This window comes from Thalassophryne amazonica, chromosome 5 (genome assembly GCF_902500255.1).
Source record: "Thalassophryne amazonica chromosome 5, fThaAma1.1, whole genome shotgun sequence".
Classification (NCBI taxonomy): Eukaryota; Metazoa; Chordata; class Actinopteri; order Batrachoidiformes; family Batrachoididae; genus Thalassophryne; species Thalassophryne amazonica.
The window spans coordinates 24,766,466-24,869,813 of NC_047107.1; the positions used below are offsets into that span (position 1 = coordinate 24,766,466).

The 103,348-nt window shown below is 41.0% G+C and overlaps 4 protein-coding genes across 4 annotated transcripts; 3 read left to right on the forward strand and 1 right to left on the reverse strand.

The window, feature by feature from the left end:
• The first annotated feature begins 3,286 nt into the window (after positions 1-3,286).
• Positions 3,287-59,089, forward strand: snrnp200 (small nuclear ribonucleoprotein 200 (U5)). Its single transcript, XM_034169804.1, has 44 exons — positions 3,287-3,560; positions 6,799-6,962; positions 8,090-8,261; positions 8,362-8,554; positions 8,709-8,764; positions 11,240-11,338; positions 11,444-11,596; positions 11,690-11,789; positions 11,884-12,020; positions 12,110-12,190; positions 12,353-12,526; positions 12,643-12,780; positions 12,873-13,028; positions 16,927-17,097; positions 17,182-17,375; positions 18,638-18,761; positions 23,062-23,211; positions 23,323-23,565; positions 25,085-25,273; positions 25,382-25,579; positions 25,696-25,848; positions 25,929-26,009; positions 26,146-26,229; positions 28,525-28,631; positions 28,789-28,907; positions 28,989-29,143; positions 35,375-35,564; positions 35,643-35,816; positions 36,962-37,122; positions 37,208-37,435; positions 37,511-37,702; positions 38,876-39,054; positions 39,623-39,774; positions 39,880-39,988; positions 40,072-40,180; positions 43,716-43,905; positions 45,616-45,780; positions 45,860-45,981; positions 46,056-46,199; positions 46,296-46,472; positions 48,204-48,364; positions 57,076-57,157; positions 57,242-57,334; positions 58,651-59,089. Exons 1-44 carry the CDS (start codon positions 3,516-3,518, stop codon positions 58,795-58,797), a joined length of 6,411 nt encoding a protein of 2,136 aa, XP_034025695.1. The 5' UTR covers positions 3,287-3,515; the 3' UTR covers positions 58,798-59,089.
• Positions 59,043-66,928, reverse strand: ciao1 (cytosolic iron-sulfur assembly component 1). The gene is made up of 7 exons (XM_034169813.1): positions 66,622-66,928; positions 65,379-65,527; positions 65,185-65,296; positions 65,026-65,114; positions 64,749-64,950; positions 59,931-60,000; positions 59,043-59,633 (listed from the first exon to the last, which is right to left on the reverse strand). Exons 1-7 carry the CDS (start codon positions 66,758-66,760, stop codon positions 59,399-59,401), a joined length of 996 nt encoding a protein of 331 aa, XP_034025704.1. The 5' UTR covers positions 66,761-66,928; the 3' UTR covers positions 59,043-59,398.
• A 7,590-nt stretch (positions 66,929-74,518) lies between these two features.
• tmem127 (transmembrane protein 127) lies at positions 74,519-81,448 on the forward strand. The gene is made up of 3 exons (XM_034169815.1): positions 74,519-75,153; positions 76,577-76,741; positions 79,485-81,448. Exons 1-3 carry the CDS (start codon positions 74,910-74,912, stop codon positions 79,793-79,795), a joined length of 720 nt encoding a protein of 239 aa, XP_034025706.1. The 5' UTR covers positions 74,519-74,909; the 3' UTR covers positions 79,796-81,448.
• Positions 81,449-81,594: 146 nt separating this feature from the next.
• es1 (ES1 protein, mitochondrial) lies at positions 81,595-97,311 on the forward strand. Its single transcript, XM_034169814.1, has 7 exons — positions 81,595-82,222; positions 82,298-82,350; positions 82,429-82,542; positions 82,619-82,750; positions 82,836-82,928; positions 95,348-95,513; positions 96,682-97,311. Exons 1-7 carry the CDS (start codon positions 82,106-82,108, stop codon positions 96,814-96,816), a joined length of 810 nt encoding a protein of 269 aa, XP_034025705.1. The 5' UTR covers positions 81,595-82,105; the 3' UTR covers positions 96,817-97,311.
• Positions 97,312-103,348: the final 6,037 nt, after the last annotated feature.

The following is a 103,348-nucleotide window of genomic DNA, read 5'->3' on the forward strand; positions in this document are numbered from 1 at the left end:
TCACAGTAACGACCAGGAGGACGATAGATAACAACAAATAAAACTGGTTTTTGGGACTTCCAATTTGGATGGACAAGACTAAGAGTCAAGCTTTCAAATGAATTAAAGCTCTGTCTGGGTTTTTGATTAATTAATAAGCTGGAATGGAAGATTGCTGCTAATCCTCCGCCTCGGCCCGTGCTACGAGCGTTCTGACAGTTAGTGTGACTCGGGGGTGTTGACTCATTTAAACTAACATATTCATCCTGCTGTAAGGCAGAATAAATCAATATGTTGATCAATTATTATATCATTTACTAACAGGGACTTAGAAGAGAGAGACCTAATGTTTAATAGACCACATTTAACTGTTTTAGTCTGTGGTGCAGTTGAAGGTGCTATATTTTTTCTTTTTGAATTTTTATGCTTAAATAGATTTTTACTGGTTGTTGGTGGTCTGGGAGCAGGCACCGTCTCTACGGGGATGGGGTAATGAGGGGATTGCAGGGGGAGAGAAGCTGCAGAGAGGTGTGTAAGACTACAACTCTGCTTCCTGGTCCCAACCCTGGATAGTCACGGTTTGGAGGATTTAAGAAAATTGGCCAGATTTCTAGAAATGAGAGCTGCTCCATCCAAAGTGGGATGGATGCTGTCTCTCCTAACAAGACCAGGTTTTCCCCAGAAGCTTTGCATTTTGAAGATTTCAAAATGCTTGAAATCTCCAACTTGGAAGATTTCCATTGTTTCCCAATTTTATTTTCATAGAGACCGCTGCATGATCACTTATCACAATACTATTATAACAGCAATCTTTAACTTGAGGTTCCAATTCAGTAGATATAGGAAGTAATCAATGCGTGAATGATTTTTATAGGAGCTTGAATAACATGAATATTGTCTAATGTTGGGATTCCTAACCCTCCAGATATCAACTATTCTCAGATCATGCATATATTCTTGAAGTATTTTTCTAGTTTTTATATGTGTATTGTCAACTTGGGTAGATCTGTCCAAATATGGGTCCAAAGTACAATTAATATCCCCTCCTATAATATATAGGCCTTCTGGGGCAGAGACAGTTAAAAACAATCTCTCAAAGAAGGACGGGCAGTCCTCATTTGGTCTATATATATTTATAAGATTTATTTTTTGTTTAAAAATGTTACCCTGAATGATAATGTATCTCCCTCCTGGATCTTTTATAAGTTTTAGAGTTTGAAAAGATATTGATTTATGAATTAAAATTACAACACCCCTAGCATGACTGGTATAGGAGGCATGAAATACTTGTCCTGGCCATCGTCTAGTCAATGTTTGTATATCGGATGCAATCAAATGTGATTCTTGAATGAAGACGATCTTAGATTTTAGACACTTAGTCCTATTTAGTATCTTTCTTTACTTTAAGAAATTTTCTCATCCCCCTGACATTCCAACTTAAGATATTTGCATTCAAACTACTTCCCTCTTTTATCCTTTCCATACGATTCCATTATACCATCTAAATAGGACTGGTATAAATAAAACAAAAATAATAAAATATGTGATTTAAAATTACCAAGGAGATGCAAGTATACACATTCTTTCACACACACTAAAACTTAATGTAAAACAGAACCTTAACCTGAACAATTTGCCATTGAACCCCTGCATTCCCTCCTGTGGAGTGCAAACCCTCCCCCCTTAGAACTAAATAGTTATCGGGATGTTGATCCTCAACTTGAGGAGCAACTGGTCAGTAAGACCTCACTAACACCAAAACCAAACCTTCAACCACCGTGTAGTTTAGAAATTATGTTTGATTAACCCTTACAAATATAACAAATATATATACTTTTTTTTGACAAAAACTGCAAACATCAGCACAAACAAAATTAAACCATCATTTTTGATGCTATACAACTTAGTAGTACCACAAAATATAGTTATTCACCTGTTGTTGAGTAGAAGTGTAGCTGTTCCACATCCTTTTTTTTTTTTTCTCCCCTCAGTCTGTGCTCGGCTGTACAGTCTGTGGACGTGTTTATTCGTCTCTGTCCCCTTCCGTCGCTTGTGGAAGAGTCTTGTAAAACAGTTCAGCCTCTTGTGGTGTAGAGAAAAGGTGCATCTTGCCGCCGTGCAGGATCCTGAGTTTACAGGTATTATATTGAAATCCGTGGAAGGCGTTGATATCAATAAAGCGCTTTATTACCGGGTGGAAGCTTCGCGTCTCGTGGAAAAATCTTGTGCAACACTTATCTTGAGTCCTTTATGTGTAATGTCCTTTTTCCTTATTTCCCGATAGACAAACTCCTTGTCCTGAAGACTTAGGAACCGGACCAACACTGCTCTGTTTTGATTTGGTTTTCCCGAGGATAGTGTACGGTGAACCCGCTCCAGGGTAAATGACTTTTGAGGGGATAACCCCAACCACTTGGGAAACATGTCGGTCATGAACTCGATAAGACTGTGTCCCTTCTGCCCCCTCTCGTATGCCAAATACACGTATGTTTTTTCTCCTGCCCCTGTTCTCCAGGTCGTCTGCTTTTATCTCTAGCAGGGCGATTCGTTTAGCAGCTGCTTCCAAAGCTTTTTCGGCAGCTTCCAGCCTTAAAAATAATAAGGTTGGATACTTTTCTAATAGACCTCGTATAAATAAACTGAATTGAATAGGGCAGCGCAGTCTCATTTGAAACCCTGCATGATATCGCGGGATTTGACCACTTATGGGGACAGCCGCTCCCAATTGCGCAATATATACACAGTATAACTTCACACGGGAAAATTGTGTACTGATTTGTTTTCGGCTGCAATCACAGAAGCAGTTGCGAAAAGTTTTTTTTTTTTTGGTTCCCAGTGGAGAAGGGAAGACCAGGCAAATGTGAAAGGTCCTGTCGGCAAGTGTTAGCCTACACAGCTAACCAGAGTAGCTACATTCTCTCACCTGCCCAACCGCCTCCAGCTCATAAACAAACCACAACACATATTCACTTTCCACCGCACTATCACTTTTTCTTTACATTTTCACTTTGTTTGCATGTAATTTGCCCAAAATCTCAGAGATAGGGCTGTGTTTCTGTCCCTGGAAGTACAGAATTTACATCATATTTTAACCCTTTAGCGCCTGCCCTCAAACGAGCTGCGCTGCTCTTGTGTTGAACCTGAGCAAAAATGGGGAAGCCAGAGCGTTTTTATTGTTCAATTATTGAAACTTGATTAAATTTATATTTTATTAGCATAATGTCTGCGTGAAAGAGAAAGTATGATCAATGTCACCATTAGGGGGCGCAAGACGATTCTGTTGTGACCTCTGACACGGAAAGGAAACAGCGCGGCGGTCGCTTGATGTGCGTTCGCCACATGCTAACAGCTGGTGGAACGTTTTGGAAACGTATTTTCTCCTGCCACGTTTTTATGATTCTATGCAGCACTGGAATCACCTTGTTGATGGTCTCCGCATCCACGTAAACGGATAAAGTGAAGCTCGGCGGCTTTTTTCAGTCCACGCTTGAGTTAAAGTTCGCTGTTAGCTTCCAGCTAAGTAGAAAAGCGTCACCATGGCGGATGTTACTGCTCGCAGCCTGCAGTATGAATACAAAGCGGTGAGTTTCAGCTCAAAATCACCACTCTAAACACATACGCATCTTATTGTAATCCTGCTTTCAGCAAGTACGCAGGCTGATAATTTGCAAGCTTATGAATGTGTGACGCATTGAGAATCCTAGCCAGGATTTAGCTTTAATTCAACGTACCTTTCCCAACTCTTTTTCTTCCATTTTCAAGTCATGTCATTTTAGGCATAATTGTTAGATATATATGTATTTAATATGAGTTATTTTTATTTGGGCAGTTGCAGGTCCCTAACTTTAAGCTAGTTATTCTTAATTAAGAAAATAAGCATGTCACCTCAGTCCAGGTGAAATCATCCCATTTAAGTAACACAGTATTTCAATACTGATATGTTCATGTAATAAATTATTTCTACACGGTTCTTACTCAAGTTTTGTAAGTGAGATGATGTTTTAAGGTAGGGAAATGTACAACCCCAATTCCAGTGAAGTTGGGACGTTGTGTAAAATGTCTGTAAAACCAGAATACAATGATTTGCAAATCCTCTTCAACCTATATTCAAGTGAATACACCACAATGACAAGATATTTAATGTTCAAACTGCTAAACTTTATTGTTCTTGTGCAAATATTTACTCATTTTGAAATGGATGCCTGCAACACGTTTCAAAAAACATCACCTTCCCTTCTAACAACACTCAATAAGCGTTTGGGAACTGAGGGCACTAATTGTGAGTGTCATGATCGTGTATAAAAGGAGCATCACCAAAAGGCTCAGCCGTTCACAAGCAAAGATGGGGCAAGGATCACCTCTTTGTGAACAACTGTGTGAAAAAAATAGTCCAACAGTTTAAGAACAATGTTTCTCAACATTCAATTGCAAGGAATTTAGGGATTCCATCATCTACAGTCCATAATGTAATCAGAAGATTCAGAGAATCTGGAGAACTTTCTACACGTAAGCAGCAAGGCTGAAAACCAACATTGAATGCCCATGACCTTTGATCCCTTAGGCGGCACTGCATTAAAAACGGACATCATTGTGTAAAGGATCTTACGGCGTGGGCTCAGAAACACTTCAGAAACCATTGTTAGTTAACACAGTTCGTCACTACATCTACAACTGCAAGTTAAAACTCTACCATGCAAAGCGAAAGCCATACATCAACATCTAGAAATGCCACCGCCTTCTCTGGGCCTGAGCTCATTTGACATGGACAGACGCAAAGTGGAAAAGTGTGCCGTGGTCTGAGTTTGGATTGCGCAAAGTTCAAAAGCCAGCATCTGTGATGGTACAATCAATGCTGAAAGGCACATCCAGGTTTTGTCTTTGTAATATCTTGTCTTTGTGGTGTATTCAATTAAATATAGGTTGAAGAGGATTTTCAAATCATTGTATTCTGTTTTTATTTACATTTTACACAACGTCCCAAATTCATTGTAATTGAGGTTGTAGTTGTGAGGTATAAAGCCCATTGATGGGAGAAGCAGGGCGCACTGCCCAGTTCTATACATCACACTGGCAGGTCCCTAACTTTAAACCAAACATTCTTAATTATTTAAGAAAATAAGCGCAAATTTATTTAAGGAAATAAGCGTGGACTGGGGTGACTTTACCTGGACTGGGGTGACGTCACCTGGGGTGAGTTTGCAGTGGGGTGACTTCACTCGCTACCTGGTACGTAGCGTGTCTCTCATTGGTCAATATAGGTGATCATGAGTCTGCGTACTTGTGCATGTATTTGCTGTTGATACCTAGGTTCCTAAACTACATTAAGCACAACCCATAGCAATGAACCCTAACCATAAGAAGGCTGCGCTATTTATAAATAGATTTTGTAATTATTAATGCGGCTACATACGAATAGTCACTTCCTTTTTATTTATTTTTCTCAAATCAAGAGAGTGCTTCACCAGGCTTTACATTGTCCACAATTCTTCATATTTACTTGAGGTTATAATACATTATAACCTCTGTTGTAACACAGAATTTTCAAAAATCAGGTGCAGATGCTGCACAGGGGGGCGAACCTTGGCAGCATCTAGACCCATCCACCAGTATCCTCATTTTTAGGTCCCACATGTGTCCGGGTCCTTAAAATGAGGATATTGTAGGATGGGTCTGGATGCTACCTAGGTTATTGACAGTGTCAGTAGACAGGACTATTACAAGTCAAGTCCATTACAGATTTGCACAGAATGTAAGCAGTAGTTATAGAATGTCAACAAAACATAGCTGTGAAACAAAGTAGGTATTTGTATGTGACCATAGCTGTCCATTAAATTATTTGACCAGCCAATTAAGCCCATTTGTTTAAATGGTAGTGAGATTTGAGATAGAACCTTGATGTGATTTGGGATAGAACCTTGATGTGCATCCTCAGAATATATGTGCACATAGGCAGCATATTGAATATGGAAGGCACAGTAAGATCCATGTCACGTGAGCTCAGGTGTTACCTCACCTGCAAAAAGAAAGCTATATTGGCTATTGAGGATGAGTACCACATTGTTATAGAGTGTGACACTACTGGACAATTGGTCTTCACTGGCATAGTTGCCACTGCAAATAAATTTGTAAACCTCAGTCAACATACACTTTTATTTTCTAATAAATTCTGAGGGCAAGATGGCTCATATATTTGGCAACCTGTCGCCACACACTCACATAAAGTATTAATGACATTGCTGGGTGTTTACATTTTGCTGTTGTTCATTACATACGTACATTCAGCAGTGAATTTTGTGCAGAAATGCTCTGTATGTATGTGATTTCCTGATGTGTACATCAGTGAATAGTATCTCTATAAAACATAGATTGGGGCCTTGATGAAATTATGATATATTTGTAATGTCTATACCTAGATTTCCAATGAGTTCTTAATAGCCATTTTCTTTAACTTTAATTCTATTTTATCTTTATGTTGTGATTACTTATGTAGTATGTGTTTTGTAGAATTTGTAGTACTTTGTTATGGTGTTGATAGCCCTTGCAAGTGGAATGTTAAAGACAATAAAGACTGTCATATTCTGATTCATACATACATACCTGGTTAATTGATTCTATTTCAGTTAATTGTCTGTGTCACACTATATGTAAGCACATACTAAGGAATTATTTGTGATAATCGTGCACAGACGCAATGGGAAAGGAGCCATTGAATTGAGTGGAGTGACAGGCATTCTTTTTGTTGTTGTTGACAGTTTTTCTCATGGCACCAGCTTTGTGAACATTTGCTGACATATTACATTCTGTCTGTTGGTATTGCAGAACTCAAACTTGGTGCTGCAAGCTGATCGCTCTTTGATCGACCGCACACGAAGAGATGAACCCACAGGAGAGGTGCTGTCCCTGGTGGGGAAGTTGGAAGGGACCAAAATGGGAGACAAAGCTCAGAGGACCAAACCCCAGAAGCTTGAAGAACGACGGGACAAGTGAGTGCTCCCAAGTGACATTGACAACATTATCTGCGGAATTAATTCAAGGCTTTTAGGTTGATGATTGCTTAACATTCAGCTGAGCCAAAACCAAATAGTTTAGGTTCATGTTCACATGGTAAATTAATCTGTGGCCTAATCTGTGAGTGCAATGGTAAGAATATTTCATGAGGTGAAAGATGAAATGCTCTGTTCAACGAGGTGCACGTATGAAAAAACATTCATTATTTGTTTTGTATAACACCTAAAATACATCCTTCTCATTTGATATTTTATTAATTTATAAACAAGAGGAAAGTGATTTTGGTATGTGTCACTGGTCCTTTGACGTCAAGAGGTTCCAAACAGTCCAACACGAACTTTAAATAGTCCAGTCCAATCCAAAATTGTTCTCAGTCAACTTGGAAAAAGAGTGAGATAGTTTAAAAATAACCATGACGATGTAGTCTGTACCTGATGCCATGCAAAAACAAACCCCGGCATGTATGTTTTTAAGGTAAGCTGTGTTATTGCTAGTGCGTGCCTGCTGTGGTCACGGCGTGCAGTAGCACAAAACGTATAGAACCAAAATTACACGCTAAATAGAACACAATGGCAAATGGTACAAATAATCCATATCATGTAACATATAAACCACCAATCAAATGACAAGCGTCTATTTAGGTGTTATATAAGACCTAATGATGGACAAACAAACCCTAATGAAACAAACCGCAACACATGTCTACTTTCCACTGCATCTTTTTTTTTTTTTGTTGTTGTTTTGCATTTTCACTTTGTTTGCATGTAATTTGCCCAAAATCTCAAAGATAGGGCTGTGTTTCTGTCCCTGGAAATACAGAAGTTACATCGTATTTTAATCCTCTGGTGTCTGCCCTCAAACGAGACTGTGCTGCCCAATAACGGCTCTCCTGTGTTGAACCTGAGCAAGAAGCGTTTTTATTGTTCAATTATTGAAGCTTTATTACATTTATATTTTATTAGCATTTGATATCATTTTCACTGTGACAAAAAATTGAGGACATGAGACAGAAGGATTTCTCATATCCAGCAGTTACTTTAAATCTAGTGGCTGCTGGTCATTATTTATTTATTTTTTCTCTTTTGTGTTTTTGTCTGTCCAGGAGAAGAAAGCGAGATGAGGACAGACACGATATCAACAAAATGAAAGGTTTTACACTTCTGTCTGAAGGCATTGATGATATGGTGGGCATCGTGTACAAACCAAAAACCAAAGAAACCAGAGAAACCTATGAAGTGCTGCTCAGCTTCATTCATGCAGCTTTGGGAGATCAGGTCAGAGAACTCTTAAACTGTGTTGTTTGTTCACCCCCAGAAAGCCAGCTTGTGCTTTCTGGAGCGCATATGAATTCTTCTTTTCAATTTCTTTGTGCAGCCACGTGATATTCTGTGTGGAGCAGCTGATGAAGTTTTGGCAGTGCTGAAAAATGATAAAATAAGAGATAAGGAACGGCGACGAGAAGTAGAGCAGCTTCTTGGACCCAGTGAAGACACGCGCTACCATGTCCTGGTCAATCTGGGAAAGAAAATCACTGACTATGGCGGGGATAAAGATTTACAGAATATGGGTATGTATATCAGTCTTTACTGCGATTATGATTTTCAGAATTCAAAAATGTAGTTTTTGTTAGATATTTTCAAAACACTTGTTTGAATTTAGCAGCCTCCTTGTTTTCTGCCAAGATGTTTTGATTTTTTTTTTCCCCCTCCTCCCCTCCACAGATGACAATATCGATGAAACGTACGGTGTGAATGTTCAGTTTGAATCTGATGAAGAGGTGAGAGATTTAGCTTCAGAATTAGAACCAGAAGTTCATTGTTCAAGAAAATTTGTTGGTCATTTGTACAGAGCAGCATGATTAAACTGAGCAATTCGATTTTTAGCACAAAGCAGTTGTGTTAATGTTACAATACATACATTAATGATTACTGTGGGGTACTTAATTAGTTGGACCACATGTGGGACAATTTTTGTAATTTTGCCGCTGTACACCACAACAAGATGTTCAGCTTTAATTGAAGGGGTTAACAAAAAAATTGCATTAAAGATATAGGAATTACAGCAATTTTTACCTAAGGCCAAAATATGGGTATTAGGAAGACTTTGCATGCGTCTGTCTGCCTGCCTGCCTGTCTGCACTCAGCATAAGACTGGCCTTATTGCTAGGGTCTTCAAATTCACAGAGAACATTCTTGGGACACAGAGCTTGGACAAGTTCAAAGATGGCTAACCATGACCGATTCTAAGGGGTGAAAAGGTCACATTTTTTCTACGCACTCTTTGTTTGATTACATGTTCATACAGCTGAGGGTATTTTAGCATTGTGTTACGAGGTCTCTTAGAAAAGTATCGGACCTTTTTATTTTTTGCAAAAACCTGATGGATTTGAATCACGTGTGCTTGCATGAGCCAACCTTGAACCTTCGTGCGCATGCGTGAACTTTTTACGCCTGTCGATTGCGTCATTTCCTGGTAGCAGCCTTTCTGTGGGACATGTGTTGTGTGCTCGGCGGATTTTCATTTCAAGGAAAAAGACGGAACAACTGGAGCAGCGCCGCATCAAATTTTGCCAGAAACTGGGCGACAGCCAGGTGGAAACCATTCGGATGATTCAGACGGCTTTTGGTGACAATGCTGTGGGCATCACACAGATTAAGGAGCGGTACAAACGGTTTAAAGATGTCCGCACAACGGTGGAGAGCGAGCCGCTCTCCGGTCGGCCATCAACATGCTGAAATGACCAGATCATTTCCAAAGTGAACGCTGTGGTGATGCGGGACCATCATGTGACTATCCGAAAATTGCGGAAGAGGTGGACATCAGCACTTTTTCGGCACATTCCACTGTGACAGAAGATTTGGCCATGAAAAGAGTGCTGACAGCGGAGCAAAAGCACCTTCGTGTTGAAGTCTCACAGGAAATGCTGTGACATGCCCACCTTCCACAATTTCTCGGATAGTCACACGACTGAAAAGTCACCGAAAGCCGTCTGAATCATCCGAATGGTTTCCACCTGGCTGTCGCCCAGTTTCTGGCAAAATTTGATGCGGCGCTGCTCCAGTCGGTCCGTCTTTTTCCTTGAAATGAAAATCCGCCGAGCGCACTGCACAATCCTCACACAAAGGCTGCTTAACCAGCAAATGGCGCAATCGACAGGCGTGAAAAAGTTCACTCATGCGCACGAAGGTTCAAGGTTGGCTCATGCAAGCACGTGATTGAAATCCATCAGGTTTTTGCAAAAAAATAAAAAGATCCGATACTTTTCTAACAGACCTCATATATTTATACTTTGTCCCTTCATTATCAGAGTGGTCAGATAAGGTTTGACAGCATGCACTGATCCTGTTTTTTTTTTTTTTTTTTTTTTTTTTTTTTTTGCTGCATCCCCCACACAACACAACCACCTTAGTTCCTGGATGGCAGCCACTCAGGCAGACAACCAGTTCATCAGCACATACTGACGACAGCCATATTTCTGCCACAGCCAGCTGAAATGTGGGCTACCTACCCCTTGGTCTTCTCCAGTGGTAGGGGTCCTCAACAGTGGGGCACTTGCATGCTGGATCATGCTCAGAGAAACGTGCCGCATGGCCAAAATGTCTGTTTCATGAGTAGGTGTCTCCGGTTCGCTCATTACTCTGTTTCAAATTGAGCAGGTTAAAAAGTCTGGAGCTGATTCCAAGTGTCGAATTCTCATTTACTCACTCTTCATTGTAACTTACAATATGAGGTTGAAAGAAGTGTTGATGCAAGTGAAGAAGCTGTCAGTCTATCAGCAGAAACAATAGTGCTGGGCATATCAACAATTTGGTGAGTTCTTAAAATAAAAAGGAATGCACTGATAAGCTAAGCAACACCAAAAGGCCTGAAAGACAATGGAAGACAACTGAAGTAGATGATGGCCCAGAACACTATGGAGCTAGTAGACATGTCATGGTCAAAGTCTACTCATCAGTTGTATCCTGATTGTTTCATTTCAGCTCCATTGTTGTGGTGAATATAGGCAAATTACAAAAATTGTCACTATCCAAACACTTAAATACTCAACTGTAAGTATATTTGTACATAGTGTAGTTTGGTAGCATAATAACTGCATTGCATTATAGTTTTGGGGGTTCGTGGTATTACTGAGTTTTGTCTCCTCTGAATTGAAGCGGTCCGTTTTTGAACTGTTCAAACACTTTCCACGCGTGACTGCCATAAAACCACCTTATGTGACTGTGACACTGCTTTTCTTTTGATTGTGGGGAAGGAGGGGGATGAAGATCAGTTTGGGGAGGTACGAGAGGAACACTCAGATGAAGAGAGCGAAGGAGTTGAGGCAGACGTGGGCTCCACTCTTTCTGCCAATGTAAGTGCAGGATTTGAATAAACCTTAAATTATCTGCCACATTTACAGACCTTTTTTATTGCCTTGCATTACGCCAAAAAATGTAATGAATTACTGTCTGTTTAGCTTGGGGCCACGGGTGACGTAATGACTGTGAAGAAAAAGGACCTCCATCCTCGAGATATTGATGCCTTTTGGCTCCAACGTCAGCTCAGCCGTTTCTATGACGATGCAATTGTCTCCCAGAAGAAGGCAGACGAGGTCTTAGAAATCCTCAAGGTGCGGTCATCCTGTCTATTTTGTACTTTGTGCTTGGTGGAGATTAACATGTATTCTTCAGATGAGATGAATGCTTGTATGTGTATCCCATAGACTGCGAGCGATGACAGGGAATGTGAGAACCAGCTGGTGTTATTGTTGGGGTTCAACACCTTTGACTTCATTAAAATTCTTCGGCAGCATCGGCGCATGAGTAAGTCGGTGTTTTAGGAAGAACACAAATTCAGATAATTGTCTTCTGTTTAAAGTTAATTCTATAATTTTTTTTAATCACATCTGTCACACAGTTCAATATTGCACCATGCTGGCGAGCGCCCAGAGTGAGGCAGAAAAAGAACGCATCATAGGAAAGATGGAGTCTGATCAGGAACTTTCAAAGATTCTTTACCAGCTGCAGGAGACTGAGAAGGAGGATATAATTCGAGTAAGATTTGTCTGTGGAATTATGCAGACATTAAAATGATCACTGCTCATTAAAGTGATTTGTCACATGTTTATTCTTTGTGTCCTCAGGAGGAGCGTTCGCGCAGAGAGAGAGTGAGGAAGTCTCGTGTGGACAACGACTTGGAATCAATGGACATTGACCATGGAGAGGTCAGTTGAAAATGTTAATATATTCCTTGTAGACTATGCTAGCAGTGGTGCTTTGCATTAATGCCTAATCTGAGGCAGCTATATTTTCTTACTCAGATAGTCCCAATGCCAGAATTGGAGCTGAATTGCTGTCCTTGATTATCTGTCCTTTTCGTCTTACAGTCAATGGCTCCCCGACAGTTGCTTGACCTTGAAGATCTGGCTTTCACCCAGGGAAGCCATTTCATGGCTAACAAGCGGTGCCAGCTGCCTGATGGTTCTTTCCGTAAGCAGCGCAAAGGCTATGAAGAAGTCCATGTGCCTGCTCTTAAACCCAAACCCTTTGGTGAAGATGAGGTTTGTTGGTGTTATGTTTCATTATTAAAGGTTTGCAGTGAAGAAGGAATGCAGCACTGAGACTAGAGGTTTTCATTTGATAAACAGACAGTTGATAGGCATGCGTGTGTCATCAGGTGCTTGTATCTATTGACAAGCTGCCCAAGTATGCCCAGGCGGGTTTTGAGGGATTCAAAACCTTAAACCGCATACAGAGCAAACTGTTTAAAACAACCATGGATACAGATGAGAACCTGCTGGTGTGCGCGCCTACGGTAAGAAAAATTTAGTTGAAACGAAAAATGTCAGATTTGTTTTTCACCCTGTTATTTTCACCAATATTTATCATTCCTATCTGTACATGCAGGGAGCTGGTAAGACTAATGTTGCCCTGATGGCAATGCTGAGGGAAATTGGAAAGCACATAAACCTGGATGGAACCATTAATGTGGACGACTTCAAAATCATCTACATTGCACCCATGCGCTCTCTCGTACAGGAGATGGTGGGCAGCTTCAGCAAGGTGAGTGTTCTCTGTGCCCTTCAGAGTTCCACAACATACAGCAGGGTTTCCCCAAGAATTTTTTTCAGACTCTCTGGTATTCACTGAAAACTCAAATCACGAGGTGCATGGAACGTAATTTGCTCATAAACGCAAAAGCACTTAACTGTGACACCTATGAACTTTCGGTGGGGGGGGGGGGTACATCACAAACACAGAGACAACAATTGATTGCTGCAATAAAAAGTGCATTTAACCTATTTTAGTGCCTCATTTAAAGTGTCGTTGCTGTGATTTGTTTTGTTGTTGTTTTAGAATAGAATGGGCTATTGACTGTCCGTGTGTGTCTAGTGGGGTGGTCTTTTGATAATCCGAAGTAAAATGAAAGCATTTGGGGGTGTTACTGAGCTCTTGAACAAACTGTTGGGCCGAAATGATGTTCATGGCACAACAATATCTGACAACACTCGGGGCCCCCTCACACATAGTGTGAAGTTTGGACGAAGTGCACACTTAGTGCGCATGACGCAGGAATTGTGTGCAAACCGTCTAATGTTGTCCCTGCCTCCAACGCCTCATACACCTTTTGCTACAACTATTTGTGCACACAAGCGCCTGAAAGACAGTGTGCACTGTGCAAACACATCGCAACCTCTCGTGGCAGGTGCCAGCCAAATTCCAGGTGACACGCACGAACATCTAACACCGCTCGCATGGCACTTAGAAAATGTGTGGCCAGTCGCACTCTTGACATGATAACAGAGTGCAGACGATCACTTTCGTACTCGCAGAGAAATTTGTCTAAGTCCCACACAAGTGTGGCTTCGGTGTGTGCGCTGAGATGACAGGAGGTGTCCTCCCACTGAAGCGGCTGTGGAAATCTGTGGAGCTGGACATTCCAGCTGGACACCATGTTCTGTGTTTGGACAGACATGAACAAACAACTCCCCACTGTGATGCGCGTGTCTGTTTGCTGTTATCAAGTGGACATAAATAAAAACATATACCACTGAGGCGACGTGCTGCAGTGAGTGCGCACGGCGTGCACATGGACAGGCTGCTCCCAGGTTGAAACGGACCGTCAGATCAGAACACGCAGCAGGCGACCTAACTGTCACATCACTCACGTGAGCTCTGTTCCACGTGACGTGGTGTCCTGCAACACATCATCTACAAGACGCGTGTGCGGCTGGTAGGAGACACGCCAGCAGATTTGATCATGAATGAGACAAGTGAACTGCTTCTCATTGATGTCATTTCATGACTGTATGTCTTTGACCATGGGTCATCTACAGAGGAACAGACCGGATCATATTAGTATCGCTCGCTTGATAAATGCTGAGTTTTTATATGGTGTTTGATTTAATTTTTTTTTTTTTTTTTGTAATACTTCCATGTCCTTCCTGATATGAGGCAGATTCCTGCAGCTTTTAAATAACAGCTCCGTAGCTCAGTGGTAAAGTCTGTGACTGGGAATCAAAGCTTTTGGATGGCACGGGTTCGCGTCCAGTGGGTCGTATGTTTTGTTTTGTTGTTGTTGTTTTCCCTCCCCTTCCATATAAGCGGCGCTATGTGGTCCCACAGGTACCGGCTGGTTTTATTTATTTTTTTTAAATTTCCTCCACATAAGCGGAGCGATGTGCTGCACCTGGCACTGTGTTTCTGCTCGAAAGACACCGGCGTGTGCACGAACTCTTGCACCGGGTTCATGCATGCCTGCCCATCGGTGCGATGTTTCATGGTGCGCTAACTTTAAACTGTTTCGCCGTTTTCGTCCAAACGCCATCCAAACTTCGCACTGTGTGTGAAGGGGCCCTCATAGAATTGTGGGTTTTTGGAGATGTTGAACATTAAATCTCAATCACATGAAAATTACAAAGGATAGATCAAAAACTTGATTTGCACAGAATGGCATCTTTAATAATTATCTCAGTCAAGATTGTTTTCATGTACAGATCTGCTCCTTCAAAGTTAAAACCCGAAGAAAAACTTGATGTATCTATTTTACACAGTTTGACATAACGCCGGGCAGCAAAAAACATCTATACAAATGACGCATATTATAATTAGGGTTTCCTCAGTGTTATGTCTTCATCTAAAAATTGGGTTAAAAGCGAGTTACTTCTGAAAGAAACGTGATTACAGAACTTCTGATTAATGTGGAGCAGTACGGGGTGGGGCTGTCATTTGAACAACCTCAGTGCTGGAGGTCTGATCAGAGTGCTGCGTATGAACCAAAACAATTATCTATTTCAAAATTAATGAATAATTGCCTTGTTTTTCATTATTTTGTCTGTCTTTTTTTTTGGCAGAAGGGGTTTGGGTGGAGGGGTGCTAAACTCTGGCCTGGAGGGCTGCCTCGTTTATAATACATGGAGAAACTTTGACTTGGTGCGCTCACGTTCATGTCACTTCCAGTGAAGTGATGAATCTGAAGGCGAGTTTTTGTACTTCCACGACTGGCCATTTGGTGAAAATGCGCTTGGGCTGTATGCTGTTCAGTTATACTCTCACATGCACTACTAGCTTAGCTTATGGCAAGCTAAATGTGGATGCTCTCGTTTTGGCCAAACAACTATACAGTTTTAGTTTATTCTGTGTTAGTACGCACCTGCGGCCGACGTGCTTGATGAATTCCTGTGCAAAAGTAGTTCCCAGCAATCCTGTATTTGCATTGACTGTGCTTTTCCATGGGGAAGAAAAACAAGGAGTATATTTTACACAAGAACTTTTGTATCTCATGTATTTTTACACCTAAATGATCGTAAGTCAATACTCAACTCATCCAGCAGCATCTTCTCATGTCAGCAAATTCAACGCTGGGTCAGGGGCGAGCTATCCCACAGTGCCAAAATAACAGATGTCGCTCCAACAAGAGCACCACCCTGAGCAGGGTGCTGTTCTGTTGAGATCAGCTGGTTTGGTTTTGTCACTAGCTTGCCTCTATCAGCTGGCTAACATCTATCATTGCCTGGAATGAAATGTGATTTATGCACCAGGCTGACCTGAAATGAATCACTGTACATTAAACTGACTTTATTGACCTTTGAAAAGTGACCAAATTACATTTATTTATACTGAGTTCATGACCAAAAAAAAAGGCCACCAGGGGGCGCTTGGGCACTGCCTGACCTTGAGAATTTACTGTTTCGCAGTTGTGAATCTCACACCATTTTGTAGTCCATGACTCACGGGAGAGGTCAGTTTCAGCAGAGTTCCAGTTTAGGGCACAATGTAAACAAACCTCGTGAAGTATGGACAACAAGGCAACATCAGGGCACAGCAGAAGTTCATCACAGGTGCTACACCTCCTCTAGATAACCCTCTCAACATGGGAGAACGTGTTATCATAATCGCCCGTGAACTCACTGGATCAATGCCGTCCACATCCTCTGTAGCCATTGTTTACATGCGCTGTGAGACATCAGAACTCTGCTGGCACCGCGGTGAATTCTGGGAAGCACAGGCGGCCACCGGGGGGATTATGGGAAATGTTAAAGTACTGAATAGTTTATAATCTTCAGTTTATTTTTATTATGCAAACTATCCAATATGCAAAAGAGAGCTTATAAATATGAATGGTGCGTGGCCTGAAAATAGAAGATTTCAGTTAACATTTATGCACTTTAGAGGGGAAACTAGTATTAGGTTGACATTAGAATGTGTCATCTTCTGACTGCTTGTAACAAATCCTGGTCACTTTTATTATTATTATTTGTGTGTTGAAGTCTCCTTTGAAGAAAACACAATTTGCTCTGTTCTTATTATGATGACAACCAGTTAAGCTGCACCCCCCCATCCCCCCAAAAAGTACATGTGGGCAGATGAGCAATGTTTAATGTCAAATCTGCTCGTTATAAAATGGAAATGATCTGACGTGAGATGGGTAGTGATTTTTTTTTTTTTTTTTTTACCCCAGCGTTTGTCAAGTTACGGCATCACAGTATCGGAGCTGACAGGAGATCACCAGCTCTGTAAAGAGGAGATCAACGCCACTCAAATTATTGTATGCACCCCGGAAAAATGGGATATTATCACACGCAAAGGTGGAGAGCGCACGTACACCCAGCTAGTGCGGCTCATTATTGTTGTAAGTGTTGTGCACGTGTTGGACTGTTTTTAAACAGTAGATGATGACAGAAACCCATCATTTCATAACAAATGCATTTTGCAGGATGAAATCCACTTGTTGCATGATGACCGGGGGCCTGTTTTGGAATCTCTGGTGGCGAGGACCATCCGCAATGTGGAGCTGACGCAGGAGGACGTCCGCCTGATCGGCCTCAGTGCCACGCTGCCCAATTATGAGGACGTGGCCACCTGCCTCCGCGTCGATCCTGCCAAGGGTCTCTTCTACTTTGACAACAGGTAGCAACATACTGTGCCATTTGATCACTGATCTTACCATCAGGGGTTATGCACCAAATTTTAAGAGACACCTTGAAAATACTATGAGAAGAAGAATGCATAAAAATTTAGTTATATGGTTCTTAATCTTACCAAACAAACATGTAGGTTGTGATACCAATTTTGGTTAAAGGCAAAGAAAACATAAAAATACAAATGTAAACCACATTAAGCAGTACAACTAAATTGAGGGGGATCAGGGTTAGAAAATAGTCATCAAAAACCCCCATAATGCATCCCTGGACATCAAAAATCCCACATTTTCTGGGCGGCCCCCAGACCCCCTGCCAACAAAGATCCACTTTCACGAAAGAACAATAACCCTACCCCCATTTCAGATTCTGGCTACAGGCCTGAGATTTTAATTGGTATTGAATGAAGTACAAGCTCTAGAAAAGTTGTAAAATGTTTTTATCCTGAAGTATTTAAAATGTGTAAGTTAAAGTCATTCTGTAATACGAGACCGTAGTCTCGTTTGAACCCTCCTTGATATTGTGGGATTTGACCACTTACGGGGACCTCCATTTAATATATACACAGCATACACAGGTAGGAGACGTTGTCGGTAAGTGTTAGCCTAAACAGCTAACCAGACTAGCTCCGTTCTCTCGCCTGCAAAACCACCTCGACACGTTTGAGCTTGTTAAAGCAGCAACTTAACGGTGCAACAAATGTCAACTTTCCCAGCACATTGTTACTTTGCATTTTTGCTTTGTTTGTGTGTAATTTGCTAAAAACCCCATTATAAATGCTGTGGTTTGTACCCCAGCAGTAGAGAAATTACATCATATTTTACCCCTTTAGTGCCCGCCCTCAAACAAGACTGCGCTGCCCTATATGATGCTGTATTAGAAAAGAGTGATTAGTGAGTGAAATATAATCTTGTCCAGCAGGAGAACAGTTTGCTGTTTTATTAGCCATCTCCACCTTGTTTTACCTTAAATCGTAGGACGCCGATTGCAGAAGGGTTTCTATAAAAAGGTAGATGGTGAACATCTTATAATTTGACCATGAAAAAAAATTGTCAGAATTTTTGTTGTTTTTTTGCTTTAATCCCTGTCATTTAAAATACATGTACAATTCTGCAGTGATGCAATTTTATTGTGTTCTGTTCAGTTTTTCTGAGTGTGTTTTTGGTCATTTTAGCTGTATTTGTACTTGTGAGCTGTTCTAGTAATGTTTGTATTTATTACTTGTTGATTTCACCTTTTCCACCTGTATAGCTTCCGTCCAGTGCCACTGGAGCAGACTTACGTTGGCATCACAGAAAAGAAGGCCATCAAGCGTTTCCAGATCATGAATGAGATCGTCTATGAAAAGATAATGGAGCACGCTGGGAAGAACCAGGTGAGTTCTGTCTGATTTGTGTGCACCAGCTGTGCATCTGTAAAGGCTGCTGGAGCTGCTGTGTCTCAGACTATGTCCTGTGGCTTTGTGGTGTCCATGACTTGTGACCCACGCAGGCACAGCTTTTGTGCCAATTTAGTTTTGCTAAATAAACTGATTATCTGTTTGTTAGTAAAATGTGTGACAATATAAATTTAATTTTAGGTGTTAAATGCATATTCTTGTGTAAGTGGTGTGAAATTTAGAGGCAGTTTCATAAGTATTTGGGCAGTGATAAAATTTTTGTGATTAGCTTTTTTTCTCCACCATGACTTGGTGGTGATCTTGTGTGCCATAATTTGAGTAAAGGCACCTCAGTCCTGACTTTGATGGAGTTATAAACAGCTAAAGTGCTACAGGAAAGTCATGCATTACGTTTTGATGAAGTAAACTGTTGTGACTGCAGGTGCCACATATTATACCTTGAACTCCAGTGAGCCCTAGTGTTATGTAGATCCAGCTGTACACTGTATGTTTTGTCTATAGGGCACCACAGTCTTATTTCAACCCTGCGTGATATCATGGGATTTGACCAGTTATGGGGACCGTCGCTCTGTTGTGCAATATATACACAGCAAAAGTTTACACGGAAAAATGGTGTACCGTTTTCTTTTCGGCTGCAATCACCAAAGCAGTCGCGAAAAGTTTTTGTTTTTGTTTTTTTTTGTTTTTTCCCTCAGTTCCCACTGGAGAACAGAGGATGAGACAGACTAGAGACGTTGTGTCTGTATTTCTTAGCCTACATAGCTAACCGCAGTAACTCCGTTCTCTCTCCTGTACAACCGCCTTGACATGTTTGTGCTCCAGGTCATAAACAAACTGCACAACATGTCCACTTTCCCACTGCATCGTCACTTTTTCTTTGCATTTTCACTTTGTTTGCATGTAATTTGCCCAAAAACCCATTGAAAATGTTGTGGTTTTTCCACAAAAAGTAGAGAAATTACATCATATTTTACCCCTTTAGCGCCTGCCATCAAATGAGACTGCGGTGCCCTAGTGTCCATCTAGTTTATTGCATGTTTCATAAAGGACTGCACTGCAAGCAAAAATAGTTATATCGGCAGGTATGAATGGGCAATACTGATATCCACAAAAATGCCAGTTTTCGGCGCTGATAATCAGCAAGAATGCCAGTCAGCAACTTTAGTGTTCTGTGAATCCACAACGCTGTGTAACGGCAGCTCAGAAAGTTTTGTGCACAGCTGAAAGCATCGTGTCTCCATCTGAGTGGAAAAAAAACTCCATCAAAATCCTTCATTAAATAATCCAGAGTTCCTGCTATGTCCATTGCTGCTGCTGTTGTATTCAGACATTACCAGTTTATTTTACAGTTAAAAGGCTTTGTGTTTCCAAAAAGCCCCAAGTTTGCTCAATGGAGAATAACATGGGAAAGACTGTATGAAGCGGGGGGGGGGGGGAGGAAAGGAAGAGGGGGTTGACTTATTTTAACATGAAAACAAAAGTAAACAGTTTTTATTGCAACTGTTTACAAACTTTACTGTTCACACAAATGATCACATCATTTGTGTAAACAGTGGACTTTAGCACTACATGCTTGTTAAGCAACAACTTAACGGTCGCAAACAGTCATCTTCAGCATACGGCCTTAGTGAAACAGGAAAGTGCTAGATATGTGTTTATTTTTTACTATAGCAAGTATTTGCTATGGTTAAATGTTGTTTTTGTTTTTTTTGTGAGTTTTAGTTATCTGTTTGAGTATGCATGACAACTGGTCTGAACTGGCTTTATTTGATCAGAAAGTCCAGCAAACAATGGAGTTATGTTCCATCAGGTACTGAACAACTGTGATGAAGACAAGGGGTGGGGTTTCCCCTCTGTCTATGCGAGCCAATAAGGTTAGGTGTCGCGGGAATAAAACCCACCCACCATCCGTCTACATTATAAAAACCACTTGAACAGCCATGTTCTGGGTCTCTCATAAGATGGGGCCTCTCTGTGGGCTGCATGTCTGGGGACCCGGGCCTGTTTTTCAGCATGACTTTCAATACATCCAAATTGAGGAATATATTGAGTTTGTTCTTTGTAAGGCACAGTATTAGAATAAGAACCGGGGAGGATTAACAAAAGTGGGGAAAACTGTGATTCAGAAACATTTTCATCCAGGTTTTATCTTTTACAGTGAAATCAGTCCAAGTTCAGCCCTAGTACAAATAAGGCAATTATTAAAGGGGTTATATTGTAAAAAAGAAAAAAAAAGCAATGTAATCACACTCAAGAATGTTGAAAGGGAAAAAAAATGTTAGGCCATGCCGCTCTTAAAATATGAATCGCTGCTTTCTGGTTTGTAACAGTTGGTAAATGGACTACATTTATATATTGTTTTTCCATCTGCATCAGAACCTCAAACTGCTTTACTACTGCGCCTCGCATTTATCCATTCACACACACACACACCAGTGTCAAGGTGATGCCACTCAAGGTGCTCACTACACACTGGAGCAATAGGGGATTAAGGACCTTGCCCATGGGCAATCCTGGGTTTTGAAATGAGGATCCTCTGGTCTGAAGCCCAACGCTTAATCAGTAGAGTCTAGACCATCACCCCCCCACCCCACCCCCCCAAAGTCCCTCTCACAGCACTGCTTGATTCGTTAGATGTCACAAGTTCTGCCTGTCCGTGCTGAAGGCTGCTGTCCCACAAGCTGACATAGAAGAAGGTAGCAGAGTGCAGACTGGAGCTGCGTCGGCTGTATTTATTTATTTGTTCATTTGTTCAAGTTCATAAAGTTATTTGTAGCTCCTTGCTCTTTTTGTGTGAAGGTTATGTTGAAAGCTTCTCTGACTTAAACATATGCTGCAAAACATTCTACAGAAAGTTTTGTGTTAAGAGTGTGTTATACTAAATTTTGACACCCTTTTGACATTTTTTTACTCCAGGCAAATATCTGTATCGGCCTCCAAACCTTGTCAATAATCAGTATCAGCCCTTAAAACGCTATCGGTCAACCACCAGTCTGCACCCACGTGCATCATTATTTAACCCAACTATTCAACTTACCTGTAGCTGGAACGTTGGGGCTAGCGACAGCCTCACAGCAGGTGGAATCCTCCTGCAGAACTCGGTATCCCATGCATTTTATAAGGGCTGTAAAAAATGAAAATAGCCTGGCATGGCTTCTTCCTGAAAGTCCTGACTAAGCTTCAAATTTACTGTGCAGAAGATAACTTTAGTCTCGTTTCCACCGAGCGGTCCGGATCAGTACAGTGCAGTATGGCTTGGCTTGCATTTTCACATCCAGCAGTACCCTTTTGTTTGGTAGGTGGAGCATGTGGACATCAACATACGCATCATCAAGAGTGCGTACACTGTGGTGCGGTCTCACCCCCTACGGAGTCCACACAGTGTAATTTAACATTTTTCAATTTGATTTAATTTTTGTCTTGTGTTCATCGCGTGCAGAATGCTGATGAGTCGACTGATGCCTGTGCTAAACATGGATGTGACTGAATGAGGCGTTACGACTCTTTTAGCTTTTTAAGATAAGTTCATTTTCTTTTTGTGGGACAAAGCGTCGGCGCTGTTTGGTTCAGGCTGAGAAATGCACCCGAAGCAGACAAACACAGAGGGACTTTAAAAACACTGCGTTTGTTCAGCCATGATCAGAAATTAAAGTATAAGGATGCTTTATGTTAAGTCATCAGGCTGTGAAACGACACAACAGGTAAGCTTAAGACTTTTTATTTACTCAGTGTGTGAATGGTTTTAATATTTGAAACAGTCTGAACTCTTCGCATGAGGACTGCAGCTTTCAATTTAGCTGCCGAGCTAGTTGATGCACAGCGGTGGGTTAGCGCCTCCCTTTTGTTACCGTTACATTATTTTGGGACCTTAGCCGAAGGGTGCAGAAAAAGTGGTACGGTACGGGTCAGTTATTTTGATACCCATTCCTAAATCTGGATGTGGAAACACACAAATGGCGTGTGGTACCGAGCTAGACCTCTCTGTGGAAGCGGGGCTTTTGAAACAGTGTCAGGTCCACTTTTACCTGTTTTTCTCAGTGCCCAGACACATCTCTCAGCCCCTGACATGCAGCAAAGCTGCTCCACACAATGCAAAGCTCCTTTTCCATATCCACTCCTGCAGTATGATGGAGGTCATTATTCCAGAAAGACAGAGCCATGGATCACAGAGGTTTTAGAGATTGCTTATTAATGGGGTCTTTGCCACTCTATACTGTACAAATGGCTTAATTGTGTAAACAGGTTTGGTGAACTTCTTGATGTTTGTGTCCAATAGGTGCTGGTGTTTGTGCACTCTCGGAAGGAGACAGGAAAAACTGCCAGAGCCATCAGGGACATGTGTTTGGAGAAGGACACTCTGGGCCTTTTTCTGAGAGAAGGGTCAGCTTCTACTGAAGTTTTGAGAACTGAGGCAGAGCAGTGCAAGGTGGGCTAATGTCATCAATGTGATACGAACTAGCACAGAGGAGCAAATCAAAATAGTCTTTGTACCTTGTACAGAATGTGGATAAGTTCATGTCTGAGCTCTCTTATTCAGAATCTGGAGCTGAAGGACCTGCTGCCTTATGGATTTGCTATCCACCATGCTGGTATGACCAGAGTGGACCGTACACTAGTGGAGGATTTGTTCGCTGATCGTCACATCCAGGTTCTGGTGTCCACGGCAACTCTGGCTTGGGGTGTCAATTTACCAGCACACACTGTCATCATCAAAGGTACCCAGGTGTACAGCCCCGAAAAAGGCAGGTGGACTGAACTTGGAGCCCTGGATGTTTTACAGGTCAGTCTGTACTGTCTGAAGGTGTAGTCTGCTGTTTGTGCTTCCAGTGATATCAGGGTTCCTGTGGGTAAAAAGCCTTAAAAGGCATTCAATTAACTAATCTAAAAATAAGGCCTTAATTGGTGATAAAATGTCTTAAGGTGCGTTTACACATAACCAAGACGCGTTACAAATGTCATTTTTCTGTCATTCGTGACACATTCCTGACATTCTTAATGTGACTTAACGCATCTGAATAGGTTTCTTAATAGTGCGTGTTGGTGCGTGATATTCTTGATATTCGTGGAGCATGTTTTTGCCTGTCAAAAAATCTTCCACGAATGTCACACACCATCCTCATTTCGTCTCACGTCGTGGAGGTCGCAACTGAGCATACTGATCCGTCTTGATGAGTATTGATCCTTAATAGAACGTGACAATGTTCGTAGTGGTTCCTGTGATGGTTCTTGGAGCCCAAACTGTCACGCGTTATTACAAAGTGACACGGAAACTGTCAAGTTTTGACACGACTTGTAACGCGGCGTCACATTTCACTGTGCGCCACGACGAATCAGCTTTCTGTCACGTGCGCACAATTAAACTTGGCTCCAAATGTCGTTCCACGTTTCCTGCTGAAGCTCCTCAGGACGCTCCTGCAGGAGTTCCACCTGCTGTTGTAACCGATGAGCGGGAGAACGAGTCTGAGCCAGAGGAGCGAGAGGAGACGCGCACAATTAAACCCTGCTGTACTGCATTCAGTTTGATTGCTGACACCAAATCGGCTAAAAGTCAAATTTCAGTGCTCTTCAACGCGCTCCTGCAGGTGTTCCACCTGCTGCATGCGCCTGATGTTTGGGAAAATGCACGAGACGAGCTGCATGAAGCCACACATCTGGCGCTGTCCACCTCCTCCTCTCTGCGCCACTCCATGGCACAGAGCCCAACTACGCATGCAGTCACAAAGTTCTTCTGGAAAAACTGGAGCGATCTGAATTCAGTTGGATGAATATGGGTGTGTGTGTGGAGACAATTCACCTCGTTCACAATGTGACAGAACTTAACGATGCGCTGTTACGCGCAATAGCACGCGATAGCACGCGATAGCACGTAACAACGCGGAACACTATTCTTGACCGTGCGTAATGGTTCCTGATAATTCTCCGGCAACGTGTGCCATTAATCGTAACGTGTGGTAACAGGTTGCAGCAGTTCCTGAGGACACCTGACGCCTCTGCCCCGAATCATCACATTCGTGATCAGCGGCCAATAATGTGTACTTTGTGGCATTCGTGACTTGTCGTCGTTATGTGTAAACGCAGCATGAATATCGTGTGTGTGTGTATATGTATATGTGTGTGTGTATGTATATATATATAAAAATTTAGTGAAAGCCCCTTGTAACTCGTCGTGTAGCTGATCATAGTTTAGCCTTGAACCATCATTTTTGGTAATTGTAAAAAGTCTTAAAGTCTTATCTATCTTGCCTTCAGCTCTAGCAACTGTGAATGTTGTGATAACAACATAAATGATGATCTTCCAGATGCTTGGTCGAGCCGGTCGTCCTCAGTATGACACTAAAGGGGAGGGAATCCTCATCACATCGCATGGGGAGCTGCAGTACTACCTGTCTCTGCTCAACCAGCAGCTGCCCATAGAGAGCCAGATGGTGGGGAAGCTGGCTGACATGCTTAATGCTGAGATCGTATTGGGCAATGTGCAGAATATAAAGGTTAGCAGCTGGAATCATCAACAAAATGTCAAGAAGAATAAAATATTGTCTTCCTTTAAAAAATTCTCATCACTTACTGATGTTTTTTTTCTTTTATCCTTCCTTCAGGATGCAGTGAACTGGCTTGGCTACACCTACTTGTATGTGCGCATGCTCCGCAACCCCACGCTGTATGGTGTGTCTCACGACGACCGCAGTTTGGATCCCCTGCTGGAAAGGCGCAGGATGGACCTTATTCACACTGCAGCCAATGTCCTGGACAAGAACAGTCTGATCAAATATGACAAAAGGAGTGGCAGTTTCCAGGTTTGTGTTTATATTTGTTGTGTTTAGAATTGATTATCTTGTTATACTATTGGCTTTAAATCCTTTGAGATGACCTTGACTTTATTGTTGGCTTGTTTTGGCTTCTCTCTGTGAAGGTCACAGATCTGGGACGCATTGCCAGTCACTTCTACATCACCCATGACTCAATCCAGACCTACAACCAGCTACTGAAGCCCACCCTCAGTGAGATTGAACTTTTCCGTGTCTTTTCACTCTCTTCAGAGTTTAGGAACATCACTGTTAGAGAGGTATGGTTGAGACTGAACATTCATAATTTATCCCACAACAGGGCTTAATCAAATGTGATAAAATGTGACCTGCCTTTTAGGAGGAGAAGCTGGAGCTTCAGAAGCTGCTGGAAAGAGTTCCTATTCCAGTGAAGGAAAGCATTGAGGAGCCTAGTGCTAAGGTAGCACATATTCCCCATGTGGAGTTAACAAATCAAGATTATAATCTGACAGACAAAAATGTGGCTAATTTCTACAAGTACTCTTGTTGTGTTCAGTCTCCTCACATCACTCTTACAAGAGTTTTTGTCATTCCAGATCAATGTGCTGCTGCAGGCATTCATATCTCAACTGAAACTGGAAGGCTTTGCTCTCATGGCTGACATGGTGTATGTTACACAGGTACAACAAGACTTTGGTTTCAAGAGTAGAATTAGTATAACCTATTATTAGTAGAAAATATTGGGTGCTGTGTTATGTTCAATAGCACCATTTTGACTGATACACCATTTAGTAGGTACTAAGTTTATCAGGGACTCAAACATTACACAGTATTTTATACAACAAGGAAGGATTTTTACAAGGAAAGGTGAAAATATTTTGTCCTACTTGATTAGACACTAAAAACAGATCTGCTTGAATTGACTTTTCAGGCTGTGTAATGATCTAAATTTAAGTATAGCCACAAGCTCACTGAAGTTTAGTCATGGCAGGAAAACATCTCACCACGCATCTAAGTAGTTTCATCAGTCTGGGATAATAGTGTTTCGGGAACATCCAGATACACTCCTCCATGGTGGGGGTCCTCCGTTGTTAGCTGAACAATGGAACCTGGTTTCCATGGAAGGTGCCAAAATCATTTTGATCCTCCTAGGATTATTAGGCTGATGCCCTTTTTGTGGGGGTATAAGTTTTTTTTTTTTTTTGGGGGGGGGGGGGGGGGGGGATGAATGAAAGGACAACATTTTAAGTTGTGGAAAGGTGATTTCTCAAACCTCGGCCACTTTTGAGGGAAAGTCTTTCATTTTTGACATGGGTGGCTTCCTTTACCCTGCTTTCAAAGCATCTATGTTCCTGGTCCAAAATGGGAACTTAGTCATCTTCAAAAGAATGTCCTTTGTCCTGAAGGTGAAGGGATACGCCTGAGTAGAATTACCCCAGAAGAGTTGCACCTCCTATGTTGGGCCATCTTTTAAGTGGTGAAATGTTTCCCAGTTAAAAAAGAAGTCCAGATGAAGCTTGTGATCTTTGCCTAGATGACTGAGAAACTACACAGCGTCAACATAGTGCTTGTTTTGTTGTTGTTGTTTTTGTTTGTTTGTTTGTCTTGTTGTGGCCATTGTATAATGTTTAATAGCCAACAACATTAACAGTTTCATACCGTTGGATGGTCGATGGTTAACCCACTATTAAAGATGAAAACCCACAATTCCAGATTTAAAAAAAAAAATGCAGATCTGTGTATGATTGGGAGATAATTTAATGCTGAAAAGTTTGGATAAAAACATACAAAAATGCTTAAATAATATTAGAACTAATATGTACAGTTTAACTACTTTTATTTCTTCTTTGATTGCATTTACATTTGGCTACTTTGTAATCAGTCGTCAAATAAATACATTGGAAACAAAATGAGCAGTGTATCTTCATAGCAAGTACAGGTCTGATTACACAAATTGTTTAAGGATCAGGCACATAACTGCAGTGGTCTCAATTGTGTGCCGTGAAGGGAGCGTTCCTCATTACAGCCACAAACGGCACCAGCTAATGCCATTAATGATCTCCTCCTCTCCACTCAAAATGCACGGAAGTCAGCTGGTAGAATCTTCAATTAACAATGATAGTGCACCTCTCTGATGTTTATGGCATATGGTTGGAGACCTCAGTGTTGTAAAAGTTGGCCTTGCTGGTCAGAAAAAAAGATGGGCAGGCCTTAAGCAGCTTGGTTTTTGTAAATATTGATATTATGAAAAGTTTTAAATCTGAGTGAGGCAATTTCAAGAGAACGAAAGTCAGTTTGTGGCACTGCTGATCTAAGATTATCAGTTGAGTTTATGGTATTACTGATTTTCTGAATTTGTCCATCAACGTTTACTTGAAATCACTGCTCCTGTTAGGATTTTTATTGCATCAGTCTAATTATTTTCTACAGAGCAAACTAGGCCCATAAGGTCACAAACTAATGGAGCTAAAATTTCTAATTTCCACCCACAATTTCCACAGGAAGTGGAAATCAGTTCAAAACAAAGTTGTGCATACGGGATCCGTAAGACCTTTGTGCAAGCAAACTAGGCCCAATAGCACCACAAACTAAAGGAGTCAGACTTTTTTTTTTTTTTATTAATTCCATCCACATTTCCTACAGAAAGCAGAAATTGTTCAAATTGGGCCAAAAATGCAAAATGGTCCTCCTGCTATGCTTCTCATTGGGGAGTTGATTCATAAAAAAAATGTAATCATAAAACCCCATTGTCTTTTTGGTCAATCCAGTAGGATTGTGTGCATTATTTTGATAGTTACAAGATCTTCGAAAGTTCTGCTTTCCAACCAAGTAGAAAAAATAGATGTATTGCTTTAAGGAAGTTCTAATTTCTTGTCTCCGTTGAGCTTTGTGGCTGACAGCCCAACTAGAATTGTCAGTGAGATTATAGATATCAAGAGGCTAAACTGACACATTCTCCTTTTTTTGTCTTTCAGAGTGCTGGAAGATTAATGCGAGCAATATTTGAGATTGTACTAAACCGTGGCTGGGCTCAGCTCACAGACAAGACCATGAATCTTTGCAAGATGATTGACAAGAGAATGTAAGTCTGTCACTGTGTTCTTCAAATAGAAATGATCAAACGAGCCCCCGTGACCCAATCCCGAATAAGCGATTGAAGATGAGTGAGTGAGTGGGCTGAATAGCATTTTGATTGCGATGACAGATTGCTAATGTCTGGTATCTCTCATCTCTGCAAGGTGGCAGTCGATGTCTCCTTTACGACAGTTCAAGAAACTGCCAGAGGAAGTGATCAAGAAGATTGAGAAGAAAAACTTCCCATTTGAGCGTCTCTATGACCTCAACCACAATGAAATTGGTGAGTCTCCTCCTCAGGCACTGTCTTGCTGAATTTTAGTGCCATCTTGCAGCTGAAGAGAGACCAGTTCTATTTTTTTAGGTGAGCTGATTCGAATGCCAAAGATGGGAAAGACAATCCACAAATATTTGCACCAGTTCCCAAAGCTGGACCTTGCTGTTCATCTGCAACCCATCACTCGCTCCACATTAAAAGTGGAGCTCACCATCACTCCTGATTTCCAGTGGGATGACAAGGTAAGTATTTATCCAGGTGATGTCACATGGTGCTAATTCAGCTGTTAATGTTCAACACTAAATTTGGCACTTATGTACCGTGCAGCCGGAAAGTATTCACAGCGCTTCACTTTTTCCACATTTTGTTACTGCCTTAGTCCAAAATTAAGTAAATTAATTTTTCACTCAAAATTTTACTCACAACACCCCATAATCAGGGCTGTGAAAACTCTTTCATTCTGCGGATTTCATCATGGGCGGGGTGGGGTGGGGGGTGTTAGTGTTGCACTCTTTAATCATGATCGTTACTGAGTTTTTAAAATGCTTATCGCAAAGCGTACTTTTTTATGACATCATGCAAGTTTTATAAGTCTGCAGACACTGATCTGTGTGTTACAGATACATATCAGTTTCCTCGGATCCGCGGAGATTCGTGGAGGAAAAATGCCACTCAAAGCCTGGTTGTTACGACAGTTATCATAAAGCGGGACTGGTTGGTTGCTGCGGCGACACTGTGTGGCTCCTGTGCGAAGTTTAGCTAAACATAGCATGTGGACATAGCACACTTTTAGAACTTTTAAGTTTTTAAAAGAAGAATTTTGCAGCATGTCTGTCACAGAGCGACATCAGACAGAGCGAAGATGGCGAGAGACTGTTTGAAAAAGTGTGACAAGGACAAGAATCCGTGGAATTGTTGCTGGCTTCATGAACACACCTGAAAGATGGCGAGAAAGACTGTTTGAAAAAGTGTGACAAGGACAAGAATCCGTGGAATTGTTGCTGGCTTCATGAACACACCTGAAAGATAAACGGGAAAAGCAAACTGGTAAGAATTTTTTTCTCTCTTTGGAAAATAAACATTGTGCTGTTCAAACAGGATTTCAGAAAAGATTGTGCCTTTTTGTTTTTGTTAATGTCGACTTTTTTCATGGGGAAAAAAGACACTGGCTTTGAGTGGATTTACAGGAATTTACACAAGAATGTGTGGCTTTTTTTACTATAAGGTATGTTGATATTTTACCCTGATTTTTTTAAATATTCTATAATCTTTAACTGGTTTTTGGCATGGTTTAACAGTCTTTTCAGTCTTCATGAATTTCATGTAGTTTAATTGTTCTGAGTTGATGCATAATTTGGTTTACAATTAAAAGGATAATCATTCCAGGTCCTACTTCCACGTCATATTGTGTTATTTCAACATGATCATTGATGGTTCAAATGAAAGGTTGAATCTAGGATCATTTAAATATGTTCAAATGTATCAGTAGATGAAAATTTAATTTGGTTTCTGGGGCCCCACGAGGCCCTAGACCCTGGCTTCTGGGGAGCTGCGCCCCCCAGAACCCCTGCGAATTTTCCTTGGATTTTAGTTTTCATTTCACAGCCCTGCATAATGATATTAAAAAAGTTTTTATTTTTTTTTATTTTTGCACATTTATAAAAAATGTAAAAATAAAAAAATCACATGTACATAAGTATTAACAGTATTGCTCAATACTTGTTGATGCACCTTTGGCAGCAATTACAGCATCAAGTCTTCTTGAATATGGTGCTACAAGCTTGGTGCACCTATCTTCGAGCAGTTTTGCTCATTCCTCTTTGCAGCACCTCTTAAGCTCCAACCATAATAGTGCTGCCGAAACTGCAAGCTAAAACGCACAAGTCATTGGTTACTTTTTCTATAACAGCAACCTTTTAGCCAGTCAGAATCTCTGTAATATCTAAAGTCACTGAAAGTACCTGGACATTTTGAGTTTCTGCAAGTTTGGTTTGTCGAGCTCCATCTTTAACATGGCCAAAATTACAGAGAGAGGACGAAGACCCCGTTAAAGACATCAATAGTGGTGTTAAAAAAAAAAAGTTTAAGTGGACATGTTTGGAGCAGGAGGTTGACGTGGACAAAAGCAAGGCTCTGTGAATTTGTCTGCAAGATTGAGCTCCCCGGTAAAGCTCTCTGCACGTCAGGGTCGGATTTCATCAACAAAACCTTGGAAGAACACTGCAAGATGAAGAAACATGTCATCAGATTAATATTAAACGGACTAATCTGCTCGGGTCCAGAGCGCGGAAGAGGCACAGTGAGCCCCAAAGCCCACAGCACTCATACCGCTCAGCGACATAAAGTGCTCAGGTGTGTGACCAATAATTCTAATCATGCAATTAAAATGTGTTTACTGTCACTGAAATTTTTAAGTGTGGTGCAGTTACTTTATACTGTGCATGTATTGAAGTGAAATTGGGTGCTGCAAAACCAGCGTTTGTATACAGATTTTTGTCCAAATTTGTTTCCATGTTTAATTTATTTCTTCATATATATGAGGTCTGTCCATAAAGTAACGTACCTTTTTATTTTTTTCAAAAACTATATGGATTTGATTCATATGTTTTTACGTCAGACATGCTTGAACCCTTGTGCGCATGCGTGAGTTTTTCCACGCCTGTCGGTGACGTCATTCGCCTGTGAGCACGCCTTTGGAAGGAGTGGTCCCGCCCCCTCGTCGGATTTTCATTGTCTGGAAATGGCGTAATGAAAAGGACTTTTTTCCCATCAGAATTTTTTCAGACTGGCACCTGGAAACCATTCGAAAAATGTATCTGGCTTTCGGTGAAAATTTTACAGGCTTCACAGAGAATAAGGACTTTAACTGCAGCTTTAAGGACCCCTTTAAGGACGGTCGTGCGCCGCGCTCCGAGCTGCGACGACGAGGCACAAAGCACTGGATCATTTCTAAACAGCTCGCTCTGTGGATACGAGACCGTCGTGTGTTCTTTCTCTGGTTATCACAAGAGCTGGACATCAGCCATTTTCTGGCAGATTTCACTTTTAACATGAGATTTTGTCATGGAAAGCCGCGCGGAGGCTTCGCGCGTAACGACCGATTGGCTTTGGAAGCGAGACAAAGGAACACCTCCGTTTCGGCGTGTTAGAGGACAAGTTGGGACATGCCTATCTCGGCTTTCAGTGCTTACCAGTCGAGTGAGTATAAGAGAAATTGTGGAGAGCTGGACATGTCCAAACTTGTTCTCTAACACTCCGAAACGGAGGTGTTCCTTTGTCTGGCTTCATCAGCGAATCGGTTGTGACGCGCGAAGCCTCCGCGCGGCTTTCCATGACAAAATCTCTTGTTAAAAGTGAAATCTGCCAGAAAATGGCTGATGTCCAGCTCTTGTGATAACCAGAGAAAGAGCACACGACGGTCTCGTATCCACAGAGCCGTCCATTTAGAAATTATTCAGTGGTTTGTGCCTCATCGTCGCAGCTAGGAGCGCGGTGCACTGACCGTCCTTAAAGGGGTCCTTAAAGCTGTAGTAATGGTCCTTATTCTCTGTGAAGCCCGTCAAATTTTCACCGAAAGCCAGATAAATTTTTCGAATGGTTTCCAGGTGCCAGTCTCTAACAGCTTCTGAAAAAATTCTGATGGAAAAAAAAAAGTCCTTTTCATTCCGCCATTTCCAGACAATGAAAATCCGACGAGGGGGTGGGACCACTCCTTCCACAAGGCGTGCTCACAGGCGAATGACGTCACCGACAGGCGTGAAAAAACTCACGCATGCGCACGAGGGTTCAAGCATGTCTGACATAAAAACATGAATGAAAGCCATATAGCTTTTGAAAAAAAATAAAAAGGACCGTTACTTTATGGACAGACCTCGTGTGTATATATATGTATGTATGTATTTTATGGCTTTATTTTGACACAAAACACGCTTTATTTGAAAATGTGACCCGTATGGAGAAAAACAAAACAAACTTTTTTTTGTGGCGTATAATGTCAGCCAGCATGCTTATTGTTACATTACTACCACCTGCTGCATCAGTCCGTTACAGCAGTACTAAATCCTCTCAATGAGTCCAGTGTCTTTCAAGTATTTAATAAGCCAACACTTCCCCCTCTTATTTGGCCTTATGTCTAAAATACTTCCTACAGAAACTTCTTTCAGGCCTTACAATCGATTTCCTTCCATTTTTACTCTTTTCTAGATAAACCATTCAAAAATGACAAAATATATTTTGCCTGCATGCCGAAATCGGTGTGGATCAATTTTATTTTTATTTTTTATTTTGGTCAGTTTCATAGACTGCGGTACAGCTGGTGTACAGGACGTGTGTTTTAATGTTACTATGCTGTATGTGCCTGTGGGGTTTTCCTGCTGATTGACATAAGTAGTCAGGCTGCAAACTCACATGGTGTGATTTCAGAATTTATTATGGGGCAGTAATTTGTAATCATACATTTCATATGCAAATATTAATAGTCACCGTTTTATACCACAAATGTTGTTTTGATAGGTTTTAATCTCTTTAAATAGTTTACACATACTTGCATGAAGTTTCAGTGTATTTCAGAGATCATTGCAAGTTAAGGAAAGACACTTAAAGAATAGTTTTGGCAAGTTCCGTGATATCTGTCAAATGCTATGGCATTTACAGTAAGTACATATGCTACAACACTAGACAGGTATCACTGAAAGTAGGTCTACATAGACAGATTCTGTTATTACAGTAAGGCTTCCACAAACCCCAACATGCAAAAAATATACAATGGAAATTCATGAAATTAGGTCTCTCCAGTGGCCCTGAAATGCCTCCAAAATGCTCATAACCTATTGGCCCCCACCAGGGGTGCTGCTCCAGGACCCTGCTTGGGGTCTACGGTGACCCCTGGGCCCCCGCTGATTTTCAGAGTTTTTTTCTTTGCCCATTCTCATCCCTGTTATAAGGAATTGTGTGTAGAATTTTGAGGAAAAAATAAATTTCATCCATTTTGGAATAAGGCTGTAACATAAAAATATGTGGAAAAAGTGAAGCGCTGTGAATACTTTCTGGTTGCACAGCACCTGTGCCTAAAAGGAATCCTTTGCACCATCTGTTATGCTTGGGAGCACATTATGTAACACATGTCAAAGAATCCAGTGGACGTTGAGCTTGTTCAACCATTACTTTGGATACCAAACATTTAGCAAAGTCACAACTATTAAGTTTATCAATTCCATTAGCTCAGTCAATATTTTGTATAAATGGACTGCATTCATATAGCGCTTTTCCATATGTATCAGACGCTCAAAGCGCTTTACAATTATGCCTCACATTCACCCCGATCCATATGTATCACTTTTTGCCAGAATTGGACCCACTTTGATCTTTTAACCCCTGTACACACTGAAGTTGTCCTTTGTCGCCATTTTTGTTGTTTTTATGCTATAACTCAAAATTCAAGGATTCAAAAGAATTTTATTGTCATATGCACAAAGGAACATGTTCCCTGCACAGTGAATTGTGTCTACTGCATTTAACCCATCCTAATTGCCAGTTAGGAGCAGAAGTCGCCATAAGGCGCCCGGGGACCAGCTCTAGATGTACATCCCTGCTTTAGGTCACAGCAGGGCTGAGCAAACCATGACCGACCCAAAGACAAACAACACACACGTAACAGACATAAGCCGGCCTGGTACATAAACACATATAAAAGAGCACACACAAGGTAAGGAAGAGGGAAAAATGCCTTTGAGAAGCCACAACAATGAGGAAAAAACTCTTATCAGCACAGAGAACAGTAAACACAGTCAAACAAGAACACAGGACGACAGCCAAGATTTGAAAGTCCAGTTTATCAGAACACTGGTAGCAGCCCTTTTTGGCGCTAAACAACGGCCATGACTGAATCCTGGAAGGGAGGGGGGTTCAGCTCTGAGCAGTCCACTGTTCACAGTCAACGTCAGAGCTGGAGAAGCTGAGGGAGGGGGAAAATTATACATTTTTGGAATCTTCATGAACAGACGAATAATGTGGAATGATTAGGGCAGGCTTCTCCAGTGCTGCTCCCGGAGGCCACCTGTCCTGCATATTTTCCATGTCTACATACCTGCTCAAGTTACACCTGGTCATTTAACATTGAGGTTTCTCAGCTCTTGATTGGCTGAGCACACCTGACTGAGTTAATTAGCTGTGGGTGGAATAGAAAGAGTTGTAAAACATGCCAGGCAGGTGCCTTCCAGGAGCAGGGTTGGACAGGCCTGGATTAGAGCATTTTAATTGTTGACCCCTTTGTAATCTTTCATTGACCCCTCCCTGTCTGTAGCTACAACCCTGGGATCATACATGCATACATAGTATCCTTAAGTGGTACTGATTAGGTCACAATTGGCTTTGGGCATAAGGAATAAGTCTGGTTTTTCCATCTTCTCTAAAGTGCATTTTGAAAAGGTTGATCTTTTACCTTAATTATCTTGGCACTCTATCTCACATCTTAGATCCATGGATCATCTGAGGCTTTCTGGATTCTGGTTGAGGATGTGGACAGTGAAGTCATCCTCCATCATGAGTACTTCCTGCTTAAAGCCAAGTACGCCCAGGATGAACACCTTGTCACTTTTTTTGTCCCAGTATTTGAACCTCTGCCGCCACAGTACTTCATCCGTGTGGTGTCAGACCGCTGGCTCTGTAAGTAATGTTGCAGGACAATTTATGACACCAGCATATTGTTGAAATGAAATTCTTCATTATAGATTTTTGTTTCAGCCTGTGAGACTCAGCTTCCAGTGTCCTTCCGTCACCTGATCCTACCAGAGAAGTACCCGCCTCCTACTGAACTACTGGACCTTCAGCCTCTGCCTGTCACAGCTCTCAGAAACTCTGCATTTGAGGCTCTCTACCAGAACAGGTTCCCCTTCTTCAACCCCATTCAGACACAAGGTACAGAGCAAGAAAAGATTTTACTCACAGCTAATCTATCACATAAACTTTTAACAGTGGAAAATGTTCAACATGACAAACAGATCACCCTTTTCAACTCGGACTGAACAAAGTTGGGTTTTAGAAGTGTTACTGTTGCTTTTTTGGAGGGAAGGGCATTATGTTTTTACCCTGTCCCAGTGTCGCCGACCGAACAGTCTCCCCTAAAAATCTCTCCGCCCTGCCTTCACTGCGCATGCGTCATTAGCCAAGGTTCGCCGACTATCACCTGATTTCTGCTTAAAACTGCACTCCAGTCATCATCTATCGCAGCGACAGATACCTGAAGCTTTTGTACAGCAATCATTTCCACATAAATTCAGCATTATTTCATCATAAAAGATGAAGGAAGCGTTCAGAGAGCCGCGACTACGTGATCTGCTAGCTGATGTGTTCACTGCGCGTCGGTCATTTCAAAGCGTCACCAAGTATTGCCTCGTTTCTGCTTAAATCTGACTTTAGAATGATTTAAGAGGTTTTACCTTGTCATCTGATCATTAATAATCCCATTAATCCATTTGATCGCTTTGGGTGAAGAGACTCTGTGTCAGACGAGCAGCTGAGCTCCGAAATGACGCATGTGCAGTGGAGGCAGGGTGGACCATTTGGTCTGCGACACCGGCGTCTGTCCCTCCAGGCTCACATCTGTAAATGTTTTGTTTCCGTACAATAACCAAACAGAGCCTCGTCTGATTGAAACCATTTCATGGTGGTGTATTGGTGAAAATGGGGTCAATACGCTGTACATCAGTTTTAAGCAGAAACCGGTGGTTGCACAAATAAAAGCCTGAGCTGGACCCTTGCACCTTCACTCTGCACTTTATATTGAATGAACATTCTGTTCTTTACATTCTAAAGTGTATATTATTTTTATTCCTTGACTTTGTATTCCTGCTGCTGTAAAAAGGACTGCAAAGAGAATTTCGTTGTAGAGCAATGACAAAGTATCTATCTAAAATAGACCCTGTACCATATTTAAAGCACCAGTCTTATCCGTTCTGATATGAAGCCACATACGAGCCGGGGCATATGCCAGGCTTTGCATTGCTCTTAATGTACATGTTTTTATGCTTGCTCAGCTTAGCCGTCTGTTTCTGCTCTTCCAGTGTTCAATGCGGTGTACAATAGTGATGATAACGTCTTTGTGGGAGCTCCCACCGGCAGTGGAAAGACCATCTGTGCTGAGTTTGCTATATTGAGGATGCTGCTGCATAATGCAGAAGGCCGCTGTGTCTACATCACCCCTATGGAGGCTTTGGCTGAGCAGGTATGAAGACGTGAAGCTCATAGATGTGGTTATCAAACACAACATCTCTCTCTTTTCTAACCTCCTATCTAATTATCTTTGCCAGGTGTTTGTTGACTGGCATCAAAAGTTCCAGGATATCTTGAATAAAAAGGTGGTGCTGCTGACAGGAGAAACCAGCACGGATCTGAAGCTCCTGGGAAAAGGTGACATCATTATCAGCACCCCAGACAAATGGGACATTCTGTCTCGTCGCTGGAAGCAAAGGAAGAACGTGCAGAACGTCAGCCTGTTCATCGTGGATGAAGCACACCTTATTGGAGGAGAGAATGGAGTAAGGTCCTATGTCCTACATCCACTGTGCACTGTGACATTCATGCATCATGTTAATCTCCACATTCTCTTTCAGCCTGTGCTGGAGGTCATCTGTTCCAGGATGAGGTACATCTCCTCTCAGATCGAGCGACCCATCCGCATTGTGGCCCTCAGCTCTTCTTTGTCTAACGCCAAAGACGTCGCCCACTGGCTCGGTTGCAGCACCACGGCCACGTTCAACTTCCACCCCAATGTCAGACCCGTGCCTCTGGAGTTGCATATCCAGGTCAGGAAGCAGAAAAAAAATGCAAACACTAAGGGTGTGACAATACATGTATTTGTATTGAACCTGTTTCGGTACAGGACATTCGGTTCAGTACAGGGCTGTGCACGGGCGTTGCGTGTGTTTACATTCATTGTTGCCAACTTGGCAACTTTCTCACTAAATATGGCGACTTTCCAAACCCTCTTGACAACTTATTTTCTCAAACGCAACTAGCGACAAATCCAGCTACATTTCCTGCCATTACCGGAGACTTTTCTGATGTTTGGCGACTGAAAGTGAAAGTCTCTGTTGTCACCGAGCAGCAGTGGGTCTCCCCCTCCTCCGCTGCCTGCAGCAGCCTGTGAAGCGCTGAGTGGAGGGATATCGACAATCCTCCTCACTCAGACTCGCTCAGCCTACTGACCTCGTTTGCTGCGCTGTGATTAAATAGTCCCCAGACTTTGAGAAGCCCTGGCCTTGAGAACTTATTTTATTTTAATAAGTGATGGCCAATTTTAGTGGCTAAATAAATAAATAAACAAACCAAGAATCAAGTTTGTGGTTCTAAATATTTTTGCAGGTGGTTTTACTCACTTTTTTGCCTCTCCCAGAATTTTTGTTTTCAAAACTTTATTTAAAAATATATATTAACAAACACTAAATGAACAGGTAATAGAGATAAAATAAATTGTACAAAAGTAAAGGAATTCTTTAACATTAATCCTCTTTAAAAAATTCCTTATAGAGTGTGACAGTTTGGGACAAGTTTATTTTTCTGGCCAAAAAATATGAAGGTTGAATAAAATTGAACAGGGCTTCTTGCTGGAACCGTTGTGCTGCACTTTACTTGTGGAAAGGTTTTGTTAAAAGCTGTTTACCAGGAATTTTTTATAATATTTCATACATTTGTTTATTTGAGAGCATTTTATTTAACTTATTACCAGGCAGCACTTTGCAATTATTTTGTTTTCCTGTTTGTATAATGTTACAATAAAGTGTTGGTTTAAACAACAAGCAAATTTAGGTTTTGCATTTTGTTCCCATACTGTACCGAAAATGAACCAAACTGTGACCGCAGAACCGAGGTACGTACCGAACCGTGATTTTTTTTTTTTTATGTATCGTTACACCCCTAGCAAACACCCATTAATGCTGTCATCTGATTGGATGTTAACATTCTTCCTCTCTCTTTAGGGCTTTAATGTGAGTCACACACAGACCCGCCTGCTGTCCATGGCTAAGCCAGTATATCACGCCATTATGAAACACTCTCCCTCCAAACCAGCCATAGTGTTTGTCCCGTCACGCAGGCAGACCCGCCTCACAGCCATCGACATCCTCACCTTCTGTGCTGCTGATGTGGTCCCACAGAGGTTAGTATCTCTCAAGCCCCACCTTTTTGTGCTGGAAAATTAAGCCACCACAGATGTGCCAAAACGTGCAGTTCCTTGAATGGCCATGTGAGGCAGTCTCCAAAAGTCAATCACTCCCCACAGGATCCAAAGTTCAATGTCCAATTTTACAGCAGAAATGAACACGTGTACTGCCAGACACACACACACACACAAAAAAAAAACAGTTTTGGCCACTATAACTAGTTTCTCTGATCATGAGGAGTGTACATGGACAGAATTTTTATTCAGCACATCAGTTTAAGCTGTTATCAGTCATAAATGTATGAATAGTTTGTGGGCGTGGTCACTGAGTGGCAGTAAGTGTGTGTCTGTTCCTTCAAGCTGCTGATTTTACCAGGTATGTAAAACAACACCCAGTCTCACCCAGTCTGGAAAAAAATATGTTAATCAGTTTTCTAAACTCGGGTGACCCTGGACTGTTGGCCTTGGTAACGTTGATAAAACCTGTGTGTGCCACCTCAGAGGATCTCTGTACCGCAGGAGTCTGATGTGTTGCTGATTCTGTTAACACAAAATATTTGTGCAGGTTCTTGCATTGCACAGAGAGAGACCTTGCGCCATTTCTGGATAAAATATTTGATTTAACCCTGAAAGAGACCCTTGCTAATGGCGTGGGCTACCTGCATGAGGGCCTTTCTGTGACTGAACGTAAGATTGTGGAGCAGCTCTTTAACTCAGGTTTGCCTCACAGATATGCTGCACTTTCAGCCCTGTGATCTCTGAATGATCATGTTAATTAACCACTTTGTTTTATTTATATATTTGGGCAATTTCTTTATGCAGGTGCTGTTCAGGTGGTTGTGTCCTCTCGTTCTCTCTGCTGGGGAATAAATATCTTTGCACACCTTGTCATTGTCATGGACACACAGTACTACAATGGAAAAATCCATGCGTAAGGCATCTCTGCAGTTACTGACACAAGGTGCTTCATTATTTTAACGTATTGTGATGTTCACTAATTCTCCTCTTTCTCAGCTATGTGGATTATCCCATATACGACGTTCTGCAGATGGTGGGCAAAGCAAACAGACCTATGCTGGATGATGAGGGACGCTGTGTCATCATGTGTCAGGGGTCCAAGAAGGTAAATATACAATGAATTTCTCACTCTTAGTTTCGCACCAGAGACATGCCAGTGTTGTTTTAGCACTAGGCATCATGATCAAAATCTCATGTCCCAATAATGATGTGTATCATTATATAGTGCATTTTCTGTGAATGCAATGAGTATTTGATCATTTTTCTCCGTTTATTTAGAACCTTTGGATTAATGTTCTTTAGCTTAATTTGTTCAATATAATTTATCTGAAAATCAAGTTTTTAAAAAGTGAAAATAACTAAACCCCCCCCAGGCCTCCCTGCAAGGCCCCGCCTCCAAATCACATGAACAGAATGCGCACAAAAATCATTAATTTCTGAATGTTTCGCAGCGGTTGTGTACACAGCTCCCTCTGCAAACTGTGCTGAAAGGATTTTTAATTTTTATTTTAATAATAATCAGGATGAGAGCAGCTGCGCTCTATAATATGACACAGAGCTTTTATTTTTTAGGGAAGAGCAAGTGCATTTAGGTGCGCTTGAATTATCCAGCAGGCAAAATGACAGTGGTTTGCAAAACAGTGCACACCATGAAATAAACTATGGAGCATAATATGAAGTCATGGATGTTTTTCTGTTGTCATATGATGTATATTATCATATTGCACAGCCCTGTGCAGTGTTGTATAAAGTACCGGAAAATCACACTTAACTAAAAGTACAGATACCCATTAAAAAAAATGACTTTGGTAGAAGTTCAAGTAACTGATTGAAATGCTACTCAAGTAAAAGTCTTAAAGTATCCAGTATTTATTGTATTTAAGTATGACAAGTAATGTACAACTAAATGTACTCAAGTATTGAAAGTAAAAGTACAAGTAAATGTTAATAATCAAAAACAGACTGTTTTTTTTTTTCTATATTAAAGTTTATCTAGGCTTGTAAATGACTGGTAGTATTAGTCAAAATACTGAAAATTATGCACATCACACAAAAACACTTCAGAAATAAGGCTTCAAAACCTAAACAAGAGTAGGCTACTCACTAGGTGTTCACAGGCAGTGATGCCTGTCTAATCTGACCACTTCTTTTAGTAACGAGTAATCTAACGCGTTAATCTTTCCAAGTCAGTAATCAGATTAAAGTTACTTCTCCATGTCACTGTGCGTTACTATTATTCTTCATTGTGGGTCGATAGCAGCATTAAACTTGGTCCGTGTGCAGGGGGTCGGAGTTCGACTGAACTGCCCACTTTAAGCGAGCTGTGAGCTTTTCATCCACGGTTTTTTGCAGCTGCTCGACTCGTCCTCACCTCTTAAAGGGCGGTGATCAGCACACCTGCACTGAGCTTTACCAAGACATTTTTATACTTTTTTCCTCTATTTAGAATTCTGAGCTGAGCTGCTCCGTATCGTCTCGTTAAAAACAGCTGATCCTCCGCGACGCGTCAACAACTAACACCATTTTCCACTCAAATGCACCTAAACTCTCTTTCTGAGGACCACATGATGTGAAAACGCAATAAAACTTTACCTGTAAATCTGGTCCTGTTTTCTGCATAAATAAATGTTATCCATTCTTTGTGCTCAAACGCCAAAGCAGGGGCGAATCCAGATGGAATGGGGGCGTGGGGCAAGGATGTGCCCCCCACAACACCCCTAGATTAAAGGTCCAGTTTTGAAGCCGTTTTTTACTACAACTACTAATATTGCTTAAAATAATAATAATTTTGACAAGTAAAATGTTTAGAGAGAATTTAAATGTTGGAAAAATGTTAGAATTTAATAGTTACATTTATAAACAATGTAGGTTTGAAATTGCAAGTTTTACTGTTACAGTGCTGTCAACAGTTAAATATGAGGTCAAGAAAGAGATCTTTATTTTAATTTTTATAAAACAAGTATTTATTTTCATTGAAGTCAAGAAAGGGTGACTATAAAGTGAGTTTTGGCAAAACAGGTATCATTGTCATGTTGACGTGGGTTGTTGTCGACAGCTGGGAAAGTAACTAAAAAAGTAACTAGTAATCTAACTTAGTTACTTTTACAATTGAGTAATCAATAAAGTAACTAAGTTACTTTTTCAAGGAGTAATCAGTAATCAGTAATTGGATTACTTTTTCAAAGTAACTGTGGCAACACTGTTCACAGGTAACAGTTATTTATTTCTTCTTCTTTGTCTTTCAGCTGTTCCCGTTAGGGGTCACCACAGCAGATTATCGTTTCCATCTCACCCTGTCCTCTGTATCTTCCTCTGTCACACCAACCACCTGCATGTCCTCCCTCAGCACATCCATAAATCTCCTCTTTGGCCTCCCTCTTCTCCTCCTGCCTGGTGGCTCCATCCTCAGCATCCTTCTCCCTATACACCCTGGGTCCCTCCTCTGCACATATCCAAATCATCTCAATCTCGCCTCTCTGACTTTGTCTCCAAACCATCCCACCTGAGCTGTCCCTCTGATATGTTCATTCCTAATCTTGTCCATTCTTGTCACTCCCAAAGAGAATCTCAACATCTTCAGCTCTGCCACCTCCAGCTGTGCCTCCTGTCTTTTTGTTAGTGCTACTGTCTCTAAGCCGTACAACATAGCTGGTCTCACTACTGTCTTGTAAACTTTCCCCTTCACTCTTGCTGATATTCTTCAGTCACAAATCACTCCTGCCACCTTTCTCCACCCACTCCACCCTGCCTACACTCTCTTCTTCACCTCTCTACCACACTCTCCATTACTTTGAACAGTTGACCCCAAATATTTAAACTCATCTACTTTCACCACTTCTACTCCTTGTAACTGCACTATTCCACTGGGCTCCTTCCCATTCACACACATGTACTCAGTCTTGCTTCAACTGACTTTCATTCCCCTTCTCTCCAAAGCGTATCTCCACTTCTCCAGACTAGCGAGGAAAAATTAGGATAAAGCGAAATAAAACAATCAATCCATGAATCGTAGATCGAAGCACTGCTTCGACCTGCGAATCACTGCTTCAATTGGTTCAAGGTTCAAAGCAAAGCCGCGCTGCAGAAAAGTTGATTACAGACCCGCTGCAGGTCTGTAATCAATGTAGAGAAATGATCATTTTCCTGACAGACACCCCCCAAGTGTGCAACTGCAGAAAAGCCTACCGGACATGCCTCATGACAAATCAGCCTGACTTTGTTGCAGTCACTAGTAATCAGTGGTGTCTCTGGGTGAAAACACGACTTTTGTCGTGTGTGTGTGTGTGTGTGTGTGTGTGTTTTGTAACGGCATGGCGAGTAGAAAATGTATCGGAGTAGAAGCATGCAATTAAGGTCGGAAATGTAGTGAAGTAAAAGTGAAAGTAAGCTGAATTAAAAAAAACTCAAGTAAAGTAGAAAGTCTCCCAAAACGTACTTAAGTACAGGAGTGAAGTATTTTTACTTCGTTACTATACAACACTGGCCCTGTGTTGTTTTTGAAGTCACTGAGACCAGGCGAGTCACGGCCCTCTGCCAGATGTGATTTTATGTGTTAACCAGCCCTTTGTTTTGTCTTCTGCTTTTGATGTCTTAAAAGTGTCCACGCAATTGAAATTTTTTTTTTCATGTTTTCTTAATAGGACTTCTTTAAAAAGTTCCTGTATGAGCCTTTGCCGGTGGAGTCTCACTTGGATCACTGTCTCCATGATCATTTCAATGCTGAAATTGTCACCAAGACAGTGGAGAACAAGCAGGACGCTGTGGATTACCTGACATGGACGTTCCTCTACCGCCGTATGACCCAGAACCCCAACTACTACAACCTGCAAGGTGAGACCTGCCCTGACCACATCTAAAGAACACAGATGTTTTATTACCTGCTGACAGATGTCACACAGGACCGCACGCTGGGAACAGCTTTTAAACCAGAAGGGCACTCTGATACTGATAGTTTTCTTTGAGAGACTTGTTCTTTTGATTTCAGTTTCAGAATGTGGTTGCAGAAGACAGTTCTTCCTTTTCTGTTTATTTTTTCATATGTGTGGTTTAAAGTTACATGAAGCTTGAAATGAGCTTGTGTATCTGATTGTTTCATTTCCGGAACGTGGGTCTGGTAGCTACCAAGGCTGCTGTCGGTTATTCTTACTGTCTGACTTGATTCATTTTACCACCATTTATCATGACTGTTGATTTACAGTGGTCATGGTTTAGTCCATTGATGATAAAAATTAGATTAATTGTTTAGCCCTAGTTTATGACTATTTAGGGGTGTGAGATCTTGGAAAACCACATTTGTTTGTTTTTTTTTATTGTTATGTTTTACATGTTTGTAAACATTTTTTATATAACAAATATGTTGGCTAGATTTCAATGCGAAAATATCGCAAAGTGAATGCAGTCGCAGTTTGCCACGCAACTATCCGGATTTTAAGACCAATATAAAGGCTTCTGTGTCTGTTTCTCTGTTTCTTGTCTACACTGCAGGGCGGGGGGGCAGTATGTCTGAGTGTCTCAGCCTCACAGTGCAGTGGCGACACCGAGCAGAGTTTTACAAACATGTTTTTAAACTTTTCTTTCAAAGTCTGCTTTGAGTTTCTCTGTGAGTGTCCTCTCTGTTGTTAAATTAAAAACACAGCTGCAGACCCATGACGCATTAATAACAAGCACTAGCAGTTTTTTGTTGTTTTTTTGTTTGTTTGTTTTTAATTCTCTTTCTGAGGATGACGTAACATTCCTGCTCAGAGCCTGCAAACCAGGGGTGAATCCAGACAGAAAGAGGGCGTTGTGGGGAGGTGCCCTCCACAACACCCTTCAACTAAAGGAAGACATGAAGACATTTGAAGACATTTTTCACACTACTGCTTCTTATAATAATAATAATAATAATAATAATTTTAACAACTAAAATGTTTAAATCCATATTAATCTAGGCGTAATTTTTATTATAGTTCTGGACTAAGTTTAATTGATGAGAAACATCAAGATAAGTTTAGTTAATTTAACTTTTCTGCATAACTAAAGTGGGATGTAAAGGAGTATCTTTTTTTTTTTTTTTATGTAATGTCCAAGGTTGGGCATTACTGCGTCTGTTTGGGGTTCCAGCTTTGAAATCGAGTTAGTTAGGAGGAGGGAAGCCAAAAATATGAAAATGATTACAACTGTCGTGGTCGGTAATCTTATGAAACATGTAGGTTGTGATATCAATTTGGGATAAAGGTAAGGAAAAGGTGAAAATGTGCAAAAAGAAAATACAAATAGAACAGACATTAAGCAGTACAACTAAATTGGGGGAATCAAGGTGAGAAAAATAGTCATCAAAAAACCTCAAGAATGCATCCCTCCCTGGACATCAAAAACCCAAAATTTCCTGCTGAGAAAAGTCCACTTTCACCAAAAAATAACCCGGGTGAGCATGCCCCCAGACCCCCCTACCTTCTTTTTTTTCATTTTGCCACTCACACCCCTGGACTTTGCACAGTAACAAAAACGTAGCCTTCTCATCGAGATAATGAAGCGATATTTTGTCTTTTCTTACAACAGGAATGTCCCATCGTCACCTGTCGGACCACCTGTCCGAGCTGGTCGAAAACACGCTGCATGACCTGGAACAGTCCAAGTGTATCAGCATAGAGGACGAAATGGATGTCGCTCCCCTGAATCTGGGCATGATCGCTGCTTACTACTACATCAACTATACCACTATCGGTTTGTTCCGACACTTTACGACCCGTTTATGAACACGTCCCTGTGTTCAGATCACTGAGCAGGCTTGCTGTGTTTTCAGAGTTGTTCAGCATGTCCCTGAATGCCAAGACCAAGATCCGCGGCTTAATTGAGATCATTTCCAATGCTGCTGAGTACAAGAACATTCCCATCAGGCACCACGAGGACACACTTCTCCGCCAGGTGAGCCCATCACTGAATGATGATGGTGAGCTGCCACCAGTGAGATGTCTGATCACCTTGTTCTTGTCTTTCAGTTGGCACAGAAAGTTCCCCACAAACTAAACAACCCAAAGTTCAACGATCCTCACGTGAAGACGAACCTGCTGCTGCAGGCCCACCTCTCCAGGATGCAGCTGAGTGCTGAGCTGCAGTCTGATACAGAGGACATCCTGAGCAAGGTCTGCTGCCTGAGCAGACCACAATGAATCCTCTTGAGTGATTGGATATATTTGCCTATAAATTTTGTAACGTGTCATATGGCTTTGTGCTTGCAGGCGATTCGTCTGATCCAGGCCTGTGTTGATGTGCTGTCCAGTAACGGTTGGCTGAGTCCTGCCTTGGCAGCTATGGAGTTGGCCCAAATGGTCACCCAGGCCATGTGGTCCAAAGACTCGTACCTCAAACAGCTGCCCTTCTTTTCCTCAGAGCACATCAAACGCTGCACAGAAAAGGTAAATCAGTGTTTCTGTGTTAGACTGAATGAGCTTCAAACCAGCTGTTACTGCTTCTGTCATCCTGGACTGGGTTCCTTTATTCTTATCAAACTAGTAAAACTACAAAACTGATGGATATTTCATGCAAGATGTCACGATGTGCAAGCACTCAGTCAGTCATTTGACATTTCACGTCTGAGTGACATTTCAGTTGTACAGGCCTGATTGCATCAAATTTGGTATATAAATTACACAGTGACCCCAAGAAGCCTATTGATTTGGGGGTCCAAAGGTACTGCAGCGTACTTTGTAAAAATCATGTGAGTGCAATAACTTTTTTGTTAACTGTCTGATTGTCACCAAGGTTGGCATGTGTGTTAGGTATATTTACCCCAAGAAGGTTATTGGCTTTGGGGTCAAAGGCTGTCACCAGAGCATATGTAGTTAAAACGTTGTCAGCTCAATAACTTCTTTCCTAACTGCCTGATTGTCACCAAACTTGGAATGTTTATTAGGCATGGAGGCCTCAAGAAGCCTATTGTTTCCCAATAAAATCAAAAGGTTTGTTTAATCTCTGAAAACAGTGTTTGTTTCAGTGATCACCAATAGGTGACATTCATGCCTAATCATCCATTTGCAAGACAGTACACGTGTTATGTACGACATATGACTGTTTATTTTTGCTATTTAGTTCCTACAGCCAGGATGGCTTGCCACGCTGCATTCAAACTTGCAGAGGTCCCTTTACGGGAGCAAATTCTGCAAGTTTCATGAAAATCGAAGGAATTTGCCAATTTTCCGTATTTTGGCCTCTTTGTGAAGTCATCCAACAAAAACTGTGCAAAAAGGGTCAATACCAAAACCAGCCACAAAACTCTCTTTACCAGTGAAACTAGAGATGTTGAGTGACAATATGAGCCATATTTCATCACTTTTGGCTTAGGGCGCATGGAGAAATCACTGTGAAAAAGTGGTAATTTAGCATTTTGGCAGCAAAAGGCGCCCCCTGTACTTGTGCGCCCAAAGTCAGCCACCAAAATTTTTTATCCAAATCAAAGTAAGAGGTCATAATATATCATCACATGCATAAAAGACCTTGGCTGACTAAGGGCGAAGGCCACACCGCCCCTGTGAAAATGTGCACAATTACAAAAAATAGCGACTTGCAGCACCACCTATGGGCTGTGCCCTGAGTCAGCCGCCAAAATTTTAATGTTTTTGGAGAGTCCATACCTGATAGACTAACACTAATGAAAATCAATTTGGCGCATTCAGGGTGCATGGAGATATGAACATTCGAAAACCTAAATTTTGTGATTTTTGCCATTTTGACCCCAAATTTTCAGGACCCCCCCCAAAAAAAGCAGACCCTATCAAGAATAAAAAATGTGATTCCCCCCCCTCCCCCAACATATCTACCCATAAAAAAAAATCTGGGACAAATCTGAAGGGGTCATAAATAACCACCTGCCTGACTTGAATAATGGCTGCAAGAACAAATTTTTTTCAGTGAGCGGTAGAATCCAGAAATAAGTAAAATTGAGGGAAATGTATACACATTTGTGGTGATAGTTATGTCAGTCCTGATGTGAGGTGGCAAGTTTGAATCCCTGCGATGTTTCATGCCATTTTCTTTATTTTGTGTGCAGGCTCAGCTGCGTGTCCACACAATTTAAAGAGGCTCTAATGTTTTGTTCACGCATGATTGTAAAGGTGTGGCTCTTTACGAGTGTATCTGTTCTTTTTCAGGGTGTGGAGAGCATCTTTGACATCATGGAGATGGAGGATGAAGACAGAACTGCATTGCTGCAGCTCTCAGATGCTCAGATGGCCGATGTGGCTCGTTTCTGTAATCGCTACCCCAACATCGAACTATCATATGAAGTGGCAGAAAAGGACAACGTCAAGAGGTACAGTCATTGGATTCTGTCAGCAGCACTGCTGTATGAATGCAAAGTCGCAGATGTGCTGACGAGAAAACATGTCTGCAAAGCAGCTATCTCTCAGACTGAGGGCCTTTAGTTCTCGTCCCAACGGTTACAGTTAAAACCACTAAAAGTAGGGTAAGAGATGTATCCAGTTCTGTGTTAGCTGCTGCCTCAGAATTAAAGAATAGCATCATATAGTCAGTCTTATCTGTGCTCGGGGGTGGGGGCAGAATCTGCCATGACAAAAACAAAGAAATTTCCATTTACATTATGATTTTGAAATGTACCTCAATGGGACGCGTGTTTGGCTCTACTGGCCTCTACTGGTGGTTGGCTCTCACTGTGGTATTGTATCACTTCCTGTTCCGGAGCACAGCGGTGTTTTGCTGTATCTGTTAGCTCTTTAATCTGTGTAGTTAGATTGATCTAGATAACTAGATAATGATTTGTTTCACAGTGTAATCACCCACTATAATTATCTTCACGTGCCTAGTTAAGGCACGTGAAGATAATTATAGTGGGTGATTTTAACATCCACATAGATGCGGAGAATGACAGCCTCAACACTGAATTTAATCTATTATTAGACTCAGTTGGCTTTGCTCAAAATGTAAATGAGTCCACCCACCACTTTAGATCTTGTTTTGACTTATGGTATGGAAATTGAAGACTTAACAGTATTCCCTGAAAACCCCCTTCTGTCTGATCATTTCTTAAAGTAGACCTGCATTGAAATAAATGCAGTCAGATCTTTGGACCAAAAAATGACTTATATTTACACATAAGATCCTTCTGAATGTAGTAAAGTAAATCTACAAGCCCAGATCTGTCATTCAACTGAGAAATCTTCATTTGAAAATGACAAATTTACAGCTAACATTTAGCCCTCCGCAAATTGTCCCTCTCATCATGGACACTGCCGAGACGTCAGGGACAAGACTCTCTTCCAGCATGCATTGCGCGCGCCAACTGTAATTTGTGGATTTACATCAGTTTGCATCCGCACCTTTTTCTTGTCTTTATACGGAAGGATCTACTTTTTAAAACTTCATATTGTCTTGCGGTACGCTTGGTGAGTACACATTTCTTTTATTTGTGCTTGAAAATTATTTTAGTGGACTTTTTCATATGCCCGTTTGAGTGGTGTCGCATTGAAAATCTACTGTCTTTGACCTCCGGTGTACCGTCGCGGGCTACGGAGGCGAGACCCGCAAAGAATTCAAGTCATTAAAAATATATAAACCTCTCTCAGCGGCCACGGAGCTCTGCGGCTCCGATTACTGAGACGTGCGGCGCTGCGGATTTTGCAGCAAGAAGTCTGTCCTTGAGAGCAACAGGTGTCACCGTGCGCACTGCATTAAAACGGCGAGCATAGTCTCTGGACTTGTGCCAAGTTGGCTGCAACTCCATTCAGTAGACAGAAAGGTGGTGCTGGCTGCACAGCAGACACGGGGGTGTGAGTGCCGCGGGGGCATTTAACGAGCGCATGCACTCGGTAAGCGTATCGGGGGCAGTGAGAGCGAGGCGTCGGGGAATAATGTCACCCGCTGTCGATGCCTCCGCTGATCTGATCCCCGGATCTGAGCAAGCAGAGCTGTATCTCACATTCATTGCAGCTTACTTTTGGATGTTGAAACCAGGATGTGTATAACAGTAGCATTACTAAGAGATAAAATCAATTTCAATGCGGGATCGGACTGAAGGCGGGAACGCGTCGTCTTGTCACCGACGTCATGGAAATGATCCGGATGTACAAACTGTTTTCACAGAGGGCTAAATGTTAGCTGCAAATTTGTAATTTTTAAATGAATATTTCTCCGCTGAATTACAAATTTGGGCTTACAGATTTACTTTACTGCATTCACAAGGGTCTTATAAATACATATCAGCTATTTCTTTTCTGAAATCTGACCACATTTATTTCAATGCAGGTCTCCTTTAATAACATTTACATTTACTTTAATGGACTACCCAGCAGTGGGGAATAAGTTTCATTACAGTAGAAGTCTTTCAGAAAGCGCTGTAACTAGGTTTAAGGATATGATTCCTTCTTTGTTATGTTCTCCAATGCCATATACCAACACAGTGCAGAGTAGCTACCTAAACTCTGTGAGTCAGATAGATTATCTCGTCAATAGTTTTACATCCTCATTGAGCACAACCTTGGATGCTGTAGCTCCTCTGAAAAAGAGAGCCTTAAATCAGAAGTGCCTGACTCCGTGGTATAACTCACAAACTCGTAGCTTAAAGCAGATAACCCGTAAGTTGGAGAGGAAATGGCATCTCACTAATTTAGAAGATCTTCACTTAGCCTGGAAAAAGAGTCTGTTGCTCTATAAAAAAAGCCCTCCGTAAAGCTAGGACATCTTACTACTCATCACTAATTGAATAAAATAAGAACAACCCCAGATTCTTTTCAGCACTGTAGCCAGGCTGACAGAGTTCGAGCTCTATTGAGCCGAGTATTCCTTTAACTTTAACTAGTAATGACTTCATGACTTTCTTTGTTAATAAAATTTTAACTATTAGAGAAAAAATTACTCATAACCATCCCAGAGACATATCGTTATCTTTGGCTGCTTTCAGTAATGCTGGTATTTGGTTAGACTCTTTCTCTCCGATTGTTCTGTCTGAGTTATTTTCATTAGTCACTTCCTCCAAACCATCAACATGTCTATTAGACCCCATTCCTACCAGGCTGCTCAAGGAAGCCCTACCATTAATTAATGCTTCGAGCTTAAATATGATCAATCTATCTTTATTAGTTGGCTATGTACCACAGGCTTTTAAGGTGGCAGTAATTAAACCATCCATCCATTTTCTTCCGCTTTATCCGGAGTCGGGTCGCGGGGGCAGCAGCTCAAGCAAAGCCGCCAAGACCTCCCGATCCACACACACCTCCTCCAGCTCCTCCGGGGGAACCCCAAGGCGTTCCCAAGCCAGCCGAGAGGTAGTCCCTCCAGCGTGTCCTGGGTCTTCCCCAGGGCCTCCTCCCAGTGGGACGTGCCTGGAACACCTCTCCAGCGAGGTGTCCAGGGGGCATCCAGAAAAGATGCCCGAGCCACCTCAGCTGACTTTTTTCGACGTGGAGGAGCAGCGGCTCGACTCCGAGCTCCTCCCGAGTGACCGAGCTCCTCACCCTATCTCTAAGGGAGTGCCCAGCCACCCTGCGGAGGAAACTCATCTCGGCCGCTTGTACTCGCGATCTCGTTCTTTCGGTCATGAGCCAAATGTCATGACCATAGGTGAGGATCGGAAAGTAGATTGATCGGTAAATCGTCAGTTTTGCCCCCCTACTCAGCTCTCTCTTCACCACGACGGTCCGATACAGTGACCGCATCACTGCAGATGCTGCACCGATCCGTCTATCGATCTCACGCTCCATCCGTCCCTCACTCGTGAACAAGACCCCGAGATACTTAAACTCCTCCACTTAAGGCAAGGACACTCCACCGACCTGAAGAGGGCCCTCTTCAGTAATTAAACCATTACTTAAAAAGCCATCACTTGACCCAGCTATCTTAGCTAATTATAGGCCAATCGCCAACCTTCCTTTTCTCTCAAAAATTCTTGAAAGGGTAGTTGTAAAACAGCTAACTGATCATCTGCAGAGGAATGGTCTATTTGAAGTTTCAGTCAGGTTTCAGAATTCATCATAGTACAGAAACAGCATTAGTGAAGGTTACAAATGATCTTCTTATGGCCTCAGACAGTGGACTCATCTCTGTGCTTGTCCTGTTAGACCTCAGTGCTGCTTTTGATACTGTTGACCATAAAAGTTTATTACAGAGATTAGAGCATGCCATAGGTATTCAAGGCACTGCGCTGCGGTGGTTTGAATCATATTTATCTAATAGATTACAATTTGTTCATGTAAATGGGGAGTCTTTTTCACAGACTAAGGTTAATTATGGAGTTCCACAAGGTTCTGTGCTAGGACCAATTTTATTCACTTTATACATGCTTCCCTTAGGCAGTATTAGAAAGAATTGCTTAAATTTTCATTGTTACACAGATGATACCCAGCTTTATCTATCCATGAAGCCAGAGGACACACACCAATTAGTTAAACTGCAGGAATGTCTTACAGACATAAAGACATGGATGACCTCTAATTTCCTGCTTTTAAATTCAGATAAAACTGAAGTTATTGTACTTGGCCCCACAAATCTTAGAAACATGGTGTCTAACCAGATCCTTACTCTGGATGGCATTACCCTGACCTCCAGTAATACTTTGAGAAATCTTGGAGTCATTTTTGCTCAGGATATGTCCTTCAATGCGCATATTAAGCAAATATGTAGGACTGCTTTTTTACATTTGCGCAATATCTCTAAAATTAGAAAGGACTTGTCTCAGAGTGATGCTGAAAAACTAGAAGGGGACTAGAAGGAGAGAGCATATTTCACCCATATTGGCCTCTCTTCATTGGCTTCCTGTTAATTCTAGAATAGAATTTAAAATTCTTCTTCTTACTTATAAGGTTTTGAATAATCAGGTCCCATCTTATCTTAGGGACCTCATAGTACCATATCACCCCAATAGAGCGCTTCGCTCTCAGACTGCAGGCTTACTTGTAGTTCCTAGGGTTTTTAAGAGTAGAATGGGAGGCAGAGCCTTCAGCTTTCAGGCTCCTCTCCTGTGGAATCAGCTCCCAATTCGGATCAGGGAGACAGACACCCTCTCTACTTTTAAGATTAGGCTTAAAACTTTCCTTTTTGCTAAAGCTTATAGTTAGGGTGGTTCAGGTGACCCTGAACCATCCCTTAGTTATGCTGCTATAGACTTAGACTGCTGGGGGGGTTCCCATGATGCACTGAGTGTTTCTTTCTCTTTTTGCTCTGTATGCAACACTCTGCATTTAATCATTAGTGATTGATCTCTGCTGTCTTCCACAGCATGTCTTTTTCCTGATTCTCTCCCCTCAGCCCCAACCAGTCCCAGCAGAAGACTGCCAGGTTCTGCTGGAGGTTTGTTCCTGTTAAAAGGAAGTTTTTCCTTCCCACTGTCGCCAAGTGCTTGCTCATAGGGGGTCGTTTTGACCGTTGGGGTTTTTCTGTGATTATTGTATGGCTTTTGCCTTGCAATATAAAGCGCCTTGGGGCAACTGTTGTTGTGATTTGGCGCTATATAAATAAAATTGATTTGATTTGCTGGAACAGCACGTTCTCTGTTACCAGGATCAGAACTAGTGCATGGATTTTGATGAAATTTTCACCATAGATAGATATTAGACCATGGAAGACTCCATTAAATTTTGGAGGTGATCCAGAGCCGTATTCTGGATTGAGATTTCAAATTCAAATGACCTTTTGCGAGCAATGGACTCGGATATCACTACGGTCCTGGTGCTGCTGGATCTTAGTGCTGCATTTGACACTAACTTTGACACTTTGTTGTGATTTGGCGCTATACAAGAAAAAAGTTGATTGATTGAAAAAAAGTTGATTGACACTGTGGATTACCATATTCTACTCAATAGGCTGGAGAATCACTTTGGGATTACTGGAACTGCTCTTGCACGGTTGACGTCGTACCTGTCCAGTCGTTCCTACTGTGTATTGTGTAATGGAACCTCCTCCGATCGTAGAGACATGAAGTTCGGGGTTCCTCAGGGATCCGTTTTGGGCCCCTTGCATTTTTCTCTTTATGTAGCACCCCTCGGGAATATATTGCGGCGTTTTGGGATTCCCTTTCATTGCTGTGCTGATGACACTCAATTGTATATGCCAATAACTGCTGGTAATCTTACTCACATAAAATCCTTGGAAGATTGTCTTGCATCAGTAAGAAGTTGGATGTCTAGTAACTTCCTGCTTTTAAATTCTGATAAGACTGAAGTTATGGTTTTTGGTCCAGCGAGATATCGGCATCAATTTGATCAGCTAGCATTTAGCTTAGGTCCGTGTGTTATACATCATACGGATAAAGTGAGGAACCTTGGAGTAATTTTTGATCCTGCGTTGTCCTTTGATCTCCACATTAGAGACATTACAAGGACTGCCTTCTTCCATTTGCGAAATATAGCGAGGATTCGTCCTATTCTGTCTATGGCTGATGCTGAGACTTTGATTCATGCGTTTGTCTCTTCTAGATTGGACTATTGTAATGCTCTATTCTCTGGCTTACCGCAGTCCAGGATCAGGGGTCTTCAATTGGTTCAGAATGCTGCTGCCAGACTTTTGACACGGAGCAGAAAGTTTGACCACATTACGCCAATCTTGGCGTCCCTGCACTGGCTTCCTGTTTCTGCAAGATCGGATTTTAAAGTACTGATTTTAGTTTATAAAATTGTTCATGGACTTGCACCTCCCTATCTGGCTGACTTGATAAGCCCCTATGTACCAGCTCGGGCCCTGCGTTCTCAGGGTGCAGGACTTCTGTGTGTTCCCAGGGTGAATAAAAAGTCTGCCGGTCACAGAGCTTTTTCCTATCATGCCCCAGCTCTGTGGAACGATCTGCCGGCACACATTCGGCAGTCGGACACTGTGGAGACCTTTAAATCTTGTTTAAAGACTCGTTTATTTTCCCTGTTTTATCATTAGTGTTGTGTTTTTAATCTTCTATTCTTTTACTGCTGTCTTTCTTTTATGGTTGTTTTTATTGTGTTTTAAATTTTTAATTGTTTTTTATGTTGTGAAGCGCCTTGAGACGATTTTGTCGTGAATTGGCGCTATATAAATTAATAAATTTGAATTTTGAATTTGAGAGCCGGATTCTGGATCAAGATTTTACTTTGTATAGGCTTTTAAGGATTACTTCAAAACTACTTCGATTCTCACCAAATTTGCACTGCTCATTGATAGGCCATGGATGACTCCACTAAATTTCGGAGGTGATCTGGATTCTGGATTAAGATTTCACTTTGTAGACTTTTAAGGATTATGTCAAAACTACTTCATGAATACATCACGATGTAAAACCAAGATCAAGAAGACACGATTTTGTTTCAGCTTGTGAATTAAAAATCAGATTGCAACATCTTGATCAGTCAGACATTCTGTATCAGTATGCAAATATTGCATCTGCTTTCACCACTTATGCACTATTCCACTGGGCTCCCTCCCATTCACACACATGTGGAAGCAAGACTGAGTACATGTGTGTGAATGGGAGGGAGCCCAGTGGAATAGTGCAGTTACAAGGAGTAGAAGTGGTGAAAGTAGATGAGTTTAAATATTTGGGGTCAACTGTTCAAAGTAATGGAGAGTGTGGTAGAGAGGTGAAGAAGAGAGTGCAGGCAGGGTGGAGTGGGTGGAGAAAGGTGGTAGGAGTGATTTGTGACCGAAGAATATCAGCAAGCGTGAAGGGGAAAGTTTACAAGACAGTAGTGAGACCAGCTATGTTGTACGGCTTAGAGACGGTGGCACTAACAAAAAGACAGGAGGCAGAGCTGGAGGTGGCAGAGCTGAAGATGTTGAGATTCTCTTTGGGAGTGACGAGAATGGACAAGATTAGGAATGAAGATATCAGAGGGACAGCTCAGGTGGGACGGTTTGGAGACAAAGTCAGAGAGGCGAGAATGAGATGGTTTGGACATGTGCAGAGGATAGACCAAGGGTATATAGGGAGATGGATGCTGAGGATGGAGCCACCAGGCAGGAGGAGAAGAGGGTGGCCAAAGAAGAGGTTTGAGTCCTCGTCAACCATTGGCAGACGTCAGAAAACTCTGATTGCTCTTGTTCCAAAATAGAGTAAATTCTCCCTGCCCCCTCAAAATTCTGCTCACGACACCCCATAATGACAACATTAAAAAAGTGGGTTTTCTTTTTTTTGTTGTTGTTAATTTATGACAAAAACCTAAGAAATCATATGTACATAAGCATTCTCACCCTTTGCTCAGTGCTTTGTGGAGCAAACAGGTAAAGCTATGGAAGCTGCCAACAATGCTAAAGTTATTAGCATAGAGATGACAGTTTAACTCAGGAAAACAAACAGGGAGGTAAGAAGATATTTTTATTTGATAATCACTTCCATTATGCATAAGAAAACAAATGTTGGCATTAATGTACGTCTTATATTTAAGTCAGGGTCTAGCCAGATAAGCAATGATTTTCCGTCACTTCTATTTTTATATGAAATGAAAAGTGAGTAAATGAATTTAGTATATAAGCAATATTTGTATTTAAAAAAGAAATTGGCAAAAGCCAAAGAAAAAGATGAACGTGGGCAGGAACTGGGATTGTCCCAAAGAAAACAAATGAAAACTGTACATGAGGTAGCTAAGAAAAGAAAGATTATCAATAGCTCCAAAGCTCTTGCCAATACTAGGAAAACTCTGAAATAAGTGAAGGTTTAACAAGTTGATGCATTAATGTGCCACAAATACATCTTATTGTCAGTTTACCCCAAGTGGACTCCAATTAAGCTGTAGAAACATCTCAAGGATGATCAATGAAAACTAGATGGACCTGAGCTCAATTTTGAGCTTCATGACAAAGACTGTGAATACTTATATACATGTGATTTCTTAGGGTTTTTTCCATAAATTTGTAAAAATCTCCAAAAAAAAAACGCTTTTCACATTGTCATTATGGGGTATTGTGTGTAGAATTTTGAGGGGAAAAAATTAATCCATTTTGCAGTAATGCTGTAACAACAATGTGGAAAAAGTTAAGCTCTGTGAATACTTTCTGGATGCACTGTAAGCATACCCTGTAGTCATCCATTAATGTGTCTGTGCTCATTCACAGTGGGAGTTCAGTTCTGGTTCAGGTTCAGTTGGAGCGAGAGGAGGAGGTGACTGGGCCTGTTATTGCACCCCTCTTTCCACAGGTACAACCCACACTCCTGAGATTTCACCGTTTGCAGTGACTGTAATTGTTTGTTTTTTTTAACCCCACCTCTCCACTGTTTCAGAAACGTGAGGAGGGTTGGTGGGTGGTGATCGGAGACCCCAAGTCCAACAGTCTGATCTCCATCAAGAGGCTGACTCTTCAACAGAAAGCAAAGGTTTCATGTTTTTTTACTTCTGAAGTTGTAGGAATGGAATTAGTGATTTATTCATCATCTGATCAATTGATCAGGGGCCTGATGGACAAAGCTTACGCACAAAAACCTGGCACACGCCGTCTTCACATCCACGTGCAAATGTATCAAAAGTGACGTGAGCGTGGAAATGTGCGGTGCGTCACGCAAAAATCCAGGCTGGCGTACACACGTTTCTACACCTATTGTTCCACTGTGGACATGTAAAGGTGATGCTGGGAACCGTTAACAGTGTGAAAACAAGTCATCAGAGTGATGTGCACATCAGAGACACACTAATGAACATTTAACACACCCATGTGGTTGCAATTATGTGTGGATATAAAAGCATGCGCAAAGTGATGTGTAAAATGGCACTAACTGGCTGCGTTAGCGTTGTTAAAGGACCCTGCGAATGGTGCAATTCGACGTGAGCGTGTATTCAGGGAACATGCGGATTTACTTCCAAATGAGGATAACTGGCTGTGAAACCGATTTTGATGGTTAAGGTCACTGTTATTGGAGGTGCGCACAGAACAGTGGTCGGCCCAGAGCGCAATACGGCGAGAACCCAGGGGCTGTCTGTGCACACACAGGTGCTGACCACGATGCGAGATGGGGGGTGCTTGTGTTTAGTTTGTGTAATTGTTCCGAACGAAAACCAGAGCAGGAGCACAGGAGCATGTGCGCATTGAAATGTTTTTTTTATTTTGTTTTTGCTTGATGGTGAGCTGCAGAGCTTCTTAACAGGCTTCCTGTGTTCAGTATTTTTCAGTAAACGCGTCTGTAAATTGTGGTCAGCAGAGGCGCACCTCACTTTAACATCAGTGTGTGCGCAGCGTCTGCCTCTCACACACGCTTAGCTCCCATGAACATTTGACCAGTTTCATGATTAATCCATTTAACAGCGTACTGAATAAACTCCCTGTGTCTCCATGTAATTTCCAGTCATCTGTAGTTTAATTTCTTTTCTGTGTTCATGTTGTCTGATGTGACGTCGTGGGGAATCTCTGCTTCTAGGGCCTATTAACATGAAACTGCATATTTAAATGGGGCGTGGCCAAGGAGGAGTTTGGTTCCACGCTCAATTCTACGTTCAGTGGGATGTACAAATGGAATGTGCGTGGATTCATGCCTACCTGCACACTTTCACACATCTTAATATATATGTGCTTACACCAGATTCAGGGTTTTGATGTACGCCAGCTTTGAGTAGAAAGTCCACGTAAGACTTTGTACACGAGGCCCCAGGTGATTAGTGCTGTCAGGTTTTTGATCATGTCCTCCCATTCTGCTTTCAGGTCAAGCTGGACTTTGTTGCCCCGGCAATGGGTCTTCATCACTACACTCTGTACTTCATGAGTGACGCTTACATGGGCTGTGACCAGGAGTATAAATTCAGTGTGGATGTAAAGGAGGCAGACAGTGGCGACAGCGACTCAGACTAATTACACACACACGCAGAGCGCACGTGACGAGAGAACTGTAAATGTTTTTTAAGCTGTAGATAAACTGTGATTACTTTCCCTACTCATGTAACATCTGTGTTTTACTGCATACAGTCTTCAGGAACTGGACGTGTTCAAGTTCAGAATCCGTCTGATTAAGTCAGTTTACCCACACTGCAAACTCTGATTCATGTTGTCACATCTCTATTTGTGATTTTGACTGTCATGAATTTTTTATTTTATTAAATCCCTGGAGGGTTGGACTTCATGATCTTCATGTAGCTCCACAAACCAGATTTTCAGTGTAATTTCTCTCTGAAGTTGATCCAGATTAAGACTCCAATGGTCACTCTTGTTATTGAACTGGTTTAAAAGTCTCCATTTTTCCCCAATAAAAATAAACCTTGTTTTTCAGTTCTTCCACACTATTGAACTTTTATTTGTACTAAACACATTTTTATGTCCTTTGATATAAATGTCACTGTTTAAGAGCAACACATTATGAAACAGTTCATTTACAAATGTAATTTTACTCAAACGTATTTTCTGAGAAGGTGAAAAGTTTGCAGACTGCATCATGACTCCCACATTACACAATGTGTCAGATTTCCTCTTGGAACCTCCAGATGGCAATGTCTCCATCGTCGCTGCACGACGCTAGCAGCCCCACCTCCTTTGGATTCCAGGCCACACAGTTCACATCCTGATTGTGGGCTTTGCTCACATGGGCTGCCAGGAAAAAGACCGGCTGATCCGGATCGGCTGTCTCTTCCTCCCTAAACACTCTTACAGCGTCGTCGCCACATGCCGTCGCCAGAGCGCCTGTCAGCCAACACCTGAACACAAACGACCATTAGCCACGACTAGTTAGTCGTGGATGGATGCTGATGTGACTGATAACATCTGCCACCACCTTGGTTAGATGCTTCATATATCCACATTATTACACCTTTTTTTGGGGGGGAGGGGGGTCACTTGTAATTAATTCCACAGCTCGTATTAAAGTTGGCTAAAACCAGAGGCCGTCTGTAGGTGTAATTATACCTGCTCACTTTACAATGTTACATATGGGAAGTTAAACACAAAGTTTCTCTACAGTTCTGACGTGTACATGGAAATGAGGTGAGTCTCACCAGGCAACATCGTAGACCGTCCTTCCATGGTAACCGGACAGTGTGCAGACACATTTCCAACACACGTCTCCTGATCAGCCAAAACAGAGACCACACACACAAAACACTTCAGTTTACTCAATTTTTCACTTTGGAGTAGTGATGTCAGTCTGACACCAAAGCTCCGATCCTTGCTTCAAACTCGAAGTTGCGTTCTCTTTGAACCACTGCTTTAAAGCTTGCTTTGCAGCAGATTAAATGATGTAAGCGAGAACGTATGAAGCAGTGACTGCTTCAGTCCTAAATGAATCGCTTCATTATCGTGAGATGAGTCATTGACGCAACACTTGCTTCAGGAAGCTTCTGCGCCCCCAAACACACCTTAAGGGCACCCATCACAACAGACGTGGGTTTGTTGTAGGAGTTATCACTGCTGTTTGGATCAACATGGAGCCAACCAGGAAGAGAAGCCGTTCTCAAAAGTGGGAACACTGAGCTGATCAGTCATAATAAGGTGAGTGCTTCACTAAACAAGCAACTTAAAAGGTACTAATGTAGCAGTTTGTAAGTTAGGTACAGCCGCATAAATATTGTTTAGCCAACAAGAATAAAGTAAGTGCCTTCAGCTGCTCCCTTGTTTGCACTCGGGGTCGCCACAGCAAATCCAAGGTGGATCTGCATGTTGATTTGGCACAGGTTTTACGCCGGATTCCCTTCCTGACGCAACTCCACATTACATGGAGAAATGTGGCAGGGGTGGGATTTGAACCCAGAACCTTCCGAACTGAAACCAACCGTATTAACCACTTGGCCACCACCCCTCAAGAATAAATGTGGGTAAACATTACTGTGGTCACTCCAGTATAGGATCCTCCTATTTTTGCAAGGGAGGATCAGTCATATATCTGAACTTCAATCGTGGCATCTGATGTATAATTCCTGAGCGCTTTTTTTTTTTTTCCAAAAGCTGGAGAAGTCAGCAAAAAAAAGTCGTCGCCTGAGTACAAAAACAGTGGAAAAACTCTTGAGCTACACAAGCACAGCCCACCTTCCCTGCACATACTTTGTTTCCTAAAGAACACCTCTCAATCCCAGATACTAGTCAACATGTCTACTGAATCAGCCGAACTTATTTTGACAGTGTTGTCTAGTATTTCACCACCAGATGTCACTTAAATGAAACTGAATGAATGAACCCATGTTCAATACAATTGGCAAAGTGATTCAATACTGCTTTATTGCTTCATTTGAGCATCACTACTTTGGAACATTTTTATTTGTTTTTTGACCTGCAATTAAGAAATGTTCATATAAAAGACGGGAACACCAAACCAACAATGTGATCGTCATCTCTGACAACCTGATGAAACTCTTAACTAAACAAGAGCCACTTAACATAAAACATCCCACAGAGTTTTAGGAATCCTAGAATTCTGATGAAAGTGTAGTTTTTATAAAAGTGTACACAAACAGTTTGGAGTTGTAGCTGTTGGAGTGACCTAGGTAGGTTGGCACGCTATCATTTGTGTCACTATAACATTCTCAGTCCAACATGGAATAATGACTGACAACGTAGGGATGGATCTGCAGGACGGCAGAGGATCTGACTATAATTCCAGCTGGACCACATGGTGCATTTTTGTTCTCCTTCCATATAAATTCCAGTGCAGTAACACGTTACTCAGTAAAATAACATGTTTTCAGTTTACACCTGTGTTGTAAGGTCAGATATACTGCAATAGTGACTAAAACTGCATTACATAATTCCATTTCCCACACTTTTGATATATCAAAATGCAATGGCGATGCAGCAGCACAGCCTCATTTAAAGACATTCCCTAAACCACCTAATGAACAGCAAATAAGTTTCTTGGCCATGGCTGGAATATTCCCTGTCAAGTAATGCAGCATACTGCTTTGCATGCAGATGGTTTGGAATACCAAAAACTAGAGTATTCACAACAATGAACATTCCCCAGTTATATGTACATATGTATGGGGATTCCCATGTACTGTCCTCCAGTGCCACCCCATCTAAGATTTTCTATATCTGCCACAGACATAACTGCAAGGACATAACCCAAAAACATCAGTTCATCTGCTGCTCAGTGGATACCCACAGTTTCAAATGTCCATGTGTTGTTAGAGTTACTGTGTTCACAAGAAAATGTCCTCACAGACACACACGCTACCACTAATGTAATCATTATTACAAAAGCAACAGTTGTTAGAATTGTTGCAACCCTGAACAACATAATATCCTGATTATATACAGTATGTAGTGGAATGTAAAAATACCATTTAAAAAAAACCTGGTGCAAAGCTTGTTAGAAGAACCCAGTGAATTTCAGTGATGATCAAGATGCAGACCTGAGAACTTCTAATAAAGAACATTTTTTAACAGTGAGTATTATACACCAATGCATATGTCAATGAAGTTAGGTCTAGATCCAGATCTGGAAATTTTGGGGGGTTCTGCATAATACAGTCAGGTCCATCTGTTATGGGAGAGAAGGCGACAATTTTTGTAATTTAGTCTCGGAAAATGATCCAACTGTATATAATAACTGCTTCCCAAAAGGTTAATGTGATTTTTTTCATTTTTGTAATGAACTGCTTGAATTGCATCTGAAGGTCGACACTACAAGCGAAACTTGTTTCATTCCAATGTCAATGTGTTGCTGCAGAGGCAACATTACAAAAATTGCCACTGTCCAAATACTTATGGATCTAACTATAAATGTATCACTAGCATGTTGCCTGTGGGGATCCACGGACTACAGATTGGGTAGCGTTTATAAAATAGGTATCTGACATTTTTCAATGGTGGCAATAAATTATGCAATGTTTCTACAATCCCTGGCAAAAATTATGGAATCACCGGCCTCGGAGGATGTTCATTCAGTTGTTTAATTTTGTAGAAAAAAAGCAGATCACAGACATGACACAAAACTAAAGTCATTTCAAATGGCAACTTTCTGGCTTTAAGAAACACTATAAGAAATCAAGAAAAAAAGATTGTGGCAGTCAGTAACGGTTACGTTTTTAGACCAAGCAGAGGAAAAAAAATATGGAATCACTCAATTCTGAGGAAAAAATTATGGAATCACCCTGTAAATTTTCATCCCCAAAACTAACACCTGCATCAAATCAGATCTGCTCGTTAGTCTGCATCTAAAAAGGGGTGATCACACCTTGGAGAGCTGTTGCACCAAGTGGACTGACATGAATCATGGCTCCAACACGAGAGATGTCAATTGAAACAAAGGAGAGGATTATCAAACTCTTAAAAGAGAGTAAATCATCACGCAATGTTGCAAAAGATGTTGGTTGTTCACAGTCAGCTGTGTCTAAACTCTGGACCGAATACAAACAACATGGGAAGGTTGTTAAAGGCAAACATACTGGTAGACCAAGGAAGACATCAAAGCGTCAAGACAGAAAACTTAAAGCAATATGTCTCAAAAATCGAAAAATGTACAACAAAACAAATGAGGAACGAATGGGAGGAAACTGGAGTCAACGTCTGTGACCGAACTGTAAGAAACCGCCTAAAGGAAATGGGATTTATATACAGAAAAGCTAAACGAAAGGCATCATTAACACCTAAACAGAAAAAAACAAGGTTACAATGGGCTAAGGAAAAGCAATTGTGGACCCTGGATGACTGGATGAAAGTCATATTCAGTGATGAATCTCGAATCTGCATTGGGCAAGGTGATGAAGCTGGAACTTTTGTTTGGTGCCGTTCCAATGAGATTTATAAAGATGACTGCCTGAAGAGAACATGTAAATTTCCACAGTCATTGATGATATGGGGCTGCATGTCAGGTAAAGGCACTGGGGAGATGGCTGTCATTACATCATCAATAAATGCACAAGTTTATGTTGATATTTTGGACAATTGAAAGGATGTTTGGGGATGATGAAATCATTTTTCAAGATGATAATGCATCTTGCCATAGAGCAAAAACATTCCTTGCAAAAAGACACATAGGGTCAATGTCATGGCATAAGGTCAATGTCAATGAGCAGATCTGATTTGATGCAGGTGTTAATTTGGGGGATGAAAATTTACAGGGTGATTCCATAATTTTTTCCTCAGAATTGAGTGATTCCATATTTTTTTCCTCTGCTTGGTCTAAAAAAGTAACCGTTACTGACTGCCACAATCTTTTTTTCTTGATTTCTTATAGTGTTTCTTAAAGCCAGAAAGTTGCCATTTGAAATGACTTTAGTTTTGTGTCATGTCTGTGATCTGCTTTTTTTCTACAAAATTAAACAACTGAATGAACATCCTCTGAGGCCGGTGATTCCATAATTTTTGCCAGGGGTTGTATAAGGAGTTGGAATGGCATGAGTTCAGAATGTATTCAGAACCTTTGAGGAAGAACACAACCCTTTTAGTTCCTGTTAATTATATAATTTTAATGTTAACTTAATGTATTTATAAATTGTTTAGGTTCTTATCATATACACACTATTACTGGGCAGCGCAGTCTCATTTGAGGGTGGGTGCTAAAGGGTTAAAATATGATGCATATGACACAGTAATCCTACATCTGGGGACAGTCCTCATCTGTCCCATCAGAAACATGGCACTTTCTCTGAGTTTTCAGGGAAATTACACAGCAAACAAAGTGAAAATGTAAAGAAAAAATGACAATGCAGTGGAAAGCAGACGTGTTGCAGTTTGTTTATGACCCGGAGGTCAATTGTCACATTAGGGTATAAGTTGCAGGACCTTTTCATACAGTGAAACTCCACATACACGCTAGAAAATATGATGACTGGCAGCAATGATTCTACGTGAAGGGAAAAAACAAACAAACTACTCACCCTGGGTGCAGTCGTTTGGATACTCCTTCCAGATCTTGACTGTTCGGTCGTCGCTGCAGGAGGCGAGTCTCTGCCCGCTGGCATCGAAGGACAAACTCCACACTGTGGACGTGTGACCTTGTAAGGTGGCCCGGCACTCCCAGTCATCGTCATCCTCCTTATAAATACAGATGTTGTTGTCGTAGCTGCAAGACACCAGAAGCTGCAGAGACACGGTCAGTAGAAAGTGTAAAAAAAAAAAAAATAAATAAAATAAATAAATAGAGTGGTGACACACCTCTTGTGTCGGGTGCCACGCGACATGTTTGACATCTTGTGTGTGCGAGTTGATAACGGTAACACACTCGTATTCATCCTCTTCATCCACTGTGAAACACAAACTGTGTAAGCAGAACACCAATGGAACCAAACAGACATCTACGTTTGAATCACAAACCTTCCCAGACCCAGACACTCTTGTCCCGGCTGCATGTCGTCAGCAGATTCCCCGAAGGGGACCACGCCACACATTTGACCTCATTTTCATGTCCTTCCAACACAGTCAGGCTCTAGGAGACGTTGGAAAGAAACAAAATCTGAAAACGTGCAATGTGAGGCAAACAACAGACTGAAGGTTGCACAATAGCGAACCTCAAAATCATTGTTGTTCTTTTTCCAGATGCAGGTCGTGGCATCGAAGCTGGCAGAAGCCAGATAGTTCCCACAGGGAGACCATGCTGTCTTTCTCACGGTGCGCTGGTGAACGTCCTGAAGCACACTTTTACACGTCCAAGACTCACCTGAGATGTTGGAGATAAAGTCTATGTTGATTTGTTAGGCCAGTTCTGAGAGAATGTGCTGGTGAGGAATGTCACTGCATTCACCAAACTATGGAACATCTTAGGTCCTGGATGGCAGACAACTGGTCCATCCTCAGCTCCCAAAAGCAGCTATCTGACCAAAATGCAAACAATACCCCTCATCAGAGTCACCTACATGACATCTCACTGTACTCATACATTGACAAGGAGCCTCTGAAGAGACATGGTACCATGGACCTCATAGACCTCTAGAAGCTCTTCTCGAGCATCTCTCAATCTTAAAGGCTGAGGACCCACAGACACTGATGCCACTGCCAAGATAAGTGAAGGTCTCCACAAGTTTGACACTCTTCTCACATACAGATATATTTCTGATAGATGAGTCCAGAAAGTCAGTAAAACCTAGATCTTAGTCTGGATCCAGGACAATTGCAAACTCAGACATGCCGATTCCTCACTCATCTTCTCAAGCATTGTGATCAGAGTATCCAGAGATTCTGAAAAGATCACAGCATCTCCACAGCCTTATTTAACATGAACAGTGTAGGAACCAGAACACATCCCTGAAGATCGCTAGGTCAGAGGTCCTGTCCCTGGTCCATAGCACATGAATCTGTTGGATGCTTGAGGTAATAGTGGAGGAAGGAGCACCTTAAAACTACTTTCGCAATTAAGTGCACAAGCTAAAGTGTAAAATAATAAATAAAAATATTTCTATTACAAAAATAAAGGCCTGCAAGTTTCCCAGAATGCAAACACACAATTTCACATTTTACGTCCAAAATCCAAAGATAGTGAGAAGGTTTTTACTTTTTACCTCAGCAAATCTAGAATCTCGCGTAATCAAGGTGGGCGTTTTTATTCTGTATATATGTTGCTTTTAAGTTTCATTTTCAGTTAAGGAACAAGTCAGAAGTGGAAAGTTTTCCACCTAAATAAATTTTTTTTTTTTTTTTTTTAAAAACCCGAAGATACTAATTTTTAACATCTTAACCGCCGAAACACGTGGGCGCGCCTTTTTTTAACGGTCCAGCGGTTAAGGGAAGAGTGTCCGTTGGATTTTGCTGAAGCACCTTCTCGCCCCCAGATGCGGATCGCCTTGTCTCCTCCACAGGAGGCCAGGAGAGTCCCGGTCGGGTTCCAGGAGACGAACCAGCACCGGGAGTCCGGATGAGCGCTGAATCTCTGAACCAGAGCCAAAGTCTCCTTCATCTCGAACCGGATACCAACAATCACGAGCCACTTTTCTCCACAACGGAAACAAACGTTAATTTAACCTACAGTTTAAGCAGAAAACGAAAAAAATGGAAAAGTTTACTTCAACAGCAGTGCCGGAAATGCAACCATACTTCCTGGTCATGTGGTTTCTTCATCTTCTGTGGAGGTTAACTGCAGCCGCACTGCTGCCACCTTCTGTATCAGTCCGTGTTAAATCCTCTTGATAAGTCCAGTGTCTTTCAAGTATTTAAAAAGCCAACACTTCACCCTCCCACTTGACCCCATCTCTAAAATTCCTCCTACAGTATATTAGATTTTTGCAAATTTATTAAAAATTAAATAAAAAATGAAATCACAAGTACATAAGTATTCAGTCTTTACCATGAAGCTCAAAATTGAGCTCAGGTGCATCCTGTTTCCACTGATCATCCTTGAGATGTTTCTGCAGTTTAATTGGAGTCCATCTGGGGTGAATTCAGCTGACTGGACATGATTTGGAAAGACACACCTGTCTACACATGTCAGAGCACAAACTAAGCATGAAGTCAAAGGAATTGTCTGTAGACCTCCGAGACAGGATTGTCTCGAGGCACAAATCTGGGGAAGTGTACAGAAATATTTCTGCTGCTTTGAAGATCTCACTGAGCACAGTGGCCTCCATCATCCATAAATGGAAGAAGTTTGGATCCACCAGGACTCTTCCTAGAGCTGGCTGCACCTCTAAAGTGAGCGGTCGGGGGAGAAGGGGCTTAGTCAGGGGGGTGACCAAGAACCTAATGGTCACTCTGTCAGAGCTCCAGCTTTCCTCTGTGAAGAGAGGACAACCTTCCCAAAGGACAACCATCTCTGCAGCAATCCAACAATCAGGCCTGTATGGTAGAGTGGCCAGATGGAAGCCACTCCTTAGTAAAAGGCACATGGCAGCCCGACTGGAGTTTGCCAAAAGGCACCCGAAGTACTGTCAGTCTATGAGAAACAAAATTCTCTGGTCTGGTGAGACAAAGATTGAACTCTTTGGCGTGAATGCCAGGAGTCATGTTTGGAGGAAACCAGGCACCATCCCTACAGTGAAGCATGGTGGTGGCAGCATCATGCTGTGGGAATGTTTATCAGAGGAAGAAACTTGGAGACTAGTCAGGGTTGAGGGAAAGATGAATGCAGTAATGTACAGAGACATCCTGGATGAAAACCTGCTCCAGAGCGTTCTTGACCTCAGACTGGGATGACGGTTCATCTTTCAGCAGGACAATGACCGTAAGCACACAACCAAGATATCAAAGGAGTGGCTTCAGGTCAACTCTGTGAATGTCCTTGAGTGACCCAGCCAGAGACCACACCTGAATCTGATTGAACATCACTGGATGTCTAGTACCCGCACTCTTTTACTATGAAGCCACGCTGTTGTAACAAGTGCAGAATGTGGCTTGACATTGTCTTGCTGAAATAAGCAGGGACGTCCCTGACAAAGACGTTGCTTGGATGGCAGCATGTGTTGCTCCAAAATCTGGATGTACCTTTCAGCATTGATGGTGCCATCACAGATGTGTAAGTTTCCCATGCCATGGGCACTAACACCCCCCCGTACCATCACAGATGATTTCCAAAAATAATTTGAAATGTGACTCATCAGACCACAGCACACTTTTCCACTTTGCGTCTGTCCATTTCAAATGAGCTCGGTCCCAGGGAAGGCGGTGGCGTTTCTAGATGTTGTTGATGTATGGCTTTCACCTTGCATGGTAGAGTTTTAATTTGCACTTGTAGATGTAGCGACAAACTGTGTTAACTGACAATGGTTTTCTGAAGTGTTCCTGAGCCCATGCAGTAAGATCAATTACACAATGATGTCGGTTTTTAATGCAGTGCGGCCTGAGGGATCGAAGGTCACGGGCATTCAGTGTTGGTTTTTGGCCTTGCTGCTTACGTGTAGAAAGTTCTCTAGATTCTCTGAATCTTCTGATTAAATTATGGACTGTAGATGATGGAATCTCCCTAAATTACTTGCAATTGAACATGAGAAACATTGTTCTTAAACTGCTGGACTATCTTTTCACGCAGCTGTTCACAAAGTGGTGATCCTCACCCCATCTTTGCTTGTGAATGGCTGAGCCTTTTGGGCATGCTCCTTTTATACTCAATCACGACACTCACAATTAGTGTCCTCAGTTTCCAAACGCTTATTGAGTGTTGTTAGAAGGAAAGGTGATGTAACACAGTGATAAACATACCACTGTCCCAGCTTTTTTGAAACGTGTTGCAGGCATCCATTTCAAGATGAGCAAATATTTACACAAAAACAAAGTTTATCAGTTTGAACATTAAATATCTTGTCTTTGTGGTGTATTCAATTGAATATAGGTTGAAGAGGATTTGCAAATCATTGTATTCTGTTTTTAATTACATTTTTCACAACGTCCCAACTTCACTGGAATTGGGGTGGTACTTCAGCTCAAGACGTCCCAGTGAATATTGCAGATGCCTCCAGGCGGCTTAATGGCGGACTGGATTTGTTCTTTGTTTTTATTTGTGTGTGTGTGTGTGTGTGTTAGAAGAATAAAACAAACCATGCCATGTTTGTTTTTAAGTTAAGTGCCATTGCCACTAGTGTGATTGCGTGGTGGTCGTGGCGTGCAATGGTACAAAATGTATAGGGCCAAATTTGCACGGTAAATGGAACAGCATGGAAAATGGGATGAATGATCCATATCACGTGACATATAAACCACCAATCAAATGACAAGGATCTATTTACAGCGGGGCAAAAAAGTATTTAGTCAGCCCCTGATTGTGCAAGTTCTCCTACTTAGAAAGATGAGAATCTTTGTGACTGTGGTCCCAGCTCTCTTCAGGTCATTGACCAGGTCCTCTTGTGTAGTTCTGAGCTTTCTCAGAATCATCCTTACCCCAGAAAATGAGATCTTGCATGGAATCCCAGACCGAGGGAGATTGACAGTCATCTTATGTTTCTTCCACTTTCTAATAAATAATCATAACAGTTGTTGTCTTCTACCAAGCTGCTTGCCTGTTGTCCTGTAGTCCATCCCAGCCTTGTGCAGGTCTAGAGTTTTGTCCCTGGTGTCCTTAGACAGCTCTTTGGTCTTGACTATGGTGGACAGGTTGGAGTGTGATTGATTGAGTGTGGGAACAGGTGTCTTTTATACAGGTAACAAGTTCAAACAGGTGCAATTAATACAGGTAAAGAGTGCAGAATAAGAGGGCTTCTTAAAGAAAAATTAACAGGTCTGTGTGAACCAGAATTCTTGCTGGTTGATCGGGGATCAAATACTTATTTGCAGCAGTAACATACAAATAAATTATTTAAAAAATCATACATTGTGATTTCCAGATTTTTTTTTTTTTAGATTATGTCTCTCACAGTGGACGTGCACCTAAGATGAAAATTTCAGACCCCTCCATAATTTCTAAGTGGGAGAACTTCCAAAATTGCAGGGTGTTCAAATACTTATTTTCCTCACTGTAGATGAATTTGGTGGGTTTATCTCTAGTTTGGCAACCCGTGCAGATAACATTCTGATTGTTGGTGAGTTCAACATTCATGTAAACAAGCCTTCTGACCTCCTCTGCAAACCCCCCATGGACATTATAGATGTATTAGAATTCCACCAATGCATTCAGGGTTTGACTCACATTAACAGAAACACAGATTTGGTCAAATATTGATATTGTGTCTCTTACGTCAGTGGTTTCAGATCACTCATTTATTAAGTTTACAGTCTCATTGCCTTGTCCACTGGGACGACACACCTATTTATCTTCACAACGTCACATCAACTCCTCAACTAGTAATGAACTTAGAACCAGACTGCCTGATATTTTACAGTCATTTTCGGGGGATGATAGTTTAGTACATGGCCTTGTGGACAGCTTACATTCAGTGCTCACAAGCACATTGGATTTGATCGTTTCGCCTACAATAAAATCATGCCCCCCCCCCCCCCCCCAAAAAAAACAAACAAACAAAAAACCATACTCACCATGATTTGATGATCATTTACATGGCCTCTAGCATAAGTCTAGAGGTCTAGAGTGAAAATGGCGTAGTTCACAATTAGAAGTATTCCGCTGTGCATGACGTGATGCTATTCTGGAGTATAAGCATGCACTGTTGGGTACAAAATGGGCCTATTACAATTATTTGATTAACAAAAACAAGCATAATTCAAAGTTCCTGTTCGACACGGTGGCAACACTTCATGAACAACCACCCGCAACCCGCTCTCCATTTACAGCTCAAGATTTCTTAGATTACTTCGAAAGGAAAATAGATGACATTCCGTCTAATATATCCCAGCATGCCCTAGTCCTGCCTCTGTATCCTGTTATTGATGTGGGTGCCATCACTGAGATTTGCTGAATTTGATAGTATCTCACTGCGTGTGCTGATGAAACTTGTAACTTCCACTAAATGCACAACCTGTCTTTTCAACCCTATGCCAACTAAACTGTTTAAGGACCTGTGGCCTACACTTGGGTCTACTGTACTGGAAATTATTAGCCTGTCACTAACAGTGATGCCGGTAACGCGTTACTTAGTAACGCGTTACTCTAATCTAACCACTTTTTTTTTAGTAGCCAGTAATCTAACGTGTTAATCTTTCCAAATCAGTAATCAGATTAAAGTTACTTCTCCAAGTCACTGTGCGTTACTATTATTTTTGCATTGTGGGTCGATAGCAGCATTAAACTTGGTCCGTGGGCAGGAGGTCGGGATTCGACTGAACTTTAAATGTTAGAAAAATGTTAGAATTTAATAGTTACATTTATAAACAATGTAGGTTAGAAATTGCACGTTTTACTGTTACAGTGCTGTCAACAGTTAAATATGAGGTCAAGAAAGAGGTCTTTATTTTACTTTTTATAAAACAAGTATTTATTTCCATTAACGTCAAGAAAGGGTGACTATAAAGTGAGTTTTGGCAAAACAGGTATCATTGTCATGTTGAGGTGGCAGAGGGTTGTTGTCGGCAGCTGGGGAAAGTAACTAGTAATCTAACTTACTTATTTTTACAGTTGAGTAATTAGTAAAGTAACTAAGTTACTTTTTCAAGGAGTAATCAGTAATTGGATTACTTTTTCAAAGTAACTGTGGCAACACTGGTCACTAACCTCGGGATCTGTTCCTAAATGTTTTAAATCCACAGCGATTAAACCAATGCTTTTAAAGAAATCTAACATTGACCCTAGTCTACTGAAAAACTATCAGCTGATATCAAACCTATCATTTTGTTCTAAAATCCTTGAAAAAGTGGTTTCACAGCAGCTTGTGGACCACCTTCCTGAGAATAACCTCTTTGAGCCAGTGCAGTCTGCATTCAGAACTCATCATTCCACAGAGACAGCTCTCACTAAAGCGATAAATGGTCTTCCGCTTGAAATGGATTCAGACACTACTATGGTTCTGTTATTGTCAGATCTTAGTGCTGCATTCAATATAGTAGATCATCATATTCAACTTGATGGGCTAGAGAATCGCTTTGATTGCGGGAAATGTCCTTGCATGGTTGACATCCTACCTAACCAGTCACTCTTATTGTGTCCTGTACAATAACGTCACCTCAAACCTTGCTGCCATGAAATACGGGGTTCCACAGGGGCCCGACTTAGGCCTCCTGCTTTTCTCCCTTTATATAGCACCCCAGTGCAGTCTCACTTTTTTTTTTGTTCACGTCACGGAATGAGTCAAATTTTCGTGACTTTTTTTTTAACTTACTATTACTAACCCAACTCCTACCCCCAATCCTAATCTTAACCATAACCTAACCCTACTCCTTCCCCCAACTCTAACCATAACCATCCCCGACCCCCCAGCTTCACTTTTAATTTCATGCATCCATCACGGAATGAATTACAATGAATTCATGCTGCCATGACGAAAATGAGGTGCTTTTCATCACAATATCACAAACCAATACATTAATGTATATGTTGTGCTGCTGAATCACGACTTTCCGTGAGACCAGGTTGAGCACCCCTTGGTCACATACGGTGGTGTTATGAGATTACTTTTCACTACTACGCTGACAATACTCAATTGTATATGCCAATAACTGCTGGTAATCTCATACACATAAAGACTTTAGAGGATTGCCTTGCTTCAATGAAAAGCTAGATATCAAGATATCAAACATAGACACCAGTTTGGCCAGCTAATGCTCAACCTAGGCTTGTGTGTCATACATTACACTGACAAAATGAGTAACTTTGGGGTGATTTTTGATCCCACATTGTACTTTAACCTACACATTAGAGAAATCACCAGGACTGCTTTCTTCCACCTTTGTAACATAGCAAGGAATTGTCCCATCCTGTCTACGGCTGATGCAGAGACTCTGATCCATGATTTGTGTCCTCTAAACTGGACTACTGCAATGTCCTGTTCTCTGGCTTATTGCAGTCCAGCATTAAGGGTCTTCAATTGGTTCAAAATGCTGCTGTCAGAATTTTGACAAGAAGCAGAAGGTTCAACCACATTACATCTATTTTGGCTTCTCTTCACTGGCTTCCTGTCTCTGTGAGTCTGATTTTAAGGTTCTGTTATTAACCTATAAAATTATTCATGGACGAGTGCCTCCCCACCTAGCTGACCTAATTAAACCCTACATAGCGGCCCACGCTCTGTGTTCTCAGGGTGTAGGACTACTTTGTGTTCCTAAAGTTTAAAAAAAAAAAAAGTCAGCAGGCCACAACGGTTTCTCTTATCATGCGCCTGTCTTGTGGAATGATCTCCCTGCAGAGATAAAACAGTCAGATTCCAAACAGACATTTAAGTCCAAACTGAAGACACGTTTATTCTCCCTCTCGTATGACTAGCATGCCAGTCTCGTATGGAATTATGCTTCCTCTCCTTTTAATTCATATTTTTAACAACGGAACAGGTCTCAGTCTCACTACATATAAATTCTGGGCTGGTCAGTGAAGAGCTGCCGGCGAACAATTTAGTAATCTCTCCATTTTTCTCTTGATTTACTGCTGGTGAATTAATGCCTTAGGTACAGTTATTTCCAGCTGATTGATTCTGCTCTTTTTCTCTCTATCCGAGGCACTGACAAGACCTTTAATGGAGGGCATTGGACTGATCCCAGGAGGCCTTATACTTTCAAGACTTACTTATTCAACCACCTGAAGATGCATGATGGATTGCTTGTTTTTAATTTCAATTAAGATCTCTGTTTTTGTTGCTCTTCTGTTTTTCTGTTTCTATTTTGTGTTTTTTCTGTTTGTAAGGAAGTTCTTGTAAAATTTGTAAAAAAAAAAAACAATAGCAACAAAACAAAAAACCTTGTAACTGTTAGAATGGCTTAAGCAGTGGGTCATCCCTCTTTCTTCCCCATTACCATGAAAGAGAGTTTCTCATTACCACTGTTGCCTGTGTGCTTGCTAAGGGGGTTTGGTAAGCTTAGACCTTACTCATGTGAAGCACCTTGAAGCAGCGATGTTGTGATTTGGTGCTATACAAATAAAAAATAAAAAAAATCACTGAATTAAATTGAACTGAACAAAGAAGACAAATATATATATATATACATACACACACATATATATACATATATATATATATATATATATATATATATATATATACATATATATATATATATATATATATATATATATATATATATATATATATATATATATACACACACACACATATATTATATACACATTTTTATCTATCCTCTTGCCATAGTCACCAGTAGGTGGCAGTACTGGTAGTAGTCATCGTTGTTATTGAATCTGCAGTCTGCTTTGTCAGTGAAGAAGAATGCTGTGAACAAGGAAGTCAGTATATTTAGTAGGAAGTGTAAGCTGCCTTTTGTTTTTCTTTTCTTTATTTTAGAGTAAAAGTGGCGATATTTAATTGTCACAACGGTTAGCCTTATTCCGTTTAGCTACTGGGTTATTGTGTTAGTTTTTGTGAAGTTAGTATTTTGTTAGAGTTGGGTCAGTTGGCGTTAGCGTCAGAGGCTAACAGCAGAGCTACAGGCCTGAAGGAGCGACGCTCGCCTCGTTTACCGGTTGAACATTAAGACGCCCCGTTCCGCTGTGAGGAGGACTGCTGTTCATGAGCCTGACGCCCGTTTGACCTCAGCAAGGAAGGCTTTTATTGGAAGGACGTTTGATGAGCATGTACGCTCCGCCTGGTTGTGGTGTTCCCGGGGGCCGGAGGAGGAGAGCGGCCACCTCTCTGCCCAAGCAGCCGGAGCGGAGCCTGGTGTCGGCGCTGCCCGGAGCGCTGTCCATCACCGCCCTCTGCACGGCTCTGGCCGAACCCGCCTGGCTCCGCGTCCACGGAGGCACCTGTCCAAGGCAAGAGCTCGGAGTGGCGGATGTCTTGGGGTCCATTGACCCCAAGCTACTGGACGGTGAGGGAAAACCACAGATGGTTACGGTGTGTCATTCTGTAGGGTTTCAGTTCAGGTGCAGCCAGAGATTGATTATGAAGCCGGTTTGGATTTTTTGGTGGAAATCACAGCCAACCTACTACTTGCTCGACATCTGGAAATACAGGACCAACGTTATCTTTTTCTGGAAATTACATAATTGTCACTCTGTTTTCTTTCCAAAAAGAGACTGTTTCAGCCCAACATGGGTACTCCTGTGTCAGTCTGTATGTTTTCATTCATCCAGTGGCTGGTGATGGTCGTGGTTAATCAATGGGCTTGAGGCCAGGCGATCCTCAGTTCAAACCCCAATCAGACCAGACAACCACTAAGTGCTCTTGGGCCCAAGTTTGCTCCCGGTGTGTCGTGAGCGTCTTGCATGGCAACATCCTGACAGTGTTTGAGTGCGTATGGATGAATGTGGAGCATCATTGTAAAGCACTTTGAGCTTCTGGTTGAGATGGAAAAGTGCTATATAGATGCAGTCCATTTACCAGTCCAGTTGGGCTCGGTCCTTAAATTCCCCAAGTTGAGCACCTTGCTTGAGAGCTCTCTGACATCAGTGTGCGTGAACGAGGCATCTCTTCCAAGTACTTCTTGCGTGAATGCACAATATAACTGCAGTCCATTAAGTATTTCTATTCTGCTAATTTATATTTCTTTTAAGTCACATTTTCAATGCAAGACTTACTTTCTGGTGTTTCTACAGTGTGGTAGAATTGCTTTTACTGAAGTAAAAGATCTGAATATGTCTTCCACCACTGCCTGTGGGTCTGTGATCACATTTTCCTCTTGAAGTCTGAATTGTCATTCAGCTTTTACAATATTCCTCACCACTACACACTGTGGTCTGTTTCTGTTATACCATTGTGTTGATTTCAGAGCAGAGTTGTGTTGCTGTCACATACACAAATTTAAACACAATAAGAAAATAAGATGTGATCTTGATTTGATTTGTTTATTTAGCACAAAATAAAACTCATACAAAAATAATCTATAAACATAAAATAATAAAAGAGAGAGGAAAAAAGATACAATATGGATAATGTGCCAGGGAGTGGTGGAAGCCAAAAAGGCTTATGGAGCACCCTCTCCCGAACAAAACAAACATAGCACAGCAGTATACAACAGTATTACATCAAGTTATCCAGATAATATAAACAAGTCATTGTAAATACTCCTGCACGAACTTTGCTTTTAGTCCACTTTTATAGCTATGTAAAGTAATGGATGGATTTACAAGATGTACCATATCATAACAAGATTTAACACCATGATTTCTATGTGATGCTGATAACGAATCGCTCTATGCAAAGATCCTTCATAGTCAGCAGTGAACCATGTATGAATTTGAGGTGTTTCAATTCAGTTTTGTGTGTGTATGTGTGTGTGTTTTCACTTTCAGATTATTGTGTGAACCCACAGACCATCTTACTGCTCAGGGTGATTGCTGCCTTCTGTTTTTTGGGGATCCTCTGCAGCCTGACTGCCTTCCTACTGGACGTGTTTGGACCCAAACACCCTGCTCTAAAGATCACACGCAGATATGCATTTGCACACATTCTCACAGGTATGAAACTCTACAGGTGTATGAACTAAGGTTGGAAATCTTTAGGCACCTCACGATTTGATTTGATTAGGATTAGGATTCAGAGGGCCACAATTTGATTATTCTATATAAGATTTCTTTTTCTCATTCTTAAAAGTTCAACCATATTTGCACTTGTGTTGCTTTCATTCACTGATTCTAAATTGTAAAACCACTCCAGCAAAAAAAAAAAAAAAAAAAAAGTCATACTCACATCTGTAGCTTCTTTCTGTGTTCATGTTCACCTCACCACAATGCACATGCACCTGGCTGTGCTGCACTAATGCATTTTGTAGTTCTGTTACAATAATTTAAAATAAGAGCACGTGCACATCCTTTCACCGTAATGTACTGCCCAGAGCATATTAAAATAAAAATAGTGGTGGAGACAGTTTTAAGTCTTCAGTCTCAATACTCAGCAAACAAGCAGTTTGGATTCTTTCTTAGCTCTTTATGAAACAACAGAATGAGTCTGCTGTCAGTGGAGCCATCAGCTGAGCCCCCGATGTGATGACATCTTTTTTTAAATGTGTTCACATTTATTTGCCATCAAATATGCCTCCATACAATCCAAAATATAATCGGAAGTGAAATAAAAGGGCAAATTCAGGAATTTTTAATGTGCAGAATATTGAATATTTATAACTTTCAAAAGCTTTTTGTAAGCAACTGGTATATATTTTAGTAGAAAAAAAAAGACTTAACCCTGAAGATATGTTAATAATGCTCTTACAACACCATTTAGAACCATTAATTTCATAGGCGAGGATTAAGGTTAGGAGTACTACAGGGTTCAGAGCAGGCCATACCTGCCTATCCTTCATAGATATCATTTTACTTTGTATTTCCTAATAAAATGATCCATATAATGTGCAAAAATTGAGAGGAATCTGAGATGCAACATCCATTTGTTGAATTGGCATTTAATGACTCTGAGTAAATGAAACACAGGTTTACATAAAGTAACAGTGGCCAGTATCCGTGTTCCAACCCCTGCATTTAAGGTTTATAAAATCATTTGACATTTGTGAATCTATTCAGAATTGTCCACATTAAAATGCATGTAAGAATCCGGCATGTAGGCAGGCGCACAGTAGGTGTTTTGGTATTATGTTCCCAGAAACTCTCTGTCCCCGCTTAGACAAACAACAACAACAAAAAAGCGTGTCTAAAGTCCAGCGCTGTCTATAAAGTCCGCAACACTCAGACAGGTTGACAGCACACCTTCACCCTGCTTATGTCAACACTCACCTGAAAGTGTGTCGTATAAATGTGGTTATGACCACTGTCCCATAACTCCTTCAAGGGTGACGTACAGTGAGGAAAATAAGTATTTGAACACCCTGTGATTTTGCATGTTCTCCCACTTAGAAATCATGGAGGGGTCCAAAATTTTGATCTTAGGTGCATGTCCACTGTGAGCGACATAATGTAAAAATAAAAAAAATCCGGAAATCACAATGTATGATTTTTTTAAAATAATTTATTTGTATGTTACTGCTGCAAATAACCCCAAATGACCCCAAATACACAGCCAGGCAGCTAAGGAGGGGCTCCGTAAGAAGCATTTCAAGTTCCTGGAGTGGCCTGGCCAGTCTCCAGACCTGAACTCAATAGAAAATCTTTGGAGGGAGCTGAAACTCCAAACCTGAAAGATTTGGAGATCTGTGTGGAGGAGTAGACCAAAATCCCTGCTGCAGTGTGTGAAAAGCTGGTGAAAAACTACAAGAAACTTTTAACCTCTGTAATTGCAAACAAAGGCTACTGCACCAAATATTAACGTTGATTTTCACAGGTGTTCAAATACTTATACTTACAGTTTTGTCCCTGGTGTCCTTAGACAGCTCTTTGGTCTTGACTATGGTGGACAGGTTGGAGTGTGATTGATTGTGGGAACAGGTGTCTTTTATACAGGTAACAAGTTCAAACAGGTGCAATTAATACAGGTAAAGAGTGCAGAATAAGAGGGCTTCTTAAAGAAAAATTAACAGGTCTGTGTGAACCAGAATTCTTGCTGGTTGGTTGGGGATCAAATACTTATTTGCAGCAGTAACATACAAATAAATTATTAAAAAAAATCATACATTATGATTTCTGGATTTTTAGATTTTTTTAGATTATGCCTCTCACAGTGGACATGCACCTACGTAAGATGAAAATTTCAGATCCCTCCACGATTTCTAAGTGGGAGAACTTGCAAAATCGTAGGGTGTTCAAATACTTATTTTCCTCACTGTAGGTGTTTCATTGACTTGTCTCCCTTGTCCTTCTTGTACAGTCACTTGGTTTTTGAGAACTGCTCACTCATACACATTTTCCATGTAGTACCATACTGTTTGTGTTCATTAATGTTTGATATAAATAAAGTCAGACATATTCAGTGACTTTTGCAAATGTTCATGTATCCATTGTGTCATGTAAAGAAAACTGGCTGCAAAAGTGAGGATTTATTACAAAATCATCAAAGTGTACAAATAACATACATTTTACAGCAGCATTTTGTTTTCATTTTGTAAAATATTTTGTTCTTTATAACTTTGGACTTTTTGTTAAATACTCTGATTGCATGAGTTGTTTTATTTAAGTTGTGTAGCTAATGTACATTGGTATTAATAGTGGTGACCAGGACTGTATGTGTGTATTTAATATAAATAGCTGACTTGTACTTTATTAGCACAGTAAGTCTTAAATGTTTGCGGTGTGTGTTTGTTTGTTTTTTTGTCAGTGCTGCAGTGCGCCACAGTGATCGGCTTCTGCTACTGGGCCTCGGAGCTCATCCTGTCCCTACAGCAGCAACACAAAAAGTACCATGGCTCCCTCATCTACGTCACCTTTGCTATTAGCTTCTACCTGGTGGCAGGAGCAGGCGGAGCTTCTATCCTCGCCACGGCCGCAAACCTCCTGCGCCACTACCCCACCGAGGAGGAGGAGCAAGCTTTGGAGCTGCTGTCGGAGATGGAGGACAGCAGTGAAACTTTTCCCGCTGATTATGACATTGCCAACCAGTTTCAGCCACCACCTGCCTACACGCCCTAATGTCAGACTTGCTAACACACATTTCTGTCTGAGCACGGCTTCATAAGCAAACCCACCTCGTCATCAAGTGGGTGTCTTTGCAAATCCTCTCCTTACTGAACGCAATAATTGCGCAAAATCCTCGGCTGTCAGCGCATGAAAGCTTGCTGGAGTGATGGCAGAAACACTGGGAGGTGAATCTTACATTTTTTTATTTTAGCAGTCTGCATGTAAATGGCTTTTAGGATTTGATCTTTACCTGAAAATCAAACTAAAACTGTTGGAGCGTTCAACATATCTCACCACAAACAGGCGCTGAAAGTGTTATAAAAAGTTTCCCCTGTCCACTGGCTGCATGTGGAGGAAACTTTGGTGTTATTTTGAACTAATTTTTTTGGTTTGCTTGTTGTGACTGTTTTCATTTTACTGAAATGCAAAAAAGCAAAACAACAAAAACAAAAAACTCAGACACTGAGATTGTTTTAGTATCGAATAGACCTTTATTTATTAACTATTAACATCTAGTGATGTCCTATTTTCTTCTTTTTAGTGTGTCTTATTGACCTTCTTCTGCTGTGTAGACACTGATTAAGTCTTATTTAGTCCAGTCTTCATTAGGGGCTGTAGCCGATTATTTTCAATATTTTTTAAAGGATCACTCAGTTTATATATGTACAGTGTAAGAAAATAGGTTTTAAAATTTACATCAGAGGCATTTCTACCCCCCCCCCCCCCCACACACACACACAAACCCCAGTTTTGCATTATTTGTGCCATTAGATTAACATATGATCTCAATTAAATTGTGTAAAAGCACTGTGCCAGTTATAGAACTGAAGATACTTTAAACGAGATTCCCATAAGACAATTTAAGATTTATTTATATATACGTGTGTGTGTGTGTGTGTGTGTGTGTATGTATATATGTATATATATATATATATATATATATATATATATATATATATAATCAGCATTTTAGAGACTGCTGTTAAAGCAGGTTTAAGTATTTCAGTGTCGATTTGAAACATTTTCGTGTGAACCATATTAAGTTTAAATCAGATTTAAAAACGTTATGTCTGTCTATGTTGAGTTTAAAACCAGAATTGAACCAGATTTAACAGAATTGGAGAAATTTTGCATGTTTTTTTTTTTTTTTTGTAAGCTTAAAATGTTTTATGAAATAAAACAGAAAAGGAGGCAGTTGCCATATTTCATAGGTTGTCACGAGTGTAAATGCTGACAAATAACTGAGAATTAGTGACCTTTTTTGTAATCGGTTCAGCTTGAGGAAAAATTATTTGTGTGTGTGTGTGTGGGGGGGGGGGGGTTATGGTTTAAAAGAATCACAGTATGTGGACTGTTGTGTCACAAATTTGAATGGGTTATTTTTTTGTTTTATTTAACAATGAGACGTGTTTCTTTAGGACACTTGTATGCTACTCATCATGTTTGGATTTTAAAGCTGTTTATTCTTTTTAAAAGTGTTTGTTCTTTTGACTGTTTTCTTCTGTTAAACCTCTTACAGCAGACTCTCCGAGCATGTGGCCAAGGTTCAACATAATGATCAGCGTTGGCTTTTACTTTTTAAAATCCTATTTCAGCATTTTGTTCCTCAGATTGTCACAATGTAAATATTGTTTCTACACGAGTGGTCAGAATAAAATCAGTTCCAAATCTCGTCTTAACGGTCTGCCGTCTGTAAGTAGTCGTTGCCTTTCCACCAAATCCTACAGGTGGCTGCTGCAGTTTTGATTTAACGCCATATTGAGTTTGGCATTTCCGTCTGACTGGGGTATTTCTGGGTTTGCTGTCTAGACGTTTTAGATGTAACTTAGCATTAAAGCAAATAAGAGCCTTAAAGTGTAATGGACTTTAAAGGGCACAGTGCATCTCTGTCAGCGTATAGAGGCATCAAGTGCTGCGTTTTAACCTTCTCAAACAGTGAGAATGTTTATGCCAAAGTCACATCGGTCAACTTACTGAACCTTCTGTGACATCCACAGCAAAGTTCTCAATGGATCACAATGTTTCAGACCCAAAAGAACCGCATGTTGAGACACCAAAGCTGAAGAGTTGCTCAGTGGCCAAATGATTTAGGTTAATCAGATAATTAAATGGGGTATTAATAGCGAGGCGGGCAACAGGCCAGTGAAGGAGTGGCATCTCTTTCCTCACACTACAGCTTACACCACCACATCACTCGGCCGGAATGTGGTGGTATATAAATATACAGCCTCAGCAACATCGAGAATGTGACCGTAAAAACTGTTAAATCCTTGGTGGCTTCAAGTCTCTTTTCCTGTAGACTGCTGAGACTAAAGCTAAATCATGCTGGCTACCAGGAGTTTGCTGTTCAAAAAAACACTGGCTATTCTTTCTCGCCAGCCTGCATTCTTTGTTCACCATGGTGACTATGGCAACTGGGGAAATACCAATGTTGCAGTGGTAAGTGTAACGATTTGATGCAGCCTCATCAGGTAATAGTGCACAGTGTTGTGATTGCGAAACAATGTGCTGCAGGTTTTCTCAGGATGCGGCTGGTGGGACGGAACTGATGTCCATGAGGGCGTGTAGTGAGTACAAGAAGTTGAATCATTGTTGTGCATCACTTTACATTTAAGTACACTTAGGTGCCCTTCGCACGTCTGTAGCACAATGTACCACCTGAGCCGCAACGGTGCACGCTTCCAGATGTTTGCTCCAAACCAGCAGCAGATGCAGGTGATGGACCACACAAGGAAGCAGCCAGCCTCTGGCGAGAACCGGTGGGCTTGCCACACTCACGTCAACCTTTTTGCACAGGCGCCCTGTCGTACTCATGCCATTGTTTTTGGACTTTAGAAACATGATGATGGAGTCGGCACGCTTCAGCCATGCTCTAGGAATGACACAGATGCAGGACCTGGCCAAGCTGGATGTTAACAGCTTTGATGCAGTCATCTTTCCTGGAGGACATGGAATCACCAAGAATCTGTGAGGACAAAAGACAAAAAGTATCTGCACAAAGTGAGGAGTCCTACATGAAAATAATAATTAAAAAAATCTCTCCACTCCTTAGATCCTCTTTCATGAAGGATGGAAAAGATTGCAAGCTTCAAAATGATGTGGAAAGAATCCTGAAAGATTTCCATCGCTCACGCAAGCCAATTGGGTAGGTATCATCTGTTCAGCATTCACTCTCACTAAACGCACAACAACATTGAACAATAAGCTCAAATATTAGAGCAGCAATTTTAACTTCTTACACTGATTTGTTCTCTGACTTTATAAAAGAGTCGATTAGATTAGAATGGATGTAAAGACATTTTATCTAAATGGTCTTTGTAATGGAATCAGGAGGTCTTCAAAAGGTAAAAGAGATGCGATTACTCGTGAGGATAAATACATAAAAAAAAGAATTACATGGTATTAGTTTGTCCTATTAGTATAATTACTTTTAAGGGGATTTCACATTGATATTTTTGCATTTTATAACCCTAAATCAGAAAAAGTTGATAGCTGATATAATGCAATAAATAAGTGATTCTTAAATTTACTTTAATTCTGTTTCATTACAGACCACATAAACCCAAGATGTTTCATGTTCTGTGTGGTCAACTTCCTTTCATTTTTTTAATACCGATACATTCCTTCATTTCAGGCCTGCACCACATTACCAAAAATAAAACAAATGTTGGGATGTGAAAAGCATTTGCAACTTTTGTGATATTGCCATCCATTCTCACAACACTTAAGATACCATTCGATTAAGCATTTCAGGTATTATGTTGTCCCATTCTTTCTGCAAACACATCTTAAGACGTGCAACATTAGAGTCATGGTATAAGTGGCATTTGTGAATGTAACTCTGTATTGTAGTGCTTGAAAAAGGTTTCCCAAGGTAATCCCTTGTCCATGTAGTTATATCAGCTATTGATGAATGACTGTTATTGATGCATTGCCATCTGAGGGTTTGGAGATCATGGATGTTCAGATTAGGCTTGCATCCTTCCCCTTTACGCACTGAAATTCCTTCAGATTCTTCCAATCATTTAATAATATTATGCACTCTAGAGGGATAAATATGTAAGCCCCTTCCAATCTTTCTTTAAAGAACCGTGTTTTTAAACATTTCAGTCATGCATTTGTTGACAGACTGAACATCATCTGCCAACGTTTGGTCCCCAAAGACAGCCTTTTGTGGATACTGCTTTTGTGCCAAATTACGATGACAATCACCTGTTGACGTCCAATGTTTGAAATATCATTATTGATTCTTCACACACACACACACACACACACACACACACACACACACACACACACACACACACACACACACACACACACACACACACACACACACACACACACACACACACACACACACACACACAGGTGTATGTGTGTTCTTTTGGAATGTGTTTCAGGCCTTAAATGCTGGAATGGATGTATATTTGTAAATACAATGAAGCTGACCACAAATAAATAAATAAAAAGTCTTGAGTTCATACTGTCTGCAATGATGGAGAAGTCAAAATAAATGTAAAAAAATATCACTGCAGGGTTTTTTTTTGTTTGTTTTTTGTATTGGCATTTTCCATGTCGTCCCACTTTTTGTGATTTGGAATTGTAAAACACATAAACATCTTTTGAGTGTGTTTGACTGCAGATTGCAATGCCAAAATCAGGATATTTACATTCCTTTTGAAAATAATATGAAACTGTATGTGGCCTCAGTCAGTTGAGTTTAAAAAAAAAATTGGAGGAAAATAGAGTCAAGCTGATTATCTGGTAACATACTGACGCCATTGACGAAAGAACAGGACTTTGCATATGCATCATGTGTTTGACAGGTGAAATCACATAACCTTGCTTTTGCAAAAAAAACAAAAAAACAAACCCATCCTGATCCAATTTTCCACAAATAAAATTATCAACTCCCAACAAAACCTTGAATTATTATGTGAGCAGACTTGAATAGTGTGCAGTCACTCTCAAGTGGAATATGTTGCAGTTACATGCTAAAATTACATTTTATTTTTACCTTAATTGCAAAATATATGATTTTTATTTATTGAAACCAGTGGACATATTTTTCAGGGACTTAAATAGCCATAAGAACAGCAAAATTACACATTTTTATTTCACATTTTTACCTTTCAGTAAAAATTAAAAAAAAAGTTTGCAAAAAGCTCTTGTGAAGTGTCTAAAACCTGAGTGTCCTTACCGTGGAGGTGGAATGAGGTGAGCTTGTACACGTCTGTCAGCTTTGGCTGTGACTGATCACATCACATTGGATAAATTCAGGTAAATCCACGAGTTAAAGAAGGTCACAGGTGCAAGCAGAGAGCCACTTAAATTCTTCACATCCACTTAATCCATCGGAGACACTCATTTTCCTTTTGCTCGTAATCACCCTTGAAAGGACGAGTGACACCTGTGCAGATGGAGATGGATCCGCATTAAGACTGCTCGCAGACCTGAGCTGAAAATGAGCTTTCCCACAAAACGCCCAACTGCAAACGTGCAAAGTATCAAGGATTTTTGGTACGGATCAAAATGTAGTAGAAACCCTGACAGTGGTGAAGTGTAACTATCAGATGGAACTCATTAGTCACGTTCACAAGCAACAAGACCAGATTAGTCAGTCAAAAAATCATATTAAAAAGCCTGCACAATTCTGGAACAAGGTCTTATTGATGGAAACACAAACCTGTACCAGAGTGATAGGAAGAGAAGAACACGAACGTTAACTGGTCACGATCTGAACCTCATCGGCAGAGCATGGCAGCGGCATAGTATTATGGCATTATGGTGCTCACTGGGACCTTCAAAGCAGTAGAAATGTGTCTGTACCCTTCCCCAGATTTGTGCCTCGAGACAATCCTGTCTCAGAGGTCTACAGACAATTCCTTTGACTTTGTGCTCAGTTTGTGCTCTGATATTCACTGTCAACTGTGGGACCTTATATGTAGACAGGTGTGTGTCTTTCCAAATCATATCCAATCAACTGAATTTACCCCAGGTGGACTCCAGTTAAGCTGTAGAAACATCAAGGATGATCAGTGGAAACAGGATGCACCTGAGTTAAATTTTCAGCTTCATGGCAAAGGCTCTGAATACTTATGTACATGTAATTCCTTAGTTTTATTTTATTTTTAATAAATTTGCAAAAATCTCAAAAACATTGTCATTATGGGGTATTGTGTGTAGAGTTTTGAGGGAAAAAAGAATTTCATCCGTTTTGGAATGAGGCTGTAACAACAAAATGTGGAAAAAGTGAAGCGCTGTAAATACTTTCCGGATACTCTATATGCGTGCGTGCGCGCACATACAGACACATGCACCCACCCACCATATTTTCCTTAGTATAAATTGCAGTTATTCTGGTATACAACTTGTAATCACCCTATTGAGATATCCCATAATCCCTTGTGTGCCAAAGAGTTGCAGCAGTCTAAACAACATAGAGAATCCACATGACAGCAATTGCAAATGAGCATTATACTACCAAAATATAATTTTTAAAATGCTTTTCATCACGTTAATAAGAGACTGCTGCATGAGACCCTGAAAACTTGCTAAAACAAATATTCTAAATATTCTGTCTGCCATGTTTAACCTGCGTGGATTTTCATCAGTGCAAATAGTTTCAGACATCTTCTATATATTACTTTGGAACAAACAGGACAGTGTTATAAAGGACAGTAAGCAGGGCATTAAAGAGCAAACCTCACTTCCAAAAGAACGATATGAACAGGAAGCGATCGCAGCTCACAGCAGCTCCCATTGAAAATAAAAGGGGAACAACCTGAGCTTCTTGTTTACGTAAAACAAACACAATAACGTCTATAAACCCAGATAATACAGTTGTATGTAAAAGTTTGGGCACCCCTGATGATTTCCATGATTTTCCTTTATAAATCATTGGTTGTTTGGATCAGCAATTTCAGTTAAATATATCATATAGCAGACAAACACAGTGATATTTGAGAAGTGAATTGAAGTTTATAGGATTTACAGAAAGTGTGCATAAATTTGGGCACCCCAACACAAAAAGATACATCAATATTTAGTACATCCTCCTTTTGCAAAAATAACAGCCTCTAAACGCTTCCTATACCTCCCAGAGAGAGTCTGGATTCTGGTTGAAGGTATTTTGGACCATTCTTCTTTACAAAACATCTCAGGTTTGTTGGTTTCTGAGCATGGACAGCCCGCTTAAAATCACACCACAGATTTTCAATAATATTCAGGTCTGGGACTGAGATGGCCATTTCAGAATGTTGTACTTGACCCTGCATGAATGCCTTAGTAGATTTTGAGCAGTGTTTAGGGTCGTTGTCTTGTTGAAAGATCCAGCCCCTGCGCAACTTCAACTTTGTCACTGATTCTTGAACATTGTTCTCAAGAATCTGCTGATATTGACTGGAATCCATGTGAGCCTCAGCTTTAACAAGATTCCCAGGACCTGCACTGGCCACACAGCCCCACAGCATGATGGAAACACCTCTAAATTCTACTGTAGGTAGTAAGTGTTTTTCTTGGGATGCTGTGCTCTTTTTTTCTGCCATGTATACCACCCCTTGTTATGTCCAAATAACTCAATTTTAGTTTCATCAGTCCACAGCACCTTATTCCAAAATGAAGCTGGCTTGTCCAAATGCGCTTTAACATACCTCAAGCAGCTCTGTTTGTGGCGTGTACGCAGAAAATGTTTCCTCTGCATTATAGCATCTCTTTGTGCAAAGTGCGCTGTATAGTTGAACGATGTACAGAGACACTATCTGCAGCAAGATCATGTTCTAGGTCTTTGGAGCAGGTCTGTGGGTTGACGGTGACTGTTCTCAACATCCTTCGCTTCAGCTTATCTGAGATTTTTCTTGGCCTGCCACTTCGGGCCTTAACTAGTACTGTGCCTGTGGTCTTGTATTTCCTCACAGTGGAAACTGACAGCTGAAATCTCTGAAATAGCTTTTTGTATCCTTCCCCTAAACGATGATGTTGAACAGTCTTTGTTTTCAGGTCATTTGAGAGTTGTTTCGAGGCTCCCATATTGCCACTCACTAGAAGAGATGCAAAGAGGGGAAACATTTGCAAATGGCCGCCTTAAATACCCTTTCTCATGAGTGGATTCACATGTGTTAGGAGGTCAAGGGTCAATAAGCTTACCAAACCAATTTTGTATTCCAATAATTAGTTATAAATGTATTCAAATGCCCAAATTTATGCACCTGCCTAATTTTGTTTAAATAATTATTGCACACTTTCTGTAAATATTAGACACTTCATTTCACTTCTCAAATATCAGTGTGTTCATCTGCTATATGATATATTTAACAGAAATTTCTGATCCAGACAACCAATGATTTATAAAGGAAATCATGAAAATTATCAGGGGTGCCCAAACTTTTGCATACAACCGTACAACACACTGACTTTGGGGTGATTTTTGATCCCACGTTGTCCTTTAACCTACACATTAGAGAAATCACCAGGACTGCTTTCTTCCACTTTTGTAACATAGTGAGGAATTGTCCCATCCTGTCTACAGTTGATGCAGTTTTCAGATCATTTGAGAGTTGTTTAGAGGCTCTAATGTTGCCACTCATTCAACGACATGCAAAGAGGAGAAACATTTGTAAATGGCCACCTTTCATGATTAGATTCATCTGTGTGAGGAGGTCAAGGGTCAGTGAACTTACCAAACCTATGTTGTGTTCCAGTAATTCATGCAAAATGTATTCAAATCAGTAAAATGACAAGGGTGCCCAGATGTATACACCTGCCTACTGCTGTCCATGTGCAGCAGTTAAATTCCAGCCTGATCAGAGCGTCTCAATGTATTTCTTAATGTTACTAACATCTCACAGAGCGGCAAACTCTTCAAATCATTGTTCATAATAACTGTTTATATTGGGCTTTCCCAGGAATTAATGCACGAAACATAAGAAACTCCATTAATAAATGTAAACTGACATCACAAGTTAAAGAACTCGTTAAAATTGCTGTACTGATACTGTGTTTTTCCACAGCAATTTTCTTTGTCTCTAAGACTAAATAAAAGGTGTCTTCAGTCGACAGAATCATTCTTTCAGAGTTGGTACAGTAAGTACATATCTCAAACTAACATATGCTGCAGCCAGAGTGCAGCTTCTCGCAACTGTCAGAGAGAGACCACGTGATGTTCTCCGGCCTCTAGGATTGGCTATGAGTCAAAGATTGTCTCAGGGAGACATCCATTTTAGAGCTGAGATTTTTGTAGTTTCAAGGAGTGGTCAAATGACATCTCTGTGACCTTCCACAGGGGTAGAGAAATCCACTGGTCTGAGGAGACGGACCTGTTTTAATCCCCTGACATTTCTCAAGAAAACTGGCTGTAAAAGTGATTAATTAATTCTTACATTTAGAATAAACTGCTGGCCCGAACCTTTTTTTTTCCTTGGAAAATGCCGCCAGTCTTAAATGTAGGAATGGAGATATAATATATATATAGATATAGATATATAGATATACTCAACAAAAATATAAACGCAACACTTTTGGTTTTGCTCCCATTTTGTATGAGATGAACTCAAAGATCTAAAACTTTTTCCACATACCCAATATCACCATTTCCCTCAAATATTGTTCACAAACCAGTCGAAATCTGTGATAGTGAGCACTTCTCCTTTGCTGAGATAATCCATCCCACCTCACAGGTATGCCATATCAAGATGCCGATTAGACACCATGATTAGTGCACAGGTGTGCCTTAGACTGCCCACAATAAAAGGCCACTCTGAAAGGTGCAGTTTTGTTTTATTGGGGGGGGATACCAGTCAGTATCTGGTGTGACCACCATTTGCCTCATGCAGTGCAACACATCTCCTTCGCATCATCCGTGAAGAGAACACCTCGCCAACGTGCCAAACGGCAGCGAATGTGAGCATTTGCCCACTCAAATCGGTTACGACGACGAACTGGAGTCAGGTCGAGACCCCGATGAGGACGGCGAGCATGCAGATGAGCTTCCCTGAGACGGTTTCTGACAGTTTGTGCAGAAATTCTTTGGTTATGCAAACCGATTGTTCCAGCAACTGTCCGAGTGGCTGGTCTCAGACGATCTTGGAGGTGAACATGCTGGATGTGGAGGTCCTGGGCTGGTGTGGTTACACGTGGTCTGCGGTTGTGAGGCTGGTTGGATGTAGTGCCAAATTCTCTGAAATGCCTTTGGAGACGGCTTATGGTAGAGAAATGAACATTCAATACACGAGCAACAGCTCTGGTTGACATTCCTGCTGTCAGCATGCCAATTGCACGCTCCCTCAAATCTTGCGACATCTGTGGCATTGTGCTGTGTGATAAAACTGCATCTTTCAGAGTGGCCTTTTATTGTGGACAGTCTAAGGCACACTTGTGCACTAATCATGGTGTCTAATCAGCATCTTGATATGGCACACCTGTGAGGTGGGATGGATTATCTCAGCAAAGGAGAAGTGCTCACTATCACAGATTTAGACTGGTTTGTGAACAATATTTGAGAGAAATGGTGATATTGTATATGTGGAAAAAGTTTTAGATCTTTGAGTTCATCGCATACAAAATGGGAGCAAAACCAAAAGTGTTGCGTTTATATTTTTGTTGAGTAGATACAGATAGATAGAGATTTATTGTCATTGTCATTACAAGTGCAATAACAACGAGATTACGTCCACACTCAAATTACCATAGACAAGATACAGCAATTAATCCACAATTATTACTTGTTTACTGTAATAACGGCACACATCAGAATTAAGACAACACATATACATTTGACATTTTTATGTGTACTAAACTTGAAACAGTCCGTTTTCCGAATTGAGGCGAAGTGAGTGTGTGGTAGCCGCTGAAACAGGAGTCAAGCCGCCTCCAGCTTGGGGGGAACGGGGACCTGCCACAGCTAATACTGCGCAGCCCCTGGAGGGGAAAAGGGGTGGGGTGGGCAGTGGCCGGGATGGGGTGTGTGATGGGGGCAGGAGGGGAGGTGGAGCATGCTTTCAGTCTTTATCCATGTGAGTCAATTTCTGTCCTTGTGTACTGGAGTTAGAGAAGATAAGGAGACAGCTGAATGTTCACTAAGGCCATAGAGATTCTTCTTGAGGAAAACAACGGGGCATTTTGTCCTTCAGAGGCTGATAAGCCTGCCGTGTTTGTGTTTGAGCAGTGAAAAACACTTTTACAGTCTCACATACCATCTCAACCTACCATCCCTGGTTCTCAAGACCAGGCACCTAAGTGGCTCTACTCTACTCTTTTCTATTCTTCTATTTTACTCTTCCTTTTTAGATATTTAGATATACCTTTATATACTAGCATAATTCCACCTTAGAATTGGAATATAATATATAAGATATACCTTACTGAATTTTCATGAACAATCCAGATCCCAATTATGAATATTCCCTGGTCTCTGAAGTCTTCCACTGCAAGGTGCACATTTGCTCCGAGCTGTTATCCAATTTGCATCTGTGTTCAAGGGTTAACGCAGTCTGAGAATGCATTGCCTTGCCCCTCTCATTAATCATGACGGACAAGTGAGGAGTCGTGGTTTTGGCAGCAGCCGTCTTGCCAATTTTCCAGTAGGTCAGGGCAGCACATAAACCAATAAGTACCAGCCCTCCTACTATGAAACCAAATATAAATAAATCCTCGACGTCCTCCACAGAGAATGGTGCAAAGCATGTGACTCGCCACATCTCCCAGGCCTTGAGAACATAGCCCACAGGGTAGGTTCCATCTGGGCACGCAGGGTCCCCCGGCCCTGATCTTCTTGTAGAAAAAATGGGGTTGATAGCGTTCAGAGACCAGCTGATCAATTCCATGGTTAACCCAATATAGTTTGAAGAATTCAGTCTGGTGAAGTAGGGACTTTGAAGGCTGGAGCAGAGATAGAAAAGCACAGAGTGAGAGGAGAGAGGAGGAGATGTGACCACCCTCACCGGAGTCCCAAGCAGTGGACTCCAACACACCATATATGTGTGTGTTGACAAATAAAATAAAGCTGACCACACAAAATATAAAATGTGTTGGTTTCATACAGCCTGCCTTATTCAAAGTAAATCATTGTGTCCACCACCACCACATTTTTCATATCATCCAAACTTTTCCGATTTGGGGTTGTAAAAAACAAAACAAAAAGGACAATTAAAAAATATATAGTTTAACTGTATATAGAAAAGCATTATAAGCTGTGTTATCTTTATTCATTAATTTTAAAGGTTAAATATGTTTTGTGGCACTAGAAAAATTTTATTTGTGGAAGACGGGACAAAAATGTCTCTTTTGACAGTAAAGGCTGCAGACCACTGACCCGTTTATAAAATTTTGATCATACTAGTCTGAGAAGCCATAGGTATAATTGTTGCTCAAAAAAATCAGCAATATTATGGAGCTAACATAGCAAGAATAGACAAGTGGCTTAAGTAACAAGAGTAAAGGCTGTTTGGGCTGCATTAGACAAGTACAAGGCCAGAGTTACAGAAAAGTGAAGTGTAAAGTGCACAGTACATTAACATGAAAGCAGAGGATCGTCTAAGAAAATGTTTAAGTTTACATAAATTCAATACAAAGGGGAAACGTTCTATCGTGCGCTAGATTTACAAATACAATATTGATTGAATACATGTGCATGATGTGATAATTCATGCACTGAGGCTCACAAGCAGAGGCTCTGAGTTTCCAAATACCTGGGGCCACTACCTTGGACACTCTAAAGGAACAGCATTTGCAGCCCATGTAATTAAAAACCAGTATAATTCCAACACCATTCTCCACACGTAGGTCTCAATACCATCAATGTGCAGCTCAACATCCTCGGTTATGTATTTTAGGCTTTCAACACCAAAGTGGTTGACAGCTTAAATATTATGAGCGGAGTGCCGTGCAGTGGCGTGAGGCTCACTCTATGGTAGACGAAGGCACAAACCGGAAATGGCACAAAAAATCTCTGCAGTGGGGAAAAAGCCATAGCCGTTGTCGTAAAAAGCCACAAACTGATGGTAGGCAAACATAGACATTGTAAAGAGGAGTAGATGCCACAATGGTTGCTGAGGCACAAGAAATGCGTCTGCCAGCTTGGACCAGTCATCATAGTGATTCTATCACAAGGAACAGTGAAGGTTTGATTTTATAATCTTATTTTCTTTTTTAATCTGTTTAACATAATATATGTGAAACACCAAGTGTTCCAATACTTTTGGAGGGCATTGTATCCTAAGCTTATGATGAGTGTAAAATGAGTGTGGTATTATTACTGTTTTGTTTAAGAATGTTAATTTTCACTGTTGCTGCACTTTGTGTGAAATCATAGTCATATCATATATGATATTCATATGACAATATTAAGATGTGATCATTTGGCCATATTGTAGGCAAAAAAAGAAAAATGCTTAAAAAGGTGGGGGGCTCTGAAGCTGAAAGGCAAAAAAAACAAAAAAACAAAACAAAACAATATTTAAAAAGTGGTGGTGGGGGGGGGGGGTCTGGGGGGGTGGAGCTCCCCTAGAAACTGAAAGGTTTTAGCCATGCTCATGCTCCAACGAAACATTTACTCAAAATAAGTCTGAAGGGCCTAAATGACATGGTGAGATGCTGAAGAGCTTCACTCGTCGTGTCTGCGACATATACATATTATACGAGCAAAGCACCACGCAGTGGTGCGAAGCTTGCTTTATGGTACAGGAAGTCCCAAACAGGAAGTGCCAAATTTTGAGTCCACAGTGAAACAGGAAATGTCAAATGTTGAACACTTCTTGGCACTGGTGGAGCTAAAGCGGACGCCAGGGTTGCGCTGGACTCTCCTGAAATCTGATTGGACACAGATGACATGTCACAGCACCGCACATCTCGTTGAAAAGAGCTGCATTTTGAAATCAGTGAATCACACTGACTGCTAAGTTCCTCCTCTCCAGTAGTGTGCTGTGTACCAGAAAAAGTTCTAATCCACCTTAGTAGAAGAAGAAAAATGTTTGCCTCAGATTTGAACTGAACACGTCATTTGAACCATGGACTAATAATGACACCAAATTTATATTGGAGAGTAAACAACCACATTTTATGCCAGAAATGAGGTCCAGGTTGTTAAAACCGGCAGTTCTCCTTTAATTCGGGTTGCCTGATATATGCGTTTGTCTCCAGTGATTTTTAAACGAACAGGCAGCTGTTGAGTAAATAACCTCTTAATTTTGCTCACTGAAGGACTTAAATAACCTCTTAATTTTGCTCTCTTACACAAGGATGATGCATTTCACTTAAAAATACACATGCCACGGAGTGTTTCTCAACTGTACCAAAAGTATTGGAACACTTGGTATTTCACACATTTTAATTTGTTTATGCCATTTCAAATACATTTTAAATAAATAAATCTAAAGTTATCTTCCTTAAACTCAAACTGAAAGCAAATGTCTACAACTTGATATAAATTAATTAAAAATATAAAATCCAGCTTCCTGATGAAGTGGTGTAGAGGAGGATTTTCTTAAAAATAAGACCTGAAAGTTCAGCTACAATTTGACAGAAAGTACATTTGAGATGAAAGACTAGATTTGATGTTTTGGTCAAAGAAAGTTTTGTATTTCTTCATAATTGATATAAATAAAGTCCAAGACATATTCAGTGACTTGGAAATGTTCATGTTTCCATCCCCTGACTTGTCTAAAGAAAACTGGCAATAAAACTGATTATTATTTAAAGGTTTTATCAAGTTTTAGAGATTTGCTTTCAGTTTGAGTTTGAAGAAGATAAATTTAGACATTTTTAATCTTTATATTTTTTGTATTTCTTGTATTTGAAATGACATAAACAAATTAAAATGTGTAAAATACTAAGTGTTCCAATACATTTGGAGGGCACAGTATCCTAACCTTATGATGAGTGCAAAATGAGTGTGGTATTATTACTGTTAGTTTAAGAATGTTTAATTTTCACTGTTGCTGCACTTTGTGTCAAATCATAGTCATATCGTTTCTCATATTGATAATATAGAGATATGAAAATTTGGCCATATTGTACAGCCCTACTGTCAGCTAGCTGAAAACTTTGAATATTAATTTACATCTACATAAAAAAAATGCTTAAAGTGGCAGGGGGTTAAGAGGGCTGTAATTGGGGGAGCAGAAGCTGAAAGGCAAAAAAAAGAAAAATGCTTAAATAGCTGGGGGTCTGGGGTGCGGGGGGCTGAAAGGTTTTAGCCATGCTAATGATCCCTGAAGCATTTACTAAAAAAAAAAAAAAAAAAAAAGTCTGAAGGACCTAAATAACACAGTGAGATGCTGAAGAGCTTTGCTCGTTCATGTCCGCGACATATAAATATTATCTAATTCGAGACATAACTGCGGAGGGCTCACTTAGTAACTGTCACCCTTTTGTCCCAAACCTTTTATGGCTGACTATTTGCAGGAAAGCCTCTGTTTTTTGTTTTGTTTTTTTGTTTTGTTTTGGGTTTTTTTTTTCAGAATTGATAAATCTCCTCTGTACTACTTACTAGTTGCTGTTTTGACTCACTCTGAACTTCATACTTGCTTAAAACATCAACTAATGGTCGGCTTGTCCCTCCTGTCTCAGACTGTCCAGCATGGCCCCTGTGCTGGCTTGCCGTGTGCTGCCTAGCCTTGACGTGACTATGGGCTATGAGCGTGATGACACCACTCGCTGGGGATCCTGGCCTCACACAAACATGGTGCAGGCGGTAAAGAATATGGGTGCACATCACCACGTACGTGAGCCATATATATCCTTTCCAGAGTCTTTATATTTATTTATTTTTTTAAATTGCTAATTAACTAAAGCTACACAGCATTATCCTGGTTACCTCCTCCAGCAACTGCCAGACATATGTTTGTGTACGGTGTGTCTGGCAGTTTGAAAGTTCATGAGGACATCAACAAAATTTAATGAAATTTGGTGGAGAGGTAGATCTCAGGTTACGGAAGAGGTAATTAAATTTCCGTGCCAGTCTGGACCAAGGAGCGGAGGCTTTCTTGGATTGTTGTTCCTTTGATCTTGATGCTGCCTTTGAGCCTTGATCTTTGATTCTGAGTGTGCCAAAGAAAGACAGACAGACAACTGGCAGTGAAAACATAACCTCCTTTGCAATGCTCAAAGACCTGTTTTGCCGTCCCTTCATTGGCTTCCTGTCTCTTTGAGATCGGATTTTAAGGTGCTGTTACTGGCCTATCAAATTGTTCATGCACTGGCACCTCCCTGCCTGGCTGTCATTGTTAAGCCCTATGTACCGGCTCCGGCCTTGCGTTTGCAGGGTGGAGGACTGCTATGTGTTCCTAGGGTGAATAAAACGTCTGTGGGTCACAGAGCCTTTTCTTATTGTGCCCCGGCCCTGTGGAACGATCTCCCTGCATGGATATGGGAGTTGGAGATTTTTAAGTTCAGATTGAAGACTCATTTTTTTGTTTTTGTTTTTTTACCATGTTTTATCGTTTATGTGATTGCGGGTTTTCTTTTATTCTTTTTATCTTTTATGTTTTTATTCTTTTGTTATGTGTTTTTGTTTTTAAATCTTTTGGGGTTTTTTGTGTGTTGTGTGAAGCGCCTTGAGGCGACCACGTCATGAGTTGGCACTATACAAATTAATAAAATTTGAATTTGAAATCAACAACAGAATCCACCTGTTGATCAGAATCACATGAAAAGCAGGATCAGGATCAAAGTGCTGATCAGAATCAGTGGTGAGTGATCAGAAACAAAGCTCAAGATAACAGATCAGGATTAAAGATCAGAAATAAGTGCACAGAGATCAGGATCAAAGGAATAACTCTCTTGCAATGAAGAAATAGCCGGATGCTAGGAGGGGCTGCGGGACCGTGGTGGAGCTCTCCTGCTCTTCTAGTTAATGTTTTTTTTTTATTCGTTTCCTGCTTTGACCTTAACTGTATCATCACGAAGCTTATGTGGACGAGAAGAACAAAGTGGTCAGCACCCCGACCTTCATGTGGGAGACGGAGTATCACTATCATTACATATTTGATGGGATTGGAAATATGGTTAAACACGTCATGCGTATGTCGACCAAGTGAGCCGACGGTTAAAAACCAGAGGAAGTAATAGAAGATGTCACTGTCGGCAGACACTGTGTACCTCTGTGTTGTTAAATTCTAAAGGGAAACTATATAAATGCATTAGTTGAACAGAACAGGGCTCGTTTATTTCGAGAGAAATGTGTACTGGTTAATGTGATTAAAATGTACGCGTTTAGAGCGAAGACGGATATTTCACTGTAGTGTTAATGTGCTGTAATTCTCACGAGGTGCATGGGTGGATTCAACAAGTTCTCACAGTGGAGCGTCTCTACCAAGGTCAACACCGATCCAGTCATCTCCAGGTTCGAAGTGTCATCGTGCAGCAAACCTTCCTGTCGGTTTATTTTTCTGAAAGAAAAAATAAAAGCATAGTGCACAAAACATTTTCTTTTAATCTCTGAGGGATAAACCAGCGGTGAATTGTGCGTTGCAGCTATACATAAATGTCGACTCCTCACCGTATAAAAGAAATGTATGAAACACAAGATGTCGAGTCCCTCAGAGCATCCTGAATTGAAATAAAAGTCTTACAGCCTTTTGTAGTGGCTCATTTGTGCAAAGGTCAAACAGATGAGCACATTTTCAACAATCGTAGAACTAATCCTTTCATCGAGTGTCTCCATACGATTACTCTGCTAAACAGCTTGGTTGAAAGTCAGCAAAAATATGGTCCGAAAAAGACATTTTCCAGGATATGTCCTCAACCAGTGACTTTGTAATCAGATGTGGTGAGTAATGTTATAATAACCTGGACCAAAATATTAGAGTGCAGTGTCATGTGCACATGCTTAGACCACCTGAAGCCTGTCACTCTAAGATAAGAAACATGTCTTTCTCCACATGAACAAAATGAAATTAAGGATTTGATAAAACAGCTTAAAATATAACAAAATGCTAAAATACCCTCGACCGTATGAGCATGTAATCAATGAAAAAGTGTGTTGACAGAATGTGACCTTTTGACCCCTTAGAATAAGCCAAGGTTAGACATCTTTGAACTTGTCCAATGTCTCTGTCCCAAGAATGCTCCCTGTGAATTTGAGGACCCTGGCAGTAATAGGACCAGAGTTATTGCTGAGCACAGACGGATGCAAAGTCTTCACAATAGCCAATGGCCATACTTTGGCCTCAGGTATAAAATGGTTCTTCATAAAAAAGAAACATGTCCTATATAGAGTACCCCAAGATACTCGAACTGGTGCTCATCCCCACATACTGTGGCGTGAAACGTGAGTCGATGACCTGCTCCTGGATGGGGCGCCAGTCTAATGGACTGAGACAATATCGATGAAGTGTTTGATCCAAGGACACAGCGACTGTGAAGCACACACCTGAAATCGAACCCAGGTCTATAAACTCTGGTCTGTAAGTATTTGGACAGTGCCAGCACTTGTAGTTGTGTCTCTTGTCCACCATCATGGTGTACTTTATAAGGTTTTAGGAGAGAAGATGTACAGACCTTAAGCTTTAATTTGAGAGAGTTAACGAAACACTTCATTAGGATTCATTTGAATGGAAATCACTTATAGCCATTTTTCTTTCATCATTTTCTTGGACTTAATTTATATAATTAAGAAACAGTCAGACAAATGTCTGGCGTAGGACATTACCAAAAAGTGACCATGCAAAAAGGAGACGGAAGACACCCATGACTACAAGAGTTACAGGCGTCTGTCAGCTGTATCAGAAGACATATTATGTATGGCTAAAGAGTATCTAACCTCTTCTAGTGCCACAGCTGGACAGCCTCTGCATCGTTACCCTGCAGCTCCTCCCAGCGCTCCGTTCATCTCATCTCTGTGTGGTGTGGCAGTGACAAAGCAGGCGCATTAAGCTCTTGTAACTGGCCAGCTGTGCCACCCAGTGCTGCTCCACTGCTCTGGGTGGCACAGCTGGCCAAGACCTCTGCAGACAGTGAATTATTCCCCATTCATATACACTGACCACACAATTAGGCATGTGCGAATTCTGATATCAGACTCAAAATCATATTTATTCCCAAGTAAGTTCTCACATACAAGGAATTTGATCTGGTGTCACTGGTGCATAAACAACAATAAAATAAAAGGAAAAAACAACAAAAAAAAATACTTCTGTAAGCAGTAATTGGTGCATAAACAACAATAAAAGAAAAAGGAAAAACTTGTGTAAGAGGTGAAGGAGTCAGACAAATGGACAAAACTGTTTACTGTCAAATAAATATAGTGGAGTGGGGCTATGCAGGCATGCAGATGTACAGTACCTTTTAGTCTGTACTTTGGTGGGGGGGGGGGGCATTATAAGTCTAGCTGTGGACAGAAAGAAGCCGTTTTTGTGTCTTGAGGTTTTAGTCCTGATGAATCTCAGCCGTCTGCCATAGGGGAGGGTGACAAAAAGTTTGTGCTCTGGGTGAGAGGAATCAGCTGCAATCTTCCTTGCTTGCCTCAGGGCCCTGGAGGAGTACAGGTCCTGTAGGGATGGCAGATTGCAATTGATCACCTTCTCTGCTGAGTGGATGATACAGCTAGTCATACTCGACTGTTGTAATAACACCCTACATAAAGGTGTGCGTAATCATAGTGATACTTCTTATTTACAAACATTCATGTCACACGCGTGTAAACTGATACCACGAAGGAGAGAAGGTAAAACTACTATATACATTGGGAGATGTCCCAAACAGGACTGCACCCTCTGCTCAAGTTCACTTTGCATCTACTGTTAAAACAAGCCAGTCAAGCAAAAGCCTACCCAACCTACCCCAGCCCATGCAAGCTTTGAACAGTTTGGGAGCAAGAACATATCCCTGATGGACACCAGTATTTTTCATTGAGAAAATGTCAGATGCTGCCCCAGCTCTACCCCTCACAGCACCTGTGTTAAGGTTGGTTATGATATCCAGCAACTTGTTGGGGATCACAGTCATTGGCTGACTTCTTCGGTGCCCTCAGATAAGCACCACCTCTGGACACTGGCAGCTCCAATGCAATCAATCTGGTAGAAGGACTTCCACATTACTTTTGGATCACCATGTGTCCATGTGTGCAAGTCCTCCACCAGATTGCTTGCCAAAGTCCCATAACAGTCTGATCTTGATGTCTAACCAGATTTGAACTTAGACGTTGAGCAAACAGCAATCTGCAGTACGAGTGAATCCTGATGGATGCTACAATTCTGTAGTCAAATCTGGCACTTCTCAACCGTTCTACAAAAGTCTTCAGAATCTTCCCACAAGAACACAGTCAATCTCCTGATCACCACTGTGGGTATTAGAATGCCATGTCCAGCGGTGTTGCTCTGGAAGTTGAAGCTACTCGCTCACTCATCTTCAACCGCTTGTCCGGGATTGGGTCATGGGGGCAACAGCTCCAGCAGGGGACCCCAGACTTCTCTTTCCCGGGCCTCATTAACTACCTCTGACTCAGGGATCCCAAGGCATTCCCAGGCCAGTATGGAAATATAATCTCTCCACCTAGTTCTGGGTCTTCCCTGGAGTCTCCTCCCAGATGGATGTGCTTGGAACACCTCCCTAGTGAGATGCCCAGGGGACATCCTTGCCTGAACCAAATCAGATGGCTCCTTTCAACGCAAAGGAGCAGCGGCTCTACTCCGAGCTCCCCACAGATGACCAAAATTCTCACCCTATCTCTAAGGGAGACACCAGTCACCCTCCCAAGGAAGCCCATTTCTGCTATTTGTACCTGTGATCTAGTTCTTTCGGTCATGACCCAACCCTCATGACCATAGGTGAATGAAATACCGCCCCTGCTGCTCCGATTCTCCAGCCAAGTTGAAACTAGGACACAGGAATTCATAGCCTTCAACCTTCAGTAAATGATAAGCAGTTTCACCCCGGGTGGTTACCAATCTCTGTACAACCAACATAACACTAATGCCCTGTGAAGATGTTAATACATTTAAAAAAGTTACAATCAACCCTGTTCACACCTTTGAGTGCAGATTATGAATACAGTAGTGTTCAGAATAATAGCAGTGCTATGTGACTAAAAAGATTAATCCAGGTTTTGAGTATATTTCTTCTTGTTACATGGGAAACAAGGTACCAGTAGATTCTCACAAATCCAACAAGACCAAGCATTCATGATATGCACACTCTTAAGGCTATGAAATTGGGCTATTAGTGAAAAAAGTAGAAAAGGGGGTGTTCACAGTAATAGTAGCATCTGCTGTTGATGCTACAAACTCAAAACTATTATGTTCAAACTGCTTTTTTAGCAATCCTGTGAATCACTAGACTAGTATTTAGTTGTATAACCACAATTTTCCATGTGGCAACTTGTGGCACCTTTCAGCTGTTATTCCACTCCAAGATTCTTTAACAACATTCCACAATTCATTCACATTCCTTGGTTTTGCTTCAGAAACAGCTTTTTTGATGTCTCCCCACAAGTTCTCAATTGGATTTAGGTCCGGAAATTGGGCAGGCCACTCCAAAACATAAATTTTGTTGGTTTGGAACCAAGCTTTTGCTCATTTACTAGTGTGCTTGGGGTCATTGTCTTGTTGAATCACCCATTTCAAGGGCATGTCCTCTTCAGCATAAGGCAACATGACCTCTTCAAGTATTTTGACATAACCAAACTGATCCATGATACCTGGTATGCGATATATAGGTCCGACACCATAGTAGGAGAAACATGCCCATATCATGATGCTTGCACCACCATGCTTCACTGTGAACTGTGGTTTGAATTCAGAGTTTGGGGGTCGTCTCACAAACTGTCTGCGGCCCTTGGACCCAAAAAGAACAATTTTACTCTCATCAGTCCACAAAATATTCCTCCATTTCTCGTTAGGCCAGTTGATGTGTTCTTTGGCAAATTGTAACCTCTTCTGCACGTCTTTTATTTAACAGAGGGACTTTGCAGGGGATTCTTGCAAATAAATTAGCTTCACACAGGCGTCTTCTGTCACAGCACTTACAGGTAACTCCAGACTGTCTTTGATCATCCTGGAGCTGATCAGTGGGTGAGCCTTTGCAATTCTGGTTATTCTATCAATTTTGATGGTTGTTTTCCATTTTCTTCCAAGCTTCTCTGGTTTTTTGTCCATTTTAAAGCATTGGAGATCATTGTGGATGAACAGCCTATAATTTTTTGCACCTGTGTACAAGTTTTCCCCTCTCCAATCAACTTTTTAATCAAACTACACTGTTCTTCTGAACAATATCTTGAACATCCCATTGTCCTCAGGCTTTCAAAGAGAAAAGCATGTTCAACAGGTGCTGCCTTCATCCTTTAATAGGGGACACCTGATTCACACCTGTTTGTTCCACAAAACTGATGAACTCACTGACTGAATGCCACACTACTATTATTATGAACACCCCCTTTTCTACTTTTTTTTTTTTTAACTAATAGCCCAATTTCATAGCCTCAAGAGTGTGCATATCATGAATGCTTGATCTTGTTGGATTTGTGAGAATCTACTGGTACCTTGTTTCCCATGTAACAATAAGAAATATACTCAAAACCTGGATTAATCTTTTTAGTCACATAGCACTACTATTATTCTGAACACTGCTGTACATTCACGAGCTCCATCTCTTCTGTGAGCCAAACTGTGCATCTGCTCCGATTTGGTTCTTGTCCTCAAAATTCCACAACAAATGTTGATAGTTTGATAAGGCATTTACTACAATCAGTACATTTACTCAGTCTGATACAGTCATAATAACATTTATTTATTTTTTACAAAAAGTACAAAAATGACAAAAACAGCCAAGCGGTGATATATAAAAGTTTCAGTTTGTACAAAATGTCCAAAACTCAGACTCTCTGTATGAAAATGTACACTGGTTACTTAAGGAAAGTCAGTAAAGTTGACTTTTCACACAGTATAAAGATAACCGCACTATAAAACAGTCTGCCTCTGCCAAGTTCAGTACAAAACAAAAAGTTCTGACATTTTATGGTCATGGGGTAAAGATAATGGTGACAAAATTCATAATAACAGACATGTAATTCAAATACAGAAACAGAAGTCAAATTTTCACAGTGTTGCCTTCACATTGATCATGTGAATTGTAAACATTTTTACATAACTCACACCTCAAAAAATACACAAATATGCCACCATGCCAGCAATTTTCATGGAAAAAAAAAGGTCTTTTAAATTATTTTTTCTGCTCAGCTTCTGCTTGAATAGTTTGTGAGATCAACCCATCTGTGGGCATTTAATTATGTAGTGTAAGGCAAAAAAAAAAAAAAAGTAGTTTGATTTAGCTGGCGTCATGTAGTATTCTACTGTGATGTTATGAATTTACAGTACAACTGCAGGGTTCATTCACATTAAAGTACATATAAACATTTGTACACATTTTAACAAATACTCTATTTTAAATTATTTGATTTAAAAATGTTGAAAAGTATGAAATGAGGGTAAAAATTCAGGGAACAAAGTGGCATTTTTTGTTACAGTAGATAATATTTGTACTAAAGCACAAAGAAATTCTAAAATTATGTTTAGTACAATTTGTTTTTTAGTAGTTATTTGGTGGTGAAAATGCTTCGAGTGCTTTGATTGGGAT

Excerpts from the sequence above, each read along its gene's own strand:
- ciao1 (XM_034169813.1), bottom strand. The coding sequence starts at position 66,760 with ATGAAGGAGACTTTGGCTCTGGTTCAGAGATTCAGCGCTCATCCGGAC. Across the intron at positions 65,115-65,184 it reads GAGTGTCTGGGTCTGGGAAG|TGGATGAAGAGGATGAATAC; the intron begins GTTTGTGATTCA and ends TGTGTTTCACAG. Across the intron at positions 59,634-59,930 it reads ACGGTCTACGATGTTGCCTG|GTGTTGGCTGACAGGCGCTC; the intron begins GTGAGACTCACC and ends GTTTGTGTTCAG.
- snrnp200 (XM_034169804.1), top strand. The coding sequence starts at position 3,516 with ATGGCGGATGTTACTGCTCGCAGCCTGCAGTATGAATACAAAGCG. Across the intron at positions 23,212-23,322 it reads CTGAGGCAGAGCAGTGCAAG|AATCTGGAGCTGAAGGACCT; the intron begins GTGGGCTAATGT and ends TCTCTTATTCAG. Across the intron at positions 25,849-25,928 it reads GGAACATCACTGTTAGAGAG|GAGGAGAAGCTGGAGCTTCA; the intron begins GTATGGTTGAGA and ends CCTGCCTTTTAG.
- tmem127 (XM_034169815.1), top strand. The coding sequence starts at position 74,910 with ATGAGCATGTACGCTCCGCCTGGTTGTGGTGTTCCCGGGGGCCGGAGG. Across the intron at positions 75,154-76,576 it reads TGACCCCAAGCTACTGGACG|ATTATTGTGTGAACCCACAG; the intron begins GTGAGGGAAAAC and ends TTTCACTTTCAG. Across the intron at positions 76,742-79,484 it reads ATTTGCACACATTCTCACAG|TGCTGCAGTGCGCCACAGTG; the intron begins GTATGAAACTCT and ends TTTTTTTGTCAG.
- es1 (XM_034169814.1), top strand. The coding sequence starts at position 82,106 with ATGCTGGCTACCAGGAGTTTGCTGTTCAAAAAAACACTGGCTATTCTT. Across the intron at positions 82,351-82,428 it reads GATGTCCATGAGGGCGTGTA|CACAATGTACCACCTGAGCC; the intron begins GTGAGTACAAGA and ends GCACGTCTGTAG. Across the intron at positions 82,543-82,618 it reads CCAGCCTCTGGCGAGAACCG|AAACATGATGATGGAGTCGG; the intron begins GTGGGCTTGCCA and ends TTTGGACTTTAG.